This window comes from Emys orbicularis, chromosome 7, assembly GCF_028017835.1.
Source record: "Emys orbicularis isolate rEmyOrb1 chromosome 7, rEmyOrb1.hap1, whole genome shotgun sequence".
Lineage (NCBI taxonomy): Eukaryota > Metazoa > Chordata > Testudines > Emydidae > Emys > Emys orbicularis.
The window spans coordinates 88627840-88732744 of NC_088689.1; the positions used below are offsets into that span (position 1 = coordinate 88627840).

At 41.9% G+C, this 104905-nt stretch overlaps 1 protein-coding gene and 1 pseudogene across 1 annotated transcript; one reads left to right on the plus strand and one right to left on the minus strand.

The window, feature by feature from the left end:
- Nucleotides 1-9564: 9564 nt before the first annotated feature.
- Nucleotides 9565-12107, minus strand: LOC135881564 (uncharacterized; annotated as a pseudogene).
- Nucleotides 12108-32495: 20388 nt separating this feature from the next.
- On the plus strand, nt 32496-100621 carry PRKCD (protein kinase C delta). Its single transcript, XM_065407300.1, has 17 exons — nt 32496-32610; nt 40649-40848; nt 50981-51041; nt 77652-77808; nt 78425-78456; nt 79276-79361; nt 80245-80374; nt 81144-81244; nt 82504-82600; nt 84488-84612; nt 85509-85682; nt 86333-86424; nt 89699-89761; nt 93573-93711; nt 97418-97606; nt 98223-98351; nt 100419-100621. Exons 1-17 carry the CDS (start codon nt 32496-32498, stop codon nt 100575-100577), a joined length of 2049 nt encoding a protein of 682 aa, XP_065263372.1. The 3' UTR covers nt 100578-100621.
- Nucleotides 100622-104905: the final 4284 nt, after the last annotated feature.

Below are 104905 nucleotides of genomic sequence, written 5' to 3' on the forward strand. Positions count from 1 at the left end.
AAAATTTCAAATGAGAAATAAGATGCAAATTTTTAAGTCAGGGTGAAAAACCATTGGAACAGACTACTGAGGGGAGTGACAGATTCTTCGTTCCTTCAAGTCTTCGAAGACTGATGGATGCCTTTCTGGAAGATATATTCAGTCAAACTCAAGTTAGTGAGCTGAATACAGGCGTAACTGGGTGAAATTATACAGTCTGACCTCTGGTATATCACAGACTAGATGTTATAACTACTTTCTGGCCTTAAAATCTATGCAAAAAATTATTTAGAAGTTGTAGAGGAAGAACTAACAGGCTCTGATGACAACCTGAATGTGGGGAAGGGGAAGTAGGGAGAGGGAATTATATGATGCTAAATATAAACTAGTGCAAGTTAAGCAACAAGAACCACAATCATGACAATGTTCAATTAAAAAAAATTCTTCTTGTGTTTAAATCAGAGAAAATGGGGGATCTGGACTGCTCTTTAGCTTAGTATCTTGTGGCAGAAAACTGTCTACTAGTGCTGCAAGTAGAAATCATTTCTTGCTGGTACTCTGCAGGTATGGGAGGGACACAAAGAGGGGGCATGTAACCTCCCCACATGATTCCCCCACGTGACTCCTCCCCGCCCCCAGCCTGGGGCCCCTGCACTCTCCCCGTCCTCTCTCAATGATCCACATCCATCCCACGTTACCTGGGGAGGGAGGGCTCTGTCCTCCTCTCGCTGCGCTGGAGACTTCTGCTGTACAGATCCCAGGCAGGAGGACTCAGGCGACGCAGCTGCGTGGAAGGGCTGGGGACTGGGCTGGGGGTAGTACAGCCGCACCAGATGAGCTGCCGGCATGGGGCTGCCCGTCGCCCCACATTCTGCTCTTTCACTGCTGCGGTTCCCCGGTGATCAGGGCTCTCCGGAACTGCAGCGGGGAAAGGAGCAGAATGTGGGGCCATGCGGGCAGCCCCATGCGGGCAGCTCCTCCAGTACAGCGGCTATACCACCCCCAACTCTGCCCCATCCCCCAGTCCTGTCCTCCGGCGGGGCTGCTGTACAGACCCCAAGCAGGAAGACTCAGAAGATGCAGCTGCGTGGAAGGGCTGGGGGCGGGGTTGAGGGCAGGCTCCTCCTGTGTCTTTCCAGTACGCTGTCCTGGCTATAAATATCTTACTGGTACGGCGTACTGGACCATACCACCGTACTTGTACCATGCTGTCTATTCAAGGGAGACCAGTGCTTATTAACAGTATTGCATATTAGGACTGTTGAATGGTAGTTGATTTGCACATGAATCCTGCTTAGGGGCAGGGTTTTTAACCCATAAGTCATTTCTCCCTCCCTTCCTCATCCACACCTGAAAACTTGTGAGAGAAACTTCCCTATGCCAGGGTCAAAAGCATGAAAGCGGAGGAGAGACAGAGAAGTAGAAAAGGAGGAGGAAAAGTGTTAATAACTGGAGGCAGGAAGGAGTTCCAAAATGCACTGATTAAACAGAGGTTTTAAGAAGTGTTGCATGTGAATGCACCAAAGAAGTTTGTCAAATGTAGTGTTACTGCAAAGACCCACTAGACCATTGCATGGGCAAATACTGCATCCAATCATTCATGCATGGATCTTCCTGCAGTCTTTTCCTGAGGTAAGAGTTACAAGTACTGCTTTCAAGAAGTGATTGGTAGCATCACTTGCCCTTACACCGGCTCAGAGGGCAATAGCACTGCTTTTCTCAGAATCATTTTGGTGCATCTGCACATACCCAACATGGGTGTCTGGAATGGACATGAGGATTAAATTCACATGTGATAACTAAATTTAAAGTTTGCAGGTTTGAAACTTGGGAGGTATAGAACAAGGATGCTGCTGTTGACCTGTTTAATCTTTTATGGTACCCATCCTGTTACAGCTGGCTTCACATGTACTCATCATTTCACACCATCACAACAAGCTTCTTAGATGTTTAACCATATTGTAGCACAAACACCTCATTTCAGTTCCCCAGTTGCTATAGTGAGTAGGACTTTTTGGTATCTATATAGAGTGGGTTAGTACAGTTCTTATAATGTAAAGTTTATGCTTTCAGAGATGGAATATTGTTTTCCTTTCTCCCTGTGGTTTCTGGTAGATGTATTAGGAAAAGTGATGTAACTGAGATGTTTTTATATAGCACTTTCCATTAAAAGATAGTATAAAAGGCTTCCATTCTGTAGTTGTTTGTCTAAAAAGCCCTTGGCTAACATTAATCAAACTAATTACATATCTTTTAGCATTTTAACACTATATACTGTATGTTACACAACTTAGTTTGTATGAAAGAGGTTATACAGAATATGTCAGAATACTGGAAAAGGAGAAATTAACAGCTAGAGAGAACTGTGTATAATATAACATAAAATGCAGCTGCCTTCTGGGCTGAAGCAATGCACTTGTTTAATAGTGCAGTGCAACACAACATTGCAGGGCAAAAAAAAATGAAGAATTCTTCACTCAATTGAAAGTACAGGGGGAGTTTTGAAAGGATTATTTGAGCCAGAATTTGCCTGGGACACAGGAGCCAAGCACCTTATTCTTACTGATTTGCAAGGAAAATCACACAAACAGCAGCAGTACAGTGTTCATTTGCACCTGCTGGGGTTCAAATATTGATTCAGAGAGAAGGGTGCCATCTACTGATTTGCCAACACTGTTGCTTACAGCTTCTACGTTTTCCTGTAAAGTCTCTCTTATGCCAGTACTAATTGTGCCTGATCCTTCTTACCTTAAAATCCAATAAAATCACAGCTTATGATGATATGGCTGCAGGCCAGGAAGAGATACGTAAGTGAATATAAAACAAATTGCTGTGGATCATTACAAAATAACACTGTAGCAAAGGAAACAGAAGTACTTAAAAAAAGCTGCAAAGAAACTATCCAGACTTTCAGTCCATTTATCAAAGGGCTTGTGGTTAACATTTTATGGCAGATCAAACTAAAGAAAATATTGAGCAAGGAAAGCTGATTTGTAGCTAAACCATTCAATGCTGTACTGCTTTTGTGGGCGTAGTGACAGTAATGCTGAATTGTAGTGAAGTAATACTAGTTTAGTTACTTCTAGGTAATGTGCAAGTATTTGGGCAAGTCGGTTATTTTGCTCTTATTCCCTCTCTAACAATCCATTTGATATGGATACTGCAGTTTATGCCTTCTTTTTCAGACAAACTATATTCAGTACTAAGATGACCAAGTAGAGCAACAAAACTGATGGTGATTGGCAAGGTTTTTAAGTGGAGTTCTTATGTATACAATTTATTTTTTCCTATATATTTCTATAATTAATTGTGTGTGTTTGTTCCTGTATGTTATACATATATACCTATTCTATAATTTTCCTGTTGCAAGGGGTACTGTGGTGGTATGTCTGCTGGAAAAGGTCATGCTGTATTCTTGATTTCCAGAAGTCTGGGGACTTCAGAAGGACATTCTCGATGGAGTCCCAGACTGTGGGATTAGCTCAATCCATCAAATTTTAATTAGTTAATATTCAGGGCATGTTGCAGGCTTATTTTTTCAGCCAAGTCTTTGGCTATCTGAGGCACTATTTTTTTTTCTTTGTTTATTGAGTCCTGCCATAAGTATGTGGATGCAGGGTAGAGTCCTGGGCTTGGGCAGGAGTTCAAGCTCTGGGACCCTGCAAGGCAGAGTGCCAGCCACTGCCACACCGCATCACTCTTAACCCTCTGTAGATGTACCCAAAAAGAGTCACTTAGGCTGGATAGTCTCCAGTTGTTTTGGAAAGTACATTGCAAAACTGCCTTCTAATTCCAACATTTTAGAAGGCGTGTGTTATGTTTTTTAACTCTTGTTGATTTGATGCAAGTTTGCTCTTTTTCCATTTTTTTAATTCCTTCATAGCGATGTGTGACACTAACCAGTTAAAACTGAAATGAAACAGGTTTCCAGTTGCATTCACTATTAAAACAATTCACACATAATCTCTGTGGTGTGCAATTGTTCCAGTTTTAAGGGGAAATATGTTGTGTTTTTTCTCCTCAACAAAATACTAAAAATCAGCAGTTCTCCAAAGAAAGAGACAGAGTTCAACGTCCGATTTTAAATATTTACACTGAAATGCTCTCATGTTGTGTTTGTGTAAGTCTGGTGTCAACACGTCTGTATTGTAGACTTACATTTTTTGTGGGGAATAGGAAGGCTTAATCAATCCCCTGAGAAATATGTTCCAATGAAAACATATAAAATAAAAATCTGGAATTGTGTACTGGATCCTGAATATCCAGATATTCAGTCTAAAATATTGAGTGAGGGTGGAGTTAAACGGGCGGGATAGACTTTTCTAAATATACCTGTATCGAAAACTCTACGATAGGTTCAGCCTTAGATTCATGAAGAGCCCAGGAGCTCCTTTGTTCATCTATGATTGTTCCTTCCTTAGTTCTTTGGCTTTTAATTGTCTTTTTTAATGGTAAAGGGTGTTAAATATTATTTTTAAGCTACTTAAAAATAGAGCAAATACATCTTGCTGCATTCTCAACCCCTAGAGCTATAGTGTGCTGAGAAACATTGTGAGTGTAATGGGGGCGTTCTGCCTTGTGCCTCGCTACAGACCGAGGCGGATGAAAGTGCACAGCTGGCAAGGGACAATTCGTGACGGAAGCATGTAGGGGTTACTCAAAGGAAGTAAATGAGCAGTTTCTTGTTACCTCATTTATTACAATGAGGAACAGAACAGAAGAATGTACAGTTGACCTACTTATTTGTGTTTACTCAGATGTTTTAAATAACTGAATTACGAGAATGAGTTTAAAGGAATCAGCTCCCTACAGTATCTTTACTTTTAATTAATCCAGGTACCAAAACAACTGGAGGCTGGTACAGATCATAATTGGTGGAATACATGCTTGTTTCCAAAGAATAGTATTTTCATGACCTTCTTGGGAAAAGGGTTATATGCCTCATTTATAGGGGACAATGAACTGCAGATATTACTGAGTTCTGTACTGAAAAAGAGCGGAAAGGATCTGAATACTGCCCCCAAATCTATACTTATGTAGATGTTAGGTTGGCAACTCTATTAATTATCTTCCTGAAGATAAGAGGACTGATAGCAAAAGCTGGATGTGAAGAATATGATAGTCTTGCTGTAGAAGGCAGGAGTCCTATGCATATGCTCGCTTCCCACCCTCCCCTTGTTTGAACACACTGTGCTTTTCTGCCTCATACTTGAGGAGCCAAAATGTTTAAATAAACAGAAATCGTACTTTTCAAAGTGCCTGTAATCCTTTACAGCTGACAATCCTTTTTTGTATTTTTGGTGGGTGTGCCTTTTTTATTAGCAATTTTGTAATGAAAAAGCTGCTTTCTATACTTCAGGATCTCATTGGTTTGAACCTTTTTTTGAGAGAGAGATGACCAAAGAATGCTCATGTACATAAAGGAATAACAGCTGGTAGAATTTCCTTCTTTTTCTTTAAAAAGAGAAGCCATGTTTTTTAGTCCCAGCACTGAGCATGGAATGGTAGGAGCATTGAAATCCACAGATCTTCTTCTCTTTCTTCTCCCCTTATTCTTAAATTGTTACAAAGTAAAATGGCCACATTATAAAATCAAAGAAACAAAATGTTTGTGCTGATTCCTTATGTGCCAGGTTACATGCCTGGGTATTCTTTTGTTCTTCTGTTTGTTTGTTTTCTCCTATCTGACTTATGGATCTGTGAGGTATGCGTTTCTTACAATGGGAACACTGTTTCAGAAACTGAACTGTAGAGAGATGAATCCTGACAGGAGGTGCTGGTGCAGTGGAGGCAGGCTGGGGATGGGTTCTATCACACAGGAATGAACCTCAGAGTTGGGATAGGTAGCAGCCCAACTATGACCGTTCTGATGCTGAGCACAGACCCATATCCTAAATTGCTGTTTTAACTGATGGCTACACTTATTGATACCTGTCCCATTTATGGCCATGGGGTTGAGTAAACCAGACCTGAAACTGCAGGGTATTAAAAAATAATATTGATTTGTAAAATGTAGACAATAATTTTAAATATGTCATTTGGGAAATTGTTTTCAGGTCATTTGTGGGCCAAATCTCAATTCATTAAAAACAAGTCCCATTCTGAATTGTTAAAATACAGAGTTACATTTAGATCCTCCCAAACTAGACATTTTAATCTTTCCATGTTGCTGTTTTTACTCAAGTGAGATCGGCTTGCATGATCTCCAATAAAATAATGAGAAAACTCCGTGGGGCTGCAGGCAGCTCTCCGCCCTCCCCCCCCCCCCAGCTTTTTTTTTTTTTAAATATCTGGAATTTTGCTTTAAGTTATTAAGCAGAATTTGATTCTATGTCTGCTTCAAACATGGTTTTAGTAACAGTGGTGAAAAATGGCCATAGTTCTGAACTGTTTCTATCTACCAGTTAGTCCTGTGCTTTCAAAAACAAAACAAATACCTTACTGAACTCTTGTGTTCCACTGTGGCAAAGCAATTGAGAAAAATAACTTTGTTGGCAAATTAAATTTTCATTCACACCCTGAAGTACAATCATTCCATTTACAAGGTACTTTTCTACCTTATGCCTATAATATCTCTTACATACCCAACCTACTCAGAGATTCAGTTGTTACTCTCTCTCAAAAGTTCAGTACTTTCAGGACTTAAATCCAGATATGTCTTACTTGCCACATATTTGCATTCAGACAATTTAAGAATAGCTAAATGTGATTATTAGACTAATCACATGTCATCAGATGGTCATTCAAATTGGACTTAATATTTAAAAAACAACTTGGAAGGTTTTATTGCTTGCTTGCTTGCGTGTGTGTGTGTCTGTGTGTCTGTGTGGTTAGACAAGGCTTTTGACCCTCAGCATTTGTGAGGCATTTCACACTAATGATGGGGGGAAATGAATGATTTGAACAGGCAGCCATAATTTTGGATGGTTCTTATAACGTCTTGGATCTTCAAAACAGACATGGCAATCTGGGGGCATTTCCAGTGCTTCTGGTCGGACTGGAAATAGGATGGCAAGAATATCTTTGGAGCAAGGACTGTCTCTCGGTATATATTTATGTTTTCATGTAGTGGTGGTTGTTTCAGCTTGTCAGTTCCTAAAATGTTATTTCTATAATAATAAAAATATCTGCTCAAGGATACAGTGGGTTTGCATAAGTACTTAACAGCTCTTATTTTTGTATCTCCAATTCTGAAAAGCTTCTTATTACTTTGTTCTTTATAACAGCTACTCCATTTGGCATTTTATCAAAACTATTATTGGAAACCTTCATATTTCTGATTGTCAGTTCAGGATCCCTTTATACGTGCAAATGAATCAAATAAATAATTGCAGCAAACAAATACTTGCCTATAGGAGGCAGTCATATCCTTCTTATTGTACTCTGCATTGGCTTCCTTGTCTTACCTCTTCGTATGATTCTTTTGTAGTTTCAAATTTAATGTATATCAGAAACTTTTATTTAAACATTATAGCCAGAGTTCCTGTGAGCCATTAGGATCAAGTACAAAGTAAACATTGGGTGTTCAGTATTAGAGGGGTAGCAGTGTTAGTTTGAATCTGTAAAAAGCAACAGAGGGTCCTGTGGCACCTTTAAGACTAACAGAAGTATTGGAGCATAAGCTTTCGTGGGTGAATGCCCACTTCATCAGACGCATTCACCCACGAAAGCTTATGCTCCAATACTTCTGTTAGTCTTAAAGGTGCCACAGGACCCTCTATTGGGTGTTCAGACAATTTATGTATATGTGAGACTCACCTGTACATATTGTATCCTGGAAAATCTCATGCCATGGGCTTTAATATGGACTTTAATTCATTGTGATAGTCTGTTTTCATTGAAAAACACATGCAAGATGTTGACTTTGCAGCATAAGGTAGAATCAGATGAGATTCCTTCACCCTGAATCTGTCATTGGATCAGATCCATGTTCCATTAAAGTCAATGGGAGTTTTGCAATTGACTTCAAAATGACAAGGAGTAGGTCCATTGGGAAGCATTGATCCTCTGGTCGGGGGACTAGTAATGGGATATGGAGTTTTTTATTTCTATGTTGCCAGTTGAAATGCAGCCCAGTTTGGCAATGACCAGAAGTCTTCATCTCATGTCTGTTTGGTGGTCTGAGTGAAAGGAGTGGATAATTTCACTCCAGTTTCTAGAGGGCAGGTTTCCATACCAGTAAAGCACGCCCACAAATGGTACAACTGTCATCCTTGTTGGCAGTCCTACAGCTTCCTATGGGATGCCCCTCTATCCACGCCCAGGTGCCGGTGCCCTGTCCTGTACCCTGCCCCATCCTGGTGGCTGATGCACATGTTCCTGCCCCTTTCCTGGGCTATGCATCTCTGCCAGAACTCTCAGTGGCTGGAAGGCAGGACCAGGAAATCCTACTTGCTCCCGGGTGCTGGCCGGATCTCATACGCCAGCGGCCACTTCAGCCCCTCCTCCAGTTCCTGCTCTCATCTTCGTGAGGCATTGTGGGGGTGGAAAACATTGGGGGGCAGGCAGAAACATAGATCCATCCCCCCAATATTTCCATTGCAGGGGCAGTAGCCCTAACTCCACATCTCTGTTCTGCCACCTCTGGTGTAGCTCCCCCTGGATAAACAAAGGGCTCTGGTCTCCAGAGATTCATTTAGCACCTTTCAAGTGGAGGATGTTTTGCTATCTCTGTGGAAATTATGGTAGCAATTCACTCTAGAAAAATGACATCGTGAAACAAGCTTTTGTTTAAAATGTATCTTCTATAATGTCACCATGGTACAATAACTCTTAGCTTAAATGTCTGTTTTTACCTGTGTTAATCTATGATCTATGTCGCTGTGCAGGAGACTGATATTGTCTTGGGTCAGTCTGTGGCTCACCTGTTTGGCAGGACTGTGAACGAAGTGCTTTCAAATCATTCAGCTGGAATTTCCAAAGGGGGCTTCGGGGAATTACGAGTCAAATTCTCATTGAAAATCCTTACACGCCTTTGAAAATCCCAGTGTAAACTGTGAGCTCTTCAGCTGATTTTTAAAACAGAGGCTTAATTATTCGGTTTGTCCATCCATCCGTCTGTCCAATCAATGTTTCTGAGATCAGATAAAATAGAGACATGACATTTTCAGAACAGATTTGTACACAACAGCTAGATTATATTTCAGTTCGATTTCAAATAAAAATGCATTAAAATGTTAATTATAATTTTTATTATTACAAATCCAAAATCATCCATTCCACTATCCGGTTTAAGTGCCATTACCACCACATCCAATATAGAAAGAAATAAGAAAACTCTTCAATGAACTTTAACCTGTATTTACAAAACACTCCGAATAAAAAACACTCTCTGCTCTTAAAGCAAGAAAAGTCATGTTTTAAGTTTTGAAAATTCAGTCGCTAGTTTTTAGATCCAGTTTTCCAGCTATTTCATGCTCTATTGACATTGTGGCAAGTCTCTCTTGCACCATTGTTGAATGCAGATACGTTTTAATCAATTTTAACTTTGAGAAGCTACGTTCCCTACTTGCTACGGAAACTGGCAAAGTTAAAAGAATGCATGGAGCTTTAAAAATGTTTGGAAAACTATCTGAGAGTTTATTTTCACAAAAAAAACTTCAGTACTTCTTCAGGAGTGGAATGTTTCTTAAGTCGTCTTGAAAAAGCCTGAAGCTCTCTACACAAATGTGTAGCATCAACGTCTTTTGAATTTTCATGAGTCAATGCCAACTCCAGTTTTATACAAAATTCCCTTATCTGTTTTGCTGTTTTCTTTTGCAAGCTGTGGATATCATATAGAAAGCCAAATACTGACTCTAACTGCTGCATCTGTTGAAATCTTTCATCAACCGGGTGAATAGCAGTATCAAGGACTGCGAAGTAGAAATTCACTTTGAACCTTTCTTTTGGGTTCTGAATGGGTGTGTCTCATCCTTCATATGAAAACTGCTGTTTCTTTTGCCGAATGTGAACTGGCTCTGGTTCAAATTCTGTCTGAAAGTCTATTTCTTCAGCAAGCTCGAGAGAATCTACCAGTGTTCTTTCGAACTCATCACCTCTGAATTCCTCCAGAATATTTTTAGTTTGCTGCAGTTTTTGAATAGCAGAATGTATGTTCAAGTTCTTTTCCTGAAGCTGCTTACTAGTGAGGTTAATCTCGAAAAGGATATTGTACCATAAAATGAGTGAAGTCACAAATTTGAACTTGGAAAGGCCATTTGCAAGAGCTTCTGCATCTGAACGTGCCGTATTGCCAGATGATCCAGTAAAAGTAGTATCCTCAGAAATTTCAATTAGGGCATCATAAATGTTTCCAAGTTCATAGCGAAGAGGCTTCACAGTTCGAGAATTCACATGGCGAGTCAGAATCTCCCAATGGGGTGTTGAGCCTGAGAAAAACACACAAACACGTTGCACCAGGTCAAAGAAACTGCTTGCCTCCAAACAGCATTTAGCAGCAGCATTGACAACCAAATTCAGAGAATGCGCACTGCAAGGAACAAAAAAATTCCTAGGATTGATTTCCATCATTCTCCTTTCCATGCCATTGTCTTTACCTTCATATTACTCCCATTATCATAGCCTTGGCCACGTAAGTTTTCAACAGATAATGACATTGTTTCAAGCTCTTGTAGAATAGTTTCAGTCATAAATGCTCCAGTTGTCTCCTTCAGTGGTACGTGTGACAGGTTGGATCCTAGAAAACCCCTTGGGAACTGCCAACTGATGTGCTGGGACTACCTCTGAGCCTGTTTTCCCTGCCAGTTTAGGATTTCAGAACCCTGCCTGGTTTGAGCCAGACACGCTAGCCTGCTACAAACCCAGATCCAGGTCTGAACCACGTCCCCCAACACCTGCAGGCTTAACTGAAAACAGCTTAAGAAGTGCTCCTGTCTCCAACACTCAGGTACCCAACTCCCAATGGGGTCCAAACCCCATATAAATCCGTTTTACCCTGTATAAAGCTTATACAGGATAAACTCATAAATTGTTCGCCCTCTAACACTGATAGAGAGAGATGCACAGCTGTTTGCCCGCCCCCCTTCCCCCCTAGGTATTAATACATACTCTGGGTTAATTAATAAATAAAAAGTGATTTTATTAAATACAAAAAATAGGATTTAAGTGGTTCCAAGTAATAACAGCTAGAACAAAGTGAATTACCAAGCAAAATAAAATAAAACATGCAAGTCTAAACCTAATACAGTGAGAAAACTGAATACAGAGATGTTTCAATAAGCTTCTATCACAGACTGGACACCTTCCTAGTCTGGGCACAATCCTTTCCCCTGGTACAGCCCTTGTTCCAGCTCAGGTGGTAGCTAGGGGATTTCTCATGATTGCCGCCCCTTATGTTCTGTTCCACCCACTTATATATCTTTTGCATAAGACTGGAATCCTTTGTCCCTCTCTGGGTTCCCACCCCTCCTTCGAAATGGAAAAGCACCAGGTTATAGATTCCAGTTCAGGTGACGTGATCACATATCACTGTAAGACTTCATTACCCACTTGCCAGCACACACGTATACAGGAAGACTTAAAGTAAAACAGGGCCATCTACAGTCAGTTGTCCTGGTTAATGGGAGCCATCGAGATTCCAAACCACCATTAATGGCCCATACTTTGCATAATTACAATAGGCTGTCAGAGTTATATTTCATATTTCTAGTTTCAGATACAAGCGTGATACATACATACACATAGGATGACCACACTCAGTAGATTATAAGCTTTGTAATGATACCTTACAAGAGACCTTTTGCATGAAGCGTATTCCAGTTACATTATATTCACACTCATTAGCATATTTGCATAAAATCATAGAGTCAACGTTACAATACGAAATCCAAAAAATGTTCCTTTATGAGCACCACAACATTATCTTCATCTGCAGACTTTTCCGTATCCACAAAACGAATGATCGTCATTTGTTCAACATTACTCACATCTGGTGTACAGTCCAGTATTATTGAAAAGTATTTTGCAGAATGGGCAGCTTCTGCAATTTTCTTTTTAATTGCATTTGCTAGGATTTGAATCAGTTCATTCTGCATATATTTTCCTAAGTAATGAACCTGTGTTTCATGATCAATTATTTTACATAGATGCTCCTTCATGACTGGATCAAACAAAGCTAGGTATTCAACAAATTTTTAAAAGTTTCCATTACCTGGAGTGAATAATTTTTCATTTCTACCGCGGCCGCGGAATGCTAAATTTTGCCCACTGAGAACTCTCATTAAAGCAATCAGACGCTCTAATTAATTTGTTGCCAATAGTCTTCTTTTTCCTTGATCATATGTAAATTTTCTTCATCGATAGTTTTTCCTTTTTTCAATCGTAATTCAAGTTCTTTCCAATTTTGAAAACATTCCAAATGTTCTGTACTTCTTTCTTGTGAAGAGAGAATTGAAGATACGTTTTTCCAGTCCTTTGAACCATTTTCAGTAAATGATGTACCAATTGCTTGATTTCTAAACAACTTGCAGCAAAAGCAAAACACAGAGTCCTTCGACACTGAATATTGTAACCAGTTTTGATTAATTTCTTCCCCATTAATAAGTTTCCTCTTGTATTGCTGAACAGAGAATTTTCTTTTATTTCCATCCTTCGGGAAGGGAAATTCATTAACTTGTTCGGGTCCATGTTCCACGAGAATTTGCCGCACACTGTCATCACATCTGGGCCATGAAGCTGGGTCCCCATACTGTAACTTGTTTGTAACTTCCTCATCCTTTCTTCTTTCTACTTCATTTACTTCAATTTCTGCATGTGTCGCTGAAGGTGAATAAATTTTCTCCACTTCCATATCAGTCTGATGTTGTGAGCTGCCTTCATCTAGAAGTAAGTTTCCATCATCTTGAGTTTCCAAACTGCTTTTTTGTGGATTTGAGCTACCTTCATTTTGATGTTCCAAACTGCTTCCATGCGGATGTGAGCTAACCTCCTCTCCAAGTAAAATTCCTTCATCTGGATGCTGTGAACTGCTTCCATCTTTAGTTGGATTAAAGAGAAGATATTTCAGGAAGGATCTCTGCTGTTTTGCTTGGTCCTTTTCCTTCTCAGCCTTTCGTTTACGATACTCAGCTCCTGAGGGTTTTCTTTTTCCTCTTTCTGCCATGGGGCATTTGAATATTGTTATGTACTGTGCTCCAGACTGCAAGCATTATAGCGTTAAGGATGGCTGACATACCCACCACATGGTTGGCGATTTAAATCACATTGCAGCCATCCCAACACGTCTTTTCACTGCTTAAAGGTTCAGTGATTAGTAACATACACTCACTTACCTATTAAAACAGTCAGTTACAGCATTTACACGGAAACAAAATGACCTTTTTCGACGTTATAACCCAACATTGGTTGTTTGGAAAGTAATCCCCTTCCTCACGGTTACCCGCTTGGAGTGTGACGTCATCACTTTTGTAGTCTGTTAAGCGTTAACGCTGTTACTTTTCTTTTATGGACCTTATTTATTACATGTGAACCAGTTATAACAAAGAAAAGTTCATAATTATACAGCCTGATAGTAATGCTCAGGTTTAATAACGCTTAAAGATACTCACATTTTGGATTTATAATGCTGAAAGATATTTTTTCTTTATTCTTTGGTACCAAGAAACACAGTTTTCTACAGTATTCGCTTGATTCTTAACCATCTACCTGCGACGTGTGTTAAAATGACCGTTTGACATGTATCAACTCGCGATATCTCCGCTCTACATGAATTTCCGGCTATGCGACCTTGATGTATATTCGAGTTAGGTGTCACTAGCATTGCAGCTCTTGCTGCTGGCGGATGTGTTTCATTGTGACTGAGTTATTGCTTATCAGAAGTGCGGAGTGGGTCATCTTGACCCTATGTCACAAATTGAAATTTTTTTTGCTAAAATATTATTTATTTTTGCAGTAAATAAAAGATTTGACATATTAATAAAGTCTCAGAAATGTAGAGAAATGAATTATAATTCATATTCCCATCTTTTTCATTTTTTTTTTTTTAAATTTGATTTTTTCCCCTTGAATTTGGCGCCCCATTTAACTTGGCACCCTAGGCGACCGCCTAGTTCGCCTATATGGACAGGCCGCCCCTGACTGTCAGGCTTCAAATGGAGTCCCAAGGCAGTGGCTGCAATGCAACTTTTGAGGGTGTCTAGTAATGATCCTGGTATTGGGAGGGTATGAAAGATCTTTTTAGGGAAGAGGAGGAAAAAAGAAAACATTTTAATCTGTTAGGGTATTACAAGAGGCATTTTATACTGTACAACAGATGATTCCAGATCTCTTGGACTATCAAAATCCTGCTCCGTAATTAACATCATAAAATAAATCTGTTTTGTCAGGCAAACAGATGTTGTAGCTGATCTCTTGGAGCATTATGTTGCATGCAGTGAATATAGGGATATAAAAACAAAAGTACATGTGAAATTTCTGTATGTACTAAAAACCCTACACGGGTAGTTACTCTGTATGTACCATGTACCATTAACTCAACTATTTAGGGATTTTAATATTAATAGGATCCATTCATTATTATCAGTAGACATAAACAGTCTTCCTGACTTTTATTCTCCACAGCTAAGGTAAAGTTTAAGGGCTGGTTCCAAGCTATGTTGCATACGTACAATAATTCCCATTGATGTAAGAGGAAGCTATCGATTTTCAGTACCTCTGAAAATCAGATTGTAGGAGACAGAACCATAGAATATCAGGGTTGGAAGGGACCTCAAGAGGTCATCTAGTCCAACCCCCTGCTCAAAGCAGGACTAATCCCGAGACAGATTTTTGCCCCAAATCCCTAAATGGCCCCCTCAAGGATTGAACTCACAACCCTGGGTTTAGCAGGCCAATGCTCAAACCACTAAGCTATCCCTCCCCCTAAGATGAAAGTAGCAAAGTCTAAGTCTGCTGAAATCCTATTAACTTTACTGCAGTTTCTTTAAATCATGAGTCAAATTAACTATTTTTTTACACTTGCAATGACAAATTCATTCTTTCAGCCTGCAGTGAATTTTTTTCTGCTGAGTAATAAACTCATAAAAGTCAGAGGCTCTGATGCAAAAGCTGACTGACACAATGAAGTACAGTATTCCTGAGTCTGGTTGGGAAAAACAAGCTTAAAAAAATAAGTTGAAAAATGGAGAAGGGTAGAGAGAACTCTAATGAGTAAAATAAATGTGTGTATCTAAGGAACCACTTCATGGCAGCTAAGTTTTAGGGAAATTACACAGGCTTCCCTGTAGCTAAAATATATATATATGGGAGAGCAAAATGCTTTTGTATAAATTGAATCATAGTCTTTAAAAACATAATAATTTGTAACAAAAATACGTTGGAAAACTTGAATGAATATTTTTTTAATGAAAAGTCATTCAGGTAGTTTTGCAAAAGCCCTCAAACTCCACAAAGGTCACCCGCATCACTATTCTTTTATGTGCAGACACATTGGTGGCCTTATACTTCACCATAAATGGAGAAATTAAACACTGAAACTTGCTGTAGCAAACTACAAGTGAGGGGTATAGGGGTGGAAATGCAGTTTCCCATCATTAGTCTTCTTGGGGGCATCCCTCTAGGAATTACTCAAACCATTTTAATGCATTCCCCTGAATTCCTGCCACCTCTCTCTGGCAAAACAGCAGTGTGTCATGGTCAGCAAGTCAGCAGTATCTAGAAGGATGAGAATGGTTGCCTGTCCTCTATCCATTGAAAGAAGAAGATCATCCATCAATGCCACTACAGCATTTTTCAGTTCCATGTCCTGGCCTGAATTCAGATTGTGCTAGGTCTGGATTGTTGGGTTGAGTTAGATGAGCTTGTAGTTGGCCTTCTGCTAGCTTCTCTCTGAGGTTGCTCGGGACTGGGAGGTTTGATACTGGGTAATAGTTGGCTATGACTGAAGAATTCAGAGCAGGTTTCTTCATTGTTGGTCAGACTATTGCATGTTTTGAAGGAGGAAGGAAGAATTCCTTCTCTGAATGAGGCATTGGCTGTTTTGGTCAGGACTGGCACCAATTGTTCATGACTCTTTAACAAGCCAGGAAGGGCCTGGGTCAGATTCAAAAGTCTTGGGTCAGGATCCTATAGGGTATCCAGAACGTCTTGATGAGTGAATGTACTGAACTCTGGGAATGCAGGTGGGCTGTTGGCTGGCAGGTGCAGGAGGAGTTGCTTGCAGTGAAGATGATAATTCTTCACAGTGCTTGGTGCTGAGCTCCGATGCAGGTTATATAAGAATTCAGGATTGCTCCCTGGGGGTGGCATTTAGCAGCCTCTTTGGAGGGACCTGTAATACAGCCTCAGTACAGGCTTTGGGGAATTTGTTTCATCCTGTCTAAATCAGCCTTTGTTTTCCATCATTGGCACTTGTTTCTGCCCCTCTCTCTTCATCCAGCACAGGGTGTCAGAAAATCAGGGAGATCTGGGTGGGCAGTGGGGAGGAAGATGCCATTTGGGGGTCAACGTATCAGTGGTTGAGGCGTGTGTATATTGCTAATGATTTAACATGTGCTCGACTCCTTGCCTTGTGGAAGAGGTGCTGTTTTCCTTTAGTGGGTTTTGGAATTTGTTGGAGTCTAGATCTATGGTGTACCATAGGGGGGATGAGGTGGGCTAGCACAGGGCTTGTGGTTTAACCCAGCCAGGTCTCAGTGATGCAGGCTGAGGCTGTGGAGAAGAGAAACAGCATGGCACTTATTGAAAGTTTACCTACTACCTGTCTTTCACCACATACAGCCATTCCAGGACCACCAAGGTGGCCCAGAGGTTGGACGAGATCAGCTCATGGATGGGAAGAGCTGGTTGAAGCTAAACCAGAGTAAGGCAGAGGTTATGCTAGTGGGCATTTTGTAGAGTTTTCAGGCACAGTGTAGTTTCTTTTTGGTTGAATGTATGCACCTTTAATTGGTCAATTGACTCAATAAGAGTGCTTCTGGATCCCTCACTGATGCTATGATCTCACATTACAGCATCCACAAGTAACATTTTCTACCATTCGGGTTGGTTAGGAGACTCAGTCCCATCTTGGCCTATGATGTTCTGGCCACATTTATTCAAGCCTTCATCACCTCTCAGATGGACTACAATATACCTGGAAATGAAACCTTCAGCACCTAGAAAACTCCAACTGTTACAGAATGCTGCAATGTGTCATCTTGCCAATATTGGCTACCACGAGCACATCTATACTGTCCTCTGCTCCCTACACTGGCTTCTCACAGAATATCAAATCAGGTCCCAGGTCTTGGTCCTTATCTTTAATGCACTCCATGGCCTAGTCCCAGGGTATCTAAAAGATAACCTAAAGCTCTGGGATGAAGACTGTGGTTGACAGCTTTGCACTAAGAGTAAAACTCCTTTGTGCAGGAGATCGCTTTCTCAGTGCTGGCCCACTACTTTGGAAAGAACTCCCCCAGGAACTAATGACCATTATAAACCTCACCATCTTCCACTGCAAGTACACGGTGCATATTTTGACCTTGCCTTCTCTAACAAATTTATAACAATGTGTGTGTATAATTTGTTACTATTAAAAAAAATTCCAAAACAAAACCCTCCACTGGGGAGAGGATGAGAGAACAAAGACATGGGAGATGTTATTCATATTGTTTAATATGCTGCTGGAAGATGCTTACCTACTATAGTGATGAATGCATATAAGAGAAAAGTAGTATTTTGGGAGGAAGGGAGGCCCTTGTCCAAGCATGCAAAAGATCCAGGTTCACTTCTGGGGCAGGTGGGGTGGGATTGTGGTTCAGGCTGCTCTCTGAACCTATCCCCAGAAGGATTTTAAAAAGCCAATCTTGTGAAGAGGGACATTTTAAATTAAAGCAATTGTCTTATTTTAATTATCATTAATCTTGTTAGTGACTTAAAAAAAATGTTGCTAGACGGTTATTGCCTTATAGCTTTCAAATATTACATGCAGTGGGAAACAAAGCAATAATAAAACAGCTAAGTGCCAAATGGGTTGTGCTATTTGGCCTTTGGCTGCCTTGCAAGCACAGCATCAGCAAACAGCCATGTGCATTCTTTACTGTTGGAAGAAAACAGTTTTTGTATGCAGCTTCAAGTATTCCTGCCAGACAGCATGGAAAAGTTCGTGACCCTTTTAGTATGTGCAATAGGTCCATATTGCAAAATGCAGAAACTTGGTTGCCTCTCTGTGGGCTGCTAAGAAATCGGAAACATGAACCAGCAGAAGCTTTTATTAAACATTGTGTCTATGTGAGTGGCTGAACAATGTGTCCACTGCTTGGACCCATTGGTTTTCTGGCCCCCATGGGTCTTGTTTTCTGGCCTGTTGTAGAGTTGTCATTGTTTCTTCTGGATGATGTAACTCACAGTTTTGGTGTTACTTTGATGCAGAGGAGATGCAACTATGTCTGTGTTTTTGGATCACTATAGAGGTGCATTGCTTTTGCTGTTTTATAACAAGAAAGAATTACCTACACAGTAACAAAGGAACTTTAACAAGTCTGTAGTACTGACTTGAGTGCTGTTGTTTATGAGCTCCAGATACCTGTTAAAGACTTTGGGGAATGGGAGAAGATACAACATTAACCCCTTGTCTTTCACACCAGCAGCTGCTGTTAGTGAAGAGACTTCTGCTCTAGCTGAACTTTGTAATGGCAATATTTTATGGCTTGGAATGTTTGAGACTGCACCGATTGATTTTTCTATGAGGATTTTCAAACACACACACACACACAAACAGCCCTCACTAGTGAGCAAATGTTGGACTAATTGTGTGATCCCTCCTTAAGATTAATAATTCAAAGATGACTGTATGGATTGATTTGTTTTCCAATGTAATTCCGTAAAAACTTCCAACTTCTAAAACTAACCTGAAGCTGCTGGAGAATTTTCAGAATGCCTGCCAGAGCACTGCAGAATTCGTAGACTTTTGCTGTAGAATTTTGCTTTAGCTTACCACAGAGCACATGAGTTGTTGCTTAGAGTACTCCTTTTGCAGTGAAATGTGGTACTGGCCACTGTCTGAGAATGGCTCTTGTGACAAAGTTCCTCCTCTATCTTGGTGGGTCCTGCGCTTATTGGCGGATTTTCTTGCCTCAGAGATTCACCATGTGGTTTGGGGAACAGCCCAGAGACCTTCCCCTCTGGAAGAACCCACAGTCGGGGGGGGAGGGATAGCTCAGTGGTTTGAGCATTGGCCTGCTAAACCCAGGGTTGTGAGTTCAATCCTTGAGGGGGCCACTTAGGGATCTGGGGCAAAAATCAGTACTTGGTCCTGCTAGTGAAGGCAGGGGGCTGGACTCGATGACCTTCCAAGGTCCCTTCCAGTTCTAGGAGATGGGATATCTCCATTAATTAGTCCAGGTCAACTGGGAGGTTTGGGGGGAACCCGGGCCCACCCTCTACTCTGGGTTCCAGCCCAGGGCCCTGTGGACTGCAGCTGTCTATAGTGCCTCCTGTAACCGCCGCATGACAGCTACAATTCCCTGGGCTACTTCCCCATGGCCTCCTCCAAACACCTTCCTTATTCTCACCACAGAACCTTCCTCCTGGTGTCTGATAACGCTTGTGCTCCTCAGTCCTCCAGCAGCACACCCTCTCACTCTCAGCTCCTTGCGCCTCTTGCTCCCAGCTCCTCACACTCCCACCACAAACTGAAGTTAAAATCCAGGTGCCCTGATTAGCCTGCCTTAATTGATTCTAGCAGCTTCTTCTTAATTGGCTCCAGGTGTCCTAATTAGCCTGCCTGCCTTAACTGGTTCTAGCAGGTTCCTGATTACTCTAGTGCAGCCCCTGCTCTGGTCACTCAGGGAACAGAAAACTACTCATCCAGTGACCAGTATATTTGCCCTCTACCAGACTCCTGTACCCCACTGGTCTGGGTCTGTCACACTCTGTAGTCTGATGCAGCATGGCAGTTTCTCTGCAATTTTCTCTATGTGCAATGTTATGAAAGATTTTTCCCTTTTTTATTTCAGATAAGAGACACATTGAGCTTTTAACTATTTGAGATATAGAACTTGCAACTTCCATTGGTCTCTTTAAGAGCGCACATCTCAATTTTCCCACCATTAGGTTTGAAGGAAGACAAGGGCTTAAGGGAAAGCCATTTGGCTGTCATATTTCATAGCAGCAATAAATTTCTCATGAGTTGTATGTGAATTCCCCTTTCTTATTTCATAGGTTGACTTTTTGCAGGACCTTTTGACTTCTTGTCAAATGCTGTAATTAAAAGCTTGAATCAGCATTCAGATGCTCATGATTCTTCCAGTGTGAAGTTGTGGGAGGGGGGGAGGATCTTAGTTCACAGAAAACACTGGGAGAGAACTGTGTATATTGACTAGATGTGCATATGTTGGGTTTTGTTTTGTTTTTAGAATGTGACTGAACTTTAGATGACTGGGTATTCTGCGGGGATTTTGAGAAATTTCTGTTGATTAGAATGAGACTCTGTGGCTATGTCTTCACTGCCCAAAAAGGTGGGTATTTCTACAGCAAGATAGTTAATGCACATTAGTTATCTCACTGTAAAATCCTAATGGAGACAAGTCTCTGTAGCTTTTACCATGATGTAGCTAGGTGAGGTCAGCTGCAGATGTGGGGTCGAGGGAATAGTGTTGTCCTTGACTACCAACATTGTGGATAAAAACTACAGACCCTTGTGTGCACTTGGATTTCACAGCAAGATAGCTAATACATATTTGTTACCTGGCAGCAAACACACACCCTTTTTGGCACTGAAGACATAGCCTGTGTGTGTAAAGAAAACAGAGTTGCTTTTGAGAGCAAGTTTACTTCCCAGAGGAATTCATTTTTATTGGTAATAAAAGAGCAGAGGTAGCCTCTGTTTTTGCCAGCAGCCTTGAACTGACTTTGCTCATACCAGCACAATCAGTGTGCGGCGGATCTTGCTGTCCCCACGTGTATGTTTTTGGGTTTTGGCAAGCTGATTACACGTAGATAAGTGTTTGAGTTCACAGTGAAGTTGACTGTCGTGGAAAAAAAAAGAATACAGCTTTTCAGGAGACAACTACATCTGGGGCTTGAAAGGTCAGTTTTGCACCTGGCTATCAGGAAGGGGAAAGATCACTGGTTCACTTAGAAAACACATACTTCTTCAATATATTTACATTGTAGTTATGAATTTAATGCTCTAAAAGTTCATGTGATGGGGCTTATGTTCACTCTAGGGACTAACACTGGCTTGAACCAGACACAGCGTGAGCAAGCACAGTGTAAACTTTCATCCAGCCTCGCCAATGCATCTCAATCTCAGTTTAGAGCTCCCTGCTAGTCCCAGTCCTGGGTTTATTTGAATAGTGGTTTTCCATCTGTGCTGAATTATGTGGGGACTTGATGATCTGATTAACTTTCCAAAAGGGACTAGGATCTAAACCATTCAACTCATTTTCACCTATGACCTAATCAGGACTTGAATCTCTCTCTCCAGAGGTGAAAGTCTACAGCATCTGGTTCCCAGTCATCTATGCATATTACCTGTTACTCACTACAGTAACTCCTCACTTAAAGTCAGTCCCGGTTAATGTTTCCTTGTTATGTTGCTGATCAATTAGGGAACATGCTCATTTAAAGTTGTGCAATGCTCCCTTCTAACGTTTGGCAGCTGCCTGCTTTGTCCACTGCTTGCAGGAAGAGCAGCCCTTTGCAGCTAGCTGGTGGGGGGCTTGTAACCAGTGTGGACCAGCAGCCCCCCTATCAGTTCCCCCTATCAACTCCTCACTCCCCTAAGTTCCCTGTGCTGCAGCCGCCCAGCAGGGTATCAATTGCTGGCAGTTCAGCTGTCCCTCCCCCCACTGCCATGTGCTGCTCCCACCCTCTGCCTTAGAGCTGCTCCCAGAGACTCCTGCTTGCTGTGCGGGGGGGCTAATGTCAGGGTGTCCCCCTTCCCCCTGCTCCTGCACCCCACTTACCCCTTCTCCATATAGAGCTGGGTGGGGACAGGACCGAGAGAGACAGAGAGCTTGGAGCAGCAACTGCTGTCTCAACTTCCTGATCCACTTAAAAAGACAATGCACTTAAGAGTGGGTCAGCTTACTTAAAGGGGCAGTGTGCATCTCTCTCCCACACACAAGGTGTGTGTCTGTCTCTGTCTGCTATGCTGTCTCCCCTCCCTCATGTTCGTGCTGCCTTGTGTGAGAGGCTACATTAACAACAATGTGTTAACCCTTGAGGGCTCAGCCGAGTGCTAGTTCATCATTTAGCAGCAAGGCATTCCCTGGGAAATATCCTTCCCTCTTCCACCCTTTAACTTCACCACCTCAACCAAGCTTCACAATCATCATATCTGTGAACAGTATTAAATTGTTTGTTTAAAACATATACTGTGTGTATATCTATATAATATATAGTTTTTTGACTGGTGAAAAAAATTTCCCTGGAACCTAACCCCCCCCCTTATTTACATTAATTCTTATGCAAAAATTGGATTCACTTAACATTGTTTTGCTTAAAGTCGCATTTTTCAGGGACATAACTACAACGTTAAGCGAGGAGTTACTGTATCTGTACTCTTGTGTTGGCAGACTATTTGCTCAGCCATTTAAGGTATCGATTCCTAGTCTAGCAGTTAGAACATGTTCCTCATTAGAGCTTTTGATTAGCATTATATTTACATTGAATTTATCAGTGGATGGTGTGAGGTATAGCTGGGATTTGTTACTTTTACTAAAGCTGTTTTCCTTTCTTGAGGAGGTCATCTGAATCCCTAATCCCATCAAATGGAACTCCAGCAAATCAGCTTGAGGTTCAGCATGGCAGAGTTATCTTATTAGTGCCTGGATGACATACTGTGGATATTTGCGTTATAGTGGTGCTTCTCAGTTGTCCAATGGGCTAAATAGTGTCACCAGGTAATTGCAAAGCTGAATAAAACATAGCCTTTCAGCTTTTTGTTGTTGTTGTTGTTGTGGAGGAGAACAGGCCATTGATCAAAATTAACATAGACTATTTTATTTTGGGGATTTGTAAAATATTCCTGTTACAATTTTTGTAGGAAGGTCTCCATTTATAGTAGTTGTATGGCACACAAAAAAGAGTATTAACAAATATATCCCTTGCAATACACTGACTTTCTCAGATTTCACAATCTTTTGTCTAAATGACAGTGTGCTGATCCCCATGAGGTTGGGAAGAACTGCTTGTTGCCACTCAACAGTGATGGTTCTGAGCAATTTGAAAAATTATGCTCATAGGCTCTGAAGAGAACCTAATCATAGAAGAATGCTAGTCATGTGATGTGGAGCATTTTGGGTTGGCTAAGAGGTGCTTTAAAGAAATTGAGTAATGGGTCAAATTGTCTTGGCTCCATGAAGGATTTTGAATAGTTCTCCACATTCTTCTCCCAGAAAGAACAGCATAACTATGTTCTGCTGGTAAAGAGAGGGTAGCTAGCTGGAAGGGTGGGGAAGGGCAAAGAAAGATCTCATAAATTGTCCAAAAAGTTGGTATAAAGTCCAGGCCACACCTGTGCTACTTGCTGGCAAAAACAGTTGATCTAGGACAAGTCCAGCATTCTACAGTGAACTAAGAAAATTAATGATGAGGCATTACATGTTGAAACCTTGTTTGCTGGTTGGACAGCTATTGCCTAAGTATCAAAATACTGATATTAAAATAACAAAAAGCGAATGTTGCTGTTCATTATATATCTAAAAAGCTTGTAAACATTGAATTTGGTTATAAAATGTCATTAGGAAGTCATGGGTTCATATGGGCTAATATCCTGGCAATTGCAGAGTCAGGTTTTCAGCGCACCTCCATTAACTTGCTATATTGAGCACTGGAACACAGACCTGTTGATTGTTGTATAATCAGGCTTTTTTTAAACCACTAACAGTGAGGGTGAGCTATCGCTCGTTGTGGAGTATGATCATCTTCCATGGGAGTTATGGGTCCTCAGGTGGCTGATAAGGCCAATCTTTAAGCCACAAGTTCTATTACAATGAGGGCAGATGTTTTCAGGCTCAGCAGGAGGTTGCTGATCATGACTGGAAGCCAGTCTCTCCTTCCTCCTGTGCCTCTTGTCCTCTTCAGCTTGTTGGCGAGCAAGTTCAAAATGCAGGGGACCATCACATAGGACTTCACTCCATTTTAAGTGATCCTGGGCAAATGGCCCCCAAGTGTTAATATCAATATTACACTTTTTTAGGTTGTCCTTCAGCAAGTCCTTATAACGCTTCCATTGTCCACCCACATTACGGTACCCTTCTTTCAGCTGAGAGAACAGGATCTGTTTTGGGAGGCGATGGTCTGGCATCCGGACAACATGACCAGTCCAGCGGAATTGCTGATGGATGATCATTGCCAAGATACTGGTGGTCTTTGCCTCTTCCAGAACACTAATATTGGTGTGCCTCCCATTTGATCTTCAGAATCTTATGGAGTCAGCGTTGATGGTGCCTCTCAAAGACTTTCAAGTGGTGTCTATAGGTTGTCCAAGTTTCGGACTCAAACAACAGTGTTGGGAGAATAACGGCTTGATAAACAACCACTTACAGTAAAGCCAGGTTGACCCCATTTTTAATTCCTGTTCCATCTTCTTTTTACCTCCTCCCACTATTTATATGAGCACTTCTTCCTGTATCAGAGCCCTTATTTTTCTCTTCATTACTTCCCAGTTTCTGTTACTAATGGCAGCTGCTGTCTGTTGCTACCAAATAGCTGCTTAATTTTACTATTAAGTAATTTGATGCCTAACAAAACTGTAATTGATGTACTACTGCACTTGGTGTAGGCATTGGATCTAATTTCATAGCTCTTATTACTGAGAATTATGAATTGAAATCTGCTGTAAATTGAGCTAAAGAGCTTTTTAAAAGCGAAGAGAGAAAGCAGTGAAATATCAGATTGATGGCTTGCCTCATCAGAACAAAGGCCCTTGGAGTCTTAGAGCACTTTTCCCTGGGTTCAGACTTTCCCAGCTTCATAGCCCTTGGCTTAAATCACTAATTCTGTAATGTAAAAACATAAGTAAACATACTTTCTCTCATATTAGCAATACTTTTTTCAACCTTTTAACTTTGTTTTCCAGACAAAATATTAAAAAAAAAAAAGAGAGAGATCCTCCCCCCCCCCGCCCCCCCCCCGGTGAAATCTCTAGTCTTCAGTGTTACCTTGCCAGCCTATCCTTCCAAGAGTAAACATTTTGCTTGTGCAAATTAGTGATTCAGAAGATGTGATGGATCTTTTTTGACCTAGTGAAGGAAAGATCATACATTTATTGACCATTTCTCTTATATTTCACAGTAAAATGTCAAATAAGGTACAGACAAAAAAGTTTTCAGTTAAATGAGGCTAATTAATAAACACAGGCTTCCTGTTAGAAATAAAAAATATAATCGCCTTTATGCTAAATCCAGAGATTCAGACCAAACCAAGAGAGATGTAACATTTGGCTTCTCAAATGCATCAGCAAAATTTTCATTTTAGAAATGTGTTAGGATGTAGGCTCAATGAGATAAAGGATTCTTGGGTCCTACTTAAACAGGATACTTTGCAAAATTGGAGGGATTAAATTAATTGTGAAAGATATCTTTTGTATAATTAGGATATCATCCCATGGTGGAAATGATCAGTGAGTGGAGTTTATTTGGTTACAAATTTCACTTAACTGAAATACTACCATAATTCAAAGAGGAAGCCTGCAGGCCCCCTGATTAGAACAGTGATCAAGATTTCATAATACAGAAGTTGCAGTATTTTCTGGTAAAATAATACTGTAATGGGCAATATTAACTGCTCCATTATCAACTAACAGAACCATTCATCTAGGAATTGTTTGGAGAGATATTATTAATACCCTAAGTGATTGATTGCATTTTAGAATACAGTATACTCCTGTTTATTAGGGTTGCCAACTTTCTAATGCCAGAAAACTAAACACCCTTGCCCCGCCCCTTCCCTGAGGCTCTGCCCCTGCCTCGTCCCTTCCCTTCTCGAGACCCTCAACCCCTGCTCACTCCATCCCCCCTCCCTCCATCACTTGCTCTCCCCCACCCTCTCTCACATGCTCATTTTCACTGCAAGGCTCAAACAGGCATATTGATTGTTTTGACAGATGTATTATGCTAAGTTCAGGTTTTATTTGTTGCAGGATGCTAGAGCTGGCAGCAAAATAATTAAAATGGGTAATTTTTTAAAAAATGAAAGGTTTTCATGACTCTTTCCCTCCCCTCTTCCCATTTTTTGTAACCAGCTCCATGTTTTTTGTTCACTAAAGTAGTTGTAATTTTATGTGTGGAATTAGGACCACACATTATCATAGCTGCAATGTGACCATTAAAGGCCCACTCCTGAAGCCCAAATACAAATCCATAGAGTACAACCACAGAAATCCACACCTGTCCAGATAGCTATATAAATAAATCTGTAGAAACTGACTCCCACACCTGCATGCAGATACAAATGTGTATTCATGTGTGCACATCTAGCATGCACTAACACATATAATTCCACATTATTTAATATTACAATTGTTGTTTAGTGTCTAGAAACCCCAACTAAGATCAGGGCTCCAGGGTGATAGGTGCTGGACATGCACATAAAAAGAGAGAGTCTGTGTAACGGTGCGTGACTCACCCCTGCGGCGCCTCCAGCTGGTCGTCTCACGGAATTAGCTCTCCAGCCCTTGGAGCGCCCTCTTCAGGCTGGTGTCCCGCTGCCGCTGGCCCCCGTGTCCCTCCCAGAACCCCGGTGCCCCTTTACCCGGGGGCTTCCCCCTGGAAATACCCCCACCAGTCTCTATGGGTCTCCCCCCTCTGGGAACCCCCCAATCCTCTAATCCCCACCTTGCCTCAGTCTGGGCTACTGCCAGTCATCACCAAGCCCCCGCTCCCTGGGGCAGACTGCAGTGTAAAAGCCACTCATCATAGGCAAGGGGGTTCGGACCTGCTGCCTTCCTCTGCCTCCCAGTACCACTATGGGCCTTGGACCAGGCCCTGCAGCCTGGGGAGTTGCCAGCCTGGAGCTCCCCTGCTCCTCTGGCTCTCCCCAGCCCTGCTTCACTCCCAGTACCCTTTCTGCAGGCAGCCAGGCCCGGCTCTCTCCCAGCCTGGAGAGAGACTTCTCTTGGGCTTTTGGCTCACAGCCTTTTGATACAGGCCAGCTGTGGCCTGATTGGGGTGTGGCCCAGCTGCGGCCGCTTCCCCAATCAGCTGTCCCCAGCCACAGCCCTCTCCAGGGCTGCTTTCAACCTCTTCTATTTTAGGAGCAGGGTAGCCACCCCGCTACAGTCTGCAACAAAGAGTTTATAATGTAGCTAGACAAAGGTGGGAGAAATGTATGATACATTGGCTCTTCTGAAATTACTAGTCAACAACATTCATTTTTTAAGAAATAATACATTTCTTTTAGCATTCCCTTCTCTTTTAAAAACGTCTGAAATGAATACACATGTTTTATTTCATCAATTTTTTTGTGTGTGCAAGCCAGCAAAGGGAATAATAACAGTCAAAGAGTTAGGCTGCAAATTTTATTCACACAAGTATACACACATGCGACAATACACACACCTCCTTACACAAAGACACACAGTCTCTTACACACATACAATGCATACATGCACACACTGGCCTACACAGAGACACTTTTTCATACACTTTTCCAGGGGCTGCCTAAATCACCTAGCTGGGAAGGGAGGAGGGTGGACTGGAGGGGAAAAGATGGAGTGGGGTGGGAGTGGAAGAGAGAGGATGGGGAGGGAAAGAGGCCAAGGATGAGAGCAGGGTGGAGGTGAGAGGGGGCAGTAAAGGAGAGAGGAGTGGGTTCAGGAGGGTATGTGGGGTGGATGCAAGGGGAGGCAGAAGGCTACAGGTGCATGAGGATGTGGGGGGCACAGGGGTGTATAGGAACATAACGGGAGTGCAGCAGTGCATGGAGATGAATGGGGTGCAGGGCTGTGGGGGATGAGGGACATGGGGGTTGCGGCTCTGGGAGGTGGGAGGATGGGTGGGAGAGCGCTATAAGGGGTACAGGGTTGGGATGGTTAGCTGTGGGGGCAGGACAAAATGGGATGGGGGTGTTGGGACGAGGAGGGATGCAGTGAGGGGATGGGGGTGTGGGGAGGTTGGGGCAGGGAGGGGTGCAGTGACAGGGATGAGGGTGCAGGGGGGTTGGGGAGGGAGGGAATGATAGGGGGGATGGGGGTGCAGCCCATTCCCACCACTCAGAGATGGGGATACACATACCTCGATCTCCTGGGTGCCGGTGATGGGGCGATAGACAGAAAGCGGTTCACTGCAGGGCACGCACCACAGCTCGAGCCCAGCCACATGAGGAGTGCGAGGAGAAGAGGGCTGGGCATCAGCGAGAGAGGTGTGTGCCACGCAACCCCGCAACAGCCGCCTGCTGAGCGCTCGCGAGTCACGCTCACGCTAGTTTCTCCCCTACCCTCACCCAGCCAATGGGAGCTACAGGGGGTGGGGCAGCATGCAGACCCCCGTCCACCTCCCCCTCCGCTGCCCTTAAGGCTAGGAGCTGGATATGCCAGCTGCTTCCTTACTGGGAGCCGCGTGGTTCAGTGGCTAGCAGGGAGCCGGTCCGCCTCGCTGTGCGGCAGCACCACCAGCCGGAGAGTCTTTTTAGAGAAATTTCCAATCTTGATTGTAAAATTGCCAGTGATGGAGAAACCACCACAACCCTTGGTAGATTGTTCCAATGGTTAATTACTTTCACCATTAAAAATGTACATCTTATTTCCAATATGAATTTGTCTAGCTTCAACTTCAAGCAATTGAATCATGTTATACCTTTCTCTGGTTAAGTGACATGCACAGGCTGCTTAGAGCTTAAAAATGTAGTTTAAAAATATTGGGAAATGGCCTAAAAAATATAAATGAAATGGAACACAAACAATGCTGAGTAAGATACAATTTCAAGATAAAGGATAAAGACACATGATATGATGATCAGATAGTAGTATTCTCAGTTCTAACCATTGAAAGTGTTGAGTCAGGCCCAAAAAATCATGAGTGACTTAAATTGAGATATTTTAAAAATTCATTTTGAGTTCTTTTTATTTTCCCTCTGGTTTCTGAGCACATGCTTTGCATTTTCAAGCTTTTTTCCATGACTTTGAGGACTAGAACCCTATTTAACAAACCAAAGGCTTACACTCTCATTCAGTCTCTTGAATCCAAGAGCTGGAGATTTAAGAAAACACCAAATACTGAAGGATTCACAATAACATTGTGAAAGCTGGCAACCCTGATGAGAGCCAGAGCAGGGGAAACAAATATTCTTCACACATAGGTGTATGAGATCCAAGAAGCATAAAGATACCATAGACCTTCTAGATTATCAGAGGGAGTATAACAAAATAGTAGAAAAGTTAATTGAAATATTTTGCCTCATTCTTGACTGTCAATGATGGGATAATGTCTTTCCCAAAGGCACCGCTTATTGGAGAGCATTGTGTGGCCGTGACACACGTATAGTCTGTAAGAATATTGATTATGGAGCAATTTGAGAAACTCAAGTGTAATAAATCATCAGACCTTCTTGTTTCTGAAGGAAATAAAGTGTGACAAAGAAGAGGTAAAGATATTCTCACACAGTTATTCAATGCAGCTTTGAAAATAGCAACTGTTCCTGAAGAATTTAGTGCCTAATTGGGGGGGAGGGAGGGAACAGATCCAAGAGAAACCCTGGGAATTCCAAGTTAGTGAACCTCATCTGTCTTCTAGGGAAATGTATTATTTAGCAGCATTTATATTTTGCTAACAGTAAGCTAGTCACAACTATGTATGAGTACAAGTATGAAAATAAAGTGCTTGTCCTCAATAGCTTGCAATATAATTGATAGTGAATCTAACTAAAGGCAAAACACTACCACACTTGGAAATTTAGTTTGATCGGGTCAAACTGACACATTACTTGTGATTGAAAACTGTGCCCCTCTCTCTAGTTAGTTTTTTTTTTTTATTGTGTTAATAAAATTGTAAAGGTCCAAAGAAAGTCAACAGAGATAGAAGTACACAGGAGACTGCAAAAAAAATAGAATAAATTAGCATTGAAGGGAAAGTAGTTGAGGTTCTTTAGAGAACGGTGTATGTGCAGTTAAAATCTCATCGGTCCTCTCTTATTCTGGCACACTTGAACAAGGGGTCACTTGCTGGGTAAATTTAAAGCCAATAACAGGAAATAATTCTTCAGAGCTTGGAGTCAGCCTGTGGGATTCAGAGCTCCAGGAGATCAAATTCTCCTACTGGAGCTGAATTTTAAAAGGAGCTGGATAATTTGATGAGTGATAACTTTATTAGGCTTGCTAAGACAAAAGTAATGAGCTCATAATTGCAGGGTTCAGAAAGAAAGAACTGTATTATGAATTTTCTGATCTCAGTACTATAAATTAATCTTAAATTTATTTTCTTTATTCTTCTTTAATCAGAGGAGTGTTGACAGTTTCAGGTTCTTCGTCTCTCCATTATTTCAAAACAATTCATAGTTGTATTTGATTTTTATCAGTACTGATGTATTGAAAGGATTCAGTGTCTCTGTGAATGATAAAACAAACATTGAGTACTCAAGGTTTAGTTGTGAACTCGGTGGACGGAGAAAAGGATGTAACAATAATTGAGACATGAGATAAGAGACTGGACAAGAGTTTTAGCTGAGTTGGATGGATAGGAAATGCTGTAATATAGAGATGTTATGAAGAAAGAAACAGCAAGATTTAGAAATAGTCTGTATGTGAAGGCCTAGAGAGAGAGATGTCCAACTCAAGATGACACCCAGACTATGGGCCTGAGTGACAGGTAAATGGTGATGGTGTCCAAAATGATCGAGAGAGGAGATAGATTAAAACCCCTATTTTAGTCATACTGAGCTTGAGCTGATGGCTAGACCTCTACTGAAGTTGTAATGTTCTAAACTCCTCAGAACTAGCATAGAGCCAAAGAAATGTATATATAGCCTGAAGTCTATATTTAAAGGTACCTTATGCAAAGCTGCCAGGTGTGGGTTGAGAGAGTTCTGTGTGGGGAAATCTGGGTGCGGGCATCTCAGTGGGGGATCCGGGTGCTGGGGGGGATCTGGATGCACAGTGACTTGTTGGGGGGTTCTGAGTGCAACGGCAATGGGACTCTGCAGGGGGATCCAGGTGAAGGTGGCTGGGGCTCAGTGGAGGGTCCAGATGCTGGGGAAGTGGGGCTCAGTGGGGTGGGGATCCAGGTGCAGCTGGTTGGGGCTAGGTGAGGTGGGGATCTGGGTATGGGTGGCTCGTTAGGGTGGTCCAGGTGCAAGGGGAGTGGGGCTCATGGGGGGGTTCTGAGTGCAAGGGGGGTGACGCTCAGCAGGAGGGTCTGAGTATGAGGGTGTCTGGTTGAGCGGTTGGGGGAGCAGCTACCTGTACAGGAATCCCTCCTCCTGCAGCTGAGGAGTAATGGGTACAGGAAACAGGCGGGGAGGGGGAGGGAGTTTGTAGAGCTTCCTGCAGCTGGGAGAGAAATCTGGGGGTGGGTCTGACCTGGCTCCGGATGCCGTGCAGGGGAAGAGGAAGTCCTGTCCTGCCAAGCCAGGACTAGCAGTTGAGCCTGATGCAGGGTAGGAGCCATCAGCCGGGTCTTCCGCAGGAGGAGGGATTCCACTCTCTGCCCCACAGTGATTTTACGTCTCTGCCGGCTGCCCTGGGCACTCAAAACATACTGCTGGGGAGGGTCACATGACCGCTCTTGTGGATTCCCTTTGCTTCCCTGTCAGAAAGCCGTTTTTCTGTGGGGAAGCAAATAAATCTGCTGGGGACATAAATTCTGCGCATGCAGTGGCGCAGAATTCCCCCAGGAGTAGAGCAGGCAAACTTCCAAGAGAATCTTCCAACTGGGAGAAAGCACTTTTTAAAAAATTAACATCTCTAATTATGCCAAGTGAGCCAACATGCCGCATGATAGTTGGTCACATCCACTTTGTCAGATCACATAAGTGCTTCCAAAAAAAATCATAATTTTGTTAGTCTTAACAGATAAACATATTCAAGGCAGTGGAAGCTTAACAAGTTTAATGCAGGTTAGGTCAATATATTTGGGTTACAGTTGAGTTTTGTAGCTCATAGACACTATGTTGAGTGTTTCTGTAGCTTTGATGTTAAGCTCCATACCAATAGAAGCGCTTAGTTAATCCATTAACTAAGCACTTCTATTGGTATGGAGCTTAACATCAAAGTTAATCTATTAACAATGTGCTGCACAGCCTTATGTTTTCAAAGGGGCGTGAAGACTATGACTGTGAATTGGGGAGGAGGTCTCTTCAAACTTGTGTCTGGCTAAAATATCCTCTTAGCCATATATAATAATGTGTCTTTATTACACTTTAGTTTTAAGGTCATGCTTTCAAACCTGCCCCTAAATTTTTACCATGCAAGTTTTGCACATTCAAATAGATGCATTAGCAAAAGTTGTAAGGGCAAATTTAGAGGCTGGATTTGGGGGTCACTCTGATTGAGGAACCTCATATTAGATTTTGGTTTTCTTATCTGCTTCAGACCAATTTTTTATTTTAGGTTTTATATTTTCTTTTGTTCACCTAGGTTTGTGCCACTGTTGTGAGCAATGGCTCCCTTCTTACGGATATCTTTCAACTCATTTGAGCTGGGACCTATGCAGAATGAAGGGGAGCAGCTGCAGCCCTTCTGTGCTATAAAGATGAAAGAAGCTTTGACAACAGGTACAGTAATGACTGACACATTTCTGGACTTAAATATGCTTATTAGAAATTACACACTTGCTGTGGCAGGGCTGCAGGACTCAAGACTCAGTCCTGCAAGGTGCTGTGCACTCTTGTCCTGATCCTGCAAAGCACTTAGAAGCGTTGGCTTCACTTAAAGAAATGTGAGAAGTTCCATTGACTTCAGTGGAGTCCATGCTTTTGCTGGATATGGCCCAGATTGCTCAGTGCTTTGCAGGATCAAATCCTTCCTTATTAATTTCCTGTTTCTCTACAAAAAAGAAATGTACGTGGCAAAACTGTCTAATTGTTCTATTTGCATGGGGTGTTGTGGTGACTAGATAATGAGCTAATGTTTGCAAATCCGCTGTCTGTGTGTTTTCTAAATTGGTAAACTATGCTTACCTGAAAGTTTTGGGAGAACTGTGGTATCCTGGAAAAGCACTCTAAATTGCATTGGGATGAGAGCCCTTTTTCTCAAATGCAGGACAGTAAATGGCTGCAGTGCATTAAATGAAATATATGTTAGTGGGAAATTTGGTTTATTATTATCACCAAAGGTTCTTGATAGGAATTAATTTGTTTGGAACTAATTGTATTCCATGTGAACATGTCCCTATGAGCACATGTAGTATATTTACATGGGTGTTAATGCAACACAAACAATAATAATTACTTATGGGATGGTGGGAGGCAAGTTCTTTGACCTTCATTTCAAAATTAAATTAGTACAGTATGGCTGTACTAAACAAAAAAAAGTTAACATTTTTGAAGAATTTAGAGGCCTGTAGAAACTGTCTTCCTATAACACTGGTCTACAATTTTTGAGAAGTCGTCTGCTTCAGAGATAAAATGTGCTATTTATTATGTATTTTGATGTGCTGAATTCAAATATGACAATTAAAACAACTGATTGGCTACTGTTTCTACGATATTTAAGTTTTTACATTTTATGTCTATGTATATTGTGTAGATAGTAGAGTTTTAATCATAAATTGTAAACCTAGGTCTTTTCATGTGTTTATGGTTGCTTTACATGATAATATTTCACCTGTCCTGTTTATGTAACACTTTAAAAATCAGCAAAAGGGTTATATAAATAAAATTTATTATGAAGCAAAAGGCAAAACACTATTATGTACATAGTTTAGTCCTATTCAGTGTCTACTCGGCACTTCTTGGCTTGTCTCTTGTATTCATTAAATGGAGCATCTCTTGTCACTGTCCAGCAATAGTCTGCAAGCATTGATGGGCTCCATTTGCCCTGATAGCGTTTCTCCATTGTTGCAATGTCCTGGTGAAATCGCTCGCCGTGCTCATCGCTCACTGCTCCGCAGTTCGGTGGGAAAAAAATCTAGATGAGAGTGCAAAAAATGTATCTTTAGTGACATGTTGCAACCAAGGCTTTTGTATGCCTTGAGGAGGTTTTCCACCAACAACCTGTAGTTGTCTGCCTTGTTGTTTCCGAGAAAATTTATTGCCACTAACTGGAAGGCTTTCCATGCCGTCTTTTCCTTGCCACGCAGTGCATGGTCAAATGCAACATCTCGAAGAAGTTCACGAATCTGAGGACCAACAAAGACACCTTCCTTTATCTTAGCTTCACTTAACCTTGGAAAATTTCCACGGAGGTACTTGAAAGCTGCTTGTGTTTTGTCAGTGGCCTTGACAAAGTTCTTCATCAGACCCAGCTTGATGTGTAAGGGTGGTAACAAAATCTTCCTTGATTCAACAAGTGGTGGATGCTGAACACTTTTCCTCCCAGGCTCCAATGACTGTCGGAGTGGCCAATCTTTCTTGATGTAGTGGGAATCTCTTGCACGACTATCCCATTCGCAGAGAAAACAGCAGTACTTTGTGTATCCAGTCTGCAGACCAAGCAAGAGAGCAACAACCTTCAAATCGCCACAAAGCTGCCACTGATGTTGGTCATAGTTTATGCACCTCAAAAGTTGTTTCATGTTGTCATAGGTTTCCTTCATATGGACTGCATGACCAACTGGAATTGATGGCAAAACATTGCCATTATGCAGTAAAACAGCTTTAAGACTCGTCTTCGATGAATCAATGAACAGTCTCCACTCATCTGGATCGTGAACGATGTTGAGGGCTGCCATCACACCATCGATGTTGTTGCAGGCTACAAGATCACCTTCCATGAAGAAGAATGGGACAAGATCCTTTTGACGCTCACGGAACATGGAAACCCTAACATCACCTGCCAGGAGATTCCACTGCTGTAGTCTGGAGCCCAACAGCTCTGCCTTACTCTTGGGTAGTGCCAAATCCGTGACAAGGTCATTCAGTTCACCTTGTGTTATGAGGTGTGGTTCAGAGGAGGAGGATGGGAGAAAATGTGGGTCCTGTGACATTGATGGTTCAGGACCAGAAGTTTCATCCTCTTCCTCTTCCTCATCTGACTCAAGTGAGAATGATTCTGGTGCATCAGGAACCGGCAGTCCTTCTCCGTGGGGTACTGGGCGTATAGCTGATGGAATGTTTGGATAATGCACAGTCCACTTTTTCTTCTTTGACACACCTTTCCCAACTGGAGGCACCATGCAGAAGTAACAATTGCTGGTATGATCTGTTGGCTCTCTCCAAATCATTGGCACTGCAAAAGGCATAGATTTCCTTTTCCTGTTCAACCACTGGCGAAGATTTGTTGCACAAGTGTTGCAGCATATGTGTGGGGCCCACCTCTTGTCCTGATCTCCAATTTTGCAGCCAAACTAAAGGTGATAGGCTTTCTTAACCATAGTGGTTATACTGCGCTTTTGTGATGCAAAAGTCACTTCACCACAAACATAGCAGAAGTTATCTGCACTGTTCACACAAGTACGAGGCATCTCTGCTCACTTTGGCTAAACAGAAATGTGTCCCTTTGCAAAATCAAACACTGACAAATAAGAGAGCACGACACTGTATGATTTCTAGAGCTGATATAGGGCAATTTGTTCAGCAGAGTGATGTAAGCTTCGTTATGATTGCATCATCCATGACTTCTAGGAATAACATGATGCAATTCATATCATGTATGACACAATACCAGCTTCAGATTGCATCATTCATTGTTTTGCCTAAAAAGCAAGTACTGTCCAAACCCAGTCATAGATTTATTCATAGATCCAGTCAAAGATGTATTTTAGTCATTTCTGGTTTAAATTGAGATCCCTTCCCTTTATAACTCACTTATCCTCCGCCATTCCCAAGTCAAGGGTCGTATATACTGACCCAATAGCATATCTTGAAAACTAGAGCCAATCAATAATTTTAAGCATCATTTTCGTTCTCGGTGACCCAGAATTAGTAAAGTTTGACTACATTTATTTCAGAAGCATTTTGGCTGTAGAGCAGTGATTTAGGCCCATTTCTTCCTATGATATTTAGCTTGTGGTCGCTCATGATAGCTGCATTGAGTGGGCAGTAAAATTATAGGAATTGCTATGCCATATCAAACCCAAGGGCCATTATTCTATCTTTGACAGTTGCCAGCACCAGATCCTGCAGAGAAATAGCAAGAAACACCACAGTAGGCAGATGTGGGATAATCTTCTCCCCAATCTATAATCGATAGAGATTGTCTTAAGATCTGACGCATGAGGTTTTACATCCCTCCTAAAAATTGTTAGAATTAACAATAACTGAATATTCTTGTTACCTGCATAAATATCCAATCCTTTTTTGAATCTTGCTAAATCCTTGGCCTCAGTGATTTCCTGTGGCAGTAAATTCCACGTGCTGTGTGAAAGTGTTTCCTTCTCTCAGTTTTAAATGTCTCAACCATTCCAGTTCCTTGCACATCCCCTTTTTCCTGTTCTGTGACAGGGAGAACAGGCACTCCTGATTTCCCTTCTCTACACCATTCCTTATTTTATGTACTTTTACCATGTCTCTTTCTTGTCTCCATTCTAAGATAAACAATCCCCATCTTTTCAATCTCTCTTCATGAGAAGTTTTTTCCAGGCCTTTGATCAGTCTCATTGCTCTTCTCTGAGCCCTCTCGAACCCTGCAGTTTTGTTGGTGGTGGTGGGTTTTTTTTGAGATGCAGTGACTGGTTTTGCACAGAGTGTGGTCCTACACAGCTGCTAAACTGTAGGGTCAATAACAACACACCAGGATGGGGCAGTATGATGCTTTCTCGGGGTACCCAGGATTGTGAGTCACCTTGTTACCCTCCTGCCTCAGAAGGAGAGTGAGACTTCCTTGTGCTTAACTGGGTGTTAGCTACCCAAACAATCTCCGCAGGGCTCTGCCAGCCCTTGCTGTGCCTAGATGCATGCCAGTCCCCAAACCTCCTTGAAGCATTCCCCTGCATGGTCAGCACTTAGCCACTGGACACTCTCAGAAATTACCAGGTAAGCTGTCCCCAAATAACAGTGCACGCATGAGCTTCTTTGATTCAACTATAACATTACAGCACAGAGATATGATTGTTTTCACTATAAATATAAGTTTATTATCAAAAGGCTAAAATTTAGTGAGTAAGGATAACGATGGAAACAGAAATGTGTATATATAAAACTAAGTATAATATGCTTCATAGAGTCTCAACTTAACTTCATCAGGCTAAAACCTTTGACTAAAATAGTTTCTCAGCTAAAGTAATCTCTCAACGTCTCCAGCCAACATGGCTTGGATCCCTCTTTCATGAATTCAAAAAGCACTGACCTTTTTGCTTCCTCAGTGAAGGACGAAAAGGTGTCCTTTTTGCCTTCCCGTTATATCCCCAAAGTCAGTGTTTTGTCCCCAGAGTCAGGATGACAATTGTGGTTTATTCCCATGTGTGCTGACTCCATGTTGCCTTCACATCCTCATGTCGCTGTCATATGCAAACAGGCTTCCATTGTGTTAGCTTACAATACTTATTTTACATGTGAACCAAGGCAGACGTATACATCCTTTGTCTGGTCAAAACCTGCTTGTTAAGCCTGTTTTGATTCAGTCTTTAAAACATATTTCCGTGTGTGTGTGTGTGTGTGTGTGTGTGTGTGTACACATATACACAGCTCTGTAAATATCAACCCTACATACATCTCACAATGATTATGAGGATCAGTATGACATAAGCTTTTAGTAGAGACCTCATTTGATGGTCTTTGCTTTCATAGTATTTGTGCAATGTGGTGGGTGTAGTGAGTTTGTCAAGCCAGTCAGAAGTTACTATTACAGAACAATTAACCCTTTTGCCAGTTGGCCTTGAGTGGTTCTTAGGGTCACAGGCAGTAAGGTGACACAGAACAAGATCCAGCAACCTCCTGCTGAAAATCCTGTTTTAATGGGGTTGGAAAAAAGAGGCTCACCAGGGGGCTTGAGCGCCTCCTGTCGGGTGGGTGCGAACCTGCACACACTCTCTTCGTGGTGCGCCACCCTTCCCCCCCCCCCCCCCCCGTCAGCTGTTGCCCTTGTCAGGTGGGTCTTCAGTGGCTCAGCCCTCCGGCCGAGTCACACACAGTCAATATGCGTGAATGCACAAACCCTTTCTGGGATAAAAGGTCCAACAGTTGAGAAGGACTACTGAGGAAAGGGAGAGAAAGCAGGTGCAGTCTCAGCTTTCCTTTCCCTTCCCAATCTCTTTCTCCTTTTGGAGTGGTGGTGGATTGGGCCTTTGCAGTGGGAGAAAGAAGCTCATTTCCAGTTTTCATGGGTGTGTTCTGTGGAGCTAGAGGGTGTCATGAATAATTTTGTTTGGACTTAACGTTACCGCATCCTGAGTAGGGAAAAGATCATCCCCTGGGACAATATAGAAACACTAGAAAAAGTAAATTTGCATGGGGTTTGGGATTAAGCAGATTATAAAACATTAAAAAGTAATTTAAAGAGACCCTTGTAAATAGACAAAATAGGAAAGGACTGAACATTCTTCTCTATTGCTGTTTGTCAGTGACATTGATGTATTAATATTTGTAGGCAGGTAACTTGATCAATGACAAATCCTGACTAATATGAATTATTTTAAATAAATAAATAAATAAAAGTCAGCATGGCTCGGTGGAATCTTTTCCAGCAACTCTGGCTGCTCCTTCAGTCTTGAACATTTTTAAAGAATACGTACATGTGTAAAATACCTATTCAGTGTGTAAACTTTAAACAAGTTTCCACATAGAATTTCCACAGGAAATGGATGCCTGCTAGTGTTTAATAGACTTTTGTTTAGTTAAAAGGTTTCTAGAAGCCTGGGAACCTTTTTTGTTCTGTGGAATGGTTTCCCCATGCGCAGTGCTGTAATTTCTGTAACTCTGCTGTAACAGAGCACTTTTAATGGGACTTATAAGATCCATATAACAGACCTAAAAAGACAGGGATGGGTGCATATATTTCTTTCTATATTGAAGGATCTCTCCATTAATATTACTCTTTCTGATGTTCCAGGAGCAACTTTCTATAGTACAGTGCTTTCTGAGATGAGGGTTCCGTTTTTAACAATCAGATGACTAGACCGGTCTACTGGATGTGCCATGCAGAAGACCTAGTCTTGATGGCCAGTTTCTTATTGCCCAGTGCAGCAGAAACTTCAAGCAATGGGGAGATAGCATGCTCATCCCATAGACTATAGGAAGTGTCTTGTGGTTCAACAGACACCCTTACACCTAATTAAGTACAACCATGTATATCGCCAGTTAGCCATTCCTATCTTTTGTTTGAAAGATGATCGTGATGTTGGAGAAGAAAAACATGGGTATTATTATTATAATAAAAGTTCTGTCTAACTTAGGGCTTTCTATAGTTACTCTCACCATCTGTTTATCTAAAAACTTTCATAGTAGCTATAGAGAGTGCTGAGTTCTGGAAGGAACTTTTGATAAATTGAAACCTTTGCTATGATTAGCTGTCTACAAGACTGAATTCCAGGTAAAAGCTTTTGAATACAAGTAAAGGAGAAAAAACAGACGGTCATAACAAAATGCAGGAGATACTCAGGTGGCTGTTTGTGAACGTTTTGAGAATGTCCTTTGGCAAGCAGACTTAAGCTTACTTGTCAAAGCTGTAATTTGTAATGCTGTTCTTGGCAGGCATTCCCTAAGAAAGCAATACTAAGGTGTTAATCTTTCCTGCTGTTTAGACAGCTCATCACAATGAGCAGAGTGCATCAAACAAACTGTTATTGAATTAATACAAACTTAACTTGGAATTCATGCTTCAGAAAGGTGTTTAGATAATAAGGGCCCAACCCTTCCCTCATTGGAGTAAACAGGAATTCTACCAGTTACTTTGATGGGAGGAAGATCATGGCCTAACTTCTTTGGGTAGGGGCTGTTCTCTTGTTCTGGTTTGTACAGCACTAGCACAGGAGAATCCCAGTCGGTGACTAAGGCTTCTCTGCACCATGTTAATACAAATAATAATAATAATTGAAGCACATGCATGCTGTACAGCAAGAGGGAGGTCTTTGAAATACTTTGAAAGCTGTAGAAATCATGACTGGATCAGACCACAGTACTGTTTAGAATGCCTTTTCCCTATGCTGCTTCTGAATAGAACTGTGAGAAGAATGTCAGAATAGGTTAGGAGACTAGTTAATGAGATTTTTCAGCTTCAGGCCACCAGTTGGAATTCAAACTAGGCCAGCATTAAACATCTCTTAATTTGTCATCTAGTGGTGGATGCCTGACGTGAGAAGCTAGTGATCTAATCCCCATCACACAATATACTAATGCCTTCTGGGCATTTTCAGCAAACAGTCTAATGACTGAACTGAATGTCCATGAACACTGAACTACCCTCTGAACACTACCATATAGCTCTTCCCTCTAGATCCAAGTTGATGCACATTTGCATTTTCACTGCTGGTGCCTGTGCTATAACTGATATGTGGATGAACATAACTCTCAAGGATCAGAGAGTTTACCAATGTTTGAATATTTTGGTGCTTATCCGGGTGGCAACCACAACCTCATGCTTTCTGAGGTTCTCTCCTGCTTATGATTTCATAGTAAGGGTCATCTCAATGTTGTTTTTCCATTTAAAGTCAAATCAGATATTGTCATATGTAGAGCCATCACATACCACTTACCCCACTTTCTGTGCGGTTTTCAGAGAGGGGAAAAACTTTGGTCCAGAAGAAACCCACCATGTACCCAGAATGGAAATCTTCCTTTGATGCCCACATCTATGAAGGGCGTGTCATTCAAATTGTTCTCATGAAGGCAGCAGAAGACCCACTGTCCGAGGTTACCGTAGGGGTATCAGTCTTGGCAGAGAGATGCAAGAAGGGCAACGGTAAAGCAGAGTTCTGGGTAAGTGTGAAGATGAATCCGTTCAAAATCACTCTTGTGTTTTTTGTCTTGTTTGATTTCACTCAAGCTGAACAGACATGCCATTTCTCTTTTAAAATACGAGTGTTTGCTCCCTTTTGACATGCATGGCAGTCTGTCTAAGTAAGACAGTTATTTTAGAATTGCTAATGATGTAGATAATGAAATGTCAATGTCCATGAAGTTGATAGTAAAATCCTAGGCTTCAGTGTCTGAAATAATGACCCGTATCACACTCAGAATTTATCTTAAAAGGTACCACAGACTATGAGTGTGATCAGCATATATGTTAATAGAGTTGGATTATCATAATTAACCTGTATATGATAAAAAGTGAAGCTAATTCTAAGTCTCTTTCATTTTGTGTATTGCTTTTCAAAAATAATTTCTACTTGTGCTGGAACAAGTTGTTTCCTTCCTTCCTGACTCCTTGCTATTTGATCACCCTTTCTTGCCCTCATGTCCTGTGACACATGCAGGGCCAGTGCAACCACTAGGTGAACTAGGCGGTCGCCTAGGGTGCCAAGTGGTTGGGGGTGCCAAAAAGCTCCCTCCGTATTTCCCCGGACATGTACTTTTCATCTTTAAATAGCCGTCTGGGAGGAATTGGTAGAAAGGTCCGGGATTCCCCCCCCCCTCCCCCACATGCAGAGTGCAGCGTGGCTGATTGGGCACCTGGGCCTGATTGAGCTGCTCCCATTGGACTCCAGCAGCCAGAGTCCCTCCCCTACTCCCCCCTCCCCCTGCCTCAGCGCTGCGTCGCCAGCATTCTGCGGGGGAGGGGCTCTGCACTCGGCAGCCTGTTTGGTTTGGCTCCACGTGGAGCCAGCGGCTCGAGCGGCATGGTGGTAAGGGGAGTCCCGGGGGGCTGGCGGGGGGAGGGTTGGATGGGTTGGGAGTTCGGGGGGGGGGCTGTCAGGGGGCGGGGGTGTGGAGAGGGATCAGAGCAGTCAGGGAGCAGGCAGGGTTGGATGGGTCAGGAGTTCTGGGGGTCCTGTCAGGGGGCGGGGAGTGGTTGGATGGGGCAAGGGGTGGCTCTATGTATTTTGCCGCCCCAAGCACGGCAGTCAGGCGGCTTTCGGCGGCATGCCTGCGGGAGGTCCGCTGGTAATGCGGATTCGGCGGCATGCCTGTGGGAGGTCCGCCAGTCCCGCGCCTTCGGTGTACCCCTCGCCGAAACCGCGGGACCAGCGGACCTCTCACAGGCATGCCACCAAAGGCAGCCTGACTGCTGCCCTCACGGCGACCGGCAGGTCGCCCCCCGCGGCTTACCGCCCCAGGCACGCGCTTGGTGCGCTGGTGCCTGTAGCCGCCCCTGGATGGGGCGTGGGAATCCCGGGGGTATGTCTGGGGGTGGGCATATGGATAAGGGTTGGGGCAGTCAGGGGACAGGTAGGGGGTAGGATCCTAGGGGGGCAGTTGGGGGGGGTCTCAGGAGGGGGCAGTCAGGGGACAAGGAGCAGGGAGGCTTAGGTAGGGGGTGGGGTCCTGGGGGGCAGTTAGGGGACAAGGAGCAGGGGGGTTGGGGGTTCTGAGGGGGGCAGGAAGTGGGAGGGAGTGGATGGGGGCGGGGCTCTTCCCCCCCCATCCTCTTTTTTGATTGTTGAAATATGGTAACGGCAGGGAGGAGCCGCCTTCTGGAGGCACCGGAGAGCCAGAGCATCAGCTTGTGGGGGTGGCGAGCCCCAGCCATGGAGGAGCCGGCGTGGCACAGGGAGGCAGCAGCCCTGCAAAGGCGACGGCACTGCTGGCAGGGAGCAGCCGCGCCCCTGCCCCTCCTGCCCAGGCTGTGGCCCGGCGCCGTCCCCCCCCCCCCCCCGGGGGGCTCCTGCAGGCTGCAGCAGATGCATGCGGTCGGCGGCCCCCGTGCGCCCCCCAGGTCCCCCCTCGCCACGCTCGGGCTCTGTGGCTCCTCTGTGTGTGTGAGAGCCGCCGCTGCCTCTCCTGGGGGGAGGCTCCTCCATGGCTGGGGCTTGCTGCTGCTGCAAGCAGGCTCTCCAGTGCCTTCAGAAGGCGGCTCCTCCCTGCCGAGCTGCTGCAGCGGCCCAAGCCTGGCAAAGCCAGTGAGTGGACTCGGGCGGGGGCTGCCGGGGTGGGGTGGGGAGGGCTCGCGGGGGGGCTGTGCACACTCCAGGGGAGTTCAGGGGGTGGGGAGGGGGGAACTTGGCCCCTGGGGTCTATAAAGGCTCGTTGGGATTTGCCCCTCAGTGAACAGATGTGCGGGGGGGGGGGGGCACAAGGTGGAAGTTTCGCCTAGGGTGCAAAATATCCTTGCCCCCGGCCCTGGACACAAGTGACCAGTTCTGTTTACAAATGCAGTTTTGAATGCCTTGTTTCTAAACAAAAGCTCACTGTTGCAATGATTATCATTTTGTCTCTGCTATTTACATGGCAAATGATTTGCAAACCTGTTAAAACTTCCTCATTAAATAAATAGACGATAAAAAAATCTTTTGGATGCCACTGTCTCATCTTGCCCTTGAGTAAAGAGCAGCTCTGTCTTATGGGATGAGGGTCTGGTTTATCTCAAAAGATTGAATGTTTTCTCAGTAGTCCTGTGGTCTCCATATGTATTATTTTACTAAATGAGTTCTCCCATAAAACCTTGACTCAAGCATAGAAAAATAACAAAGTAGGGGAACCTTGTGTGTAAAATGGCTTCAAGTTAGGCAATATAAAATTCATCAAAACTTTCATAATTGCTTCATGACATTTTACAAATTTCCTAAACACAGTTCTGAGTCTGAGTTAATCATTTTGGAAATGATTCTGGGTAGACATTGAAAACCTCAAGTGACAAAAAGATGGAAACGTTCAAAATTATGTTTTCAATAGAAATGGGATCAGAACCCTGGATCTGAACATCCAAACATCTGGTGAAGTTCAGATCAGAATTCAAACTTTGCAGCCTGGGCAGTGATGAGCTGCCAAAATATTAACAACCGGTTCCCTCCTCCTCACCCCATGAGGCGGTCGTGCCCCCCCCGCCCCCCCAGGACTCCTGCCCCATCCAACCCCCCACGTTCCTTGACACCCCACCCCCGGGGACCCCTTCCCCATCCACCCCCCTTCCCTGTCCCCTAACTGCCCCCTGCTGCCCCATCCAACCCCTCCTCTCATTCCTGATGGCCCCCCGGGACCCCTGCCCCATCCAACCACCCCTTCTCTCTGTCCTGACTGCCCCTGGAACCCCTGTCCCTGACTGCCCCCCACCGCCCCATCCAACACCCCTGCTCCTTCCTGACTGCCCCCCCCGGACCCTTGCCCCCATTCAATCCCCCTGTTTCCTGCCCTCTGACCGCCCCGACCCTAATCCACACCCCCCCCCCGCCCTCTATCCAACACCCCCTCCCTGCCCCCCTTACCGCACTGCCTGGAGATGGGGGCTGTGCCGCCCGGCCAGCCGGAGTCGGGGCCGGGGGCTGTAGCCGCGCCGCCCGGAGTTGGGGCCGGGCCGGAGCCGCGGGCCATCCCGAAGTCGGGGCCTGAGCAGCGGGCCGTCCCGGAGTTGGGGCCACGGGCCGTCCCGGAGTCGGGGCCGGGGGCCGGACCAGAGCCATGCGGCGCCTGGAGCCCTCCTCACGCCCCCCACCCCAGCTCACCTGCAGGAAGCTGCTGCTTCCTTCTCAGCCCTCCCAGGCTTCCCGCACGAACAGCTGATTCGCGGGAAGCTGGGGAGGGGGAGCCTTCAGGGGAGGAGGTGGAGGCGGAGCCGGAGCGAGGTGGGCTGGGGCCGGGGGCAGGGCAGGGCAGGGGCCGGTTCTAAAAGGGCTTCTATATTTAACAACCGGTTCCTGCGAACCGGTGGGAACCGGCTCCAGCTCACCACTGAGCCTGGGTCCATCTCTAATATTTAATATATTGATGTTTTCATTTGATTAATTTGACTTAACTGATTGTTCATTAACTAAAATCCCAACTGTCATATTACAAAACTGTTTCCCCTTCCCCTTCTACACTTTCATAGTTTCATACATTTGAAGTGAACAAGGAAATATTTTTCTAATGCATTTGTGATTTCCCCTTTTTCCTCATTCACTGAGGTAGACCAGACCCTAATCCCATAATACAGAGCTGCTGTATCACTCAAGGTCGAGATGAGTTAGCGGCATCCAACAGAATTTTTTTGGTATTTTGAAGTGCTTGTTCTCATTACTTACAGCAGTGGCATAATCCATGTTTAAAATATTAGTGGGTCTCTGCATATTAAATCAGTCATTCAGAACTACATGCCTAATAATTCAGAGTCTGTAAGATGAGGGAAGTGCTTATGCTTGCCATAATTTGGATGGGACCTCTCCATTTATGATTGGGGGCACCCAATTATGATTGTACCTAGTAAGAAAGTATGGATATATATATAGTCTCACCTAATATGCATGTAAGGGTAAAAGTGGACTCCAGAGAGCTCTACCGGAAGGCTGCTGTGTCTGATAATACAGGAACCTGTCTATCTCTGCCCATGAGAGAGACAAGATACATGAGGTAAACTTTTATTCGCCCAACTTTTGGTGGTGGAAGGGACAAGCTTTTATGCTTCACACAGCTCTCCTTCAGGTCTGGGGAAGGTAACCAGTTCGTCTAAGCTAAATACAAAGTGGGACAGATAGTTAAACATAAGGGGTGCACATGTGCTGTAGGTGTCCACTTAAAATGATGTGGGCAATTAAGGGTTAACAGTGGAATGTGTTACAAATTGTGGTAAGGAGCCATAAAACCAGTGTCTTTGTTAAGTCTGTGGTTTTAGTGTCTAGCAGAGTTATGAATTTAAGTTCCCATGCTTGTCTTTTGAAGGTATTACGCAGGTTTCGTTTGAGGAAAAGGACTGAGAGGTCAGTATGTTGCTTTGTGAAAAGTGTTTTCCCACGGATGATATTGTGTTTTTTGTCTTGTATCGTTTCTCTGAGTGAGTTTATTCAAGAGCATAGTGATTGTTCAGTTTCAGCCACATAGTTGTTTTGGGGGCCTTTGATGCACTGGATGAGGTACACCACAGGTTGTGATAGGTATGTGTGAGGCCCACTGATCTTGAAAGATGTGCTGTGGTGTGTATTGATCATCAGAACAGTGGAGATATGTCTACAGGTTTTGCATCTGCTGTTCTGGCAGGCTCTGGTGCCGCTTTTAGTTAGTGTGTCCTGGTCTGTGCAGAACTTGCTTGTAATGATGACCGTGGTGAGGTTGGGGGGTTGTTTGAAGTCCAGAAGTGGGGGGGTTGGGATGTGGTCCCCATCAGGTATGGGTTGTAATTGTTTGATGATACCCAGTATGGGTTCTAGTGTGGGGTGGTAGGTGACAAACAGGGTTTTTCAGTCAGTGATTTTTTTGTATTGTATTTTGTCTTTATTGAAGCAGGTTCTCTCAGGGTATTTGGGTGGTCTGTTCCAAGATGTGATCTACTTCTCTGTGGAGAGAAGTGAAGGCAGATTTAGTGTTCAGTGAAGGCAGTTTTAAGTGCATTTAGAGTATCCCAGTCTTCCTCTTCGGAGCAAATTCTGCAGTATCTGAGTGCCTGGCTGTAGATAACCAATTTCTTGGTGTGTCTGGGGTGGTTACTGGATCTGTGGAGGGAAGTGTGGTGATCCATGAGTTTCTTGTATATAGTCAATTTTAGGGTTCCATTTTTGAAGCTAATGTTGGTGTCCAGGAAGTCAATACTAGAGTGGGAGTGTTCTAGAGTAAGTTTGATGTATGGGTGGTGGTAGTTAGATTTCCATCACAACTTCATGAGGGAGCTTAGACCATCTGTTCAGAGGATGAAGAAATAATTAATGTATCTCAGGCATATCTTTGGTTTTGTGGTGCATTTTTCCAGAAATTCTTCCTTGAGGTGGCCGTTGAAGAGGTTGGCAGATTGGGGAGTCATCTTAATACCCATGGCTGTTCCCATGGCTTGGACAAAGTGTTTGTTGTTAAATGTGAAGGATGAAATGAGTTTGATGTTTGTTGAGAGTGGATTTCTGAGCATTGTACATTATCTTGTAGGGATTTGAGGGAGGCAGTGATACCGGCATGGTGAGGGATACTGGTGTATAGGGAGATGACATCTATGATGGCAAGGATGGTGTTCTGTGGGAGGTTGATGGAGTTTCTGGAGGAAGTTGATAGTGTCTTGGAGGAAGCTGGCCCTTTGTGTGGTGAGTGGTTTGAGGATGGTTTTGTGTATCCTGATATTCCTTCAGTAAGAGTGCCATGGCAAGATATGGGTCTGCCTGGTTTTCTTTGTTTGGGTATCTTGAGAAGCAAGTAGAATGTCCCTTAGGTGGATCATGGGGGACGAGATGGTAGTTTTTCTTAGAGATGTTTGGGGAAGGATTTGATGGTGTCTTTAAATTCCTGTGTAAATTGTGGGGTGGTCTTTGCCTTCTTTATAGTAGGTGGGGTCAGAGAGTGTCTGTTGGCCTCACTGGCACAGCCATCTGATTAAGGACTACAATGGTGCCCGACTTGTGTGCTGGTTAGATTACTATCTGGTGGTTGGAATTCAAGGATGGTATAGCTGTTCTTTGAGTGGTGGACAGATAGTGGTGAATGTGATGTTTTGTTGAGGAATTCTGCCGATTTTTTTGTTCCTGAAGCAATCAATGTAATGATCCAGTCTGTGCTTTCGTCCGCTGGGGGAGGGTCCAGTCAGATTATTCTTTTTTCTTGTGACCGTCTGTGGGGATGTGGTAGTTGAGGGGGGTGTCGTCTTTGTTGTGAAAGAATTCCTCGAGGCAGAGTCAGCAGAGGAATGTTTGTAGTTCTCCACATGTTATTTCCAGTTCAGAAGAAGTTCAGTTCCTTGGAGAGTATGGATAGTTCAGTTCCAGTTAGGGGTAGTCTTGATAGATTGATGATGTGAGGGTAGTGTGTGGTGTCCATGTAGTAGATCTCTGCCTTTCCCAACATGGCTAGTGGGGTGAGTTTTAGAGAGGAAAATTTTAGTCAATGAGAGTGGGCTGACCTGACCTCCTTAGAAGCTCGTATGTTATTCTGACGTTTAAAGCTTGCATCAAAGCAGCTAGGTTTTCCCAGAACTCAGTTACTCAAGGAGAGAGTGTACCACTGGGTGTCTTGGCGTGGGAGGAGGGAACAAACAAGTGCCAGCTTGCACAGTGAGTTCGAGTCCTCCTGCCAGTGCATGGCAGGATGGCTCAGGACAGTTGGTGGAGAACAATAGTGGGGAGTATTCTTGTTGCTGCTCTGAAGAGGAGTGAGTGGAGTGCATAATTTCTTGGTGTGTGCAACACGCTGCAGTATATGTGCTTAAAGGCAGAGGGTTGGGAAGGTGGTTTGGTTGCATCCATAACCAACAAACCACTCCCCCTCTGGGAAGCAGGTGTGGTGGTTTCATGGGCCCCTCTTAGCCCTTTCTGAATGCTATTTATATAGGCCCAGGGGGTTGTTACATGCATCTGTTGGGTACAGGAAGGCCTTTTGCACCTTTTACAAGTACATTTCTGTAACACAGAGCAGGATTTGGCTCTCAGCAGATTCCGATCAATGTGGCAACAAGTATTTTAACTGCACCCAGTAATACAGACACAGCAAAATCTAAATGGTGCAACACAGGATATTTCACCACAGGATGAGGCTTGATTGTATTGCTCCACTAATGTTCTGAAAATGGATTCTGCTGCACTCGAAGGCCTCTTCTCACCTTGCTGAAGGAGAGAGAGAGCCTTAACCATTAGGTTCTTCCCCAACCCAGACTGACCATCCAAAAAAACAGTAGAGGCCAGTGAAGACCTCATCTGGAGTACTGTGTCCAGTTTTGGGCTCCACACTACAAGAAGGATGTGGAAATATTGGAAAGAGTCCAGCGGAGGGCAACAAAAATGATTAGGGGTCTGGAACACATGACTTATGAGGAGAGGCTGAGGGAACTGGGATTGTTTAGTCTCCAGAAGAGAAGAATGAGGGGGGATTTGTTAGCTGCTTTCAACTACCTGAAGGGGGGTTCCAAAGAGGATGGAGCTCGGCTGTTCTCAGTGGTGGCAGATGACAGAACAAGGAGCAATGGTCTCAAGTTGCAGTGGGGGAGGTCTAGGTTGGATATTAGGAAACACTATTTCACTAGGAGGGTGGTGAAGCACTGGAATGCTTTACCTAAGGAGGTGGTGGAATCTCCTTCCTTGGAGGTTTTTAAGGCCCGGCTTGACAAAGCCCTGGCTGGGATGATTTAGTTGGGAATTGGTCCTGCTTTGAGCAGGGGGTTGGACTAGATGACCTCCTGAGGTCCCTTCCAACCCTGATATTCTATGATTCTATGAAGACCAATGAGAAGGAAAATGACATTGCTGACCATGTCTTCGTGTGTGTTTGCACTGTACTGAGCACTGTTCAGGCCCTGATATTGGTTGTGGCTTTTGGACACTACCATACTATAAGTAGTAATAAATGATAACATGGGAAACAGGGTGAGGAGAGAGTATCTAGAATGTGAGTCCAAGACGACATGTCATTCCGTTGATGCCAGATGCACAGTGCTACACACACCAATATGGTAGCAGTATGCACTTTAAACTTACAGAGGTATAGAAGATAATGGGCCAAACAGGGTTTAGAGGACATCTTTATTAAAACAAGCTTAATTCTAATTTCATTTACATATATTGCTGGGATACAATATTAAAGTATTTGTTCACCCTTTGTATTCCAATGTAACACTTTCAAACTTTGCACAGTGACCTTGGGTTCCCTGTAGTTCTTCAGACCTGCATGTTTTGTTTTTTGGAAGTTAAAAATAAAAAAAAGGTGAATTTGAGCACAGGTGAATGGTACTGTATAGACAGCATTGTAGACTGAAGTCCTCTATTATCCATGCAACAGGTACAGTGCAGGCAGCAGCTGTGCAAGCTTCCTCCATATTGCGTTAATCCTGACCTGAACGGACCATATCTAGGTACGAGAAGGTAGTTCAGTCTCCAATGATCTGTCTTAGGTCTGCCTGCAGAGACCGCCAACCAATAGGAGTTGTGGTGTGAATCCTTGTCCACCACTAACTTTATATAGACCAGCAAACATTCATCACATGGTAATGACTTTTGGTCATTAACAACCATCGTCTGATTTTAACCAGTGACCTAGGGATGAAAAACTCCATTCTCCCACTACATTTCCTTCTACCATCCAGCTCTCTAGTGATCCTTATGTGGTGCCTGGCCCTGACATAACAGAGGAGAAAGTCAGAAATGCAATCCAGGAAATGAAGAGTGGTAAGGTAGTGGGACTTGATGAAGTGATGGTGGGCTTGATGAAAGTCTTGGGCGAGAGAGACATAAAATGGATGAACAGAGTCATTAAAACCATATGGCAAGACAAGAGAATTCCTGAAGACAGATGCCAGTCTATGCTGGTCCTAATACATAAGAAGGGAAGCATCAATTAACATGGAAACTGTTGATGGATAAAGCTGTTGTTGCATGGGATGAAGATACTGGAAGTGAGGGATAGGAGAATGATGGAACCCCTCATTGAACAAAAAAAGTTCAGCTTTAGGAGAGGGCGCGGTGCCATCTTTGTAATTTGGCAAGGGATAGAAAAGCAGTTAGAATACCAACAGGATAGTTTATGGAGTTTTATCGACCCAGAAGGATGCTCACACCAGCCTGAGGTTTAATAACTATGGTGCATGCTCTGTACAGATGACTTAAAAGAGTGATCTGAACATGTTTTGGAAAAACAAGTCCCTTTGAAGTCTAAACCACACTGCACCAGTGGTTGGCCCTAACTCCCCCTGCTGTTTATCATACTGGTGGACTATGTCAGCAGGAAGATCAGTGTAAATCAAAATTAAGAAAATAAAAAACTAACCACTCCGTCAGTTGTCTTGATTACAGCAGAAACAAAATAAAAAGCTCAACAACACTTTGACTGTACTGCGTGGTCTGTCTGACACTGGTACATCAAAGCAATGAAAGAGGTAAGAAGAGATAAAAAGGAATAAAGTTGGCATTGTCACTGCAATGAAATATAAGGGTTTTGGAGAAATATCCCTGTTTCCAAAGTCGTGATCCTGTAATTTTACTTAAATGACACTTTCTGATTCTATTGAGAAATATCAATTAAACTAAATCATGGCAATTATCCTATCAACCCAATAATTCACTATTTGTCTTTCCTCTCACAGCTTGACTTACAACCGCAAGGGAAGGTATTGATGGCTGTGCAATATCTTCTAGAAGATGCAGGTAAAGTAAACGTTTTATTTTTGTCAAGTACCAACATTTGTAACGTTTTCTTATATTTTGTTTTCTACAAATGAAATCACATTGTGGAAAGTGCATTGTTCCAGGAAAATTGTACTCACTGGAATTTTCTAATGTATGAAGTTATGCTTTTGTAATTCCATCACTTTATGCAAGACTAGTCTTGGGTGCATATCTAATGTATCTATCTCAGATACCTATATAGCCTCCACTGCGGTAGCATTTAAGCACCTCACAATCTTTAATGTATCTTGGCTGACAACACCCCTGTGAGGTAAGGAAGTGCTGTTCTGGAATTGAGGTACAGAGAGGTTAAGTGACTTGTCCAGGGTCACACCGGAAGTTTGTGGTGGAGCAAGGAATTGAACACGCATCTTCCAAGTCCCAGGCTAGTGTCCTAACCACTGAAGCTAAAAACCATTTGAGTGAAATAATTGAATGTGTGTCAGCATGTTAATAAAGTCAGTGCTGTACCATTTTATTTTAAAGGCTGTAAATTTTGTATATATTGGGAAGGAATGAATATAGTTTATGGAGGAAAACTAGGGGTAATGGGATACAATTAAGAAAGGGGACATTTAGGCTGAAAAATGGGGAACATTTCCTGACAGGCTGTAAATAACTTCCTAGAGGAAGTGGTAGAAACCCCATCACTTGGGATGTTTTAAACTCAGACTGAACAGTGGACTTTTAAGTATGCTCAGGGAACAGTCCTGCACTGGCAGAGAGATGAGCTGAATTACCTACCACTGATAGCTCTCATCTGTCTCTGTCTTCTATGGTTTTATACTGTGTCTCCAGTAAATTAGAAGCCGTAGCACTATGTGACCCACTCTGTCTCCAAAATAATTGTGCCTATTTGGAGATGGCAAAAAGATTCATGTCATGGTTGGAATGAAACTCTGTTTGTTTCATTTCTACCCACACACTTAAGATTAGAAGAGTTTAATACAGTTTGAATTTCATTTCAAAATATTTGCACAACTCTAATTAGGACACTTTCACCTGCAGATCACCAGTTCAAATCCCATCTAGTTTGGAAATGCTTTGCCACCTGCAGTTTGTTTGACCTACACAAATGGAGCTGATGGACTCAGCCCAGATCTGTTGCTATTAGACAAGTGTTGACATTTAAAAAATCAGTCCCCTAGTTAGCAGTAACGCTTGTTGGAATTCCCAAGAGAGGAACAAAAAACTAAACAGACTATAAAGACCAGGTTGAAACACATTCATGGGGGAATGATGGGGCAGGAAGACTGTACTCTTGTTACATGTGGTGTAACTATTCTATGGATAAGACATACAAGCTTCTTTCTCCAGGACTCCCCATCTGGCAATTCTCCCTGCACTTGTTACTCTATGCACTCCCCATCTGTGGCCACATAAAGTCCAAATATCTCTTTATCAACTTCCTTCTGGCACTGGAAGAGGAATCTGGACTGGAGGGTGGGTGATATCTCTACAAGTGTGGGGTCTTTTTCTAGTCTCTCAACAATGCATTCATTCAGCCAGAGTTCCTCTAGGCAGCATTCACTGACTTCTTGGACTATTCATATAAATGGGCATTGTCTAGAGTTCTCCATCTCTGAATCCTTTGTTTTGACCCCAAGACCTGCACCCTCATCCCTGCTTTTTTTCATTCTTTGTCCCCCATACTTAGTTAAATCCTGGGCTGTATAGCCCCTCCCTTACTTGAGAGATAGGACTTTGTTCTTTGGTGGGCTCCACCTACTTACCCAAGATTCAAATAGGCTGGCACCTTTGACAAGCACTACATTTGCACAGAAAAATAAATAAAGGAAAAAAGTATTTTTAGTGGAAAAGAATCTGCTGCAGGTAATCCTTTTATGTTCTAGTTATACATAAAAGATATTTTAAAAGAATGTCAAGGAAACGGGAGTTTAAAAAAATCAAGCTAAAAATGATTCTATTGTAGTGAAATGCTTCAACATGAAGTCCTTTTGCACCACATGTACCATCTGTGTGAAACCTACTGTATGGTTACTAAAGATAAAATGTGGTGTGATATGTGTGATCACAGAGTTCTCGTTTGGACATACCATTAATGATTGTTCTCTTAAGTAACAAAACTTTGTAAAGCAACAAAATTTGTGCGAATCTGAAGGATTTATGAACAGAAATCTCTTCAAAATCTGAATGCTTTATATATAGTGGTCAACACTATTCCAGTCTGGGTTCAAAGTGGCATCAGGGAAGTGTGTTAGGAAACATTTATCTTGGTCCACACACATCGCTGGTTCACATGCAAGATTGCTGCAGATTAGAGAGTAGTACTATGACAGCATATGACTTGACACAAACAGGGATAATGCATAGAAATCTGATGGTCAAAAGCTTGCAATGTTCTGGGCTGAGAGTGAGCAAAGTGAACTTTTCTAAATATGTTTTGATGGTTCATTTAACAAGACTGAGGCCTATCTTTGTCTCACTAAGGAGTATGAAAAATAATCATAGTTTGCACTGTAAATACCATAGAATTTTTAAAGTTATCACACACAAGCATATAGTCTCTTCTCAAAGATTTACTGTAGCAGTGATGTGCTGTTACGAAAATTCTAATATACTACACAGCATGCTAGCATGCTATGAGAACTCTGATAAATAATTAAAACTAAACGGCAATTATCAAAACAAATGGAGAAAATAGATGTAATATCCTTGTGCTTCTTTACCTCCTTCTTTGTTAAATCATAAGTCTCTCAGTTGTGAATTAGTGAAATCATCCTATAATTAACACAGAGAGAGTGTTAATCTATAGTGTTGTTAAACCTTTGGATAAAGTCAGTATCCAAGACAGTTTGCTCTTCATTCTTGTCAATCTAAATCTAAATTCTAAATCTTTCTTTCTCTTTTTGTACTTGGTTTTATGATCAGGCAAGTTGGCAGTTTCAGTAAAACAAAAAAAAAAGATATTTGGAATGGTCATTTTGTGTGTTATAGCTAGGGAGTGTTACATATTTTTCAGCATTAATCTTGCCTTTATTATTGCTGACATGACTTCTTGCTGAGAAATTAAAAAGGAACATTAGAAAACTAGGGAGAGCAGAGTGCTAATATTCTTATACTATAGGGGAAAGCCTTGTAGGGGAAACTGATTTTCTCTGAGGCTTTCTATTTTTTCAATTTACACCAGAAAACGAAGGATAAGATTTGTAAAAGTATTTAGATGTACAAGTCCCCTTGAAAGACTTGTGCTCCTAAGTCACTAAGGTGTTTCCAAAAATTTCACCTTGTTTCTTATACTGTGTAGGGCTTTGTTTTTATAAGATAAATATTATTCCACTAACATAACATATGAGGTGTTTGCTTAATGACAGCTAGAAATAGACTTAGAAGTTTAGACTGATTAACACTCTACAGGGCAGGCACTGCTTCACTTGTTTTGAATTGGGAACTGCATGATCTTTACATGCTCCTGTAATTAGATCCAAATATATATTTTTACATAAGAGTTTTGGCTACCTGCTTCTGGGTCATTCTAACCTACATTATAAAAGATGTGTGTGACGTTATTGACATAAACTGTGACCGTATAGATCATTGTTGCAACCAGGGTCCTATGGTTGCACCAGTTCTTATATAGAGGAGGCCAAGTGGGGTGTCTATGGGAAGGTTGTAGTTTGCTGGTTATGATTATGCTGTCTGTATGTGTGTATCATTTTTGGATTTGAAGTTATGAATATTGGCTATGTACTTGTTTGATTCTAAGTAGCCTTAGTGAAGCATTTGGTCAGCTTCTTGAGAAAGGACTATTCTCAGTAAGTGCCCAATCAAGAAACACTTAACTGACAATGGACTTTGGGAGATGCCAATCCACATCTGAGCTTTCCTGGGAACGTTCAAACTAACATGTAAACAATGGCGTCAGCCTGCAAAAAGCTGAATAATTCATAGACATGTGACTTGCCCAGGTGACTGCAAACTCCATCTTGTTGAGGGGATTTTACACAGGAGAACAAAGGGGTATCCACCCACAGGAGAGAGACTATATAAGGCCCTGGAAACCCCTCCATTTTGTCTTCAGCTGGCTCAAAAGATAGCTTCTCCACCCCAAAGAGATGCCTGAAAGAAACTGGAACAAAGGACAGTAACTATGGGGGTGTGAGTGATTGCTGGACCCAGACTAGGAAGGAGTCTGTAAAAGAAGCTTATTGGAACATCTCTGAGGGTGAGATTTACCTGCATTTAGTTTCCTACTGTATTAGGCTTAGACTTGCGTGTTTTTGTTTTATTTTGCTTGGTAATTTACTTTATTCTGTCTGTTATTACTTGGAACCACTTAAATCCTACTTTTTATGTTTAATAAAATCACTTTTTACTTATTAATTAACCCAGAGCAAGTAATCAATACCTGGGGGAGCAAACAGCTGGGCATATCTCTCTATCAGTGTTATAGAGGGCGAATAATTTGAGTTTACCCTGTATAAGCTGTATACAGAGTAAAACAGATTTATTTGGGGTTTGGATCCCATTGGGAACTGGGTATCGGTGCTGGAGACAGGAGCACTTCTTAAGCCGTTTTCAGTTAAGTCTGCAGCATTTGGGGAACGTGGTTCAGACCTGGGTCTATGTTTGCAGCAGGCTAACATGTCTGGCTCAGCAAGACAGGGTACTGGAGTCCCAAGCTGGCAGGGAAAGCGGGCTCAGAGGTAGTCTCAGCACATCAGCTGGCAGTCCCAAGGGTGTTTCTGTGACCCAACCCTTCACAATGTGTGTACATGGTACAATTATTCAATACACTAGTGAAAATAGAGCTATGTATTAGACCTCTTCAGTATCGAAGAAGGAAATGAGGAAGCTGCTCAGAGCGAGAATATAGAAGGCTGGAGCTCATGAGAGAACTGGCAAAGGAAGAAAACAGTAGGGAGTAGAGTGGAAAGTTAGGCACCATGATCTATATCACTGAAAGTTGAAATGTTTAAATCTAGGACAAACTAATACAATCATTGCATGTCATGCTGCACATGCATTAGGCTGTTTGACCAATTTGAGAGTGCTGGCAAAACAGCATCTTATTTTGGATGCTTCCATGGCTATAAGTAAACGCCCAGAATGGGAGCAGCTTTTATAAAGATAAGAAAAATCACATGAAATTAATAATTATTAACCATTTTAGATGTAGACCAGAAGGCCCTGAGCTGTGGTAATTGGCTTCCTGAATTATTCAGTCCTATGATCTCCTATTCCTAACTGTAAAATATAGGTGCAAATGCCAAATACCCCTTGTGCCCCCGCATATAAAAAACAAACAAAAAAAAACCCAAAACCCAACAACAAATCCCTAAAACCTCGAATGAGACAGGAATGTATCATAATAGTATCATCAGTTTATAGTGCTTAATCGAACTACTGCAGAAGTTTCTTTAAAATGTTTCTCACTCATGTGGATGGGATAATACTGACGACTTGTCTACATGGAAAATTATTCCAGAATAGCTATTCCTGATTAACTTCAAGTGTGGATGCTCTTACTCTTGAATAAGGGTATGTCTACACTACGAGAGTAGTTCGATTTTACTTAAATCGAATATGTGGAATCGATATTAAAGTCGAACGTGTGTGTCCACACTAAGGACAGTAATTCGACTTTGTGAGTCCACACTAACGGGGCAAGCGTCGACATTGGAAGCGGTGCACTGTGGGCAGCTATCCCACAGTTCCCGCAGTCCCCGCTGCCCATTGGAATTCTGGGTCGAGCCGCCAATGCCTTCTGGGTAAAAAAATGTGTCGAGGGTGCTTTTGGGTAACTGTCGTCATCCAACCGTCACTCCCGCCCTCCCTCCCTGAAAGCGCCGGCGGGAAATCAGTTCGCGCACTTTTCTGGTCAGTGACAGCGCGGACGCCACAGCACTGCGAGCATGGAGCCCGCTGCGACCATCGCTGCAGTTATGGCCGTTGTCAACACCTCGCACCTTATCATCCACCTTTCCCAGAGGCAGATGCTGAGAAATCGGGCGAGGAGGCTACGGCAGCGCGGTGAGGACCTGAAGTCTGAGAGTGGCACAGACCTGTCACAAAGCACGGGACCCCGCGCCGAGGACATCATGGTGGCAATGGGTCATGTGGATGTTGTGGAACGGCGATTCTGGGCCCGGGAAACAAGCACGGACTGGTGGGACCGCATAGTGCTGCAGGTCTGGGATGAATCACAGTGGCTGCGAAACTTTCGCATGCGGAAGGGGACTTTCCTCGAACTTTGTGAGTTGCTGTCCCCTGCCCTGAAGCGCAATGACACCCAGATGCGAGCAGCCCTGACTGTCCAGAAGCGAGTGGCCATAGCCCTCTGGAAGCTTGCAACGCCGGACAGCTACCGGTCAGTCGCGAACCACTTTGGCGTGGGCAAATCTACCGTGGGGGTTGTTGTCATGCAAGTAGCCAACGCAATCGTTGAGCTACTGCTCTCAAAGGTAGTGACCCTGGGAAACGCGCAGGTCATCATAGATGGCTTCACCGCAGTGGGATTCCCAAACTGCGGTGGGGCTATAGATGGAACTCACATCCCTATCCTGGGATCGGACCACCAGGCCAGCCAGTACATTAACCGAAAGGGCTACTTTTCAATGGTGCTGCAAGCACTGGTGGACCATAGGGGACGTTTTACAAACATCAACGTCGGATGGCCGGGCAAGGTTCATGACGCTCGTGTTTTCAGGAGCTCTGGTCTGTTTAGACGGCTGCAGGAAGGTATTTACTTCCTGGACCACAAAATAACTCTTGGGGATGTGGAGATGCCTATAGTCATCCTCGGGGACCCAGCATACCCGCTAATGCCCTGGCTCATGAAGCCCTATACTGGCACCCTGGACACTGAAAAAGAACTGTTCAACTACCGGCTGAGCAAGTGCAGAATAGTGGTGGAGTGTGCTTTTGGCCGTCTCAAGGGGAGATGGAGAACCTTACTGACTCGCTGTGATCTCAACGAAACCAATATCCCCATTGTTATTGCAGCTTGCTGTGTGCTCCACAATCTCTGTGAGAGCAAGGGGGAGACCTTTATGGCGGGGTGGGAGGTTGAGGCAAATAGCCTGGCTGCTGATTACGCCCAGCCAGACAGCCGGGCGATTAGAAGAGCCCAGCGGGACGCGCTGTGCATCCGGGAGGCTTTGAAAGGTATGTTCCTGAGTGAGCAGGGTAACCTGTGACTATTAAGTTTGTTTACAGAGAAGCTGAACCTGCCCCCGTTTCTTTACCCAGTAAATGTTCACTATCTTCTCCTGTTACATACCCCATTCACCCCGTTCCCCCCCTTCCAACACACGTTTAAAAATAAAATCACTTGAATTTTGTTAATGAACACCGTTTTCTTTATTACTGTTTTCTCGGTAAAGTGTTGAACCTGGGACGCAGACTGTGGTGGGGAGCGGGTGTAGTGTAGTGATGCAAAGGACGCTTCTAAACTCCAGGAATGACAGGCTCCGCACTGGTGGACTGGTTGTTTCAACGGAGCCTGCCACCCCTCCTGTTCGGGACTCTGTGTGTGGGGGCTATGTGACTTTGTGGCAGGGGGAGGACGGTTACAGATCCCCTGCTGCGTGGCTCTATGATCCAGGATAAGGACCGCTGCATAAGATCTCTAACCGCCCTCCCCCGCCACAAAGTCACATAGCCCCCCCACACACACACACATAACATGAAAACCACCTCCCAGACTGACCAGGGTAACTAGTGACTGCAATGTGTGTGTGCCCTGCTGCTGAACCTGCCCCCGCCTCTGTACCCTGGTAAAGGTGACTGTCCTGTCCAATTACCAACCCCCTTCCCCCCCTTCAGACAGACTCTCCTCTAAAAGAACATGATGGAAACAGTAATTAACAGAAACGTCTTTTTTATTAGCAACTACACATGAAACTGGGGGATGAAACTTGGACGGGGGCTTGGGTGAGGCGGGAAGGAAAGGACTTATCAAATTTTGGGGAATGAGAGCCTTCTGGTACTTGAGCAGTCTGCAGGGGTGGAGTGAGAGTTTTCACGGACTCTGCCGCCCCTCCTTCTTGGGACTTTGGGTGAGGGGGGTATGGGACTTGGTGGCGGGGGAGGGCAGTTACAGATAGACTGCAGCGGGGCTCTGTCCTCCTGCCTCCGGTCCTGCAGAACATCCACAAGGCGCCGGAGCGTGTCCGTTTGCTCCCTCATTAGTCCAAGCAGCGTTTGAGTCGCCTGCTGGTCTTCCTGCCGCCACCTCTCCTCCCGTTCCATGTGTGATCGGTGGATTTGGGACAAGTTCTCCCTCCACTGGGTCTGCTGCGCTGCCTGGGCTCGGGAGCAGCCCATAAGTTCCGAGAACATGTCCTCCCGTGTCCTCTTCTTCCTACGCCTAATCTGCGCTAGCCTCTGGGAGTGTGATGCCAGGCTAGGTCGGGAGACAGCCGCAGCTGTGGGATGGGAAAAAGGGAGTGAATTCCTCAGAAAGATAAATTTTGTTGTGAACAAAGAACATAGTCTTTCTCTGTGAACAAGACCATGCACAGCACCTATCACATGCGCACTCAGGACAAGGTCGAATTTTCGGCCTTCGCATTCAGTGCCTGGGGTCTTTCAGTGCAGATCAGAGAAGCGGGGCAGGACACCGGAATTTGTGTAGCAGGCTGACATGGTAAGCTGTAGACTTGTGGCTGCTTAAAACTTTAATAATAGCACTGGCCTCCTTTCACGTTCAAAGCAATGCCAGTCCCTGCTGCCAGCAATCGGCCAAGCATGAACTCTGCCCCTGTCCCACCCCCTCGCGGCTGTCCCAGGGAACGATCCCTGTATGCTGCCCCTCTCCCGCCTCCACTGCGTGGCTGTAAACCCCGGTTACAGTTCTGTAAAGGAACAGGCAAGCAATCCCAATACTAACATTCCCCTACCTAATTCAGGTCACCATGAGCGACATCACTCTGATGAGGATTTCAGAGACGGAGAAAGAAAGGATGCTTCGGGAAAGCCTGCAAAGACCAGGGCCGTATGCCGCCATGCTCTGCAAGGCAATGATACCCGAGTACTTGCTTGTCTCCTGGCGCGGAAACGTTTCCTACTACGGAGGACCCAATAAGGCCGCTCTCCCCAGGAACCTGATGCAAAGGCTTTCCAATTACCTCCAGGAGAGCTTCATAGAGATGTCCCTGGAGGATTTCAGCTCTATCCCTGAACATATAGACCGGATTTTACTGTAGCTGCACTGGCAGGGACTAAACAGTAGAGTGGCTAGGGCAGAACAATCATGCTAAACCGGACATTGTTAGATTTTTTTTCAGTAGTTGCACTGCCAAGGACTGAAATGTTAAGCGCCTAGGGTAAAGTAATCATGCAAAACCCATTGTTAATATTGTTAATATTCCTGTTCTGTTAAAAATAAATGTTTACATGTTTAAAACACTTACTGACTGATCCTTCCCCTGATTCTGTGTCCGGGTTAACGCCTGGGGACAGTTGGTAGGGGATCTCTGTAAGGGTGATGAAGAGATCCTGGCTGTCGGGGAAATCAGCGTTGTAAGCGCTGTCGACTGCCTCGTCCTCCTCATCTCCTTCCTCATCTTCCCCGTCCGCTAACATGTCCGAGGAAGCGGCCGTCGACAATATCCCATCCTCAGAGTCCACTGTCAGTGGTGGGGTAGTGGTGGCGGCCGCACCTAGGATGGAATGCAGTGCCTCGTAGAAACGGGATGTCTGGGGCTGGGATCCGGAGCGTCCGTTTGCCTCTTTGGTCTTCTGGTAGCCTTGTCTCAGCTCCTTGATTTTCACGCAGCACTGCGTTGCATCCCGCTGTATCCTCTCTCTGCCATGGCTTTAGAGATCTTCTCGTAGATCTTTGCATTCCGTCTTTTCGATCGCAGCTCGGAAAGCACGAACTCATCGCCCCACACAGCGATCAGATCCAAGACTTCCCGATCAGTCCATGCTGGGGCCCTCTTTCTATTCTGAGATTGCATGGTCATCTCTGCTGGAGAGCTCTGCATCGTTGCCAGTGCTGCTGAGCTCGCCACGATGTCCAAACAGGAAATGAGATTCAAACTGCCCAGACAGGAAAAGGAATTCAAATTTTCCCGGGGCTTTTCCTGTGTGGCTGGTCAGAGCATCCGAGCTCGGACTGCTGTCCAGAGCGTCAACAGAGTGGTGCACTGTGGGATAGCTCCCGGAGCTATTACCGTCGATTTCCATCCACACCTAGCCTAATTCGACATGGCCATGTCGAATTTAGCGCTACTCCCCTCGTTGGGGAGGAGTACAGCAGTCGAATTTAAGAGACCTCTATGTCGAACTAAATAGCTTCGTGGTGTGGACGGGTGCAGAGTTAATTCGATGTAACGGTGCTAAATTCGACATAAACTCCTAGTGTAGACCAGGCCTAAGAGTGCCTTACTCCAAATTACCTTAATCTACATATGAAGTTAATCAGGAATAGTTAATCCACTTTCAGTTCAAACCCTCCTGTATTCTGAATAAACTGTCATGTGTGGGCAAACCCTAAGAAAGGATATGATTTACTGTAAGTAAAGCAGAAGGTTGCTGTGCTCTAAAGTTACCTTGATGCAGTGCATGAGAGTTGCTTAATACTTCTTCAGGTACTTTTGAGGGTGTGGACCAAGAATATGCACCCTGCCAAAGGGGCCAAAATTAGAATGAAAATTGCAGAACCATAATTTCAGAAAGACTAATATTTAAATATTTGAAAGCTGAGAGCTGATGGCTTTGTACAATAAGAACTATGGCTAAATGCCCTAATTGATAGCAGGAGTTTTAATTAAAAGCAAAGCATCAAATTATCACAACTCAGAGAACTTTTGTTTCTTGAATTTGTCTCAATAGATTCTAATCTATTCAGAAGCAAAAATGGCAAAAGAATTTATGCTTACACTGGGATTGTAAGTGAGAATTTTGTGAGGTATTTTGCCATCCAGCCAGAGTATGTTTCTAAAAAGGGACAGCTAAATATTGTTTTTCCTGATGAGTCATTCCTTATCACAACAGAAAATCAGAGGTTCTAATTATTGATAACTAAAAAAGAGTAGATACATTAAGACACCACATAAGGGGTTTAAGTGTTCTACATAGACAATGTTTTGCTCTAGCCAACATTTATACAATGCTACAATAATTTATGCTATTTTTTTTTATAAAAAGGTGTATATGCCTATTGGGTGTGTTGAGAGAGGGCAGCATTTGTATGTGAGAACGTGGGGTTACATCTGGCTGCTTGATGGCAAAAAATGTATCTATGAACTAAGACATTCAAAATTTAAGTACCGGTAGGTTGTTTTTTTAAAAAAAGCCTAAATATTGAGCCGAACATAAAAAGAGATCACCATGTAGGACATCTTGACTGGCCTAGATTCATATTTTAATTTTCCTGTTACGTAAAAAAAAAAAATTCAACAAGAACTTCTGTGTGGGAAGTATGAGCCTTTCCTAGCGTTCAGAGCAATTACAAGCTAACCCCCTGTTCTGGTGCAGGCTGTTCAGTCAGTGAAGATGCACCTTCAAGACTTGCACTTAAGTGCCTTTTTAAATGTACGTTTTACAAAAGGAATCGGCCATTCATGCACTGACAATTCAACACCCATTTCCAATATCAACTTAAAAAGTGTTCGGTAAGCAGCAATAATGGATTTTTTTGGGGGGGGGGAAATCAACCTCAAAAATAATCAGAAGAAAACAAACCATTTTGTCATCTTTATGGGTAAATAGCATAATGATTTGGGTTCTGCAGAACAAGTATTTTGACTGCATTGCACTATCATATACTAATGCTATAAGTAGAATTCCAATTAACTGTTAAAGCAGAAAAGTTTGTTAGTGCATTTGAGGAATGTCTGCACACTCATCTTTACTTTTCGTATTGGCAATACAACCATTGGCTATTACAGTAAAAGCTACAGTTATTATAAAGGGGAACTGAGATTACATTTAGCCACGTCTCCATGTAGACAAGGTTTTGTTATTATCTCGGAGGCTTATATATTTCCATGAAAATCTCCTAAATTTATTTGCTGATTTCTCTAAAATAATATAAAACAAGATTGTTTTAGAGCTAGTATTTCAGTTTTCTGACAGTTTATTTTAGGATATTGCTGATATTATTAATTACATTTTGCCTTAATATATTACCTTGCTTTTGAGGGTTTGCAAATGTGTATAATTATCCCCATTTTCGAGATGGGGAAAATGAGACCATGACTTGCCCAAAGCAATGCATCAAACCAGTCTACTTGATTCCCAGTTTCTTGTTTTAATTACTAGACACACACTATTGCCTCCTTGACAATACTACCTTTCCTTACTTCTGTCCTAAATGTTTGTTTATATGGTGTTTGTGACGGGTTTAACCCCCCATCTGGGATGCCACCTGATGTACTGGGATTTCACTGAGCCTGCCTGCTCCAGTAGCCTGAGCTCCCTCTCCCTGTTTTGCTGAATTATGCTCTCCTGCCTCTGGCAGCACACACACACAGGTAGGGATGCACCAGCTATAGAATCACAGAGTCTGCAAACCGCTGTCTATGAGAAGACTCAGCTAGGAACTCACCCAGCACTCAAGTGCAGCTCCCCTCTGGAAAGTATACCCAAAATAATAATGTCCTGCACTGTAGAGAAATCTTTACAACGTAAGCTCATAAATTTGACCCCTCCCTCAATGTGGAGGAAGATATGCACAACTTCTTGCCACCTCCCCCCCCCCCCCCCCGCAGTTAGAGATTGCACAAACTGGGTTTAATAATAAACAAAACAAGTTTATTAACTATAAAAGACCGATTTTAAGTTATTATAAGGGATAACAAACAGAACAAAGCAGATTACTAAGCAAATAAAACAAAACATGCATACTAAGCTTAAGGTCTTACAGAGACTGGTTTCAAGAAGTAATTTCTCACCCTAAATGATGTTTTAGGCAAGTTGCAGAGTTTCTGTAGCTTAGAGTTCCAGTTATTTCTCTTTACAGACTAGACTCCAGTCTTAGTCTGAACTCAGCCCTTGCCTTTCCCTCAGCTTAGTTCCTTTGTCTCTTCAGGTATTTTCAGCAGTCTTTCTTCTTGGGCAGGAAGGCAATGGAGAAGATCCCTGTTTGCCTTATTCCCCAGCCTTAAATAAAATTTACATAAGGCGGGAATCTTTTGTTTCCAAGTCTTGACCTCCCCCTCCTTTTAGTGGAAAATTACTAGAAGTCCAAGATGATGTTTAGTACCAGGTGACAGGACCACCTGACCTAGTAGTGTCACAGCTAGGAGGAAGGAGAGAGATTAGTATCTTCAAAGTCTTATTGTTTCTTCCTAATGGCCCATCAAGGCTGATGACCTGATGTTTGGTGGGTGTCTCCCAAATACACACACAGTTGTAATTGTTACATAGTCAATATTCCTAACTTTAGATACAGAAATGATATATGCATACAAATTGGATAATCACAGTCAGTAAATTAAAACCTTTCCGATGATACCTTACAAGATCCATCTTGCATAACATATATCTCAGTTATGCCATATTCATATCATAAGCATATTTCCATAAAGAATATGGAGCGTAACATCACAGTGTTTAATATTGTTCCATCAAATATATTATTACAGAATAGTTTCTTTGGAATAAATTGCTATTAAAATGGTAAGCAAAGAAGGGCTGCCTTGAGATATAGCGGTAGCACTTAACTCATGTTCCTTTGTTGCAGATTAGGGTCTGACAGGAAGCCTGCTAGATAATTTGGAGACAGAAAGGTCTCCTTCCCAGTCCTTGAAGTTCCTTTCTCAAGGACTCTTTAGAGCCCTGACTTTCAGGTACCTGAACCCAAGGCCCCCAAATTGTCCCTTCCTGAGAATTTCTTCTTGCCTTCCATATTACCTTTCCTTTAAAGAGAGAATATTGCGGATGGAACTCAGGTGACTTTTTTTCATGCAACAGAAAATGGGAATGGGGAGAAAGGCATGTGACCCCCTCACAATCTATAATGTTATGTACTTTCTCCCCCACCCTCATATTGTGTAATAGGAAATGAAGTGATGCTCCTAAAAAGCAGCTGCAGCTTAATGGTGTGCAGATGCAATACATTTTATGCCTTGCTTGACCTTGTTTATTCAAATGTAGTTAATGACCTTATCCAGTAAGAAAACCCAGCATCACAGTGCATGGTTTAAGACTGAGCCTCACTGTGTATGTGAGCAGCTTGGAAGCAGTTGGAATATCTTTTTGTTTTGTTTTGTTTATTTGTTTCTGGACTTTGAATTGCCATGCTGCTCGCTTCAGCTTCTAGGAGAAGGGGTTAGTGAATTATCTTTCTTTTCAGAGTTATAAGTTATATCAGAAGGCAAATGCTTCACAAGTTATTTCCAGCAAATTAGCTGGTCTTGTTGGGAGGAGGGAATATGAATTGCTCAAAGATGTGTGTATGCTGCTTTAAATGTAATGTGTCTTCTCTACATGTTGTGTAGGGAGTGTTGAGTAACTGAACATGAGATTTTTAAGAGGGGGAGATATAATTTAGCTTATTATTTTTCATTCTAAGAGACAGATGTACAGGTGTTCTGCTAACACCATCTGCATGCTGGGTAGGGCTAAATTCCAATACAGTGCAATCTCTGTGGTGCGCAAAGCATGTTTGGCATTCTTGTCTCCTTTTAAAAATAATAATAAACCATAATGATGATAAATTAAAAGTCAGAAGATGGCCCTATAATTTGTAAGATGAGAGGGAGAGCAAATTTATCTGCGAACTAGGGGGGAGAATAATATCTCTAAGAGATGCCGTATTCAGTATATTGTGATCTGTCTCATACTAAACTGAACTTTCAGTTCTCTCCCTCAAGTAAATTGATGGTTTATATACATGACCATAAATGGACTTCCTGAAAATCAAACCTCTGAAAGGTGAGATTTTTTGAAAAATCAAATAAAATATTAAATTTATTTTATTCTGTCATAGACACAAATTACACTGTAGACAATAAGCCAGCAATATACATGATCAGCCAAGTACCATAAACCACAAGACAGAGGGAACTGAATTTAGTTTTGCCAATGCACAGGAGGTAGATAATGTATTTTCAGATGTTAGGATGGACTGGTTCTCCTTGTGCTTTAAAATAGGGTTCCTCTGTTTACAGAGAGCAAGAACTATCAAGCATTTCTGTGCAGACATGTTAACTCTATGAAAACATTTAGGGTGAAGTCTTGGCTCCATTGAAGTCAGTGGCAAAACTCCCTTTGAGATCAATGGGGTCAGGATTTCACCCTTTGAATTCTCCTCACTTCCTACCCCATAGCGCCTTGCTGTGGCAGTAGGTGGGTGGAGTGGGAAGGTGAAAACTTTAATATTGCAACAGTGTTGCCTCTTGCCATTCAACCATTATTCACACGCAAACCATCACAGCTGGAAATCCTGAGTTCCTCCCTTGCCTTGCATCTGATGTAGGTGGTATGTCAGGCAGAGGAGAATAGCAGCTTGGTGACAGTAGGATTTAGGGATTTCATCCTGCTTCCATTCAAGTCCATGGAAAAATGTCTGTTAACTCTAATGGTGAGGATCAAGCCCTAAGCTACTAAGCTGGTGGGGAGGAAATAGCATGATGAGAAAAGGACCAGTAGCACCTCTCAAGAATGAGCATTAGCTGTAATTTTTTAAATGAGAAGTAAGTTGTCTATTTACTCCTTTTCTCAGTGTGATCCCCTACCATTTGGGTGTTAAAAACTTGTGCTGGCTGTGGTGTTCAATGCATGGACTGCAGATTTGTCCATTTTAATCTGTCCCCCCGCCCCTTGTTTAAAAGGCAGTTTGCTAAAACACTGGTGTCCTTACTTTGTCTTTTTTCTAAGAGTGCTTCAGCATCATTAACTTTCACCAAAGACCAGGACCTTTAGATCACACTCAAAGGTAGATATAAATGCAGTATTCCCGTAATACTATGCTGCAGTATCTCAGTCAAAGCAGTAGGATGTCAGCTCAATTCTTGGTGTGGGGTTTATTTATTTATTTATTTACTTAACACACTCTCTCTCATATATATCTATAGGGCAAGGTGCCCTGGCAGTCTAAGAAAACAGCTATTACAACTAACTCATTCAGTTACCCTTGCAATGGAAGTGCAGAAACTTCTAAATATATAAGTCCTGTTAAAAGGTTCTGTGGAAAAAAGAGTATTTGATTAGTTACTCATATAAAAGGTTTTAGCATAACTGCCTAGGGCTGGTGTAGATTTAGATTGAATGTTCTATGCAAGATCACTATCAAGAGGGTACTGCTCATGTTAGTAAACAAATGCAGAATTTTATTGGTATTGAAACCTAAAATATGTCATCAAAGCCAAATGCACAAGTACTCTCAGAACAAACATGTTGATACAGATAAAATAAAATACAGAGAACATTAAAATACATAGAACAAGAATATACATGATGGTGGAAAAGTAAATGTGAACAAAATATACTGTTTTAGCAACAAACATAGTAAACAAAGAAAAATTAAAAATAATCAAGAGTAGCAGATGTATATTTAGATTTATTATTTTATTAAAATGTAGAGATCTGGAAAGTTTTCCCTTTTAAAGTAGTTTTTGTACAGGTAATTCATTCGTGTGTGTGTGGCATGTGTGTCTGTAGCATGCATGCAGACTGTAGGGCCAGGTTGAAGAACTGCTTTCTCTGAGCTGAACGAGCCTGTGCAAGGCAAGAAATCTAGTTTGGGAAAAATGTGTATTGCTGTGCAAAGGTTCTAGATGGACGTTTTTATTGAATTTGGCCCGGAGGGCTTTGTTAACATTCAAACAAACCAATAGCAATGCAATAGAATGTTTAAAGGGACACTGTGAACTTCAGCTTTAGTAAGTTTTAAATTGAAGGTGGTATTATTAACATGGGGGAAAATGTGTTTGCAGTATGTTCTTTTTACGTTGGCAGTGCTCCTTTAACTGGTCAGCCATTTAGCACAAAACTGGATTTCACCTATCCACACAAATCCACCACTGTGAAACATTTATGGCAAGCTCTCTGTTTTTTTCAAATCCCACAATTTGCTTTCCCATTTCTAAGCTTTCGGGGGGGGAAATCCATATTGTATAATGAATAAATTAATACCTTGAGAGCTCAGCTCTCTGTCTCTCTCTATGAATATTGGTTTGTCAGCTTCTGGCAAAACTTTTTCCTTGGGCATTTGGAAACGAATGGGCTGATTGGGCTGAGATCATGCTCTTGGTATGGGGGTTATTGTCATTGTGGTTAGGTTAGATCTAGTAATATTGTTTAGGTAGCTCAATAAAATATATTATATTATAGATTGTTAAAAGTATGAAATACTACTTGTTTCAATTACTGTGATTTACCTAGAAGCAGGACTAGGCACTGAAGAATTTAAATAAAAACTGTATGTTCACATAGATACAGTTCTTCTGGTCTGATTGCAGTGTCATGATTGGGGGTTGATTTTATCCCCTATCTCAATGTATAAATGCTGGGAGTAGGTTTTAGCTATATTAAAAGAGCTGGTTTGAGAAAAGGATCTGAATTTTAAGAAGAGAAAAGGAGATATTTGAATAATAAGTGATTGTTATATATTTTTCATATTTTCTCATTATTTACTATGCAGGAAACATTTAGAAAAGCTAAATGTAATGGTGTGTTCTGGAGCTAAAATGATTCATTACAAATCTAGATAGTAATTACAATTGTTGTGGGGAATTTTCTGACACCATCAACACAACAGCATAATTGTTGATTTTGCAGTTGGTATGTTACCATTTCTGAGTGTGTTGAGCATGTATAGCATAAGGATCTAGTCTGTGAAAATCCTGCCAATCTCTGTTGCACTTCCCATGACTTCACACTTTTGGGGAAGGGCAAAGTTCCCCATGCTTGTGTGTTGCCCCCAACTATTTGGAATTCTGACTCATTTCCACAGCCTGCTCCTCCCAGCCACTACTGCTATCTGAATCTCAGCTCACAAATAAAATCTTTCTTCCCATTTGACCTTATGATAGCTCCGCTTTTTGAAGTGGTTTCTGGCAATATGTACTACAAGGCATTTATATAAAGAATTGAAATGGACTATACTGTAATCTTACTGTAATTCACTTTAGATATCATTTTAAAGCAGTCTTAGCTTCTCAGATGCAGTCTAACCGCTGCTGTGCAAACTTCCCTATTTGCTCTGGAGCAGAGGTGAAAATGTTCTTTTCAATAATAGTTTGATATATTGGTTGATTTCGGCCAAAGCAGTGCAGATATGTAATTTAATAAGGCAGTCACTTGTAGAAGCAGGTTGTTCTGGAATACAGATTTTGACATTGATACTGTCTGCAAGGATTCTTAAGATAAAATGGGGATGCAATGGTTAAGTACAGTGACTGTTTTACTAGCTTTAAATTATGCTTCCCACTACCTGTATGCACCGACTTCTGAAGCTTAGAGGCCAGCCTAATGCTTTTCTTTGGAGTTCATTGTCAGTTTTACCTCAAGTGGGGGAAACATATTATGATTTTGTCCCATGTACTGATCAGCAGCTGGCTAGAAAATGAGTGCAACAGTATTAGATTGCTATAGTAACTTCAGCATGAAGAGAACTACTTCCCATTTTCATGGTGAACTCTTCTGTTAGGTTCACAGCTTGCAGGTTTTCCTGAAGCTATATTTTCATTCGATTCCCCACCTGAGAAGCTTTAATTTATTAAATGTTTTCCATCTGCATTGAGCTAAATTATCAAAATGTAGGCCTGAAAAGAGAGGCTGTTGGGGTACAATTATGCAAGAAACAGCTTTTCTCCCCCTTTGGCTATAATGCTGATTAAATCACTCCCCTGGACACATCTGTTTTATGCATCTGATAATCCAAAATGTTACTAACATTTGGCAGAGTTACTATTATGTTCCTTTCTCCAGCCTACACACTTGCACACATTTTTCAGTGTGTGATTTTACTGAAGCATTCAAAGATTTGGTGTCTGTATATATCAAAATACCACTTGCTCAGAAGAATTAAGCAGTGGGGTAATATGGTTTACAAGTGGAATATTGCTGTTGGGGTTAGTCTTGGGTTGGCTATCTCAATAAGATAAGTTGAAACAGCAAAACTGAACTATTTTTAATCTTGTTCCTGGTGCAGAGATGTGATTTACTATGTGTATCATTATCATCGTCATCATTATTTAATATTAGAGTATGAGTTCTGGAGTAAGTTCTCCTGTGGGCTAAGATCAAACAACAGTAGTTTTAAGCCAATGGCTCCCAAATTATTCAGGAAACTCTATTTGCATTTAGCAGCACCAGCCATTGACGTCTTCTCACAGTTAATTGTCTCTTCCTCGCCTTACCTCATAAAACTGGGTCTGTCCTTTATTCTAAGATTTCATGGATCACTGGTTCTTTCTTCCCATTCCAGTGAAACCAGAAAACCAGTTGAGGGTGCTCTTAAATCCTGACATATGATTGATTGCATGCCAAGCTTGGTTATAGATGTGAATGCAGTTATTAGGCAGGGATACAGCACCTGACTCAGGACAGTGACTGCACCACAAGTAAAGGTGGGGCAGAATTTGTGTGGGCTTACCCAAAGAAAGACAGCTCTGCTTTGTGGTTGGGGGGCGAGGGAAGAGAGGAAGAAGGTCAGAAACTGCTGCAAAAGGCGCACACACACACACACACACACACACACACACACACACACACACACACACACACACACACACACACACACACACACTGTGCATAAAGGTAGAAACCTGGGTGGATCAAGTCTGTATGTGAAAGCAGCAAGGCAAGGAAAATTTAACTGTTTCATGGCTATGTGCTGCTTGCTGCTGCTTATGTGCCTATACCTTTGCTGGAAAGGGGACAGGCAGAGGCAGGGCAGCCCCAAGGGAGCCCATGGACTGGAAGGAAACCCAAGACAGACAGTATTGCAGCAGGGGTAAGGGGGCTCACAAGTACGTGGACTGCTACTGCCCGTCGTGTGTTTAATAACCCACGGCAGCCTCATGGACTAAGGGAGGCAAATGATCATAGGAAAGTGTCCACGCACTCAGGTGAGCAGGCTGTGTGCATTAATGGGATGGTCAGCTAAGATGTGCAGCAAATGGTCAGTGACGTTGTTTCTGAGGTTTTCTCCACAGCATTACAACGCTTCAAAGGGTGCAAGGTCACCTAAAAAAACCATGATGTTTTCTTCCACCTAACACAAGGGATGGCGGTAATGCTGATCCCGGGGGTGAGTGTAATAACCACACAGAGGTTGGGGAAATGGGTGGCAGAGGTGGTATCCGGCCTTCCAGCCTGGCAAAGGGTGGCAGTTGCAGGGGCCACAGCCAGGTGCAGGGATGGTGCTCAACCAGTCACTCAGTGAGTTCACCTAAGGGGAACAGGAGTCAGCCGATTGGGTTATTAAATACTCTGGGCCCAGGAGTGGAAGGTTGAGAAGCCTGGGCAGACCCACCTAGGGGTAGCACCTTCAGTGGGGATCACTGACGGTATTACACAGCTGCTGCAAGCTAATTTGCATTTACAACAGCAGCTTCAGGCAGCTAGATGTGAGAGGTCTGCACAGGGTGACAGGGTAGGCCCAGCATGGGTTCAAGTTTCAGCAGCAGGACAAGGAAGGGGCACATGGCAACTCATCGGCCATCAGGGCATGTAACCGCAGGGGACAGGGTAGACACTCCCAGGGGGCCTCTGGGGGAGCAGAGCTCTGCAGTACGGTTATGCCGGGGTAGCTTACCCGATGGGCGTTCACCTACTCAGTGCAACTAAATATAGAATCCTCACAGGCAATTTGTGCATGTAATATCCCTATGGCACAGGAAAGGGTTCACAGACAGTAAACATGGACAAGGCAAGCAAAACAGCAAACTGTCCAAGAGGCCAAGGGTGCCTAGAACATGAAAAAATTGGGAGACTGCCCTCGTCGTCTAGGCGGGTGTTATGGTACAGGCCTACCCAGACAGCAGCCCGGCCTTTGTTAATTATATGAACATAATTAGGCGGGCACCCAATATGTTTGGGGGCATGTCATAAGCAGGTTCCATTAAGGGCAGCAACACAAACTGGAATAAGGTGGCATCACACACTGTGGTTCAAGGGCATAACACCAAGGGCGCCAGCGGTTTGTTCATACCGCAACAAGCCCGAAAAGGGCTCCGGGCACGTAATAGTATTTGCTGGGCATTTAATAATGGTGGTTGTTTAAGACGCCTACCACCGGCAATTTTATTTCAAGGCTATGCCCATCTGCTGTTCAGAATCCTGTGCAGCTTTTCAGAAATTTAGTGCAATGTTGCACAATTTTTGTTTGCAGGGTGAGCTGGGTCAAATGAGTGTTTTCACCTGTTGGACACATTTCAGGCCCTGGCTAAATAGTTGGGGAAACCCCTAGCGAAGGACAAAACAGAAGGCCCCTTTCACGACATTAACCTACCTGGGCTTTGAGCTGAACTTTGCTTGCAGGGTTGTTGCCCCGGGGCGGGCTTTTTGAGCCCGGCTGGCAGCGGCAATGGCTGGCATAGCCAGACCACACAATTACAGATGTAGTAAGACTTGTGGGTGTGGAAAAGTTTTCTAAGTCAATTTAAGGGGGTGTCATTGTGGAGGTACAAATGGTTATTAATTTGGGTCTAATATACGGGTGTGCCGTTGGTGCGACAACATGGCAGTGGTACAGGTTATCAATCGCCAAACTTCCAGATCACACAGGATTGGAAAGTTGGTAAGGGCATTTGTTCTCCAATGCTTAACTTCAACATCTGTTTTTTCTTCCAAGCATGTGCTGGGCATGGATAATGGCATAGCAGATGCCTTGTCTCATTTCCAGTTTGCTACGGGTTCTCTGCAACCTCGGAATGTCATGTGGCTGGTGAAATGCAGATTTTTTTTTTTTTTTTTTGGCTCCAGCTTTCAAGTTGTTTGTTTTGTTTTCTTTTAAGGAGTCTTCTCAATACAAGGATCCAGAGAATGGGTCGCCTATGCGGCCCTCCGTTAAGGGCGGTTGCTGCAGTACCAGGTCAAGGACAATGCAGTTGCTGGTGTCCCTTGACGATCACACATGGGACAGTGGGTTCTTTCTCCCCAGGAGGGCTGCTAGCCAAGAGGCCATTTGCGGATGTCTGGGAACCCGGCGGGATTGGGGGGGAGGCAGCCAAGCAAATGGCTGGCACCTCCTTGTGGCGGATGTTCAGTGCAGGTACTCCATAGGGAGGGCAGCCAGTGACCTGGTAAAGGACTTAAAAGGAGGTACTTGATAAAGAAACAGAATGGGGGAGGGGGTTCGGGGACTCCCATGACCGGTACGGAAGAGAGCCAACCCCTCCTCCATTCTCATAGCCCTCCTTAAGCTTCTTGCGAGGCTGGTGGATGGTAAGGTCCAAGCTATGGATTGGCTGGGGGACCTGGATGGAAACAAAGGGGGGCTGGTGGAAGCCTTGGAGAATTGATTTGAATAAACATGGATTAAACAAAGGTGGGGCTGGTGAAAGCCCTGGAGAATTGCTTTGAATAAGCATGGATTTGCCTGCACTGTACACTTTATCTGCCGGGTAATCCCAGACATCTATATAATAAAGTTGCAGCCTGATTAAAACCTATAACAAGTCTCCTGTCCTTGCGGTATACACAGACAACTCCTCTCCCAAGTTCTGTCATTTGTTGATTCCTTTTTAAGTGTGGTGGGGACAGCCATCTGATATAATGGCAAAAGCAACGTCATGCTAGAAGGGGAATACGTACTTCACCAGTGTTTGAGAAATGCTATCATCATAGGTTTCAGAGTAGCAGCCGTGTTAGTCTGTATCCGCAAAAAGAACAGGAGTACTTGTGGCACCTTAGAGACTAACACATTTATTAGAGCATAAGCTTTCGTGGGCTACAGCCCACTTCTTCGGATGCATATAGAGTGAAACATATATTCAGGAGATATATATACACACATACAGAGAGCATGAACAGGTGGGAGTTGTCTTACCAACTCTGAGAGGCCAATTAAGTAAGAGAAAAAAACTTTTGAAGTGATAATCAAGATAGCTCAGTACAGACAGTTTGATAAGAAGTGTGAGAATACTTACAAGGGGAGATAGATTCAATGTTTGTAATGGCTCAGCCATTCCCAGTCCTTATTCAATCCTGAGTTGATTGTGTCTAGTTTGCATATCAATTCCAGCTCAGCAGTCTCTCGTTGGAGTCTGTTTTTGAAGTTTTTCTGTTGTAAGATAGCCACCCGCAGGTCTGTCATTGAATGGCCAGACAGGTTAAAGTGTTCTCCCACTGGTTTTTGAGTATTATGATTCCTGATGTCAGATTTGTGTCCATTAATTCTTTTGCGTAGAGACTGTCCGGTTTGGCCAATGTACATGGCAGAGGGGCATTGCTGGCACATGATGGCATATATCACATTGGTAGATGTGCAGGTGAACGAGCCCCTGATGGTATGGCTGATGTGATTAGGCCCTATGATGATGTCACTTGAATAGATATGTGGACAGAGTTGGCATCGGGCTTTGTTACAAGGATAGGTTCCTGGGTCAGTGGTTTTGTTCAGTGATGTGTGGTTGCTGGTGAGTATTTGCTTTAGGTTGGGGGGTTGTCTGTAAGCGAGGACAGGTCTGTCTCCCAAGATCTGTGAGAGTAAAGGATCATCTTTCAGGATAGTTTGTAGATCTCTGATGATGCGCTGGAGAGGTTTTAGTTGGGGGCTGAAGATGACAGCTAGTGGTGTTCTGTTATTTTCTTTGTTGGGCCTGTCTTGTAGGAGGTGACTTCTGGGTACTCGTCTGGCTCTGTCAATCTGTTTTTTCACTTCAGCAGGTGGGTATTGTAGTTTTAAGAATGCTTGATAGAGATCTTGTAGGTGCTTGTCTCTATCTGAGGGATTGGAGCAAATGCGGTTATATCTTAGAGCTTGGCTGTAGACAATGGATCGTGTGGTGTGTCCTGGATGGAAGCTAGAGGCATGTAGGTAAGTGTAGCGGTCAGTAGGTTTCTGGTATAGGGTGGTATTTATGTGACCATCGCTTATTAGCACAGTAGTGTCCAGGAAATGGACCGCTTGTGTGGATTGATCTAGGCTGAGGTTGATGGTGGGATGGAAATTATTGAAATCATGGTGGAATTCCTCAAGGGCTTCTTTTCCATGGGTCCAGATGATGAAGATGTCATCAATGTAGCGCAAGTAGAGTAGGGGCGTTAGGGGACGAGAGCTAAGGAAGCGTTGTTCTAAGTCAGCCATAAAAATGTTGGCATACTGTGGGGCCATGCGGGTACCCATAGCAGTGCCGCTGACTTGAAGGTATATATTGTCCCCAAATGTGAAATAGTTGTGAGTGAGGACAAAGATATGCAAACTAGACACAATCAACTCAGGATTGAATAAGGACTGGGAATGGCTGAGCCATTACAAACATTGAATCTATCTCCCCTTGTAAGTATTCTCACACTTCTTATCAAACTGTCTGTACTGAGCTATCTTGATTATCACTTCAAAAGTTTTTTTCTCTTACTTAATTGGCCTCTCAGAGTTGGTAAGACAACTCCCACCTGTTCATGCTCTCTGTATGTGTGTATATATATCTCCTGAATATATGTTTCACTCTATATGCATCCGAAGAAGTGGGCTGTGGCCCACGAAAGCTTATGCTCTAATAAATTTGTTAGTCTCTAAGCTATCATCATAGGTCATGGTTTGGAGTATTCATAGATTTGTTATTTTGTCAATTCTGGCTGTAAAATTTTATTTTCCAATAGCTCTGTTTACTCCTCAATTCAGTTTCATTAATGGGGCTGAAGGTAAATTTAGGATAACCACCACTAAGAGGCTGCATACAGTGCGTGTTCAAACACTACCTCAGAATGGAAAATAAAACTATCACTCAGATCAGTGGGCATGTCTGAAACAGAAATCCATGGGAAAGTAGGAGAATGTGAAGGTTGTTGGATGCAGTAAGTTTTAATATCGTAGTATTATTCTAATACATAGAATATTTGAGTATTTGTTGATAGAGGGGCCAACTTGGCTCCAACTGAAGACTTTGGCAAAACACCCTTTGACTTCCAGGAGAGCATGCTTCAAGGCAGGCTGCTAACTGCGGTGCTGTATTATCACGGTGCTGAAATCGACTTAGACTACAATTGTACCGCAAGTGAGGGGTGCTCATACTCATACATACTAATGCTAGCTCTCATCAGAGTTAGTGCACTAAAAATAGGATAGATGTGGTAGCATGGGCAGTAGCAGCAATGGCATGGGCTAGTCATGCTGAGTATGTACCCATGGGGTTCAGGCAGCTAGCCTGTGCACCACTGCCTGTGCTACTGTGGCTACACTACTATTTTTAGCATGCTAGCTCAGATGACAGCTATCACAAGTGTGTCTACTTGACTAGGGAATTGGACACCTAGCTCATGGTGTAGACGTAGCCTTAGGCGTATTAAAAAATAATTATGCTTACAAGGGATATGGTTCTTACCCCTTGTCTGTTCCTACCTGACTTTCTCCTCCCGCCATCACCATGGAATTCTCTACATCCCAAACTACAACCTCTCACTACTATAAATTTTTCAGCCACCCCAGACAAAGAGCAGTGGATGAGCATTTCTGAATGCATTGAACAACTGATCAGTTCTCCATAGTTGACTTGTGCTTTTCCTTAACTGGCTAGATGGGGTCATTCTTGAGCAGCTTTTCCTTATCCCCTGCCCTGCAAAAAAACACATCTCCTTTTCTGGGGCTGAGTGCACTGCTATACCAGTGATTCCAGTCTTTTTTTTACTTTCTCTTAACCACTTTAAAATGTCTCAGTTAGGACCATCCCATTCCAATATCTTTTCTTGCCTTTACATTTTGGAATAAAAAAGTTAGTTGAATGTGAACAAGTGTCACTGAAGGGATTAATAAGAGAATCACTTTACTTGGAATTCTGTATCTCCTTAATGAAAATGAAAGATTAGTAATAAGGTCGCTCCAAGACCTGTATGATCCACTTATTTTAGCAACTTGGGATTTTGTGTCATACTCCTCACCAAGGTAGTGTAGGATCCTTGTCTCAAAGCTGCACCATAGGATTGTCTCCTCTGGGGCAACTGTAGAAGTATTGAAAAATATATCATGTTTATTAAAATAGGGAATATTGGCAGCATCTGAGAAGCTCACTTCCTCTTATGTGTTTCTGAAGCTGCACGGGCCCTGGTTTCTCCCCCGCCGCTCTTCCTCTGTTAACTTGAAACATAAGCATGGCTTGTTTTTGGTTCAGCTTGTCTTACATCATTTCACTTTCATTTCATTTAAATTATGCAGCAGTTTTTGTTCAAGAAAATGCCATTGAATGCACTCAATACTAGGAAAAGTGTTTAAGGTTACTGCTTAAATTTAAAAAAAGCTTGACATTGACAAGGAAAGAGTATTGAACATAGACCTTCTTTTACACATAACTTTTATAATATGTCTGGGTCTAAAACCTGATAAGGATAATTTTGTCATTTCATAGTACTGTATGTTGGGGTGTGTGTGTGTGAAAGAGAGAGAACTAAAAATATATATCTAAATTATAAGTCTAAATTATAACTTTTGGGAAGGTGGTATTAATTCATTTTCATTACAACTTGGTATCATTTTAAAACAGTTTCTTTCTTTATTTTTCTCCGCAGATTGCAAACAGTCAATGAGGGAAGATGAGGGGATTGTGACTATGAATAGGAGAGGAGCTATCAAGCAAGCCAAAATCCATTACATCAAAAATCATGAGTTTATTGCTACCTTCTTTGGACAGCCCACATTTTGCTCTGTCTGTAAAGACTTTGTCTGGTAAGAAGGAAACAATATATGTAAGCTCAGGTTTATTCTTGGGAGTGAAATGATTAAAAAACAACTAGCTTCAGATGTACTGAGAAATGATGGGAAATGTTGTAAATCACTCTGTAGCCCTTGATGTTACATGTCATGTATCACATTGGATGAGAACAATATATTATGTTATGTAGTATTGTAGCACTTAGAAGCCCAACTCATACATTTTCCCCACATTATGCCATAGTAATAATTTAAGTATGGATCCTGAGCCCACTGAAGTAACTGGCAAAACTTCCATCAACTTCAGTGGGAGCAAAATCTGGCCCTTAACTGGCAAAACCTTCTCAAAGGAATATGTCTGATAATTGCCTTGGGTATAAGGCAGTGATGTTCAGACCTTTAATGGAAGTTTTCTTAGAGAAGAAGAAGTAGGAATCTTTTGACATGCTTCATTGAGAAACATTGATAATAGCAGGACCTAGACTGATAGAATCAGCATAAATATTGTGATTTAAACCTTGAATCTCGGGCATGTGAAAGCAACTAAAAAAAATCTGTTTTGAACAAGACAAATATCTAGAGCTACACTTTCTGCCTTTGTGATTTTCTTTTTGTATTGTTTGTTTTTCAGGGGACTTAACAAGCAGGGATACAAATGTAGACGTGAGTTGACTCTATGCATTTTGTAACTATGACAAACTTTTTAATATTACTCTGTAGATAGGTATATGTAACATGGATAATGTACTGTGTAAACATTTATCATACAAAGTGTATAATCACTTTCTCAATGATACGGATGTTAATTATAACGTGTTAAGTGCTAACATAGGGCTCTGTAGTTGGATGTCAAATGATTGACCTTTCCATCATTGAGCCTTGAGTAATAAGGTTAATGGGCCAAATTCTCTGCTGGTGTAAATGGGTGAAATGTCATTGAAGATAACAGCTGCACCCACTAACAACATCAAAAAATTGGGTCCAGTAATTCCATTTTGGTGTTTAGTAAATATTGGAACATATGGGAAATCTTCTAAATAGAGTTTAAGGACTGCAATTTTTCCAATCAGAAGAAACCCTTGATTCATTTCTTATGTAGTTAGTGATAGCAGTATCTTTCAGTCAAAGTAGATCTTGATGTATGCTATATGGTAGCATCAGCCGATGCCAAAGTACTTTTGTTTCCAAAATTTGCAAATGTAGTAATGTTTTCACACACACATACCTCACCCTCAAATGCTGGTGGCATCACCTACAGGAGAGACTGGTGGTTCAGAAATAAAGACATAAACTAGAGACAATAATCTCCTACAGATACCTCTCTTGCTTACAGAGAGAGGCACTTTCACTTGAGAAATATGGATTAACACTTGTAGATTTTAGAGAATGCATATTTCATATTAGACTTTTCCAGAGAGGAACACCTAATCCTCTGTATCAGTTAATTGATGGGTTATTTTCCTTTTCATTTCTCTCTTGAAGAATGCAATGCTGCTATTCATAAGAAATGTATTGATAAAATCATTGGGAGATGTACTGGTACTGCAGCCAACAGCAGAGACACAATGGTAAGAGATGAAAAAATTTCTTTAAGAATGTATGATTGTAAATGTGGCAAGACTTCGATGGAAACAGCAAGATCCAGTTGGGAAGTACTTTGCTGCATAACAATGGCTGTTTACTGCCTCCTTTAGATACTAGACATTTTATGAAGATGTAGCACGGGTGAAACTCTGGAGAAGGCAGAGCAGTTACAATCCCTTGACAGAAACTTTTTTTCCCCCCAAGTAAAGATTTAATTCTTTAAGAGTTGAATAAATTATGCAGTAACAGATATGGGTTTGGGGACGTTTTAAAATACAACACAGCTCAAATTTGTTGATCTTAAAGTTTTTGCAGTGTGGCTTATCTCTTCAGGAGTTATGAGGGTCAGGGATTTCAGGACAAGCAAGAAACGGGGGTATATTTCCCTGCACTTCATACTTTGTGCTATGTGAATTGTTCTACTGTATTATCCTGCTGGGCAATATTCTTTGTGATTGTATGTTTTTCATTGTTGTCAGAGCACCTAGGCCTCCACATGCAGGCATTTTGAAAACAAAATAAATACATATATCTATAACAATGGCTTCACATCCATAATAAAATGTAAATATGTGACACACGAGAGATACTTCTGCTGAGAGGTAGACTAGTGCATTGCAATGAGTCAACTTTTGACTGAAACAATTTTGATTTGCCAGTAGGCATCTAGTTTCCCCTTGATAGACACACATTTCACCCAAACTCAGCATGTTACATTTCTTCAGAGACTGTACACTTAAAGTACTCAGTGTTGGATCATTTGTGAATGCTTTTTAAATGTGATTTTGAAATTATAAACATGAGTGTGAGAGAGATTAGCCCCCTAATGTCTGAAAAGGTGATTTATTTGTGTAAATATGCCTTCAGTTTCAGAAGGAGCGGTTCAACATTGATATGCCTCATCGATTTAAAGTTTACAACTACATGAGTCCCACCTTTTGTGATCATTGCGGCAGCCTTCTCTGGGGATTAGTTAAACAAGGATTAAAGTGTGAAGGTACGCTAGGGGCTTCTGTGCTATTTGAGTCTTAGCTCTTATGGAGGATGGGGAAAAGAGAATTGCCAGGGCGTTTTCCATAGAAAAACTAATTTGTGGTGAAGTGTGACCAAGTCTCTTGTTTGTGGATGTTCTTGAGTTTGTATGACATTTTGTGATTCACAAAAAGCTCTCTTAAAAACAACACTTGGCTCTGTCAATTAAAGAGCATTTTGATTATTGCAGTGTTACAGAGGAGACAAGAGCAAGAAAAATTGTCTCTTTGGTACCATTAGGGACAAGCAGCCCCCAGATGCAATGCAGTTGAGTATATTTGTCATGCTGTATAGTATCTGAGTACATACTCCCAAACTGATGATGCATTTTCTGAATGTTAACTATAAATCCCTCTCGTCATAATTCTCCAACCAGAAAGACAAAATTTAATTAAAGTATTCTTTCTGGTTTGTAAGATAATGGGCCAAAATTACAGCTGAATTAAACAGGCATAACTCCAAATCAGCAAAGCTTTACCTCTCTATTCCTCTGGTGATTTTGGCAACTTCCATTTTAAATGAGTTTGGGGGGGGGAGAAAGGTAAAATTTGAATTGCAGTTTTATTAAAGGCTATAATCAATTAAAAGAGCAATTTATTCATACCCAAATCCAAGCTATGAAAACGTTTCTGAACAGAAGTACTGAATACAAAAAAAAAAAATCTTTCTGATGGATCTACTGTTTAACAATATTTTGCATGAAATTCACATTACTGTCCTTTCCTTTCTTTTAGAGTGTGGGATGAATGTGCACCACAAATGTCAAAAGAAAGTGGCAAATCTATGTGGAATCAACCAGAAACTATTAGCAGAAGCTTTAAATCAAGTTAGCCAGGTATGTTGCACTGTTGTTTGTCATTCAACTAGTTGTATTACAAGCATGGGAAAGAGGTTTTTCCTTTCCTTACCATTTTGGTCATTAAGTGAAATATGCTGCTAGGGGGCCTCATTGTAAGTGGTGAAAGCCCTTTTGAGGCTTTAAAGGGAAACCTCAGGTTTAAAAACAAAAAAAACCCTAAGATAATTGGAAACGTTCTACTGAAAAGTTGTTTTTTTAATCCCAACAAGAACAAGGTTTTTTTTTCTTTTTTTAAACATTCTTCTGCAGTGTTTGGTGTAAATGGTGAAAAACAAATCAGATTTTGCAAAATTTTGTTTTTAGTAATCTCTGTACTTTTTCACGACATGTCGAAAACACAAATGTTCTACTCCATGATTTTAGCTTATCAGAGGAACTAACACATCCCCAGTATTAACTTCTTGATCTCCTGAGCCAGGTGGTTGCTTCTTTTACAGCTGGGTACCACTGGCTTTCGTTTACAAGCAGAAAACTGTATACTGGCTGTGAAATACCAGCATAACTGAAAAACATAGAGCCACGTGCTTAACGAAGTGAAGTACATCTCAGAATTCCATCTCAAGCTACCTTTCCTAAGCTTTTGTGTGATATTTACTTTTTAAAAATCTTAGGGCTGATAGAACAATATTTCACTACATGAAAATCTCAAGAGGTTAACTACTAAAGCAAAATTAAACAGTGCACTTAAGTAAAGAACATCAATACGGAAAAGTTGCTTACGTGTGCTCAACACCAATAACCTAGTGATTCTTTTCTGTGTCTAGGACATAATGACTCCTCCTGTATATTGCTTAAATTTTAAAGTAATACACACTTTTGTGAAGGCTGTTCACCCACCAGCATTCCTGCCCTGGTTCTTGTTTGTTTCTCCCTCTCTATCATTTAAAGCTATGAAATTTTGAACCCATAATTTTCAATGGATAGCACTGGCAGAGATTGTAGAATAGAGTGCTCAAACATTTTTAACACCATTTTTGATTCTGTTTATTTTCTTACAACGTATGACAGTGGACAGTGCGGATGCTATAAAAGGGATTATAGTGAATAAAGTATGTGTATTAATATTCTTCAGCTTTCCATTACCAAAGGCTTCTAGACAAAGTAGTAAATACACATTTTGCATGAGTGAGATTTGCTTATAATAAAGGCAAAGCAACAACTAAAGCGTCTCAGTTGATACTTACCATTACTAATAACCTCATTACTAATAACAATAGCCTTCTACTCCTGTACAGAAATCAACCAGAAAATCGGATTCTGGGTCACTAGAAAATGTTGGTATTTACCAGGATTTTGATAAGAAATCTAAAGCTTTGGGTGGAGATACAACAGGTAAGAAATGAAATTTATTGAATTTTCTCTTAATTATGCATAGGTAATTACCAGACTGACACATATGCTGAAATGTTAATCACAGGCAGTTATTTGCTATTACCATACATTGAAAACAATGTTTTATTATTTTTCTAACAAAAAGGCCGATTTAATATACAAAGATATTTACAGTCTCTGCACAACTCTTGTGACTAACTTATGTTCAGATAAGTAATATTTAGAGCTTTGCAAATATCAGCGTGAACATGAAATATCAATAACACATCAATGTTGTTTTAATAATTTAGACTTACAATTAATTTAATACATTAATTTAATTTAAATGATTAAAATAAGTAATTAATTTATACTTAAAAGGTTGCTGACTGAAACTCCCCTAGAACACTGAAAATATTAGTAAGATTTTATTCCTCGGACACTTTTTCTTCAAAAACACAGAGAACATTGTGAAACAATATGAGCATTTATAAAGATCTGTGGATTGCTTTGCCCAAGAGTAACCAGAGATGTATTGAGATAAATGAGAGCAAGCTCAAATTCCTGCAGATTTTGCTATATTCTCATTCTAGCATAATTTCTCTGACAGAATTTGGGAAAGGAACATTAATTGGAGAGGTGCACATGTAAATATTCAGCATATTGTAATGGGAAATCCATACAGTGCATATTCTTAAGATCTTGACTGTCTCATGGAATGTAGAAATCTTTGTGAAATGACAAGCATGCCGTTGATCTGAAAAACTGGAGTCAACTAAAATATATTAGTTGGGACTAAATGGAAGAAATACTTTAAAAAAACCCACAAACACTAATTCCATGTGTGCAGTTCTGTTAAAAAATATAGAGAATGGGATGTCATTTTTATAACACATTTAATATAATCTTACTGTCAGAGTTGTATCAGTCCTCTCAGTGTAATTATTATTCTACTAATGTGATAATTAAAATATTTTTAGAGAGTGAGAACAGATAGGGTAATCAGGGGAGGAAATCCTCAGTAACACAGATCAGAATATTGGAGTTAAAATTCAAAATGACTTATACCAATGTGGATGGTCCCGTGAAGTCTGATAGAAGCTACTATGTATTGAGCTGATTTTATTGAATTGCTTGGTAAATGATCACTCTTAATGTATCTTTCCAATTTGCTATACTAATTTCTGGCAAGAAAGGCCTTAAAAAAGTACAGTACGGGCATATTGGACCAAATTCTTTCCTGCAGTACAGCCACTTTGTGACATGCTGCCAGTGCAAAGCAGCTCTAAAGCTGGCACAGCCCTCAATGGGAGAATCAACTTGCCCTATGAGGATGCTCTGGCGGAATAACAACTCGTGTGCTTATCCCCCTATGCAACCATGTTTGAGTACATGGCTGGTAAAAAGGGGTGTAGCCAAGATTTCCCTGCCTCGCGGCAGTCCGTAGCTGTTACAATGGCCCATTGCCACCCCACATAAATTAGAGAAGTTTAGTCCCCTAGTGTAAGTAAGCAGGCTGTAATCTGGTGCACAGCAGACCTAGGATCAGAGCAGATGGTTTCAAGCAGCCTTTAACAAATACCCTTCCCCTAAACAAGGTTCTGCCTTGTGTTCTTTGGGCAGAGCGGATACTCAGGGCCTTTGAGCATAATATGAATTTAGTAAAATGCCAGATGTTGTTTAGTAATCCAAGATTTGAGTTTAGTAAAATCCCAGATTTATACCCCAAATTTTAACTCCATTTGAATGATTTAGCTTCTTTGTAAGGTCCTCATGTTTATGGTCACCAACGTCAGCAACAGATTTGATGAACTATTGGCATTTTAGCACTTGAAAGTCAGAAATTATAGAGATCTCGGTCATGAAAAGTGCCCATGCTGAATTTAAAATCATGGTTTGCATTAGCAGATAACAGCGAGTATGATAAGCTCTGGGAGGGAAGTACACCAAGACCAGCTTCACAAACCAGGAGAAAATTCACCATAGACAGCTTTGTCTTTCAGAAAGTACTAGGGAAAGGAAGCTTTGGAAAGGTGCGTAACAAGTGGGAAGCGCTTAAGTTGATTTGCCTTTTATTCTCAAGTGTTATGGGCTAATTTCACTTAAGTAAACACAATCTTCATTTTGTGGGGAGAGAATTTTATTAACCCTTTGTTGTGAAACTGTTACTGCTAATGGAATGGATTGTGATCATCTGAGCCTCAGGCATTAAAAATCCCAACGCCTGTAAAATTGCAACTGACCAAGAGCAGTGTTGGGACTCAAAAAAGGACCTACAATGCACTACCCACCGTCCCTTTGTTTCTTGATTTCTTCCTTTAATACCCAAAAAGATTCATAAGCCTTTGTGCTCTACAGTATGAAATAATGCTGTGCACTCATATGCACAACACAGCTGTGGCTACAGAGCACCCCAGTGCAGTGGCACCACCATGAGTTGAGTTGGACAAAAGCAGAGTTGCTGCAGAGCAGGAGTGACTCCATGTCCTCTGTCTATGGTGGAGCTGAGTTCTATGCTAGCCCTGCATAGGTCAATAAGGAGGCGGATTTTGGACATGACCGTTAGTTGGGTTATTTCACAGCAATGAAAAATCTCAAAGGGATGAACAGGGTTCATGTGCTTTCTTCTAGTCCATGAGCTCAAGTAATAACAACAGAGGAACTGCAGAGATGTCCTACATTTTGCCACCTGTTTGGGCTGGTACACCATAATTTCTGTGATGCACCCCATCATAAAATCCATTAGCTTTGCCTTTGGGCTGAGGGGCTATAGAGGGGTGGTGTGAATCTCCCTATTTTTTAATAACTTTTTTGTAGTGCTATGCAACCTTCTTTAAATGCCTCGTCCTAAAATTCTCCTCTGCTGATTAGCAGCATTAGCTAAATCAACTTTTCTTACGTATGCCCTGAAGTCTTCCTGTGTTTGCAGGTTCTGCTTGCTGAACTGAAAGGGAAGAATGAATTCTTTGCTATTAAAGCTCTGAAAAAGGATGTGGTGCTAATTGATGATGACGTGGAATGTACCATGGTGGAAAAGCGGGTCCTAGCTCTTGCATGGGAAAACCCATTTCTTACTCACCTCTACTGCACATTTCAGACTAAGGTATAATATGGATTTAACGTTTGCCTTTATGAGAATACTGGTATCTGTAACAAAGCAAAATGGATTAGTGACCAGATATAATCTGTTTCTCTGCATGAGTGAAATATGTTTTAATTGACTGGAGGTATTGGCTCTGATTCTTCCCTGCCTTGCACTTTAAGTAGTAGTTTGTGCAAAGTGGGTGTAAAATAACACTAAGTCAGACTGGCAAAGTACAACATTTACAAAGTCTACAGCCAGAGAGAGGAGTTTTAATTTAAACACTTGATACTTCAATTACTGGTTTCATCCACGATCTAAAATGATGACTCACATAAGTTAAGGGAAGCACAAATGGAAGATTCATTAAAATGTACATTCATATCTGACCTGTAAGCACATGAACTCTGAAAATAAGATGCATAGGATGTCATTGAGCTACTGAAATCTGTAGCAATGGGACTCTTGATTTATGTGGGGGTGTGAGCAGGAGGGAAAAGCTTGAGCGTGCTGGGAAAGTCAAAGACCATTCCATAAAAGCCATTTGCCAACTTCCTCTCTCCCTCACCAGTTCTTATTCCTTTTCTTGGTCAGAGAGAAGCAGCACCTCCATGCTGAGTCACAATTGCATAAGCAAGTTAATTTTGTGTTCTCTCCTGCTTTGTAAATAGGATCATCTGTTTTTTGTTATGGAGTTCTTGAATGGAGGAGACCTGATGTTCCACATTCAGGATAAGGGGCGCTTTGATCTCTATAGAGCAACGTAAGTCCCAAATAAGTAATCTACTTGCTTTTCTTGGAGTTTTTAAAATAAGCTTTAAACAAAAAAAATGCATCTTGGACAAGCTAGGCTGAGAGAACAGTTCATGATTTAAAAAAATTTTTTTTTACTACTTATAGTTCTAAAGCAGGGATCGGCAACCTTTGGCACACGGCTCACCAGGGTAAGCACCCTGGTGGGCCAGGCCGGTTTGTTTACCTGCCGCATCCGCAGGTTTGGCTGATCGCGGCTCCCACTGGCTGCGGTTCGCCGCTCCAGGCCAATGGGGGCTGCGGACGCGGCAGGTAAACAAACCGGCCCGGCCCGCCAGGGTGCTTACCCTGGCAAGCCACATGCCAAAGGTTGCCGATCCCTGTTCTAAAGGACCTAGTGATTTCAGCCAATCTATTTAATTGGCTGAATAGTCAAGACATATTTGAAAGCATTTGTTCCATACACTGAATGACCTTCTGTAATAATGGACTGGTGGTGCGTGGTGGCACAGGGAAATGTTCTCTTATCCTTCTTTTAATTTCCTTTGTAAAGTTGGGTTTAATTACATCAAATAGCCAGAGGAACTTAATAAGCCATTTCTAGATAGGAAAGAAGCTGCAGAATGTGAATTATGTTTCTTAGCAGTGTTTCAGATGCAATTTTCCTATTAGGATAGTGTCTTGTGCAAGACTCTGGGCCTACATCCTTATATATTGAACTCCTACGTGTGAGAAAAGTGTTCCCCCACCCCCTTCAATTTTCTATTTTTTGGCATAGTAAAAACAAGTAACCATTGGTGAATTAGGATGCCTTGTGTTGCAAACTTGATATGGTACATGGAGACTCTCTACTTACTTGGCAGATTAGAATCCAAACATTTTCTGCCTTCCCTTCAAGCATTTCCATTTCCATTGGGAAAATCAAAATGAAATCTTTCAGAATTCAAATATTCTGGTTTTTTAAACTGACCTGTAATGGTTCATTTTTAGATTCAGTTCAATAAAAAAATTTCTGTTCTGAATTTTTTTGGAATTTCTGTTCTGAATTTTTTTTTATAAATTTCAACTTCTTGTCCTTGGGGGAGGGATAGCTCAGTGGTTTGAGCATTGGCCTGCTAAACCCAGGGTTGTGAGTTCAATCCTTGAGGGGGCCATTTAGGGATATGGGGCAAAAATTGGTTGGATGATTTAATTGGGGATTGGTCCTGCTTTGAGCAGGGGGTTGGACTAGATGATCTCCTGAGGTCTCTTCCAACCCTGATATTCTATGGTTCTATGTCCTGATTTGGAGTGAGAAGAGATGTCAGAATTTCCCACAGCTCTACCTCATACTCCAAGCCAAATTTAAAGTGCAAGCTTCATTTATTTTCTTAAGTTCCAAAAATTAGCAGAATAAAAACACCAAGCTAACAGGCTGGTGCATTAGAGTACAGTATCCACTTAGTCTTTGTTTAAACTTCATAAAAATGTAATTTCTCTTCTGAGTGTTTAGCAAAAGGAGACTGATCAGATACAAATACTTCCTGTTCTCTTAGCTGAGACTAGCAATAAAAAAAAAATCACAAAAAGAATTAAATCATTCATATTTTAGTAGTAATTATTATGGATCATTTATGGGCACATTGAGCAAATAATCATATGATTTAGAAGGAATTAAACTTCCGGCAACAGGGTTGGTAGATAGATGCCTTCTGTGAAACAGGTTTAAAAAAGGCACTAGCCCTTTTATTGTCTTCATTAAATTTAGAGTGTGCAAAAATTTTAATAGGGAAGGGCATTGGGTAAACGTTTAATCTGTGTGTGATACTGTAAAAATTAAAAAAGCCTAGCGATGGACTTGATTATATGCAGTTTGGGATTACATGTAAATTACTATATCAGGTTTCATTTCATCACAGAGTTTTGGCATAAAGGGCTGTGGGGCAAAGTCCAAGATGGATTTACAACAGAGGGACCCCACCTTGCAGCATTCACTCTCATGCCTAGCTATCCAGTCATGTTACTTGCATTGCTTTCAATAAGAAAGCTTCTCAAATTACTTTTACTTGAACAGTAGGTTAGAGTGCAGGATATGGAGAGTCTCTCTTTCCACAGTGTGTTTTTTCAGAAGCTCTGGGTTGGTTGCCAGATGTATCTTGTTCCAGGAATGAGAACAAGTTGGCAGTTGGGTTTTAAAATTATTCACTATAGTTCTTCACAAAAGGGAGGGGGCATGGGAAGCTTGAAGGGATCCTTTTATTCTCTTCCTCCCCCCTTCAAATACTCCATGTTAGACTGGCACATCCTACTTTTAGGACCACCAGAGGGGGCCACATAGACAACGAGAGACAGCTCCCTCCTGTCCAGATCCTGAGTGTACTGCTAGGATCACAGTTTGATCCGACTCCAGTTTCCCCAAACAGCAGTGAGCCTCCCAACAAACTTTACAGGAGGCCACTTTCATTAAAAGAATACCTTACAATATTGCCTACAGTTCTGTTTTGTCTGTCTTACAAGACCAACCTCTATTAAACCACAGCCTCTTGTGTAACATCTTAAGGCTGGTTTTCTCTATAATTTAAGCTAAAGTTCATCAGAGATGGAGATCTTTCCATTCAAAACCTAAGTAAAATTCAACAAAAATCCCATGCCACAGATATTTTGGTGAATGCTGAAGGAAGGTGTTTAGCTTTGTTCAGCTCTACCTTTATTTCACTGACTTCTTTTATAACCAGGTTTACTATTGAAAGATGGGGTGTAACGTTCTCTTGCATGAAGAACCCCATCCATTTTAAGGTGATCCCATGAGATTCCTGGTACTCTGACCTTTTATTCTTTACTGTTGCCTCTTGAAGCTCAGCTATGCACCTCTCTGCAAGTGTGTAAAGGAAGATTAAAGGTTAGATCAGGGAGAATGCTCTATGGTGGAAGAAAAGGAAGTTGCTATCTTCCATAATGTTTGGAGTTGTGTGTATAGAACTGAACAGTAGTGTTATAACAAAAACCTTGTAGCTTTCAGGCCACATTCCTTGGAAAGATATGAGATATTAATTTTAACTGCAGTTTTATTACATACAGTAATTCACAAGTAATAGTATTCAACACTGCATTATGTCCATATTGCAAGCTATACAAGGTAATTATGCAAAAACTAAATATATGGGATTTCCCCTCCCCCCCCAAAATAATTAAATTATGTAAACTTACAATACTATTCATCTTTCATAAAAAAAATTTCTTAGTTGCATTCACAATGTAGTAAATGTCTAAGCAAGCCCGTTTGAAGTGTTGTTGCTCTATTTCAGGTTTTATGGAGCTGAAATAGTATGCGGTTTACAGTTTCTTCACAGCAAAGGCATTATTTATAGGTGAGTGGTGATCGCCTCTGATACGGGGCCCTTAACACTTGGTATATTTCTTGTGATGTATTAGTTGATTCTGTGATTAACCTACAACCAGGACATATACGAGAAACAGTTCTTTATTAAACATTTGATTTTATTCCAAGGGTATTAAGATGCAATTCAGCAAGTACTTGAGATGAATCTATAATTGTTTTCTTGTGTTTTCTCCTTGGCAACAAGCATAATGAAATATTATTTATATTACACAGAAGTGTCTTTGTTTCACATTAGTTATTGCCAGTACTCAGACTGAGACAGTTTGACTTTATGTTGGTGGTAATGTAGATTTAGAGGTTCCTTGAGGCTGTGTTTGACTTTGTGAAAAGCATTGAGGCTAAAGCTCTCTGCTGCTGCTGTCTCTAGGAAATAAGGAGAGAGACACTGCTTCCTGGGCTGTAACTTCAAGTCAGAAATGAGCTTACAGATGTCCAAATTCTTCACACTGTGTTTAGACCTTGTGAGCTACATTCTGATCTCAAGTGCAGTTGAGTAAATATGGTGTAACTCCATTTCCTGGTGCTGCTGAGATCAAACTGTCACCGCTTTCCCTTATTGAAACATACAAGTAAGAGGCAGCAAAGGTTAAGACTTAAGTTACTATGTAATACCCTGGTTCAGCATATATGTACACTCGCCCATATTTAGTAGTGGACCTAGGAAAAAGAAGACTAGCTATGTGCTGTAGTGCTGGTGCTAGTTATGCAAGTCAGCATTTCTGATAATACTAGCCTTTATGTGCTAAATTTGAAGGGTGGGGATGGGCCCTCTTTTTTTAAAGAGGCAGAGGGGAGAAAATGTTCCACTGCATGTTTCCTGTGGATATTTGGGTTGCATCTCCTGTATACATCCATCAACTACTAGCAAATTTCTGAAAGTGGGTGCTGCTCAAGGCAGCCCACACTGCATCTTCACAGAGGGGCTGTAATGTGCAGGTGGCATGGGAGAAGGCAATGGAAGCAGACCCCAAGACACTTGACAATCAAATGAAAAACCCTTGTTTAACAGCCTAAGGATTTATCTATATGAGGACATCTACCAGCAAAAACAAAAGGTGGAAACACACTCTTACTCTAGAAGATGTGCCCCCACCTGAAAGGGAGTTCTGTTGGTAAATTTTCCCACGTAGACAAGCCCTAAAAATCAATACAAACTTAACATTTGTGATGCTGGAATAAACACATTCCAGGTGAATTTTCAAAGGTTATTTGATTTTAATGGAGTAAACTAACAATCATTTAAATGAGAATAATGACGTTTGTCTATGTATCAACAGCTATAATCCAATGGGACAGGTAGGGGGTTATGTCCAATCTTGCAGAGAGGATTAACGGTGCAGCCTGTCACACCATGTGCTTCTGGAGTGGTCAGGGACAATTCTGACATTTGTTTCATGGTCTTGAGCAGTAGATCACCCTCTCTTGACAATCTTAGCAGCTGCTTTGGGGAACTCACCAAGGAAAAAAAAGAATGCCCAGTCATCTTGTGAAACATCTGCTCTAATCATGTCTGTATAGGTCAGTAGCAGGGTTGTTGGCAGCTGTTCAGTCTGCCTTCCTTGGGGCACGTCTTCACTACCCGCCGGATCGGCGGGTAGCAATCGGTCTATCGGGGATCGACTTATCGCGTCTAGTGAAGACGCGATAAAATCGATCACTGATCGCTCTGCCGTCGACTCCGGAAATCCACCGCGGCAAGAGGCGGCAGCGGAGTCGACGGCGGCGCGGCAGCGGTCGACTTGCCGCCGTCCTCACAGCCAGGTAAGTCGACCTAAAATACGCCACTTCAGCTACGCTATTCACGTAGCTGAAGTTGCGTATCTTAGGTCGACCCCCCGCTGTAGTGTAGACCTAGCCTTAGTATGTGTTGCTGCATCCAGCTGCACACAAAAAAATGCATAATGCTTTGAAGAAGGGAATGTAACTGCCTTTCCTGCAGACTTGGAGATACTGCATCAATAATGTTCACACCATTAAATGATTTAACAAGACTTCAGAAAAACAGTGTGAACACAATGTTTAACATTAATTTACTGTGGTCACTGTGAAGTGTAGTGCAATCCCCTGCTGCTATACTTGTACAGTCATCTGTGACTAGATGCCAAGTTGGTTGGCCTTTGGATGAAATCTCATTCTGGTCATGCCGAACTTCCAAAAACAAAATGTAGTACAAATGAATCCGAGTGAGTTTCTGGGCACACAGAACATTGCCCTAAGAGACTTCAAAGCAAGTATCTAGGATTATAGAACAGAATTAGCAATAATGCTGTGGTCTATAATCTTCACAACTAAACAAAACTAGGCTGACATTTCAGCTACATCTAAATCATGAAGTGTTCAGGTATTTGAGGATATGTCAGAGCTATTGCTATTTCTATTGGCAGTGTACAAGTGGTGACAGGGTAGTTGGAACTATTTTTTAACCCTGAAAGAAAATAACTGAAGGCAAGAATTCAACTTGCACAGGGAGCTATGTTCCCAAATCACCTAACCACTTTTGAAAATCCCAGCCAGAAATAAGAATCCTTGCACTTGCTACAAAAGAGATGTAGAATCCAAATTGAGCTGCTGAAAAGCAGAAGACAAGTCTGTTCTGTGGTTCATTAGTGTCCCAAGGATTTCCACAGAGGATACCAATACATGAAATTAGTGATTAGCCTTGTTCAATTTTTCAAAGATATTCTGGACAAATGCCATCTTTGCAACATGGGTAGGGAAGAGCTGAGATGTTTCAGTTACTCATTGTGCAGGCATCTGCTCAATGGCAATAGTATCTCAGGTGAAATAGCTTCTCATGTGGAATAGCTTCAGAACAGTTGTTGGAAGGTACATGTTGCTGTCCCAAAATCCTCAGACACTTTGCCTATGATTTTTTCCCTTCACGCTATGGCAGAGACCCTTGCAAAATATTTGTGAGCCATTTGTAGAAGGTAGCTGTTTTCAGGTCTTTTAGTTCTTACAAATTGTGAGTTATTAATTCCAGATACTTACTAAGTAATTCTGTACCAAACATTTAACTTCTTCCCTTCAGCCACCAATGAAAACAGGGACCAGGAGAGACTGTCCTGAACATAAGTCTATTTCCTTCTAGGTAATAATAATATCACAATGGATTTTGGCAAAAGGCAAACGTGGTAAGGATAGAAAAATAGATTATAGTAATTTACCATGTGCTTACAGGGAAAGGGAGAACTCATAGTTATAACAGATGCAAGTAATGGTAGGAGTGCTGCACCTAGCCATAGCTCCTGTGGTTATGCTTGCAGAAACTTCAGTTTTACCTAGCTCACCTCTTAGGTATTGTCTTAATGTGGAAATAGTTAAAACATGGAGGGGGAGGAGAGGGGACACAACAGATTGTCTTTTGGATTCACATTTACAGCCGGGTGAAATTTTTTTCTGCAAAGACTGCAGATACGCCAACACTGAAATATTTCAGAGATTTGTGTAGATCTTGGTGAATTATTATAGTAAAAATCAAGACATTTGTTTAAGTTTCCTGAAATATAAATGAAAACTTTTTTCTCTGATTTGCTGAAAGTTTTGGAAATAAATTTTTGGTTCCACCCAAATAAAAAAAACTGTTATTTGCCCAGATCTACTAACAATATAAATAACTTGCACTGAGACATATGGGAAAAACCTACTTATTTTAGTAATTTTGAAAGTATGTTCACCTGGTGAGAGGCTGTTTAACCTTTCCTGGCAGTAATGTGTGTCACTTGTTTTCAACATAGTAGTACACTGAAATTTTTTTTTTTTTTAACCTTTCCATCTAGAGACCTCAAACTGGACAATGTGATGCTTGATAAAGAAGGCCACATCAAAATAGCTGACTTCGGGATGTGCAAAGAGAATGTGGTTGGAGAAAACAGAGCAAGCACTTTCTGTGGTACCCCAGACTACATAGCACCTGAGGTAAGCACAGAATCAGTCTAGTGCTTAGAAGAGCAAAGCTCTGATAATGGTAATGTGGAATTTGCTTAGAAAGCCTCCTTTGGCATTCACCAACATGTAATTATCTTTCCTTTCACAGAATTTACTTTTAAAAAGTTAGCATTTTAAAAATGCTAGTAATCTAATTAGAAAGAGATTAATCCAGATGCTGTCCTAAAAATACTGCAGAACTCTAAAGCATGCATTGGGTTATTGAAATATCAATTCATTTTTTATATTAAATCTATCCAGCTGGCGAAGTTTTAAGCAGCCGTTATCCTTTCTGCTTTATTGCCCAATGAACACTGGTATAATTCTACTGTGGTGCTTCTCCATGATTGTGAGGCACCTTGCCACTTATAGATTCATAGATTCTAGGACTGGAAGGGACCTCGAGAGGTCATCGAGTCCAGTCCCCTGCCCTCATGGCAGGACCCAATACTGTCTAGACCATCCCTGATAGACATTTATCTAACCTACTCTTAAATATCTCCAGAGATGGAGATTCCACAACCTCCCTAGGCAGTTTATTCCAGTGTTTAACCACCCTGACAGTTAGGAACTTTTTCCTTATGTCCAACCTAAACCTCCCTTGCTGCAGTTTAAGCCCATTGCTTCTTGTTCTATCCTTAGAGGCTAAGGTGAACAAGTTTTCTCCCTCCTCCTTATGACACCCTTTTAGATACCTGAAAACTGCTATCATGTCCCCTCTGTCTTCTCTTTTCCAAACTAAACAAACCCAATTCTTTCAGCCTTCCTTCATAGGTCATGTTCTCAAGACCTTTAATCATTCTTGTTGCTCTTCTCTGGACCCTCTCCAATTTCTCCACATCTTTCTTGAAATGCGGTGCCCAGAACTGGACACAATACTCCAGTTGAGGCCTAACCAGCGCAGAGTAGGAAGAATGACTTTTCGTGTCTTGCTCACAACACACCTGTTAATACATCCCAGAATCATGTTTGCTTTTTTTGCAACAGCATCACACTGTTGACTCATATTTAGCTTGTGGTCCACTATAACCCGTAGATCCCTTTCTGCCGTACTCCTTCCTAGACAGTCTCTTCCCATTCTGTATGTGTGAAACTGATTGTTCCTTCCTAAGTGGAGCACTTTGCATTTGTCTTTGTTAAACTTCATCCTCTTTACCTCAGACCATGTCTCCAATTTGTCCAGATCATTTTGAATTATGACCCTGTCCTCCAAAGCAGTTGCAATCCCTCCCAGTTTGGTATCATCTGCAAACTTAATAAGCGTACTTTCTATGCCAATATCTAAGTCGTTAATGAAGATATTGAACAGAGCCGGTCCCAAAAACAGACCCCTGCGGAACCCCACTCATTATGCCTTTCCAGCAGGATTGGGAACCATTAATAACAACTCTCTGAGTACGGTTATCCAGCCAGTTATGCACCCACCTTATAGTAGCCCCATCTAAATTGTATTTGCCTAGTTTATCGATAGGGTCTCGCATGATATTCTTATCAAATGCCTTACTAAAGTCTAGGTATACCACATTCTCCCTTATCCACAAGGCTCGTTATCCTATCAAAGAAAGCTATCAGATTTGTTCTTTACAAATCCATGCTGGCTATTCCCTATCACCTTACCACCTTCCTGCCCTTAGTGTGAAGAAGTCTTGTCTCTGTCTGCTGTGGATCAGCTCCCGAAAATCATTACCCTCTGGCAACAAAAGCACTGCCTTTTAGGCCTCCCACTCTCTGTACAGGTAGTGATAGGCCCATCCCATCCACTGGGCTGTCAGAGTGTCCCTCAGGAATGCTCAGCCTCTGTTTCCCTGCACACTCACAGAACTTAGATCTGCTCTTCCCAAAGGAAAAGTACACACCAAGTTGTAAGATTCAACTCAGGATCAACACTTTTCATGAGTGCTGTGGGTGAAGCAAACAACCATAGGTTTACTATCAAACAGAGGAGGTTCACATGATAGAAAAATGGTTACATATAAAACAAAATCAATGCACTTTCTAGAGACTAAAACTTAATTACAAGGCATTCCCCTAGTTCCTACAAGATCGTTTACCTCCTGTCCTTTCCCCAGCATTTTCAAGTCGAGTGACTAAGACCCCATCTCCTAAGGACAAGCTTACTAGCAGTTTGGCTGCACAGATGGAAAGAATGAGAATATACCTCCGTGTCCCATAGTTATACCACCAAAAGTTCATTGTCCTTTTTATAAAGTGCTAGTTCATGTCTTCCTGTATATTTCCTTTCTGAAGATTTCACAATCCTTCCTTAGCATTGACCTCAGACAGTAAATGGAGGGCCACTATGAACCATGATACTTATTTTACAGTGTAAGCAGACATTTTGTGCCTGAAAGAAAACCTGCTTTTTACTTGTGCGGTGACCAGTCGCTAGTCACAGACCTTAAGAACATAATTTTCTCTGTGTGTGTGTGTGTATATATGTATATCATGTTGCAATAACACATGTTGCAATGATTGTGTGACATAGGCTTTCATTAGAGACCTTACATGCCTCAGATTCTAAGGCCATAAGGGACCATTGTGATCATCTAGTCTGACCTTCTGTATAACACATGCTATAGAACTTCCCCAAAATAATTCCTAGAGTAGATCTTTTAGAAAAACATCCATTCTTAATTTAAAAATTGTGAGTGATGGAGAATCCACCACCAACCTTAGTAGTTTGTTCCAATGGCTAATTACTCTCACAATTAAAAAATTACACCTTATTTCCAGTCCGAATTTATCTAGCTTCAACTTCCAGCCATTGGATTGTTATACCTTTCTTTGAAAAAATCAAAGCTGGTCTTTGCTGACTCCTTCTCCCACATCATGAAACTAAAAATGAAACCAGCTTGTAGGTATAAAACATTTTGATGTGGGGGGTTGGGGCAGGGGAATGCTAAGTGACTTAACATAAGTCCCACTGAAATTCAATGGGACTTGTGCTCTTAAGTCACTTGCTTGCTTTTAAAATCTCACCTGTACTATAGTCCAGAATGAGATAATTGAAATCCTAGTTACAGCTATGAGAGCGCCGTCCCAGCAAACGTCCATTCGTTAGTAAATTATTTTCTTTGATCACAATCAATCTTGTTTCCGCCAGTCATATAGTTCCTCATCTTGCAGAGGAGTGGTAGTGACTTACACTATCTTCTAAAGATTGAAAAAACAAGTTGTCAGGTGTCCAACAATATTTCTGCCTAGGAAGTCCATGTTACAAGTGAACAACCAATATATTTACAAATCTGGACAAAAAATTTAGCTACACAATTTCCATATCCAGCTAGCTACAATCTAAAGTGTAGCCATTTAAGTAGGACCTAAAGCTCCTTTTATGTAGGTCATAATCATGTCAAAAGCTTATTTTTTTCTTCTATAGCTTCTTGATTTATGAAGATTTTGCTGTTTGAAAATGCCTCTCATTCTTTGTGCTGTAGTTGACATGCAGGTCTACATTGTGTATGAAAAGAAGCTCCAACTCCCTAATCAGTTTTCTACCAGTAATCCATTTATCTAAGTACTTATGATTTAGTATCTAAGCTGATTTAACCTTTTAAGGTGCAGATTGGGATTTTGGACATGACCAAAAAGTTATTTTTAAGTCTTTGCGGACCTAGTTAAGTGAGCCTCTGGAGGTAGCATTTTCTTATTAGAATTTGTGTTTCTCTCCCCTGCACATGTCCTGTCATGGCAACAGATTCTTCAGGGCTTGAAGTACACATTTTCTGTGGATTGGTGGTCATTTGGAGTCTTGCTGTATGAGATGCTTATTGGACAATCTCCTTTCCATGGCGATGATGAGGATGAGTTGTTCGAGTCAATCCGAGTGGACACGCCTCACTACCCGCGGTGGATTACCAAGGAATCGAAGGACCTATTAGAGAAGGTAGGTGTAGGCTTTGACACAGTCAGTAGGTCCTACTGTTAAGTTTGTATTAAGGGAAGAGTAGCTGGCACTAACTTCACAGGTTACCAAATTGCACTTTCAGTAAAGTATCTCCTCATAATTTTAAACCTTTCACAGAAGTGCAATTATTAGGCAAGCAGTGGAAGATTTTTATTAAACTGAAACCAAAGCAGATTTAGCACTAAGGCTAGTCTATACTATGTTAGAGGGGACAGGGAAACCCTTAAGGTATGTCTGATCTGCAGTCACAGGGCATGCTCAGGTACTGGAACAGTGACTTAGATGGGCTTGTACAGCCTATGTTGAAGCCCATGCTGCCACAGTTTCATTGCTTGAGTACCAGAGCTAGCTTGATTCAAGTTAGCTCAGGTATGTCTACATTGAACTGCAGTCACTCCATGAAAACAAAGTATGTTTGCACAGCAATCACATGGTCAGTGGCTTACCTGTTCCCTTCAACAGTACATATGATTCGATTCCACTGTCTTTGTCAGTGCCCATGTACCCCCAGAACCAGCTAAAGCCCTGTGTTCCCTTTCCCACTGAGGAGATGTAAGGATACAGAACTCAATCTTATACACATTTTATTTCAAAGCTCTTTGAAAGGGATCCAACAAAGAGACTAGGAATTACTGGGAACATCAAGGAGCATTCTTTCTTCAAAACAATCAACTGGACAGCACTAGAGAAGAGGGAGGTAGAGCCTCCTTTCAAACCAAAAGTGGTACGTATCATTCCAACACTTATTGTACTCTACATGGTTTTGCACTGTTCTCACAGAGTTGGTTACCCAGATGATTCATATTGACTATAAGAGCCAGAGCTGCTGCCCTTCTGAGTTTCCCAATTCTCATTCCTGAAACTAGAGACAGGTGGTGACATAAACAAAAACTGTTAGCTAGTATGGCTATGAGGATACCACTAATAAAGCTGCTTGTTGAAGAAACAACATGATAAAAAAAGCTTGAAGGTTTCCTAACAGGAGGAATGGAATGTGAACAGTCCCATTAGTTAAAGCTGAATGGGGGAAATGGATATAAGGATTTTTCAGTGAAAGTAATCAATGGAAAAATCTACAGCTGGTCCAACTAAGAGCATCCTGTACTTGCATGTTATCAAGCATAGTGTGGGATTGCTCACATGATAAAAGATTATTAATTAACTCATACTACCACTTGAGATGACACTTTAAAATAACTATATATAAATTGTATATTCTATTATAAAGAATCAATCATTACCACTGCCACTCAGACCAAAAAATCTGAATGATGATTGCATTTCTCAATATATGGTTAAAGATAACTTTCACTATAATCCTTCTTGACATACAGTACCTTTATACCTGGATTAGGAATCTTCCATAGGTATACGTAAAGCACTTCATTTAGCACCATATGCTGCTTTCCTGTAATGGAACAGTAGCCAAAACATGAGGCAATAGCCTATCTAGTACCAGTCTAGGAAATGCAAGTGTTCCACACTACCTCAAATCAGTTTTCTTTTAATATCTAGGGGGAAGAAAGGATTTCTATCTCCATCATCTGCACAGTTTAACTGTTAAGTTCTTTAAGGAGAGCCAAGGATAGGCACAGGCACCTGTCAATTTTATTAAGTTCCAGTAGTAGTACCTAGGCTATCTATACACATGTGTGTTGTAGCCCATATTAAATTGGCTAGTACTCATTCTCAATTGTAGCTTTTTCTTTGTTTGGTATTTACATGGCTCTTTCCCTCTACGTACACAGCAGAAGGAGCTATCTAAGCCTAGTGCTATTTGCCTTTAATTATTACTTAGGCTAGGTCTACACTACAGCGGGGGTCCGACCTAAGATACGCAACTTCAGCTACGTGAATACCGTAGCTGAAGTTGCGTATTTTAGGTCGGCTTACCTAGCGGTGAGGACGCGGGAAAGTCTACCGCTGCCGCGCTGCCGCCGACTCCGCTGCCGCCTCCTGCCGAGGTGGATTTCCGGAGTCGACGGCAGAGCGATCAGGGATCGATTTTACCGCGTCTTCACTAGACGCGGTAAGTCGATCCCCGATAGACCGATTGCTACCCGCCGGATCGGCGGGTAGTGAAGACAAAGCCTTAGATATCTCCTCCCCTGTAGAGAGCCTCTAAGCCATGGTGGAGTTCTAGCAATACCACTTTTAAAAAAGCACATCTTAAAAAGTGTCTAAACCTCTTAGTGATAGTCATGGAATCTTTCGGTTGACTGAGAATGAACAACTCAACAGATGAGTGTTCTGGTTTTCTCCACTGGGATCATGTTAGCTAATATCTCCATCATCTGCTAGCACAGTAGTAAGATCGTTAGTTGTTGGCCTATCAGTTACTGTTTTAACTATGACATCTTTGACTAAAATGAACTGCCTTTTTCTTTTGAAATGCTGGATGTGTTCATCTACCTCAAAGTGAGCTTCCCACAAAGTAAATGTAGAAAGATTGACACTTTGAGCTTTCAAGAACATTGTCTACAGACTTCTAAACTTTTCAGCCTTCTACAAAGCATTACTTAACTTCCTTCTCACTTGACTTTTCATCAGTAAAGTAGTGTGATTTAATACTCTTCCAATGATTAGAACTACTTGGGTGATAACTCTGAAAATATGCTAAGGTAATGCTCTGTGGGGATTCAAGATCTTACATATAGTAAATGAAGCATTTTAATGTTGTGCTTACAGTTATGGGTTTTTAAACTTTCTCTTTAGCAAATCTGATTAGGCTGAAGCTGTGCAGAAAAGCAAAGAAGCCACTAACTATTTCCACCCTCTTTGTTTAACACAGAAATCAGCAAGTGACTACAACAACTTTGACCGAGAGTTTCTGAGTGAGAAGGCACGGTTATCTTACAGTGACAAAAACTTGATTGAATCTATGGATCAGTCTGCATTTGCTGGATTCTCTTTTATTAACCCTAAGTTTGAACAGATCCTGGCTAAATAGTCTCTGAACATTTAGGGTTAGCATTTGGAAGCCTCTGTTTACAATGTTTAAGTGACATGTGGTCCAACAATGTTGTCTCTATACCTTTCCTTCAGAATAACATACAGTAGCATGAAAAATTTCTTACTGCTGATTAACTGGCAGTGGTTTTTTGCATAGTCAGGTTTAAGATATTAAGAATCGTGTGCATTAATTGGGAAAATGTAAATTTTGTGTTTGGTAATTTTATATATATAGATATATATATGCTGTATATTTTGCTCTGGAAACAAGACATTAGAAAAGATTGTCTTTTTTTAAATATGGTTGAGGCCCTTTTATTCATCTTCAGTAAAAGTTATATTAAACTTTTTGTGATTTTAGCCATTACACTTTTTTTCTCCAAAATGACTCTCATTTACTCTCAATCTATTGTAAAAGGTAAATTAAGATTATAGAAATGTTCCTGATTTAAAAAGCAAAGATTTTTTTTTTAAGGATACCCTACCCAACACTATAAAAAGAACGAGGAGTACTTGCGGCACCTTAGAGACTAACAAATTTATTTGAGCATAAGCTTTCATGGGCTAAAACCCACTTCATCAGATGCATGCAGTGGAAAATATATATACACAGAGGACATGAAAAAATGGGTGTTGCCATACTAACTATAACGAGAGTAATCAGTTAAGGTGGGCTATTATCAGCAGGAGAAAAAAAAACTTTTGTAGTGATAATTAGGATGGCCCATTTCCAACAGTTGACAAGGAAGTGTGAGTAACAGTAGGGGGGAAAAAGGTTTTACTTTGTATAATGACCCATCCACTCCCAGTCTGCAAATTAATTCCAATTCTGCAGTTTCTCATTGGAGTCTGTTTTCGAAGTTTTTTTGTTGGAGAATTGCGACTTTTAGGTCTGTAATCGAGTGACCAGGGAGGTTGAAGTGTTCTCCGACTGGTTTTTGAATGTTATAATTCTTGACGTCTGATTTGTGTCCATTTATTCTTTTGCGTAGAGACTGCCATGTACATTGGCCAAACCGGACAGACGGGCATTGCTGGCATCTCCTGCTTATAATAGCCCACCTTAACTGATTACTCTCGTTATAGTTAGTATGGCAACACCATACTTTCTTTTTAGCTCACGAAAGTTTATGCTCAAATAAATTTGTTAGTCTCTAAGGTGCCACAAGTACTCCTCATTCTTTTTGCTGACACAGACTAACACGGCTACCACTCTGAAACCTGTACCCAACACTAGTTTCTCTTAGTGTCAGATGCTTGCCTGTTGGCTTATTCTGACCAAACATCTTGGCCTCATTACAAACTAATACTTTATTGTAAGACAACATCCAATATTTTAAAAGTTTAAGAACTCATGTAACTATGGGGCCTCCAGAGTGTTCTGTGCCAAACAATTTCATGCCACAGTTAAGTAACAAATGTGTTGTTGTCTGCGGCTGCAGATAAAACACTGGCTATTCTTTAAGTTTAGCCTCAGTGTCTCTCTCTAGTTTTTGAAATAAAAGAATGATTAAATACTGCTGAATTTAACTAATTTATCTCCTTTCTATCCTGCATCATTACAATAGTTACGAGATTAACTGCTACAACCTTCCACCTGCAATGTAACTCAAAAGGATGGGTTACATTAGGAAAAAAGAAACTAGTTCCAATTCATTGTGACACATCTTTTTTCCATGTGCTATGCTTCGTTGGTTACTCTAAATATTTATTCTTGGCAAACATATGCATCAGATGTTCTGGCCCAAGTATCTGGCAACAACCCACTAGGAGTAAATTTTTAGAGACTGAAGTACAAGTTTCCACTGCTAAAGTATAAAGTGCATTTATTAATACTGTAGATGTGAGCAATAAGCTCATTGCCTCTTACAAAAAAGCCCTGGTTCAGCTATTATATGGAATATTGGGTCCACTTACCTGGCCTTTCAGAGATGGAACATTTCTGCTGAACTGCCAGACATGGTGCTGTTCCATATAAATCACCAGCTTTCAAATAGAACATCTGTGGCTCCATGTGTTTTAGCACAACTGATGTTAAAGCAAAGCCATGCTTCCATTTAGTAGGTTATAACCATATGTGAACTTTCCACAGTTCAATAACATCTGTACATGATGGGGGGGAAGGATTCATCTGGGTTAAACCACTTTCATTACTACAAAACTAGTTCACACAGGTCTACTTCCAAGTAAATAGAAAGTTGACTACATAAAATAACTGGGCCTGTGGCATACTATGGACCTTAAACTAGTGGATAGATCAAAAAACAATACTGACGTGCTGCTGTTCTATAAGCGTATTGCATAAAAGAGGGCCCTGATTTGCTAACCAGTACAAAAATTCCACAGCTATGTAACTGCCATTAGCCCAGCAAATAGTGCTACACAGCAAGAATAAAAACAGTTACCTACCAGATTGTCACAGAAGACAGCATACGTGTGTGAGAGAGAGACAACCATTAAGTGTAGGTGCTTCAGCATATTTATTAGCCTAATGTCCATTAAGTTTAAAAAATCCTTTTCTGCACAGAAGCTATATAAATGTTAATTTCATAATCAAAACTGCTCATTAATTCAACAATCAAATGTACCTAAAATTTAAATGGCTATAAGCCACTATGCTGAGATCAAAAGGGAATCATTTCCTCCTTTGGATTTCTTTATCCAAGATGCACCAAAAAAATTGAGGGGGGTCCTCCAAGAATTTAGAATTAGGAACTATGGTTACTGAACATGAGAATACCCTATTGAAAACCTTCCTGAGGTACTGTGATGAACTATGCTAAGAAAAGGCCAGTTAGTTTTAGAAAAACTTTCTACTGAGTGCAGTGCTTAAACATGGAATAGTTGGCAGAAGGTGAGTATAGTTCATTTAAATACAATAAAACCTTGCCATCTCTGGCAAATCCAGTGCAGAAAGATTTAATTTTCCAAACAGTGAGTAAGCAGATAAAGAATTAATCACAAAATATACACTCGTTAATTTGACAAGCATAGTTTTGTTAATTATAATACTTCACAGCATGCTACAGTATTTTACAGAACATATAGTGAAAGAATAGCAAAACCTGGAGTACGTCTACTCTTGGAGCTGGGGGCGTAAATTCCAGCTCAAGGCGACATACCTGCCCTAGTGCTGATCAAGCAAGCATGCTTAAAAAAAAAAAAGTGTAGCCACAGCAGCAGGAGGGGCAAGCTGCCCCAAGTACATATGTAGCAGCTCGAACACATATGTACTTGGTGCTGCTAGCCCCTCCTGCCGCTACTACACTATTTTTGAGCCCACTAGCTTGGATATGTTTCCTCAAGCTGGAATTTACAGCTCCAGCTCCAAGCGCAGACATACCTTAAGTCTCAGGCAGATGAAACCTCCGTAGCCCTGTACTACTGAAGCAGGAAGACAGCTCTGGCTTTTTAAAAGAGGCTCCACTGTAGACTCAATCATATAATACATTCTTGGTTTTGTTTTTATAAAAACAGTGCTACTTTTTAAAGCTGGGACCTACAGCTTCAGTGTTCTCATAATAAATTCAGGTTTATATAGGGAGACCCAGATTGGCGTTTTATTTCATATAGAAGGGTTTGCCTACACACTGGGGATTTGCCCTAATAGCAGCAGCATAAGTGCAAACCCTCAGTGTAGGCAGAACAAAAATAAACGTAAAGTGCAATTTGTGGTTTCAAGCAGAGGTAACAGAACCATGGCTGCCAACCAATGGCTGAAAAGGGGGCAAATCACCAGAACAGAGAAGGCTTAGGTATGTTTTACCTGGCTACACTCTTGTTCTTTATATTTGAGATTGGTGTGCCTATGGATGCTTGATCCTTCTGCAACAGAATGGTAGAGATGCACCCTAAGATTAAAAGTAAGTTATTACAAATACAGTTTCAAATCAGGCTCTCAGCCTTCAAGCAGGGAAAATGTGTATCTGCTTTAACCAAGGAAAGAAGGAATTTTAAAATGTGTCAAAAGAAAATAGAATTCTAACTGGTTACATTTACCCATGCTCCTCTTTTAAAATATGAGATGACCCTACTCTACAAAGCTCTCTTTTCTCGCACATCACTCTAATTGGTAGGAGATGCTGAAATGACTTGCTCAGAATGCCTGCCTCAGCCAATTGGTGTCACACATGCACATCAATGTATCAGGAGGCTTAACAGACCAATTCATGCAAGGGGAGTTAACATACCCTCCAACAAGTAACCAGACACACATTGTGATCTTTATCTGCATCAGCATAATAAATATTTCAGATTTAATACATTATAGATATTTGATGTATTGCTACTTAAGTGACAGTCAGTTCCATTTATCAGTGGGGAATT

Excerpts from the sequence above, each read along its gene's own strand:
- PRKCD (XM_065407300.1), top strand. The coding sequence starts at position 32,496 with ATGGCTCCCTTCTTACGGATATCTTTCAACTCATTTGAGCTGGGACCT. Across the intron at positions 32,611-40,648 it reads GAAAGAAGCTTTGACAACAG|AGAGGGGAAAAACTTTGGTC; the intron begins GTACAGTAATGA and ends TGCGGTTTTCAG. Across the intron at positions 79,362-80,244 it reads CCAACAGCAGAGACACAATG|TTTCAGAAGGAGCGGTTCAA; the intron begins GTAAGAGATGAA and ends ATATGCCTTCAG.